The following is a 144,179-nucleotide window of genomic DNA, read 5'->3' on the forward strand; positions in this document are numbered from 1 at the left end:
TGATTCGTCTGACGCCTGGCTCATCCTTGCCAGCTCGGCGACCGTTATTTCTCGGTTAGTCTGATAGAAATGCTCGTGGAATATCCTTTCCATATCAGACCAATCCCTTACCGAATTCGACGGAAGGTTTATGAACCATGAGAACGCCGCGCCGGTCAGAGAGTGAACAAATAAAGGGAGCTTCTGGGCGTCCGAATCGACCTCTCCACACTGGGCCATGAAGCGGCCTATGTGTTCAATGGAGGAGGTCTGCCCATCCCCGGAGAACAGCATGAATTCTGGCAATCGATAGTTCCAGGGAAGAGGGGTTCGGTCAATTTCTGGCGGGTAAGGCCTCGTATATCTTGGCGCCTCCGGTCGCCTCTGAGCTAGGCCGTCCTCGATCATTCTCCGGATGTCTTCGAATCGGACCTGCTGCACATCGTTATGTGGCCTTAAATGCTGGGCCAGTTGAACAGGGGGCTCAGCTGGTACGGCCGAGCTGGTTGGCGCTAGATGAGCGCCATGGGTTTGGCCAAGGTGTGTGTACGTTGCCATCGGAATGGCCGAACCGTAACGAAGGTGGGAGCCCACCGGGAATAACGACGCCTGCAACGGTGGTGAAACGGTTGGATTGCTCTGACCGTATTGCTGTGATGGTGCAGCGGTCGCGTAGCTTGGGCCAGGATGGGTCTGGATGGCCGCAGTGTGAACTGGGCCGAGTTGCTGAACCGCGGAATGCGTGGGATTGGTTTGTCCCAAGGATACGGCCAAAGCGTGGAGTGGTCCGTACACCATCTCTGCCAGGTAATTTGGTCTGGGATGCGCCCATGTGGGATGGGACTGCCCCCAGCTATTCGTCGGCGGCAACGAATGCTGACCGTAACCTGACGCTTGGGTTCGGCCAAAGATGCCGAGGCTGCTGCTTTCGCCGTAAGGCTCGATCCTTTCGCGCTCTTGGCTTCTCTGTCCGGCTCTAGGAGGTGTTGCGGGCAAGGTCGCCGGTATCCTCTCCTGGAAAAGTGTCCGCAGTTCCGAGGAAAATCTGTCCATTGCGGCCATAAAGGATGTCTCTATCCTGTAGGCCTGCTTAGACATCAGATCTTCTACCACGGCTTGTTCTTGTATGGACTCGGCTGTGCGATCCGTCGTTACTGGGACGATGGCCGAGATTCTGACCGCGTGTTCGGTCTCGGTGATAGTGATTGGTGAGGTGGACTCAGGAGTCTCAGAAGTCATTTCGACTGCTTTGTTTTTTAACTTTGCCTGTGCCCTAGTTTCCACCATGAGTTTTTGACAAGAGTCCCACCGGGCGTGCCAAAAGTGTTGGCGGCGCAAATCTCACGGCCTGGAGCTCCGGGCCGAGGGGATATGCGTTAACACGTGGCTTCCTTTTTTTGGATGCGGTGCGGTTGTGCGCGGGCGTGCCAGAACGGTCTACCGTGCGTCGAGATGGTAATGTAGATGAAATGGTTAAGTGGTGCGCTTGTTTGGGTTCGACTCCTAATCAAACGATTGTGGCCGAGAGAGGAACTGATCTCGGCCGTCAGGTTCACGGCCTGAGCTACAAGGCCGTTTAATGGTGGTGTTGATGGTGGATTTTGGGCGTTGCTCCGGCGCGTTGCTCAGGGAGCGACGGTCGTATGATATATGGGATGAATGAAAGAGTAACAGAGATGGTGCTCTGGCGCCTTGAAAATCAAGGGTCGTATGATATATTGATGAACGGATTTTCCTTACAATTGTTGGTAATTTTTAACAACAATATTAAAACTTTGCAAGTGCACAAATCAAATGATAGTATAGTGTTCAGTTCATTTTTACACATGATTTTTCATGTTATTCACCCACTATTTTGAGTTAGTTCTTGACATTTTATAGCTTTTTACTTCCTTTTTGTGTTTTCTTAGATTTTACCTTGGTTGGAATGAAAATGAGCTAAAAGTGCATTATTGGTTATAAATTCTGTTTTTGTTCATTTTCGTAGGTCAACTTCTTGGCCTGGGATCAACATGCTCTGGTGCTCGGATGAGGTCATGATCTTCATGAGACTTGTTCCAATGGATGTTAATTACAACATATCCAAATTTGAGCTCCATTGGACAAGTATTGCCTATCCATCCAATCCAACATGTTACCACAGCTCTGGAAATCCGGAATTGTCCAGCTTTTACCTCCTTTGTGTTATCTTGATTTTCTTGTTACCATAACTCTTGGTAACAAGAAGTTACCTTAGCTTTGAGATATTTTCTGAAGCAATTGGCATCTTATTGAGGACAAAACTTCATCATGGCAAGGGGACAATGGGCTAAGGCTTTATCAAAGGTGGTAGTTTAATATTAAAAGGTAAAAGCTGGAAAGGAGGAGAGAGGGAAGAGAAGTCAAAGGTGCAATCTGATTTGGGGGAAGCTTGAAACGAGAGAGAAGAGGATTCTATCATTCCAGACAACTAGAGAGCAGATTTTGGAGATTTGGAGCTAGGAGAAAGCCAAGGTGCAGCCAAGAAAAGTGGAGAAGAAGACTTCCACCATTGATGATCTTGAAGCTTTCATCATTTTCTGAAAATCTGTAAACTCTTTCTAATTTCATTTTGAGTTTGTATTTGAAATAAGTATGAGCAACTAAACTCCATAGCTAGGGCTTAGGTTGAAGCCCTAAACATGATTACCTTAATGTTTTGATACTTGAGTGTATGAATTTCTAGATATTGTTGATGAATTCCAATTCACCAAATTAATCTATCCTTGATGTGTGTTTTTCCTTGGTTGGCCATCTTTGAAAGCATGCTTCTTGAGATTGTTGGGATTATGTGTATCTTCATGTTATCCTAAGCAATAAATGGATGAAGTAAGAATCATCCATGTGAATTGGTTTCTTGAATACCTAATGTAAACACCATGCTATTAGGATTCTTGTGATGTTCATATTCTCTTTGAACTTAATGGGTTCTCCTTGTAATTGAATCGAAGTACGAACCATACCTAGGTTCGGTTATGGGGAGGGCACAAGTATTGTAGCACGAACCATGCACTTTACATACATTAGAGAGAATCAATGCGTCTTGAGCCACGAACCATGGTCTTGATTGCGAACATCTTCATCAACACGTTTAGAGTTCATCACTTGAGTATTTATGAACATAGGTAGAATTGTTTAGGGTGGATTCCGAAACCCTAGTGTTTGTTACATTTTAATTTCACAATTCGATAATTCATCTCTGCCTTTCTCATTTAAATTCAAAGTCCATTTACTTTCATGCAATAGAAATAGATCACTTGAAACAAATCAAAACCCCCCCCCCCAATGTGTGTGTGAGTTGTGAGTTCGACACGTGGTGTGTCTTTGATACTGAATTTTATTTGTTTCCGTAATTGTTTTGGACTTTTGGTCCGCGTTGTGTTCTTGCATTTTCTGTGCTGAATCCAACCGTATAAAGAACGTGAATTTTGGACATACGATTGGAACGTTATAGGCAAAACACTGGACAGAGGTCGAAACTGAAAAACAGAGAAAACGAATCTGCCCAAAAACGACCGGTCGCTTTTACCTGACGACCGGTCGCTTTTCAAGACAAATTTTGAGTTTCGAATCTGCCCAAAAACTACCGGTCGCTTTTACCTGACGACCGGTCGCTTTAGCACTGTTCATAGGTGATAAATGGGTGATAAAAGGGTGATAGAAAATGCTGTTTGTGTTTTTGTTTAGTTTTCTTGTGTTGTTTCATTTCTTTTACACTTCTTTACTCATTTTTAGTTTCCATTTTGTATTTGTGCATTTGTGGTGTGTCAATTAAGTGTTCTTTACGTACTCAAATTAGAACTTATAGGAAGCCGACAAGTTCTTCGTGGGATCGACCCCGTACTTGTATAATCTATACTTCAATAGACTCGTGCACTTGCGGGTATTTTTAATTGGTTGTTTGCACATTAATTTGTGTCCTCTTAGGAATGCAACAATTTTTGGCGCCGTTGCCGGGGAACTGGCACGGTTGCTTATATGTTTTGTTTGAGTATGTTTAGGGCACTTAGTTTTATTTTTGTTTATTTATTGTTGTTTCATTTTATCTTGATTTGTTTTTGTTTCTTTTTCTTATAGGAACATCCGACGAGTCACCTCCACCATCACCAATGGCAGCCGCAACTGAAATTGTGGAACTTACTATGCAAGATTACTCCAATAAATTTGTGATGGAGGAAGCAAATGCTTTTGGCTCATTTCAGAATGAGTTGACTATGAATGAATATTTCCAACAAACATACAATCTGGAGTGGAGAAATCATTCAAACTCCTGGTGGACCGACAATCCAAATTTTCAACAAGGGTCATATCAACCATATCAAGGCCAACATAATACTTTTCCACCTTATGGTCAACCCCAATATTATAATCCACCACCACTTAGTCAATCTCACCAACCACCTCAAGGACCAACTTTGGAAGAAATTGTTGCTTCAATGGTTAGAAACACAGATAATTTCATCATGCAGAGGAATGACACCCACATGCAGAGGAATGATACCCACATGCAGAGGAATGATACCCACATGAAAGCAGCAAAGAGAAAGATAAACAAGCAGCTTCTTCATCCGAATGGATCCCAAAGCATGAACTTGCAAGAAGGGCAAGAAAGGAGAAGGTAAGTCGTGAACCTACTGATGAAGAAATCTTACGTGCTCCTTTTCCTCACAGGCTTATGAGTTCCAAAAAAATTCAACATGCCAAGGACATATTGGAAACTTGTAGGAAGGTGCAAGTCAACATTCCTCTCTTGGAGGATCTTTGTACCAACAAGAGGAACTTCAAAGATGACGAAACTGTTGCATTAACGGAAGAGGTTTCTGCTGTTTTGCAAAGGAAGCTTCCTCCCAATTTACAAGATCCAGGAAGTTTCACAATTCCTTGTATAATTGATGATAAATTGTTTGAGAAACCTTTAATTGATTTAGGTGCTTCAATTAATCTAATGTCTTATTCTATTTTTGAAGTACTAGAGGAAGACAAGCTGAGCATCCATGTTCCAAGTACCAATCATATGTTCAATGTCATTCCTTCTACTCAAATGAGAAGGCCACCCGATCCTAAATATGTGCCTCCTCCATCTAATCCACGTATTGAAAAGCGCTTAAAATTGCTTTTGAAATCTACTCATGCGCATAAAAAGAAAAGAATACGAAATGGGTTGATTAGATGGCAAAGAGATTTGAAGAAACTTCATGTTCGGCACAAGGAGGCGATTGAGCCAAAACCCCCTAAGTGACCATGGTATGTTGGAAGTCCGGCAAAAGACTTTAAACTTAGCGCTTCTTGGGAGGCAACCCAAGGTGAATAGAAGAAGTTTGTTGTCGTCCTAATCGCTTCAAAGTGGAGTTTCTCTAGACTCAAACTTTCTTTTATTTAATTTTATTTATTTTATTTTTGTGTTAGGGTTACAATTTTCCAACCAAGGTAATTTCGAATTTCTTGTTTTTTCTCTTTGTTTTTCTTACTCTTTCTTTCTTTTATTTGTTTGTGTTTCTATTTTGTTAGTAAGTTTGGGAAGTAGATTGCTTCATGATTGCACACTCTGAACTTTGGCTCAAATGCTTATTCCATTTCATAACATGTGATTACATTTATAAACTTGAAAATGCATACATAAAATTCCTAATCACACGTTCATTGTTGCATTCTGCGCCACCTGAGGCTTCTGCTAATTGCCTCTGTCTGTTCTTGCTTGTAGAATCTGCAGCAGCTCTACATGATCTTCGTTCCTTTTCTGCAGCATCTCTACATGCTGGTTGGCGCTGTAGAGCCGCTTCTGCAGGTCCGCCACCAGAGCTTTCAGGGCTGCCACCTCCTCAGCCAGTGCTCTGCACTCTTGTGTTCTCGCCGTTAGGCGCATACCCAAATTAGTGGCCGAGACCGCGTTGAGCACGGTCAAGTTGTGGGACTTGTCCACTGCCATCCTGTCTGACCGCTGTGCCACATGCAGATGATCTGCAGCTGTAAGTCTGCTGACAGACATGCCTTCCGGCAATACTGCCCTGCATGGCACCACCTCAGAGAAATTTGAGGCCGAACCATGATGGTATGAGGAGTTTGGGAAGATAGGGGTTGGAGGAGCCCTTATCTGGGAATTTGGTGGTGCTAGTGACAGCTCAAGGTTGAGATCATCAAGGTGAGTGCATGAGAATGCCATTGTTTTGTTTTTGGATGTTTTTGATGGTTTTCCTTGAGTTTGCAGAAAGAAATGCAGGGTACTCTTCCGCTTGCAGAGGCATGGTTTAAATAGACGTCTGCTGATGAGAGATTTGTGGTCCAGCTGTTTGCCATTTTCTCTCGATACCTACGCTTCACGAGGATTTTGCGGTCGCATGCATTTAGAAGGGAGCATTTCTACTTTCACTTTAATTTTCTTTTACCTCCGTGTTTTCTGGTGTTTTATGTTTTTTTTGGTGCTTTGTGTTTTGTTTTGTTTTATTTTAATTTTGGGAAGTGTGTTTTCCCTTTCGGCTGTCGTCTTTGTTTTGTTTGGGAAGTGTGCTTCTTTTTCTTTTGCAACTTCATTTCTTTTATTTCTGAAAAAAAAAAAAAAAAAACATTTACACGGAAAGGGCAACACAAACAGGCACACCAATAATACATTAGAAATTATTCTTTCACAGTGCTCGGTGTCTCGGCCATTGGACCTTTGAGCTTAGCCCTATGGCTATCCTCTTCCGGGGCTTCACGCACAGCCTCTTGGGGCTCATCACTCGAGCTCCCAAAGATCGCACTCTTAGCTTGAGCGTACTTACTCTCGCGATCTGTTTTCTTGCGTTTTCCCGGTCGGTCTATGTCCTCCAGCTGCTTTCTCATGTCATGGGCGTAAACACTTACCATCTTTGAGAGATTTTTGTTCTCTTCCCGCAACGCCTCCAGCTGGTGTCGATTCACCTCTAGTATCCTTGCCCTTTCTGTTTTTAAACTTTTAATAATACTCTGGCACTCTTCCACCATACTTCGCTCCGCCGCCAACTGACCTCTTAGCACCTCCACCTCATGGGACTTCGCAAGTAGGCGATGACCCACACTTGCGACTGTTGCGGTGCTTTGCACGCTTAGTGCCAGAGCATCGCTCACGACCCTGTTGTCATCCCTTGCTCCCAGCACCCGTATATCCTTGGGAGTCACTAGATTTCTAGCAACTCCAAGGGCAACATCGTTGTCCAACAGTATCGAGTCGTTCACTGTCACGTGCCCCCGTGCGGAGGCAAAGTAGGGCATCCACACTGGTGCCACTGCTTGGCCCCGAGTCTGAGTCGGTGGAGCTAGGTTGAGATCCAACGAGAATGGGTAGGAAGACGCCATTTCAACTCTTACTTTCTTTTGTCTTTCTTTTCTCTTTTGTGTGTTTATGAGTTTGTGTGTTCTTCCCCAACTCTTTCTCTTCTTCTTTTATAGAGTTAGTTTTTACGTAACCCTAGCCACTGCGCTTCTGCGTTTTGCGCGGCCCTTACGGCCTATCCCCTTAGGTCACCTCACCTGGTCCCCAACCCCTTTAATTACAGTTCCGCCTTTCAGCGCTTTTGAGAAACGAAAGTCGTCACACCTTCCTATGAAGCCAATAATTCTGGCTTGGGACCGTGAGAGAGACCTCTGCTTGTCGACACGTCTCTCACTTTGTATCCCGTGACTCACAGGTGCCGAGACTTTAGGGCCCACTTTTTCTATTTTACTGAGTCCTCGCTCTTTGTGCTTCTGACTTGGTTTCTTTGTTTTATTTACTTTCTTCGCTTTTGGGCTTTCGTTTGGGTTGGGCTTTCATTTGGTTTGTGCGTTTCTTTGGGTTGGATTTCTGCATGTGTAAGACTGTTGTTAGGGCTTACTGTTTTATTTGTTTCTGTTTGGATTCGTTTTTGTTTTTGTTTTTGCGACCGTGTTGTAGTTGTTTTTCGTGTTTGTTCTTGTATTTACTTGCTTTATTCCCTTTAATTCTCGTTATAACGTTGTTGATGCCTGAATTCTTTAACATTGAGGACAATGTTTGTTTCTAAGTTTGGGAAGGGATAGCAAGTCTTTTTCGTTTCACTTAAATTCTTACTTTCTTTTATTTTGTTTTCTTTTCTGTTTTGAGTTTTTTTTTGTTTTTGTTCTTAAGTCACTTTCCGGACATATATGATGAGATTGTGATGAATGTTTAAATGACTTGATTGAAAATGCTTTAAAAATAAAATAAAAAATTGTTATTCACTAAATGGCATCGCTCTAGCATGATATGTTTGAAACCCTCCACGCACTTGCCATTTGTTTCATAATTCTCTAGTTGAGGGACTTGCATGATCCAAAGAATTGTATCAAGCATGAATTAGACTTGTATAACCATATAATGTGAGCTTTGAGCCTTGTGCTTCAATTCATGAGTGTTGTACACATATTCTTATTTTCTTGTCATCCGAGTTGTTGTTTGATCTCATTATTCATTGACTTGGTTGAACACTTAAAAGACATCCATTCTTGTGAAATTTGATTACATGACATTTGAGAAATGATATTAAGGCCCTCTTTGGACCGTTTGTGCCTTTCAAGCTAACCCTATGCATGCTTAAGCATGATTTTCCATTGTTAACCACCTTGAGCCTATATGTATGCCTTTTCTTTCAAGTAACCAGTTATTACTTCTAGCCTTAGCCTGAAAAACAAGAATTTACCTTTCTAAGGAACTCGTGAGCTTTAATTTAGATGTGTTTTTCATGCTAAGTTTGGGAAGGGTTATTACTTTCAAATTAATCTTAAAAAAAAAATATATATATATATATATATAAAAAAAAAGAGTACTTCACTAAAAGGGTGAAAGAAAAGAGAAAAGTCGTGGTTAAGTGGCAATAGTTTCAAATTCAATTCCATGTTTCTTGGTTGTTCAAATGGAAGGAAGGAGTGTGAATCGTAATTAGTGGAGGTATAAGGCTTTGTGGTCTATTTGATCACCAAAAAAAAAATGAGTGAAAATCTCAAGCGTGATGTTTCAAAGTCTTTTAGTCAACGATTATATGCTCTTACATTGTGAGTTCCTTGGACTTTGTTGTATCCATTCCCTTCATTTCTCACTTACCTTACACCCTTAGCCCCATTACAACCTATAATAAAGACCTAAATTGATCCTAAATGTCATGTGGTTGATTTGCACACATTTTTCGGCTTTTAAGTGTTTGGCATCCTTCTTGAGATCATAGTTATGCATGTTCTTCATCCTTCTATTTTGAGTTAAGTCCCGTGTGGTTTAACTCTATTCTCATACTTACTATTGAGTGTTGCATTGTACCCCTCTTCCGAGTGATTCATTTGTGAGAGGACAACTTTGGTGAGATTTGAAGTTACATTTGTGCTTGGAATGATTTTTGAAGTTGTGTAAAAACTGAAATTGGAGAATGAGTTTCATTTGGCCATCACACTACTACACTTGAGCATGTTGTGTTATGAATTTTGCCGCCTTGTGAATAATGTGTAAACTGAGTTTTTCTTGTGAAAACTTTTGAGTCGTTTGCATGAGTCGCTCTCTCTTTGGAAAGTGTTCGGAAAGTTTGTTTCGAGTCTTGTTTTAGTTTCTGTTTTGCTCGAGGACTAGCAAAAGATAAGTTTGGGAAGTTTGTTCAGTTCATTTTTACACATGATTTTTCATGTTATTCACCCACTATTTTGAGTTAGTTCTTGACATTTTATAGCTTTTTACTTCCTTTTTGTGTTTTCTTAGATTTTACCTTGGTTGGAATGAAAATGAGCTAAAAGTGCATTATTGGTTATAAATTCTGTTTTTGTTCATTTTCGTAGGTCAACTTCTTGGCCTGGGATCAACATGCTCTGGTGCTCGGATGAGGTCATGATCTTCATGAGACTTGTTCCAATGGATGTTAATTACAACATATCCAAATTTGAGCTCCATTGGACAAGTATTGCCTATCCATCCAATCCAACATGTTACCACAGCTCTGGAAATCCGGAATTGTCCAGCTTTTACCTCCTTTGTGTTATCTTGATTTTCTTGTTACCATAACTCTTGGTAACAAGAAGTTACCTTAGCTTTGAGATATTTTCTGAAGCAATTGGCATCTTATTGAGGACAAAACTTCATCATGGCAAGGGGACAATGGGCTAAGGCTTTATCAAAGGTGGTAGTTTAATATTAAAAGGTAAAAGCTGGAAAGGAGGAGAGAGGGAAGAGAAGTCAAAGGTGCAATCTGATTTGGGGGAAGCTTGAAACGAGAGAGAAGAGGATTCTATCATTCCAGACAACTAGAGAGCAGATTTTGGAGATTTGGAGCTAGGAGAAAGCCAAGGTGCAGCCAAGAAAAGTGGAGAAGAAGACTTCCACCATTGATGATCTTGAAGCTTTCATCATTTTCTGAAAATCTGTAAACTCTTTCTAATTTCATTTTGAGTTTGTATTTGAAATAAGTATGAGCAACTAAACTCCATAGCTAGGGCTTAGGTTGAAGCCCTAAACATGATTACCTTAATGTTTTGATACTTGAGTGTATGAATTTCTAGATATTGTTGATGAATTCCAATTCACCAAATTAATCTATCCTTGATGTGTGTTTTTCCTTGGTTGGCCATCTTTGAAAGCATGCTTCTTGAGATTGTTGGGATTATGTGTATCTTCATGTTATCCTAAGCAATAAATGGATGAAGTAAGAATCATCCATGTGAATTGGTTTCTTGAATACCTAATGTAAACACCATGCTATTAGGATTCTTGTGATGTTCATATTCTCTTTGAACTTAATGGGTTCTCCTTGTAATTGAATCGAAGTACGAACCATACCTAGGTTCGGTTATGGGGAGGGCACAAGTATTGTAGCACGAACCATGCACTTTACATACATTAGAGAGAATCAATGCGTCTTGAGCCACGAACCATGGTCTTGATTGCGAACATCTTCATCAACACGTTTAGAGTTCATCACTTGAGTATTTATGAACATAGGTAGAATTGTTTAGGGTGGATTCCGAAACCCTAGTGTTTGTTACATTTTAATTTCACAATTCGATAATTCATCTCTGCCTTTCTCATTTAAATTCAAAGTCCATTTACTTTCATGCAATAGAAATAGATCACTTGAAACAAATCAAAACCCCCCCCCCCAATGTGTGTGTGAGTTGTGAGTTCGACACGTGGTGTGTCTTTGATACTGAATTTTATTTGTTTCCGTAATTGTTTTGGACTTTTGGTCCGCGTTGTGTTCTTGCATTTTCTGTGCTGAATCCAACCGTATAAAGAACGTGAATTTTGGACATACGATTGGAACGTTATAGGCAAAACACTGGACAGAGGTCGAAACTGAAAAACAGAGAAAACGAATCTGCCCAAAAACGACCGGTCGCTTTTACCTGACGACCGGTCGCTTTTCAAGACAAATTTTGAGTTTCGAATCTGCCCAAAAACTACCGGTCGCTTTTACCTGACGACCGGTCGCTTTAGCACTGTTCATAGGTGATAAATGGGTGATAAAAGGGTGATAGAAAATGCTGTTTGTGTTTTTGTTTAGTTTTCTTGTGTTGTTTCATTTCTTTTACACTTCTTTACTCATTTTTAGTTTCCATTTTGTATTTGTGCATTTGTGGTGTGTCAATTAAGTGTTCTTTACGTACACAAATTAGAACTTATAGGAAGCCGACAAGTTCTTCGTGGGATCGACCCCGTACTTGTATAATCTATACTTCAATAGACTCGTGCACTTGCGGGTATTTTTAATTGGTTGTTTGCACATTAATTTGTGTCCTCTTAGGAATGCAACATATAGTAAGCAAGCAAGGGTCATTCCCACAGAGATTGTAATCTAAAGAGATGTTTATCAATGTCACACAAAGAAAACTAGAACACAATTAAACACGAAAACAAAATAAAGATTGAAATCACAAGGACTTCCACACACACGCCAACACCAAGGGGGTTTTGATTTGATTTTGTAAATAAAAGAAAACAAAACAGAATTTAAATTAGAGTTTAAGAGAAATTAGTTTAAAATCAATCAAGAACAATAGCTAGGACTCACTATCCACCTCCAAACAATCAATCAATCCATAAACAACAATAGATAATCAATTTCTAGCAAGCATATGATGACGACACTCACAACAAGATCATGGCATTTGACTCGAGTTGTATGATTCTCTCTTAAGTGTATGTAAAGTGTATGGCATTTACATCAATACGTGTATTCTTAATTGAAATCCAGTATGGCATTTACTCAATTTAACAATCAAGAATCCATTAAGATCAAAGAGAATATGAGTGTCACAAAAACCCTAAAACATGGCATTTGTTATTAGGAATTCAAGAGTCGATTTCTCATAACTAGTTCTTAACCCAATTATTCGTTGCAGACAAGAACACATTCAATATGGCAATTGACCTATGTTCTACAACAATTTAATTCCGATACATGCTTCAAAGTTAGCTACTCAAAGAAACAAAATATCAGAATTCACATATTATAGAGAAACCGAAATCATCACGCTTGTAGAAACTGAAAATTCCATTCAAACTTGTTTATAGAATTGAAATCATGTTTAGGGCTTCAAGATTAAGCCCTAACTAACAAGAAATTAGTTACTCATGTTCTGGGATGAACTCAAAAATAAATACATAAGAACTGAAAATTAAAAGAAGAAAGGAAAAGAAAGAACTCGCTGGCAGCTTTTTCCTCTTGCGCGATTGATCTCCTTTGGACGTGAATCCTCTGTATGGGGCCTTGGCTGGCCTTTTATATGACTTAAATCAAAGTCCTAAACCCTAAAATTTACTGAAAAGTCGTCCAAGAAGTCTTGGTAAACAAGGAATCCAAATAGGAAAGTAAAGATCACAATTCCTAACTCCACAGGGAAATACAGCTCAGCCCAATTGTCACACGATATGGGGATCTTCGGCCTTCTAGAAAACTCAGGAAAAATATATTTTAGAAATATAAATGTCTTATCTTTCCAACCATATATAGCACGTAACTTGGAAAATTCGGGAAGGCTTCCGTTTCTTCATATTCACGTAACATGTACGAAACTGTCCTGTCTGCACGTGGGCTAACTTTACTTGTAATACTGTACCAATTGGCTCGGTAGAAAATTCTGGAAAAATCACAGATTGAACTTCAAGGTATTAGCTTTCATCTCCAATTGACCTTGCACTAAAATTCCTCCGAAAAGTTGATTTTCCCTTAAAAACCTTCTAAGAGCGCAGAAAAGCTGAAAATCAGAAAAGTGAAGTAATAAGCCCTTTTTAAATCTAATTCTTCTACAAAGCCTAAGTAAAGAGAGTACATAAATGAGTATATTTATGGACTTATCAACAATCTAACACTACTCCTAGGAAAGCAAGTAAAGATATTGAAAGTGCATTACAGGAAAATATAATTTGCTCCGTGGGAGGCTTTGGTTTGGTGTTTGAACCCTTTGAATGTAGCTTGAACTTGGTATTTATAGGAAGAGCTCTTGGAGGAGTAATCGAGGCTGAAAATCTGCATGGTGGAGCCTGATCAGAGCAAGTGGGTAGTCCAATCGACATTTGGGATCGTGAAGCATGGTGGTGTGACCCCATGAATCCTGGTAAAACTCGGCCGCCGCCCTGATCGTAGGTTCTGCGCTTCTGGCCGTGGGGACGCATTTAATGCCCTTGTTTGGTGGTTGGTGATCTGACCTCAATTTGTAAGAATATTTGTAAGTATGTTGGCGCCTAACCACTCTTATTTCTATCACCAAATCCTGACTTTAGTCACTTCCCTTCTTCCCTCGTGCATTAAATTCCCTTTTGCGGCTAGTGGGTTTGCTAGTCAGAGGCGTTACTTCATTAAATGAAGCGTGGGACCCTGCTGCCATGTGATGATTTGACTCTTAATATCTTCGGCCGTGTCCCCTTCGCCCTTCGGCCTCGGCCTGACAATACCGTGGTTGTAAGGTCGAGATGACTATGCCTTCGCAACTTTCCCTTTGTTTTGAGGAAGGCAAAAGCGCCGCGTTTTGGATCGTGAATAGGTGCTGAGGCCGAGGGGGGAAAACCCCTTCGGTTATTGTACGACCGTGATTTATCAGGCACAAACAATAAGCTAAACACCCGATCCTGACCAGCCAGACAGAAAAGCGCAGATCTGCTCGCCATCTGACATGCCTGTCATCGACCCAAACATCATCGGCCACCGACTCCTTGTCAACCCCGCAAACAAGCTAGTGGGGCAGAAGACACGCAACTTTGCTCCCAAGCGAGTCACAATCATTAAAGCCTAGATCGACAAGCTCCTAGCTGTCGACTTCATCAAAGAGGTCTCCTACTCAGAGTGGCTAGCCAATGTTGTTCTGGTGGCGAAACAAGGAAAGGGCATATGGAGAGTTTGCATCGATTACACCGACCTCAACAAAGCATGCCCTAAAGACAACTTCCCATTGCCGAGAATCGTGGATTCAACTTCCGGCAATCAACTGCTCAGCTTCAGGGACGCCTACTCCGGCTATAATCAAATCCTAATGCACGAGGATGACAAGGCGAAGACTTCTTTCATTATCGAGAGAGGGACCTACTGCTTCAAGGTCATGCCCTTTGGGCTGAAGAATGTCGGAGCAACCTACCAAAGGCTCGTGAATAAAATTTTCAAGGAGCAGATTGGCAAAACTATGGAAGTCTAAGTGGACGACATGCTGGTGAAAGCCCCTGAGCGCGCAGACCACCTCAAAAATCTCACTGAGGCATTCAGCCTGCTCCGCCAGTATCGCATGAAGCTGAATCCAAGTAAATGCACGTTCGATGTATCGTCCGGTCGATTCCTGGGATACCTATGGCAGATCAAAGGGGTACAACTTACCATCACAGTAGGTGAGAGGAACGAGCGGACCGTTGCCGACCTCCTCTTCCTATCTGGCGATGACTTCTAGCACGTTCGTGTGCCACACATGATGGCCTTCACTCATACTGTCAAAAGATTAGCAAGTCAAAGACCTCCTCCACTCAGGAGCCCAAGTCACAAAAGGAAGCCCAATTACAGCTGGACAACCCAATAGTTAATTCAAACATCCTCCATGCCACCACGCACCATGCCGAAGTTGGGGGGCATTTGTGGAAGCAAAATATCTCAGATCCTTAGTCAAATAATTAAGCCAATCAATTTGGGAATTATTTGACCTAATTGGGAGTTACTCGATTTAATTGGGAGTTACCTGATTTAATTGGGATTGATTTGATTCTTGCCTTAATTAGGGATTTGATTAATCAAATAATTAATTACACCAATCTCGCCAAATCAGGGAAGAATAATTCCTTTTCATCTGTGGAATTATTCTTATGAAAGCCTAGCCTCTGAGGCTCCTATAAATAGATGGCTACGCACAAGGGTTGAGGTACGTCTAAAATCCTATATGAAACTTTGCAAAAATTCCCTCTCACAAACCCTAGCCTCCAAAACTCTTTCTCTCTCACACAAGGCTCCAGCCACCGCACATGGCCCCGGCCACCCAGTTCTCCCCACGAGAGCTCCGTACCCTTTTTAGCTATTGTTTCTCTACGAATCAATCAAACTAACTTAAGCATCGGAGGGCCTTTGGACACCCCCCCCCCCCCCCCCCCCCGGGGTGTGGTCCTATTATTCCAATCTATTTTGCAAGGAGAAAGAGACAACGAAGAAGAAAGGGGAATAATTGATCGAATATTCTTGTGGGACGAAAATCGCTCCCACAGTATTGGTGAAATTAAACCCACTACTGTTTCTTTGCAGATGGTGGAGAGGTCAATCACATATCCATATGAAATTATTGAAGATGCTCTAGTAAAGGTTGATACACTCATATTTCCAGCGGATTTTTTGGTTTTGGATATGGATGAAGATTCTAACACAGCTAATTTTGGGCCACCCATTCCTGATTACTTCATGCACTCAGATTGACGTAGAAGAAGGGTTGCTAACTTTGATAGTTGGGAATGAAAAAGCGACATTCAAAGTTTTTGAAGCAATGAAACTTCCAAGAGAAGCGGAGGATTGTTTTCGCATGGAATTAGTTGATGAAATTGGTTCAGACACATTTGAAAAGGAGAATCCGAGCCATCCATTGGAATCTACATTGGTCCACGCCGCTACCTCCCAAGATGACAACCCAATGGTTGTTGAATATGCCTTGTATTTGGATGCATCACAACCGTACAACCCGAGGGCAAAGGAATCAGTTTGAACCACTAGGAGTGGCACCTCCTAAGGCTGCACCTTCTGTGATTTCTGCACCTACATTCACTTTGAAACCATTGCCAATGCATTTGAGGTATGCTTATTTGGGAACTTCTTAAACTTTACCAGTTATTATTGATGCAAATTTGAGTGAAACTGAAGAAGAAAAAGTGTTGCTGGTTTTGCAAAAACATAAAACTGCAAAATTGAGGGATGATTGTTGTAAAAAATGAAAATAATGAGTTAGTCCTGACAAGAACTGTTACAGGATGGAGAGTCTGCATAGATTACAGGAAATTGAATTCTACAACTAGAAAAGATCACTTCTCACTGTCTTTTATTGATGAGATGCTGGAAAGACTTGTTGGGCACGCTTATTACTATTTTCTAGATGGATACTTAGGGTATAATCAAATCCCTATCGCGCTTGAAGACTAAGAAAACATGGCATTCACATGTCCATTTGGCACTTTTGCCTATCGTCGTATGCCTTTTGGGTTATGTAATGCTCCCGCCACTTTTTAGCGTTGCATGATGAGCATTTTTTCTGACATGGTGGAGAGATTTATTGATGACAAAATCCGCCCTGAATTCCCCCTTGGAACTCGTGACGAACCCTGCACCTATCTGACACCTGGTAGATGTCGGGCCCAAATTGCCAACTTACCCTTCTTAAAACGAAACTAAAGGAAATTAAAACCGCCTTAGGATTAGACTCCTACCAGAAAATTGGCAGAGTCTCCCCTGAAAAAGGCTCAGTCCAACAACAACACCTATAAAAGCGTAGTTTAAAACCCAAATGTTCAGCAAGCACAAGACAAGTCCACAAACTAAACCAAGTAATTCGAATGCCCACAGGCCTCACAACAATTCAGGGCTATATAAGAGCATATCTAGTCAAGTTAAGTTTACAACAAGAGAAACTACAACAACATGAGGAAATCCTACATGAGGAAAATTGGAAGAGTAGTAGAAGAAGAAATGCCCTCAAGTGGTGGTATGGTACTCGTCAACTGCCTGTGGGGCGCAAAATAGTAAAGATGTGAGTGGACAAAAATAAATGTTATTAAACATAATACAAACATACTAACCCCACCGTTTAAAAACTGTTTTGAAAACCATTCAAACTTCCAATGTATATATATATTCGTACAAGAAGACGAGATTCCATATATACATAACTAATGTGAAGAGATAAATCAACTATGAACATTAAAACTAAAATTTAATAAACCGGAGATAAAATCATCAAATTCAATATAGAACATCTCAAAACTGAAAATACTTTCCACCTAGGTGTACCCCATATAATCCGTCAATTCCAAGTACTACACTTGTGGAACTATCCACTCCACATGTGTGGCACATCCTAGTAGAATCGGGGACATGAGGTCAGCCCGAGACACAAATCCTAGCAGAATTGGAGGACACGAGGTCTATCCTAGACGTAAATCCTAGCAAAATCGGGAGACACGAGGTCAGCCCAAGACGCAAATCCTAGCATAATCGGGGGACAAGAGGTTAGCCCGAGATGAAAATCCTAGCACCACACGGTTCGGCCATCCTTGAGACTCGTCAGGCAATGTCATACGCGCGTAGACTTATCCGAAGAGAACCAAGTTGTTCGAAGACATTTTAATTTCCGAAGGCAACTGGGATGTCCCAGAACATCATAATATCTAAAGGCAACCAATATTCAGAAAGGCAACAATATTTCTGAAGGCAACAACTAGGGTACCTATGGTGGGTTTGAAAACATTTCCTGAATATGTTATAAAACCCTTTTTATATAAAACTACTACCCAAAACCATTTTCCAAATCCATTTAAACATGACAAGCCTCAAATAGCCTCGCTTGCTTTGAATATGGCAAAGCATGCCATGCCATGGCACGCCACGCCTCACATAGCCTCACTCGACAAGCCTCAAATAACCAAGCTTGCCGTGAATATGGCTAGTCATGCCTCACATAGCCACTCTCGACAAGCCTCAAATAGCCTCACTTGCTAATAATATAGCAAAGCATGCCATGCCATGACACGACACGCCAAGCCTCACATAGGCTCATTCGACAATCCTTAAATAGCCTCGCTTGCCTTGAATATGACAAAGCATGTCTTGCCCTGTCACCCCCAGCACACATAGCCTCGATCGATACGCCTCAAATAGCCTATCTGGCCTTGAATATGGCAAAGATGGCCATGCCATGGCACGCCAAGCCTCACATAGCCTCCCTCGACAAGGTTTAAATAGCCAAGCATGCCATACCATGGCATGCCAAGCCTTAGATAGCCCTACTCGACAAACCTAAAAGATCCTCGTTTACTAAGAATATGGCAAAGCATGACATGTCATGACATGCCAAGCCTCAAACAGTCTTGCTCGAAAAGCCTCAAATAGGCTTGCTTGCCTTGAATATGGCGAAGCATGTCATGCCATGGCACGACAAGCCTCACATAGCCTCGCTTGACAAACCTGAAAAAGCCAAGCTAGCCTTTAATATGGCAAAGAAGGCCATGCCATGGTACGCCAAACCTCACATAGTCTCGCTCGACAAGCCACAAATAGCCAAGCTTGCGTTGAATATGGCAAAGCATGCCAAGACTCACATAGCCTCACTTGACAAGCCTCAAATAGCTAAGTTTGCCTTGAATATGGCAAGCATGTCATGCCATTCCACCCCAAGCTTCACATAGCCTTGCTCGACAAGCCTCAAATAGCCTCGGTTGCCTTGAATATAGCAAAGCATGCCACCCATGACACACCAAGCCTCACATAGCCTCCCTCGACAAGCCCCAAATAGCCTCTCTTGACAAACCCCAAATAGCCTCGCTTGCCTTGAATATGGCAAAGCATGCCACTCGTGGCACGCCTTCCATAGCCTCACTCGAAAAGCCTCAAATAGCCTCACTTGCTTTGAATATGGAAAAGCATGCCATGCCATACAATGCCAAGCCTTGTATAGCCTCGCTCGACAACCCTCAAATACCCTCGCTTGCATCAAATATTGCAAGTCATGCCTCACATTGCCACTCTCGACAAGCCTCAAATAGCACCACGTGCCTTGACTATGGTAAAGCATCCCATGCCATGTAACGCCAAGCCTCACATAGCCTCGCTCGACAACACTAAAATATCCTCACTTACCAATAATATGGCAAAGCATGAGCATGCCATGACAAGCCAAGCCTCACGTAGCCTCACTCGACAAGCCTCAAATAGCCTCACTTGCCTTGAATATGGCAAAGAAGGCCACGCCATGGCACGCCAAGTCTTACATAGCCTCACTCGACAAGCCTCAAAACGCCTCACATAGCCTCGTTCTACAAGCCTCAAATAGCCAACCTTGCGTTGAATATGACAAACCATGCCATGACATGGCATGCCAAGCCTCACATAGCCTAAGCCTCAAATACCCTCGCTTGCTTTGAATATGGCAAAGCATGTCACCCATGGCACGCCTTGCATAGCCTCACTCGACAAGCCTCAAATATCTTCGCTTGATTTGAATATGGCAAAGCATGCCATGTCATGGCACGCCAATCCTCACATAGCCTCCCTCGACAAGCCTTAAATAGTCAAGCTTGCGTTGAATATGGCAAAGCATGCCATACCATGGCAAGCCAAGCCTCACATACCCTCGCTCGTCATGCCTTAAATAACCTGGCTTGCCTTGAATATGGCAAAGCATGCCATGTCATGGCACACCAATTCCTAGTCTCCACTTCTTCATGGTTGGATTTGCAATACCGAGCTCTAACAGCCCCATAATTGACCCAACAGATGTGGGATTCCAAGAACATGATGCGCGCTGCAGATCCCAGGCATGGTTGGTGCCTCACTGCCTCAGCCATGTTCAGGGGAAAGATGAGCACTAAAGAGGTGGACGAACAAATTATCAATGTTTAGTACAAGAACTCTTCTTACTTTGTGGAGTGGATACCAAACAATGTGAAATCAAGCGTTACTTTGTTGAGTGGATACCAAACAATGTGAAATTAAGCGTTTGTGACAGTCTGCCAGAGGGCTATCCATGGCATCCACATTCATCGTTAATTTGACCTCCATCCAAGAAATGTTTAGACGTGTGAGCGAACAATTTACTGCCATGTTCAGGAGGAAGGCCATCTTGCACTAATATACTGGCGAAGGAATGGATGAAATGGAATTCACTGAAGCAGAGAGCAACATGAATGATCTCTTCTCTAAGTATCAGCAATACCATAATGCGACCGTCAAAGAGGAAAGTAAATACGAGGACGAGGAGGAAGTGATGGAGGATATGTGAATGTAGAGGTAAAACCTAAAGTAGAGTGTGGATATGCGGATGAGAGATCTTTGTGTATTGAGGGAAGATAATGAGTCTTAAAACCTCACTCGTTTTTGTCTAAGTTCAAGTTTGGATATTATTGGAGGGGGGAAAGTTTATGCTGCCACGTAGATATTATTTAAAGGTTGAGTGATTGTTTGCAAGTAGTCATGTGACATTTCCATGCCTGTTTGTTCTGTTGTGGGTCGGTCGATTGATTTGTGTTCAATTTTTTGTTCTATCTATCTAGTAAATCAATCTTCTTTGCTATTAATTATCTCAGTTGATCTTGCATGCGTACATTATTAATTCGTTCTTGGGCCCAACTATATTATTACGCATACGTTATTAATTTGTTTTTGGGCTAAAATTGGTCATGCTTGGTTAATTGTATATGTTAACAGCTTGTTTAATTAATAATTTAGCTACGTCGAAAGATATTTCAAATTTGAACCCCGGCTTCCAAAAATATATAATAAAATTGATGCTATGGATATTAAAATGAAATGTGAAATTTTGGATCTCATTTATTTATATTAAGTAAGTTATATACCATGTTGATAACGTAAATTGAAGAGTTTTGTTTAGTTTTTTTTTTTAATGAACTAAGGTTTATCTCCAGTCATAGGGCTAAACGTAGTCTAGGGCTATAAATTTAGGCTTTCAAAATATTAATTTTTCAAAGATAGTGTAGGGCTAAATTTTTCCATCTCCAGCCATGCAGGGCTATATTTTAGGATTCTTTATATTTTATTATTTTAAGAAAAACTGTGGTACAGCACTTACACATTCCACAACTATGTATTGTTTAATTTAATTAAACTACTATTTAGAGACAATATTGCATATATGACGCGTATATGTTGATAACTTTTAAAAAGGCTATTTTAAAATAAAATAAAATATTATCCTAACGGCTAGCTAATGTCATCGATGATGTCAGCACACCTTTCATATTGGCTGTACGATATGCATTTGCACAAAATGTTTCGTGCTTTTGCTCACACTAGATAATTTCTATTCTTGAAAAGCACATGCATGGGGCCTACAAAAAAATTTGGTCTAGGCCAAAGCTGGGTTACAATTAGCCTGGTTGGAGGGCTAAAGGGCCAAATGTGGCCCTCCAAATTTGGCCAAATTTTTTTTGAGCCCATGGCTGGAGATGGGTTTTGCATTATTTTAGGGCTATATTTAGCTTATGACCTATGGTTGGAGATGGCCTAAATATCTCTTCTACTGACCCCTAACATATCATCAATCAATCAATGAGCTAATCCAGATAGCCACAGAGGCGAAATAGCACACTCCCAAATCCACATTATAGCTCCAATTCGCAATGCAATCGGCTACACAGTTTTTCTCCCGATAAATATGATGCAGCTTACAAGTAGGAACTTGACTCATTAGCTGCTTACAGCTAGAGATCAAACTAGCAACGGGTGGAAAAGGATTATCTCATGCATATTGAACAATTGCACAGCCACAATCGAATCCATGTCAATAGTAAGATGAGAGAGACTTTTGTCCACAGCAAGTTTCAGACCAAAGAACAAGCCCCAAATCTCCGCTTCCAATATTTGGCATATCCCCAAATTAACAGTAAAACCTCTAACCCAGTCCCCATTAGAATTACAAATTATACTCCCACCACCAATATTCCCAGAAACCGACTTTCGAGATGCATCCACATTCAGTTTAAAGGAACCCATTCCATACTCATTTTACCATATCCTTGTCACTAAACTTTTTTTTTTATCACTATATACTAATTTTTCTAAAATATCAGCACATTAGTCAAACCGAACCATAGACATCCTAGTAGAAGGGGACTAGTAGTCAATAGAACAGTGGTTGTGGAGGATGGCTTAGTAGTCGATACTTTGATGTGGTTGATGAGCATTGTCACTGAAGCTTGTAACTTGGCCACGTCGGTGGACATAGATGACCACGATGTCTGGAATTCAGCCTTCCGATCAGCCATCAACTTTGTGAACTGGTCTTCCAATTTGGTGACATCTGCAGAAATTTTCACCTCGAACTCCTAATGTTGTCCAGCCAAATTGGCAACGTTTATATTGGGAGCCATGACAACAAGCACAGTCAAGTAAGCAGAGGAACCGTGGCGAAGCAAGAGGCTCTGAATACCAATTGATTTGGCACAACCCCTAGGGGTATGATTAAACACTCGAAAAAATAGAAACAAGAAGAATATAGGGGATCGAGGAGAAGAAAATTTAGATCGAATGGATGAAAGAAAGGAGAGAAATTAGAGAACCGAGAAGGAATGACAGAAATCAGAGAGTTTTAAGAGAGGGTTTATTCAATATCCAAATCTGAAGTTTAAAGAACTACATGGGGTATTTATAGCAAACTAAGACACGGAGACAACAGGATAAAAATCCCTAGCTAAAACAGAAATCCTAACCCAAATAAATAGGAAACTTAGATATCTTACTAGAATTTGAAAAACTAGAATGAATTGGACAAGTGAGTTTCACTTACCTCCAACGTCAGCAATTTAAAATTTCTAACGATAGGGACAATTTGGATGTGTAGAGGGTAACCTTAAGGACTATTAATGTCACAGAAAAAAAATACTTAAAAGGACCATTCGTGACAATTTCATAAACCTGTAAAAAGCCTTTTTCCTAAAGTAAAAGCCAAAAACAATTCTCACATTTTCATAACAATTAACAGTTGCTCATAAGTACTGACTACTTCAGGGAGACAAATTATGTGCCAAGTAAACAACAATATCCTTAAAATTAACAACTGAGTAACGGAACGAGCAGGTAGCAGAGGTTAATTACATGGTAGAAGAGGTTCTTGAGTAATGCAGAAGTTTACATATACAAGAACAATAACATTTTGTACACCAAGCGGAGAATGGCCACTACTTGAAGATTTTGTGTTGCGTAGCACCTTAACATTTGAAACCTCCGCAGGCAATTAGCCATAGTATGATGATCAGGATAAGGATTCCTCCTCCAATCATTAGTTTCATTTGGAGACTTTGCAGCCACATCTTACGTCGCAGTTGCCTTCCTTGCCTCTGGAAGCTGTCAGCCTGTATACAATACAAATACCCCCAGAAGCACATCAACTACAAACTCCTTATAAGTTCAAAATCAGTTTCAAATTATACAACCAGGTAAGTGATGGCATGTACCTGGAACTGCAGGTTTTCTGTTTTGTCCACCAGAAGTTCAATTTTCTCCCCACGATCCAAAACCTGCCACCAAAAAAGAGACGGGGTTTACTGAATCCATTCCCAATGAACCTTCTCATGCCTTGGATGCTTTACAATATGGAAACACAAATGGTAAAAACAAAGCAACTTATTTTCTTTCAATGAAAGCACTAGTGGGCCAGAGAACAAATATTTTCTTGTATCAAAGTGAAATAATGCTTACATCCAACCACCAGGGAACAAATATTTTCAGTCGTTTTTAGCATCCCCTCCCACTCTGTTTTCAGCATTTGAGCACTTATAATATTCAGGCCGTAGAGTACATCCCAAACTAGTCTGATTACTATACTCACTTTTCTTACCACCCCTTAATGCCCTTAATTCAAATTGAAGGGCAATAATTATCATATAAGACATCTTTCAACTTTTCAGGAATAACATGGATGCAGGCTGAGAATCAATACAGGCCAGCATCTCATGATAATAAGTTTGCTCATCATCTTGTTTTTGGGATAACTAATTCCCCAACACCATCCAGACTCCCATGAGCCACATCGCTCCATCTGGCCATAAAAATCTTTAGTCGCATATAGATGAATCCTAGCATATTAGACCATACAGTGATGTAGAACAGCCCGTAGGTATTAGATTAAGCACTCAAACAATAGAACATAGAAGAATATAAGAGATCGAGGAGACGAAAATATAGATCGAAAAGACGAAAGAAAGGGCAGAACAGTAGAACAAGAAGAATATCAGAGGTTGAGGAGACGAAAATATAGATCGAAGGGACGAAAGAAAGGACCGAAATCAGAGAACCGAGAAGGAAGAACAGAAATCACATAGTTTTAAGAGAAGGTTTACTCAATATCCAAATCTGAATTTTAAAGAACTACATGGGGGTATTTATAGCAAACTAAAACCTAGACATAATAGGATAAAAATCCCTTGCTTAAACAGAAATCATAACCCAAATAAAATAGGAAACTTAAAACTAGAAATCTGGAAAAGTAGAAATCCTAATAGAATTTGGAAAACTAGAGAATCTAGGAAACTAACAAATACATTAGGAAACTAATAAATTTAGGTCCTACGCGTCCTGCATCATACAGTCCAGATGAATAAGATTTGCTATACACACATTTTTCTCTATATTACCAAAGATTGTAAGTCTACAATGCTTATGGAACAACCAACCCAGTTGATTGTTTTTCTTCACTCCCTAATGATGAAAAATAACTTCGTAATCATGATACTTTCCAAATTGTTCCAAAGCTAATAAATGTCTAGAGTTTAGGGCTTAGGGTTTCAGGTTTAAGTTCAGGGTTTAAGCTAATAAAGGTCGAACTCAATTCATTAGGGTTTAGGGTCGAACTTAAATATTTGATGCATACACAAACTTAATCAAAAGAAATGGAAGAAGATGAGCAGTAAAAAAGAAAGCTGCAAAAAGGTTAATAAACAAAAATCAATATCTAATCTCAATAAAGTGGAAGTTTAATATATTCTAAGGCACTTATTAAATTAGTCCACTTGCACCACATAAAGCATATAGAAACTTCTGTCCAAGCACATAACTATATTTCCCCTACTCATCTCCAGCTCCACACAAAAATTCAATCACAGACGTTGAAGAGGACATCTTTGTCAAACCCATTAGGGTTTACAAACGAAAGAGATGGAAGAGGGAATTATTAATTAGTTTCCTAATCTATTTGTTAGTTCCTAGGTTCTCTAAGTTTTCCAGATTTTATTAGGATTTTTAGTGTTTCCAGATTTCAGTAGGATTTCTAAGTTTCCTATTTTATTTGAATTAGGATTTCCTTCCTAGAATAAGTTTAATTTTCCTTTTCACTCTAGGGTTAAATTATTATAAATACCCCGTCTATGTAATTCATTAGGGAGTTGAGTTGTTGAGATATAAAGAAAAGCTTATTTTCCAGAGATTGGAGACTACTTGGTGTGAAGCCAAACCCCTGGAGTGATTCCAGACCTATCCCTTTTGTTCTATTTTCTGTTTTCCATTGTTTTTGCTTCCGCTAAACTACCTAAATACTCAATTCACCCATATCCTACATCAAATTTGGTATCAGAGCCTGGTTTTCGTTTTCCTTGGGTTCAAAATTTTCAAATCTCTTTTTCTGCGCGTTGTATGTCGACTGTATGGCTCCAACTACGGTTGGTAAGACAATCATGCCAGCAAAGGCCTACGAACGGATTGTTCATATGCTGGAAACTCTAACAAAGCAAGTGGCAGATTCCGAAGAACGATTCAGACTCATGGAGCATCGTCTTGCAAAACTAGAAGCATCCAAGCACCGTTATGTGGATAAGTTTGACGTGATCAATATTTGTTCAAAGGAGTCTCAAGAACGTCAATCCATTGATGATTGGAAACAAGGAGAAAATTTTCAAGACAATACCATGTAGATTCAAGTAGAAGCTGCTGGTCTAGGTGATTTTAAGGAAGAAGTGTGTAAGCCTGAACTTCTTGCTAGTGTTGTCGACATTAAGGTTGAATCTGGTAAGATTTTTCATCCTATGATGACACTAGTAAGTTGCCCATTGATCGAATCACCGTTCAGCAAAGGAGGGAAAAGTGTAACTGATCAGTCGGCATTCCTACAACTCACTGATTTTATCAAATTCAGGAGGGAGGCAGAGGATGAGTCTATATGTTTGCACGCTGATTCCGACTTCCAGGAATGTTACTACAATTCTAACTCGCCGGAGTCAAGTTCTTCTCAGCCAGGGAGAATTGATGAGGACATCTTTGTCAAACCCATTAGGGTTTACAAACGAAAGAGATGGAAGAGGGAATTATTAATTAGTTTCCTAATCTATTTGTTAGTTCCTAGGTTCTCTAAGTTTTCCAGATTTTTGATGAGGACATCTTTGTCAAACCCATTAGGGTTTACAAACGAAAGAGATGGAAGAGGGAATTATTAATTAGTTTCCTAATTTATTTGTTAGTTCCTAGGTTCTCTAAGTTTTCCAGATTTTATTAGGATTTTTAGTGTTTCCAGATTTCAGTAGGATTTCTAAGTTTCCTATTTTATTTGGATTAGGATTTCCTTCCTAGAATAAGTTTAATTTTCCTTTTCACTCTAGGGTTAAATTATTATAAATACCCCGTCTATGTAATTCATTAGGGAGTTGTTGAGATATAAAGAAAAGCTTATTTTCCAGAGATTGGAGACTACTTGGTGTGAAGCCAAACCCCTGGAGTGATTCCAGACCTATCCCTTTTGTTCTATTTTCTGTTTTCCATTGTTTTCGCTTCCGCTAAACTACCTAAATACTCAATTCACTCATATCCTACATCAGACGTGAGCATAAATAAGATGATATCGAGAGATAGCAAACGTACAAGAAAACAACAGGTCACAAGGAGCTGCACATGAAAGAAGCAAGTTATCCACTAACTACCCATCCCTTTATACGCACATAATACATCTCCCCTTTATACACACATAATACATCTCCAGAAATAATACCCAATTTACCTCAACGTTCCAACACTGACAAGCAATAATTTATTCATACTCTATTTCAAAAGAGCCAAACCTTCAATGGGAAAGTATTGTCACCACTTTAAATTCAGAACAATGATCAATTAGGGCGTTTTTTATCAGGTCTAATTTTATGACAAAAGGCACCTGTAACATATGCTAAGCACACACCATCCCTTTTGGACAACATGAGGTTGTCTTAATGATCACATGAGGACGACAGCACTTGTGACTGGTGAAAAAGAACGGAAGAGATCTGCTAAGAGTGAATGGGTTGGATACTCATGTTTTCTTTTAATTTCTTTCCAGGTTGAGTTTTCTGAGGATGTGCATTGAGACTGCTCTGCAATTTTATCATCTTCTAATAATTTTATGACAATACAGTAAAGAGGTATGGATAATACCATCTTCTAACAATTTTATGACAATACAGTAAAGAGGGGATCATATTAATTAACTATGACACCAAAAAGTGACCATGGTATCGGCTACAGTCATGCATTGGTTTATCTTTTCATTTAAAACAAAAAACACAACACTCACATACATTTAAATTGTGGTTAAAACTCTTTATGGATAATATAAACATAGAAAAATGTCATTCAATGTAAAAAAGAATATGTAACCTAGGTTTGGACACACTTTTAACCCCTTCTAGGACATTCAACCTATAGCTTAATTTAATAAAAAATCTGCCAAAATTGTAAAACTAGAAACAGAATATGCTAGGACCTACAAAACATTATTAATCATAACCATTAAACCAAAAGAGGGCCAGATGGAAATATTAGATAAGTCAGTATAAATAACAAACCAAATACGCAGACCTATTGAGGATGTAGAAAACGTTAAGAGCTACTGACTAGCATTCAAGATACAAAGGCAGATACAATAAATAAAATAAATAGGATGGTCTAACAAGAAAAGAATAAATTTCTGTTTCACCACCTGAACTATCACAACATTGAAAATTTCCCAGGATTTCTTCAGTAAATTAATGGAATGAACTATACCAAAATAGCCAATATGGGGCTGGCTGTCAATTGTTTTTGAATTCCATCTAATTGCTGCCAGTAGTAAGGGAAACTTTTTTGAAATTTTGAGCGGAAAAAAATTATCTATTAAAATACCAAAAATATTTTGATTTTGAAGTTTTAAAAATACTGCACATATATCCCTTCCCTCTCCCCTGCAGCCCTCTCTCTCTCTCTCTCTCTCTCTCTCTCTCTCTCTCTCTCTCTCTCTCTCTCTCTCTCTCTCTATATATATATATATATATATATATGAATGCCTCTCCCAAGCTTCTAGGATGATGGCCCCTAGGGGTCCATTTGGGTGGCAATGGTGATGGGTTTGGGCGAGGATAGTGGCTGGGGGATGGGGGCGGTCCCCTTCAGGAAAGGACACAGAGAGAGAGAGAGAGAGAGAGAGAGGACAGGTAGGTGATGGAGGGAGATCTGGACTGGGGGGTAATTGGGGTTGTTGAATGTTGTGGCCTCAGGTGACATCGGGGCTGTGGTTGGGTGGGTGGGGTGATCGGCGAGGAGGCAGGGCCCGTGAGGCGATGGGCAAGGTATGGGGTGGGGCAGAACCAGTGGGGGCAGTTAGGAAGATGGAGAGTTCGTGGTTACTAGGAACCTTTCCTGTTTTTCTTTATTTAAATTTTCTGTTAGACATATAAGGGAAATATATGGGAGAAAGTAGGGACGAAAGAATAATGGAGGGAAGGATGTCTACATGGAATGGTACTACAAACAAATTCAACCACAGTATCGTTCTTATGAAGACCCAAGATTTCTGTAAGAAACCCATAGTCTCAAGTGAAGAAGCAAGGAACAATGAATAAATGCATAAATTAACCATATCTTCAGAAAGTTCCATAGCCAAGATTATATTATCTTTTACCTTCTCAATATTGTCCATCATCACACCTTTGACCTCCGTGATTTGGGCCTTCAATTTGGAAAGCTTACTTATTTCTTCTGGATGCTCCATGCAATATTGCATGTGCTCCTTAAGCCTTGGCCTGTCAAAAAAAAAACACAAAATTTAGTGGTAATGCTACATGAAATAGAAGACATTTGGATTCAAACAACAAAAGGCAGAAACAAACCCAAATTCTCTGTCAAGATTGTATGCAATGCTAAATCGATCTTCAAATAGGTCATCGTCTTCATTATCATCAGCAAGAGGATGTGGGCCTTCAATCTTATTATTTGAACCATAACACTGCTTAAAATCTTCTTTCACCCGTTCAAGGAACACAAAAGGCATACTCCTTCCAACCAATTCATCCGCAACAACAAGAAACACTGCGAACCAAATAAGAAGTTTAAACCACAGATTCAGTAATTAGAATCTAAAAAGCAATCTAACTGCAAATCTTAAAAGAATCCCCACCAAATCCATTGTCAAGCAGGAAGTTAAAGGTGTGGCTATCACACGCATATGTGTACTTGCTGCTACTAGATGGTAACTTCTGTAAGCATTGAACAGCAATGGTACTGAAGTTTCCGGAGAACGACGTGTGTTCAGCTAAAACAACAGTTCCTTTTGCAACAAAGCTATATATCAATCCTTTGTGACTCATCTCTGAATTATCACTTCAAACACGTGAAGACGCACAAGAGAAATATCACCAGAACCTAAATGCAGTGGTAACCTACAGAAATTATATAAGTAAGAAAAATTCATCAAATACAATAAACCAAAACACAGGATTAGCTTATACGCGATAAAGCATAGTTTACTTAAATCTGAACATAGTAATTGTCAACTACACCGAACGAACCCAAAGTAAAATTCAAGTCCTGAAATATCTACAAGTTCCAGTCAGTAACTAACTCCAAATCCTAGATGAGTTTTTGACATGCTTAACCTACCAAAACAAAAGAACATTAAAGAAAATGTTCACTGTTTTAAAAAATTTCATTCCTACCACATCTTTCCATCGTTTCCTTTTAATTTTCTCGGCAACCAGACAAAGGAATACGAAAAGGGTCAAAGATTTAAATAACAAAACCAAGAACCCACAATTCCTCTTAAAAACAGAAACGGGTCACGGTAAAATCTTGATCTACAACTAACACACAGAAATATGGAAGAAGGAACTTACTTGTCAGATCAAAACCTGATTTACGGAATTCAAGTCTTAGCGAATAAGTGCCCCAGAAGAGAGAGAGAGAGAGAGAGATAGTGGAGTCTGTAAGATGGGATGGTATTGAGTAAAGACGTTCTGTTCTGAAGGCGACGTGGTCCAGGTCTTTTTTGCTTGCGACCCGTACTTTTATTTTTTTGGTCAAAGTTCACACCACTTTGTTTTTTTATTTTTTATTTTTTTATCACAAATATCCCTCATATTTGTGAAATTGTGCTTTTTATCGTGTTGAGCCCCAAAAAAGTCACGGTTCGACCCAAATAAATTCTCAGCCCAATGCAATACCTTACCGAGAAAAAACCCGATTTGGGCATGCGAAAATTCGTAACATGCGCTTGCACACACGCCACGCCAAGCAAATAAACAACACGCCATGCTACAAGCTTAACTGGGCCCAAGCCACGCAAGATGCCTGGGGCTTGCTTGAGTGGGTTGTGGTATGGATGGTAATAAGTTGACATGAGGTCCATTGATGGGCTAAGAAATGGAAGTCCCGGGGTTGCTTGGGAGCCTCGGAACTCATGCCCATTTCTTAGGGCCAAACATGTGGGTGAGCACAAAGAGAAAATATCCCAACCAAAAAGCCCAACTGAAATAGCCCATTACTCCAACCAAAATAGCTCAACCAGAAAATAGCCCATTACTCCAACCAAGAATGGCCCATTGCCTCAATCAAGATGGCCCAACACTTAAGGGTAGCCCATTTATTTAATTATTGTCATGAAAGGCCCATACAATTAGGATAAGAAATATCAAAAGCTCCAGCACTTGGCTGGAGGACAAAGCTGCGCAAGGAGCTTGGAGGACCACGTGCACAGTGCAGCTGTAGAGCTTCAGCGCAGGAAGGAACAAGTTCCAAGCTACAACATCCAAAGGACCAAGGGATATTGGTGCGGAGGGAAGGATGCCACTTTTCGAACTAGCATACATAGCCATTTCTTTTCTTTATCAAATCTGGCCATGGAAAGAGGAGAAAAGAAGAAAAAGGAGAGGGATGAAAATAGGAATTCTTCATAGAGGCAGCCGCGGGAAAATGGTGCCTTGAGCTCCCAAAATCCCTGATTTTATGCAGAGGAGCAGAGTAAATTTCACAACAAGAAAATGATTGAAAGGATGAGGAGAGAAAGGAAGGGAAAAGCTTGGAAAAACAGGAAGGAAGTCATTAGGGTTTCTTGGAAACAGATGGCTTCCAGCGCCTATAAATAGGGCCTCTTCTACCCAACAAAGAACGACACACATCCAGAGAGCAAGCTTCCTCTCTTGCATGCAAAACCCAGCAATTTTCGTGCTTAGTTCATCTCCTCCCTCAGCTTTCCCCTGTGTCATGCTATTCTGACATTTGACAGAGTCACTGTCGAGCTGCCGGAAATAGCGCCCAAGCCATCTTTTCCTTTCCTTCCCTCATTTCCCAACCAAACCTCTCTTCAAAATCCCTTTTCTTGATACCCATATTTCTCCAGGAACACTTAATTTTCTCTTCAGTGCTAAACTCATGTCGATTTTGCTCCCATGCTACAAGTTCCTCATGCCAAGCCAAGAATTTACCTGTAAGCTGTTGTTATTTTTGTTGGTGAAGGTAACCAAGGTGTTTCCTAAGGCCTTACTGTCCTTTCGAAGCATTCTTGGGGCTTGATCTCTGAACTCAGACACTGGGGGTAATTTCACCCATTTTCGCTCCTTACAGCAGCCCAGCCCATTCGTCAGGCTGCTGGAACAAAAAGACCCCCACATAAATTGGCGATTCTGCTGGGGATCAGGCCGTTATGTTCACCAACGCCTCCGAAGAAGAAGGCTAGAAGCAAAAAAAATCAAAGAGAATAAAGAGATAAGAACATTCCCTCTTTCTTTTTCTTTTTTTTCCTTTTGTTGGCAATCTACTTTGCAGAACAAGCATAACATGGATGACTGACAGGTGCTTTTTTTTCTTGTGTCTTAGATCTCCATTCTCAAGCAAAACAGCTCTTGTACAAGGGCTGGGGGCTTAGGCAAATCCATCTTTCATGCTATTGAAGCAAACTACACATGCAAACTCCAAAATACTTGGGGGCTTCTTGCCAAGCGAATCTGCAAAAAAAAAAAAAGAGGAGTCAAAATTCAGTTCCAAATGACTTGAAAAAAAAAAGAGTCAAGCATAAGCACTTTAAAGTTTCTCATACTAAACCAAGCTATGCCTCGGTTCCGAGAGCTGTAATTCAACATTATTCACATCTTCAACCAAGTCCAAGCTATATACATTCATTCATCACTGTTTCCACCACTTGCCTTATTTTCAAACCTTCTTAGCCTCTACCCGATTTCAATCCATCCTTACAACAATTAAACAACCTCATTGCACCTCTAAAAGAACACTTGAGGTGACCTCAACGACTAGCTTGTTCTTCTCATGCTTTGGAACCTCTAAATCAAGTCTTAAAAAAAGATACAGATGCTGGAGAGGTATTCGTGAAAAAAAAAAAAAAAAAAAAAAACAGAGGTGCCAGAAGCATATTTTCTTACATTCTTCCAGCTCCTACTCTACAAGCAAAGAATTTCTGGCACTTGCTTTATTTCAAATCTTCTTAGCCCTTGCCCTATTTCAAACATCATGCTAGTGTATATGCTCCTTAACCCCCAAAGCTCAATTTATCCTTGCAACAATTCAACAAACTCATTACATCTGTGAAAGTAACCAAAAACTCACCGTTATTCTATCAAGTTCCCAGCAAATCAGTAAGAAGATGGCATTCCTCATGCTTTGGAACCTCTCAATCAAGCCTGAAAAAGAAACAAGAGAGTACATTCGCCAGATCAGGTGCCGGAAGGGAACTCATACACAGAAATGGGGTGCCGGAAGCATAATCACTACTGAAGCATAATTTTTTTTCCAAAGACAAGTTGCAAGCAACCAAAGCTCACTTTCATGCTATCAAAATCCTAGAAAATTAGACTTCTCATGTTTTCTCATGCTCTGGAGCTTCTAAACAAGAGAATATGTTAGCCAAAATCAGACGCTGGAAAGGTACTCATACACAAAGGGAGGCACTGGAAGCATAATTTTCTCAAAGTGCAAGCAAACTCATCTATCAAGCATTTGACAAAATTCACAGGGCATGATACCAATCCACATGCCAAGAAATTTCATTTCATTCAAGCATTCCAAGAAATTCGGGCATTTCAAGAAAATTGAAGAACTCATGCTCTTACGACAATACCTTTCAACATCTTGCTCTCACGACGATATTGCTCAAGAACATGCTCTAGCAATACTCAGATCAGCACTCAATGCCAACAGAAAGGACATGCCAAATTCTCAACAAAAAGCAGCATGCCAAGCAAAACTTACACAAAAGCTTTCCAACCATTCTAGCTAGAACATCCCATTTTTAGAAAATCACTATAAATCAAGCTTGCAACCAACAAATCCCAAACTTTCCAGATTAGAACTAGACATATCAAGCTTCATTTTTCCAAAATTTCGTTGCATTTCGAGCTAGGGAAGCATGTCAAACAGACTCCTAAAACAGCCCATGCAACAAGAACTGCACAGCTCCAGCAGCTTAACCCTTACTTTGAAATTCCACCAAAAAATTCATTTTTTTTTCAAGTGACGTAATACCAATTCCAACATAACCATTGAGAAGTCCATTTTTATGTCTCAAAAGCTCCAACTCAGATTTGAAAAGAAATATTTCAAAAGTTCCAAAAACAGCCAGCAAGCTACTTTGAGATATTTCGACAAACACTTGGCATGCATACCCAAGTGAGCTTGTATGACTCTTGTTTATCACTAAACTAGAATCCTAAATCAAAAGCTCAACCTCAAAATTCAATTTATAGTTCACAAATGCTGGGAAATACAGAGGAACTCAAGCATTCAAGCATAGAAAACAAGCATGCACCAAAGGCATCAACATCAACTCATGAACATGCTTCAGAAAAATGAAGGCAGAGATCATTAGAATGGGTGGATGATCCGCAACTTTGGATATGTTATAAAACAACATAACTTCGAGCAAATTTTGTGAAGGAAGCGCAATCATCCGAGCATCATAAGTTAAAGACACATGCAGAAGCAGAATCTGCAGAAACTCACCAGCCATGGATGAATGCAGAAGTTGCAGACCAACTTTGAGGCATCAGAAAAATTCAAAAAATTCTACAAATTTTACAAGCTATAGTACTCGAGCAGATGAACAACTTTCATCAAGGAAGTTTTCTGATCCGAGCTTCCGAAATATGACTTATGTACTGGTGCACAATACCCACGGGTTTGGGTCTTGAAGAAGAAGGAGAAAGAAGAGAATGAGAAAATAAAGCATGCCATGCCAAATGAAAGGAAAAGAGAGTAGCCGCTTGCAAATAATAAAAAATTCAAAAGGAAGGGGCAACAAAATTTTGCCCATGTGAATGCCAAGCCAGTCAAGGAAACAACAGGCCAGCTCTCTTATGCTTTCTCAAACCCGTATCTCTTCTTCAACCCACCATGCATCAATACAAGCATTTGTGAATCAATCCACACAAACCATGCAACTCAAGCACTTCACTTGATGCAATCATTTCAAGCAAACCAAACCAGATATCACAAGATCAAGCTTTTCAAGCAACACAGTCATCATAAAAATGAGAACTTGGCATTTCTGGCTGCTGGGAGCACAGAGGAGAAGTCATGCTATCATGCCAAATTGTCACCATTGCAACAAAGGGATATCCAAAGTTCATCACGCCATGCAATGACCCAAACAAATGCTCCGAAGCCCACATTGCAAGAATTTTTGCAGCTCATGCCAATCAAATCTTTTTCTGATGATTATGGTGCACTTGGGGGCTAAGGAAGGAATTCATTGCAATATCTCCTTGAAATCCCAATTATGCCACTATGACCTCCAAGTTTGCCATAACTTGCAAAGAATTCAAGCTGTTGTAAACCAAAATATGCTTGCAGTAACGAAGATTCAAACCAAGCAAAACATGGAAGATAATGATGCGTTGTACGAGGTGCTTCTGGAAAATAGCTCAAGCTCTATATTCATGTTGCCAGAAGAGTGAACCCTCATGCCAGACCAAGCTATATCTTGATTCAACTCAACCATTAGATTATCCACGTCCTCATTGCAAATCCAAGCTAATCATGCCAAGCCAAGTCACGTTCTTCCAGCACCTACTCCATAAGCAGAGAATTTCCAGCACCTATTCCATGCCAAACAAAACATTTTCCAGCACCTGCCCTATTTCAAACATCCTTCCAGCACATGCCAATGCCAAGCATCCAAGCACACAAGCCCAAGCCAAGCGTACATGCCAACGCCAAGCATCCAAGCAAACAAGCCCGAGCCAAGCATACATGCCAATGCCAAAAATCCAAGCATACAAGCCCAAGCCAAGCGTACATGCCAATGCCAAGCATCCAAGCATCCAAGCATACAAGCCCAAGCCAAGCGTACATGCCAATACTAAGCATCCAAGCATACAAGCCCGAGCCAAGCGTACATGCCAATGCCAAGTATCCAAGCATACAAGCCCAAGCCAAGCGTACATGCCAATGCCAAGCATCCAAGCATACAATCCAAAATCAAGCCCCTCTAGTCACTCAAGCAAATAAATCATGCAAGCTATGTTATTTTGAGCTAATCCACCAAGCATTTTCTTCTCTGTCATGCCACAAAATGGGCAAACTCTTGGTAACTCTAGTAAGTGACCTCCAAAATTACAGTGTCCAGGAAATTTCTTTAAGGCAACACCCTCGGTGTTTAAGAAGGATTGGGTTTTAAGCGGGACCATTGCGACCCCTCCAACCTTCCCAGAAAAGACCTGGCTGTAATTTCAGAGACCCTTAACTGGTCATCCTTGAGTTGCTCCTACATCCATGCCATGCCATGCCATGCCACTGCCAATTATTTTGGGCTAAAATTGATTATTTGGCCCATCTCGTGGCCACTTCATGGCCCCAATAATCAAGGGGACTAATGTTGAGGCCCAAAAAAGTCACGGTTCGGCCCAAATAAATTCTCAGCCCAATGCCATACCTTACCGAGAAGAAACCCGATTTGGGCATGCGAAAGTTCGTAATATGCGCTTGCACACACGCCACACCAAGCAAATAAACAACACGCCATGCTACAAGCTTAAGTGGGCCCAAGCCACGCAAGATGCCTAAGGCTTGCTTGAGTGGGTTGTGGTATGGATGGTAATAAGTTGACATGAGGCCCATTGATGGGCCAAGAAATGGAAGTCCGGGGTTGCTTGGGAGCCTCGGAACTCAGGCCCATTTCTTAGGCCCAAACATGTGGGTGAGCACAAAGAGAAAATATCCCAACCAAAAAGCCCAACTGAAATAGCCCATTACCCCAACCAAAATAGCCCAACCAGAAAATAGCCCATTACTCCAACCAAGAATGGCCCATTGCCTCAATCAAGATGGCCCAACACTTAAGGGTAGCCCATTTATTTAATTATTGTCATGAAAGGCCCATACAATTAGGATAAGAAATATCAAAAGCTCCAGCACTTGTCTGGAGGACAAAGCTGAGCAAGGAGCTTGGAGGACCACGTGCACAGAGCAGCTGTAGAGCTTCAGCGCAGGAAGGAACAAGTTCCAAGCTACAACATCCAAAGGATCAAGGGATATTGGTGCGGAGGGAAGGATGCCACTTTTCGAACTAGCATACATAGCCATTTCTTTTCTTCATCAGATCTGGCCATGGAAAGAGGAGAAAAGAAGAAAAAGGAGAGGATGAAAATAGGAATTCTTCACAGAGGTAGCCACGGGAAAAGGGTGCCTTGAGCTCCCAAAATCCCTGATTTTATGCAGAGGAGAAGAGTAGATTTCACCACAAGAAGATGATTGAAAGGATGAGGAGAGAAAGGAAGGGAAAAGCTTGGAAAAACAGGAAGGAAGTCATTAGGGTTTCTTGGAAACAGATGGCTTCCAGCGCCTATAAATAGGGCCTCTTCTACCCAACAAAGAACGACACACATCCAGAGAGCAAGCTTCCTCTCTTGCATGCAAAACCCAGCAATTTTCGTGCTTAGTTCATCTCCTCCCTTAGCTTTCCTCTTTGTCATGCTATTCTGACATTTGACAGAGTCACTGTCGAGCTGCCGGAAATAGCGCCCAAGCCATCTTTTCCTTTCCTTCCCTCATTTCCCAACCAAACCTCTCTTCAAAATCCCTTTTCTTGATATCCATATTTCCCCAGGAACACTTAATTTTCTCTTCAGTGCTAAACTTATGTCGATTTTGCTCCCATGCCACAAGCTTCTCATGCCAAGCCAAGAATTTACCTGTAAGCAGCCATTATTTTCGTTGGTGAAGGTAACCAAGGTGTTTCCTAAGGCTTTACAACCCTTTCGAAGCATTCTTGGGGCTTGATTTCTGAACTCAGACTCAAGGGGCAATTTCATCCATTTTGCTATTTACGGCAGCCCAGGCCCATGGTAGCTGCTGGAAGAAAAAAGCCCCTACATATTACAAATGGTCCCTGAGGTTGGCGAAATTATCGCCTTTCGTCCTTAATTTTTTTTGTGACACTAATGGTTCCTAAGGTTACCCTCTGCAAATCAAAATGGAACCTGCCGTCAATTTTCATCAAATTTTCTGTTAAAATGCTGATGTGGCACATACATGGCCACACATCCAATAATATAGAGCCACATGGTATTAAATAATATATTTAAAATAAAATTACATTTAAAAAAAAGATTAAAACTTAAATTTTAATAAAAAAACCTTTAGCCATACCCTTTTGGTCCTCCGCCCTCCCCTGCGTCTACCCCTCAACCATTTCTCCCTCTCCTCTCTCTCTCTCTCTCCCCCTCTCCCACTCCCTCTGTTTTTCCATGCCCACTAAGAAATCCCTCCCTCTTTCCACTCAATTTATAAATAAAAAAACAACAACAAGAAACCAACACAATTTCAAATTTTAAAGCATGTACACTGTAATCACAAAAGTTTCATCTCTCTCAGCAGCTTTGACAAAAAAGGAAAAAAAAAATCCAACCATCATAGATTCACAGCCACTTCCTCCACCCCTCCAGACCACCTAAACCCTTTGCCCATCATACCCATTCCAGATGTGGACCCCATGCCTTCCCCAACTATCGAAACCAATTATGCCCTTGCATCAGATCCATTTACCCAGCCAGATTCCGACCCAGTTCTTTGCTTGCCTGACCATCACCAACGAATCTGAGGAGAGAGAGAGAGAGAGAGAGAGAGAGAGAGAGAGAGAGGGGTGAGGGAGGTGGGTTGGCAGGTTGGAAGGAGAAGAGAGGTAGGAGGCGAGAAACAACTTCATTTTTAAAATAAAAATAAAAAAATTAAGTTTTAATCTTCTTATTTTTTCTAAAAACATTTAATTTTTTTAAAATATATTATTTAATGCCACATGGCTCTATATTATTGGATGTGTGGCCCATGTATGTACCAAGTCAGCATTTTAACAGAAAATTTGACAGAAGTTAACGGCAGGGACCATTTTGATGTGCGGAGGGTAACCTTAAGGACCATTAGTGTCACAAAAAAAATTAAGGAAGAAAGGCGATAATTTCACCAACTTCAGGGACCATTTGTGATAAAAAGCCGTGAAATTATTATTATTTTCTTTTTTTTGACATGATTGGTCTTTAAAGCTGAATTTAGATGGGAGTAATAACCTCAAAATTTTACAATCCCTTAAAAATATAATATAATATTTACAATCATGTAGTGAAAAAACCTTAAAATTACAAAATATGTCATTATTAAATTCACTTAATTTCACCTAATTTACATAAAATCAAGGGAAATTGGTGGCTTTGGCACCAACTTAAGTAAACATTGGTAAAATGGCACTTTTTTTTAATAATTTTTAAACCTTATAAATCTGGTGCCTATAAATATAACCTTCTTATAATACGCACTTTTGCCCAACTCTCTCGAAATCGACTTAGCGCTCTGTGTCGCGACTTTTGCCTAACTCCCAACGCTCTCTCTCGCTCTCTGGCATTCGCGCGATCTCTCTCTCATTCATAGTGTCACTCTTTGTCTTTTTCATTCGCTCTCTCTCTGTCAATCTTGGGCCTCTCTCTCTCTATCTATAATAACCCGATCCTAAATTAATATTTAATTAATAAAATAACCACTTAAAAGACAATTATACCCTTGGAATCTTTTATTAAGTTTAAAGTTGACTTTTTTACCGGGAAGGAATTTAGAAATTTTATTCATAACATGGTGTAGAGCACGTCGAAACAAGTCCGTAGACATGTAGTGGGCTCGAATTAGAATTATAACGAGGAAAATACGATCAAAAATTCAAATAGGGGCAAAACGGTAATTTTTGAAATCTGGATTTTAAAAATCAGATTTTTCTTTTGCTTTTTTTTGGCCAAAAGTCTGCTTTGCTTTAAAGTTAAGCAGTTTAAGGTGTTTGGTAAAAATAAAATATCCCGATTATTTTAAAAGCAATAGCCTTTTGACAGCAACTTTTAAAAGTAGGCTCTGTGTTACTTTTCAAAGCTGCTTTCAAAAAAGCAGAGATGAACTTTTAATGAATTTTTTTAATTCCCAAAATACCATCATTCATTTTAAAAAATGGCACCACCTCCACTTCCACATCCAACTCCACCACTTGCACCACCACATTCACTTCCTCCACCACCACCTCCTCCACCTCCACCTCCACCCACCTCCACCCCCACCTCCACCACCACAACCACCTCCTCCACCTCCTCCGCCACCTCCTCCACCTCCACCTCCACCTTCACCTCCACCACCACAACCACTACCTCCTCCAAAACCTCCACCTCCACAACCGTCATCCTCATCTTCCGCCACCACCACCACAACCACCACCACCACCTCCTCCGCCACCGCATCCACCTCCACCTCCACCTCCACCTTCACCACCACCACCTCCTCCAAAACCTCCACATCCACCACCACCTCCACAACTGTCATCCTCATCTTCTGCCACCACCACCACCACCACCTCCTCCAAAACCTACACAACCAAAACCACCACCACCACTACGCTGCAACTACCACCCCCACTACCACCTCCACAACCGCTATCCCCACCACCACCACTACCACAACCACCAACTTCACCTTCATCACCACCACCACCTCCTTTCCATCACCACCACTACCACCACATGATTAGTACATAACACTTTCAACATCATGTCTATTTTAGTCATTATTCATAGTTACAACAATTTTATATTAAAATTTACCAAACGGTTTTGACACTACTTTTTGTACTAACAGCACTTTTAAAATATTGTTTACCAAACATGGAGCTGCTTTACTTTACAACTAATTATTTTCAAAGCACAGCAGAAGCAACTTTTTTTTTTAAAAGTGACAGCAATCCCAAACTGAGCTTCTCTCTCCTCTCCCTCGCGAGCCAGCCCTTCCCCTCCCGTTTTTCTACATAGCCGGTGGCCCCAATGAGCCACCACCGTCGCTACAGGCCACGTCTGGCCTCGAGATCAGACCCAAATGGACCGGCTCAACCCTACCGTCACATCCTTGTCCTTCCCCGTCGACAACCACTGCTCCAACCGCCGAAAAATTGAAGAAGGTATGGATTTCCTCCGGTAGCCATCTTCGACGATTAAGGTATGGATTTCCACCTATTTTTCATGCTCTAGCTAATGGTTGGCTAGGAATTGAGCAATTTCTAGCGTAGGTAATCCGATTTTCGAATTGGATTTTGGTCGATTTTGGGATCGCGATTCTGGTCACTTCCGGCCACTTTTTGGGGTAGGTCCAAGAACAAAAGTGGCTCCAATCGATGTCCTAAACCTAGGGTAGGAATCTTGGCCCTTGATTTTGAGATTTTTCGGCTAGTGGTATCGCTTTGGGCATCCACGTGTTGCCCGCGCGTGGGCCAGGTTTTATACCGGCTTAGGGTTCCATAATGATCCCCTGGTCCTCACAAATGCGTAGGTACTTTCGGATTTCGATTCGGACAATGTTAGAACCCCGAACGGATCTCGCATATTACATGATTCCCGGGTTCGATAGGTTTGAACTTTTGGATCGTAGTCAATTTCTTATATGTTGATCTAGGTAATTCCAGGATCGTGTTGGATTCGACGGATTGTGAATCGGAGTCCCAAATACCCCGAAATGCCAACCCTAGGGCTAGGGTTACGGGAACTGTTTGACCGTCCGATCGTGCGATCGTGAGCAAGCTGACCGTCCGATCGAGGCCAAACTCTCAGGACATATGTCCTAAGTATATTGGAATCTCTAGGAACTTTCGGATTGGAATTTTGAGGTCATGGACCCCACGGGGTCCCGAGTTGATTTTTTGGGACTTCATCACCTTTTTTAGTCCCGAGACACTTTTAGATCGTTCTAAACCTTGGGAAAGCTTTTGTGCACGTACTTCTAGGAACCCAGGGCCAAGGTTTCCAATAAAATAATGATGATGAGCTCTACTGTTTGTGTATGAGCTTTTAAGAAGCTCGTGTACGTGCGAGTGTTCATTGGTTTAATTATGGCATTAATTTCATGAATATATATGATCTGGGGATGAGCATGCATAATTGGAAGCATATTATACTATGCGAGGGTATATCTAAAGAGTTATTTCAGTGTTTGGGAATTATGCATAATTGGAGCTGAGGAAATTTCTAAAAGTATGAGTATTTATTTATCTGTTCATTTATCACCTATTTACTTATTCATATGGTTAATTGTGTTGTTAATATTATAAATATAATATTGGAAAGGGTTGTTAATCAGAGTCCTAAGGGACTAATAGACTAGTTAAATATTTAAATGTATATCTATATTGTGTCCATGCACTCAGTAGTAGAAAATAGATTTGTGGAATAGAATTTGTGATAAATTTCTGAATATGACTTTCAAACCTACCAGAGGAGTACCCCCCCCCCCCAGTGTCTTGAAACCATTTGTCATTTATGACATGCCCCACAAGTTTCGGGGACACCCGAAACGTGCGGTGCGAGGATTGACTTGGTATCTCCGAGGCCTGCGAGGATTGCTGCTCGAGTGGACTTGGTGTCTTCGAGGCCTACGAGGATGGAATTGACGGATCAGGAATGGGGGTATGGGGGTATGCCTAAGTGGAGAGAATTTAAGTTTTGAGATGCTTTTAAACTAAAATGGAGGAGTTTATACAGTACCATTATTTTCGTAAGTGATAAATTGTTTTACAATTGAAGATAGAGATATATATATATGGGCCTTTCTCCATTGCGAATTACATTGATGCAGATTCAATACGGATTTCTATTTTGATCTGTTAGATGGCTTGGGCAGTGGAGATTTAACACAACAAACAAGACATTAAAAAAAAAACCATATCTGACTTTGCACCGCCATTTGAGAACAGAGAAACAAGATACCACTCATCCCATGCTTTCTCTTTCTCATTTCATCTCCTCAATGTTCGATTTTTTTCATCTCTCTTTTTTAGTCAAAATATATCAATGGAGGAGGTAAATGGGGCATGGACTATCTTACCCATTGTGATTGCAATTAGAAGGGTTGGCTTCCTTGTTTGATTCACTAGAGTGGAGATGGATCCCTTGTGAACAAAATCATGCAACTCAAATTGGTCTCGGAGTAGTGGTTGTGCAAACTGATCAGCAAAAGACCACTATTCTTTCCCGTGCTTTTCTGAGTTCTCTTCCCACCTGAAGAGTTTTCCCAAGCTTTACTCCGTACCAATAGCTCAAAGAATATAAATTTAGAACCAAAATATATCACACCAGACTAAATTGAAGTGCAATCGCTGACAGCAAACAAAAGCGTCTCCACAAACAAAGAGTTAATTTTTCTCTGGTTTATTTTTTTTTTTTTCTAACACAATTGGGTTTGGTTTTTTTTTTTTTTTGGTCTGAAACAGGGGTTTTCTTCTTCGACAATGATTTCTAAGATGAGTTTTTAGAGCTGATTTTTTCAATAATTTATGGGTTTTTTTCTTTCTTTTATGTCATTGTTTATTAAATCCCTGATATATATTGACTCAAAAAGAGAGCTGAAAAAATCAAACATGGAGGAGATGAAATGGGAAAGAGAAAGCATGGGCTGAGTGGTATGTTGTTTCTCTAGTTCTCAAATGGCAATGTAAAGTCAGATATTGGTTTTTTTTTATGTCTTGTTTGTTGTGTTAAATCTCCACCGCCCAAGTCATCTAATGGATCAAAATAGAAATCCGTATTGAATTCGCAATGGAGAAAGGCCCATATATATATAGTTTCTAATTAAGTTGTTGATATATGTTGGTAATTTTTAACAACAATATTAAAACCTTGCAAGTGCACAAATCAAATGATAGTATAGTAGGCAAGCAAGGGTCATTCCCACAGAGATTGTAATCTAAAGAGATGTTTATCAATGTCACACAAAGAAAACTAGAACACAATTAAACACGAAAACAAAATAAAGATTGAAATCACAAGGACTTCCACACACACGCCAACACCAAGGGGGTTTTGATTTGATTTTGTAAATAAAAGAAAACAAAACAGAATTTAAATTAGAGTTTAAGAGAAATTAGTTTAAAATCAATCAAGAACAATAGCTAGGACTCACTATCCACCTCCAAACAATCAATCAATCCATAAACAACAATAGATAATCAATTTCTAGCAAGCATATGATGACGACACTCACAACAAGATCATGGCATTTGACTCGAGTTGTATGATTCTCTCTTAAGTGTATGTAAAGTGTATGGCATTTACATCAATACGTGTATTCTTAATTGAAATCCAGTATGGCATTTACTCAATTTAACAATCAAGAATCCATTACGATCAAAGAGAATATGAGTGTCACAAAAACCCTAAAACATGGCATTTGTTATTAGGAATTCAAGAATCGATTTCTCATAACTAGTTCTTAACCCAATTATTCGTTGCAAACAAGAACACATTCAATATGGCAATTGACATATGTTCTACAACAATTTAATTCCGATACATGCTTCAAAGATAGCTACTCAAAGAAACAAAATATCAGAATTCACATAACATCGAGAAATCAAAATCATCCTGCTTGTAGAAACTGAAAAATCCATTCAAACTTGTTTATAGAATTGAAATCATGTTTAGGGCTTCAAGATTAAGCCCTAACTAACAAGAAATTAGTTACTCATGTTCTGGGATGAACTCAAAAATAAATACATAAGAACTGAAAATTAAAAGAAGAAAGGAAAAGAAAGAACTCGCTGGCAGCTTTTTCCTCTTGCGCGGTTGATCTCCTTCGGACGTGAATCCTCTGTATGGGGCCTTGGCTGGCCTTTTATATGACTTAAATCAAAGTCCTAAACCCTAAAATTTACTGAAAAGTCGTCCAAGAAGTCTTGGTAAACAAGGAATCCAAATAGGAAAGTAAAGATCACAATTCCTAACTCCACAGGGAAATACAGCTCAGCCCAATTGTCACACGATTTGGGGATCTTCGGCCTTCTAGAAAAATCAGGAAAAATATATTTTAGAAAGATAAATGTCTTATATTTCCAACCATATATAGCACGTAACTTGGAAAATTCGGGAAGGCTTCCGTTTCTTCATATTCACGTAACATGTACGAAACTGTCCTGTCTGCACGTGGGCTAACTTTACTTGTAATACTGTACCAATTGGCTCGGTAGAAAATTCTGGAAAAATCACAGATTCAACTTCAAGGTGTTAGCTTTCATCTCCAATTGACCTTGCACTAAAATTCCTCCGAAAAGTTGATTTTCCCTTAAAAACCTTCTAAGAGCGCAGAAAAGCTGAAAATCAGAAAAGTGAAGTAATAAGCCCTTTTTAAGTCGAATTCTTCTACAAAGCCTAAGTAAAGAGAGTACATAAATGAGTATATTTATGGACTTATCAATATATATGTAAGTTTCGAAGCAAGGTTAAACAGGGTCTTCGAAGCTTGTTGATTTTATTATTTTTATTTTTTATCTTTATGTTTACCTTAATCTATCTTTGTCTTCATCTTTATTTATTATGTGTATATATATATATATATATATATATATATATATATATATATATATATATATAATTTAAGCCGATAACATATAAATTATATATATTGGTGTATGAACTAGAGGAAATTCAGTAAGTGACTTACATATGTTTGAATATGAACTATTTCGAGGAATGCGGATCAGGTCGACTAAACGTCCCTTGAATCTTGCGAGGATTGCGGCTTGGGCGACCATGCGTTACCGAGACCTGCGAGGACGTGTCACGAACTGAGACACGAGGAAATGACAAATAATGATAGACACATCCAGGTGGAAGAGGAATGTTTGTTTTATAATGTTTTAAACTGGTGTGAAGACTTATGCAAACGTATGAATGAATATATAAATATAAATGAACATATTCGGTTTCTGTACAAGTATAACAAGAACAGTATAAAAAGTGAAAGAACTACGTGTGGCTTGATCCCTAGTCAAGGGTACGTAGGCAACCTAGAATTCTAGGTGCAGCCGTGAGGTAAAGTGATTGAAAGGTAGTCCAGCTAAGTTATTCTAAAATCTCATATAGTTCTAAGCATGTTCTAAGAATTTGAATTGAATTTGGTTGGCAGAATATTTGATTTGAATTGTTAAGGCCTGAGGCCAGAGTGATATGATGCTTGATTTTCTTGGATATAATTTATTACATGCTGGCAGTTGTGATATACATTTATATGTTTATTTGACAGGTAAATTTTTTAGGAAATGTTCAAATTACAGGGGAGACTCTGCCGAATTTTCGGCAGAAGTCAAACTTGAGATAAGTTTGGAGTTTAGTTGAAGGGTAATTTAGTCCTTTGTGCCTGGCACCCGCCAGGTGTCGGATACGCACAAGGTTCGACTCGGATTCTAAAGTGGAATTTGGGTCCGATCCTGTCACTATCTCTCTCAGTTGATCAGTTTTTTTCTTTCCAAATCTCGTTCATTTTCTCCATAGAAATCAAATTGAGCTCTCTCTCTCTCTTGTTGGTTGTTGGTGTCTCTCCGAGGCTCTGTTCCTGTTGCATTTAAAAGTACAAAATCTCCTAGGGTAGCATATTATTCATTTGAGTTAAGGTACGAAATCTCCTTCTTCAAACTCTAAGTTCATGTCTTTTTTTTTTTATTTTTTTATTTTATAATGTTGACTCGCAATGGCTGCCCTTTCCTCCCACTTTGAATTCTTCATTCTTACTTAACAGGTTCGTATGTTGTTTCTTTTAATTATTATCATTGTCGTTTTCTTCTTCTTCACGTATTTGGGTTTTATTTATTTAGTTTAATTTTTTACTTTATGCAAACGAAAAGGAACAGAATTGGAGCCTCCATTAAAATCATGGGGTAGTGATGAGGACATCTTTGTCAAACTCATTAGGCCCTATTTGGTGGGCTGGATAGGATGGATATTTTCAATTAAAATGGACATGGATCCTAATCATTGTTTGGTGGGGCAAGGTTCTAGTGAGAATGTTGTTTGTGCAAATATTCTCACGAGAGAATATCCGCTTGAAGATCCTTCGTCTCTAGAATTTCATTCTCTCTCTTGCTCGATTCCTGTGAAAAAGACCGGAGTAAATAGACCACACCTAGGGGGTGTTGGCCAAAGACCCTTCAATGCCTAAGTTAGTTCGATTGAATTTAGGTGAAACAATAGCTAAAAAAGGGTACGTAGTTTTCTTTATGGTGAGAACCGGGTGGTCCTAGCCGTGTGGAGAGACAAAATGGAGAGGACCGGTGGCTGTTGAGCCTTTTCTTAACAACTAAAATGAGTTATTAAAAGTAGCAACTTTAATTCTCACAAGTGCACGAACCGTTTATAGTATAGCTTATGTAAATACGAGTTAAATTACTTAAAATGCAGCAAAATAGAAAAACAAGTAAACAAACAACTAACAAATGGCAAGGTCTAGGACAAAATCCTAGCACCACACATGCACTCGAAATAGGGGGTTTTGTTGTTGAAATGAAAACAAGAAAGTGAAATGAAAGTGCTGGAAAGTAAACACTGGTAGCAATGAACAAGTTGTGAAACAATGATTAAGAGGTGTTAGAGCCTTGGAATCCACCACTAATCTTCCTATCCAAGTTATGAATGCATACAAATTGACTCAAACTCATCAACAATAGATTATCGCATACATGCCTATGGTATCTAGGTCAGGATGCATGATTCTCCTAAGGTATGTGATTGTGCATGGTATCTACACAACACGTGATCATATGCAACCTAAGCATGGTATCTACTTAGAATAAAGCATACAAGAGTCATTAAGGTCCTTCAGAATATGATAATCACACAAGTCCTAGAACATGGTATCTGTCCTAGTCAACCTATGGTTATTAACCCCTTGAATGACTCTCAGGCCATTCATGTGTTGCTTGTGAAAGGAGAGTAGAATTGGTGAATCTAAACCCCTTCCCAACCTGTGCTAGATGCATAAAATCCTAGTTAGCTACTCCAAGAAAATATACATCAAGCACATAATAAACTGGAGATTAACAACTTGATAATGAAAGCAAGGAAATCAATTAACTATGAAATCATCCATAACATTGAATATTCATGACTAGGGCTTCATCCTAAGCCCTAACTAAATGGATTAGTTAGACATAACTATGAATACAGAAAATAAGAAATACATAGATAGAATAAAGAGAAGAGAAGAACTAGTTGGTGGTAGCAAGATAGTTCTCAGGACAGCTCCAAGCTCTCCCTCCTTTGCAACTAGCTCTCTTCTCTCTTTATGGTGAATGATGGAATCTGAATGTTTGTATGAGTAATGGATGAAATGAATGTATATCCTTGAATGAGTGTGCAGCCCTCTATTTATAGAGTGCCAAATTCGTTCCCCCCTTTTGGCTGGTGAAGCACACCTCTCTTATCTGCTGCCCAATAAATCTCTATGCCAAATCTCTTTACAAGATTCGGGCAGAATAAAAACAAAGGAAAAGGACTATCACGTGTTTCTCCCTCTAAATTTGGGAACCAGCGTGAGAAGGATAAGGTAGTGGGGGCAAGAAAACAAAAAAAAGGAAAGTTGACAACAGTGATAAATCATTATGATAAGGAATCTGCAGATGAGTACTTGCAAGAGGGGGGGTCCGATGAAGAGGGAATTGGCTTATCTGATGGAACACAGGCACGAATATGTGATATTCATGACGCAGAGACACAGATGTTTTTGGAGAATATGGAAGTTCACTCAAACATCAAGGATCTGGAGGTCGATTTGGGTATTGATTCTGATCTAGAAATGGGGAACTACACCGGAACGGATAATTGGGAAGAACTATCAAGCTCTTATGTGGAGTCTGAGGATGTAGACACAGTGGCTGCGGAGGAACCGGGAGGAGATTCAGCAACGGAACAATATCTGCAAGAGATGTTTTCTGAGAAGGATAACCAGGCTGGCGAGTCAAATCAGGTTAGTTCCCCCCACGGATTGGATCAATCTATTGATCCAATTCCTGAAAACTCAGGGGAAGGTAAAGAAGAAGAGTTTGGACTGGGGAATAACAGTAAGACTTTTGAAAACGAAAGGGTCTCACCACTTGCTGAGAGCTCAAAGAAACATGCCCCCAAAGGGAGCTTAGAAACCATGGAAACAATGCTGGATAGTATGGGCCTGCGATTGGTGGAAGAGGACATTAGTACACAGGTTATTCAAGCAGGAAAAAGGGATACCAAGAGAAAAGGGAAACGAGAACTGGAAAATCTGAAATTCGGGGTGAGCTACGAAAGAGGATGGGGGAAAGAAAAAGACCAATGAAGATAGTTAGCTGGAATGTAAGGGGACTGGGGGGGAGGAAAAAAAGAGTGGTAATAAAGAAGATGTTAAAGACGTATGATGCAGATGTTGTGCTGATCCAGGAAACAAAGAAGGAGAAGGTCGACCAAAGACTAATAGGAAATATTTGGGGAGCGAGATTTAGGGAGTGGGTTTGTATTCCTTCATGTGGAGCGTCAGGAGGGATATTAATCATGTGGAATACAAAAGCTATCAAGGTGAAAGAGTCTCTCTTGGGAAATTATACGGCTTCCATCAATTGTGTGGATACGGAAGGAAAAGAGTGGTGGCTGACAGGGGTGTATGGACCAAATGGCTCAAGAGACAGGGTGCTGTTTTGGGAAGAATTAGCTGCTGTTTATGGCATCTGTGGTTCTAATTGGTGTATCGGGGGAGATTTTAATATCACCAGATTTCCATCAGAAAAATCCAATGGGGGAAGAATCACAAGAAGCATGAGGGTGTTTAACGACTTCATCAGGGAGACAAATTTATGTGACCCGGATCTTCACAACGCCGCTTTCACCTGGTCCAATATGAGGGAGAATGCGATCCTAAGAAGGTTAGACAGATTCATGTTCACCCCTGCCTGGGAGGAATTATTTCCTCACACTAGGCAAGCGGCTCTACCTAGGGTAACCTCTGACCATTGCCCCATACTATTGGACTCGATTGCAAAGAAATGGGGACCGGTGCCCTTTAAATTTGAGAATACATGGTTGAAGCAGCAAGACTTCAGGGGAAAATTTAAAGAATGGTGGGAGGGAGATCTACAACATCGGTGGGAAGGTTTCAAGTTTATGAAGAAACTAAAGGCTGTGAAAGACAAAGTGAAGATATGGAGTAAAGAAATCAGTAGAGACACTAGCTCCGAATCAAAAGAAGCAAAGGAACGATGATCGGTTCATAATTGTATATCATTTTGTACCCTTCTAGCTTATGATTTGGTTATGTGTTTGAGTTAAACTTGTGCTTTTAATCCTTTTTGTGTTTATCTTTCAGTTAATTGACATTTAGGTAACAATGATGACTTTGGGTAGGAAATGATGCAATCCATGCATGTTAAGGCTTGATTTGGGTGAATGGAAGAAGGGCTTAAAGACAAACACATTTTGGCTACATCTCCTTTCCAGCCCAATTTCGTAGGTCAGCTTCTTGGCCTTGGATCAGCATGCTATGGGGCTTGGATGAAGTGAAGATCTTCATGAAACTTGTTCCAATGGGTGTCTAGTACAACATATCCAAATTGCAGCCCAATTGGACATTTGTGGAGTGCTCAGCCCGCCCAACACTCAACCCTGCTCAGGAGGATTTGCAGCTGCCAGCTTTGTCATGTGCCTCCATGTGCCTCACCCATGCTGCAACTGACTTTGGATCCAACATAATGAGTGAAGTGGGGAGGCATTCCAGCTATGAAAGTCTAAAGGATCAAGTTGGTACATGCTGGAGTTATTATTGAGAAAGCATGTGCATGCATGTAAAGCATAAATGAAATGAAGTCAATTCCAGTCTCTGTTCGGCAGCCAAATTGCAAGGCCCAAAACGAATACTTCTACTGCTCCGATGGGAATACTTTCTTCATAGAAGTTGTTCCAATGGGTGTCTACTATAACATATCCAAATTTGAGCCCCATTGGATAAGTTTTGAAACCTCTGGCCTTCCTACACCAAGTCTGGTTCAGAAGACTCGTTTTTGTTCAACAACCAAAAGAAGACCACATGGGTTGGCAGCAAAAGGCAGCCACAATTGATCACCTTTGATCCCATGTGAAGAAAGCTTGAGGTGCAGCAAAAGAAGTATGGGATGGGATTGATTCCAACCACACTACATAGACAAGATGAAGTGGGAGTTATGGGTTGTATTAAATGAGGAATGGTGGTGTTGGATTTCATCATGATGTTCCTCCCTCTTAGCCCTATAAATAGAGGAGTCTTCAAGCTACAAAATTCACTTCAGCCATCCTCCACACTTCCATCATCCAGAAATCATCCTCATACATTCCCACAACCCCAAACACTCAAGCAATCAACCCAATACTCTAAACTGCCCCAAAATCACCAAAACAGCTCCAGAAAACCTCCCTTCCATTTCCCTACGAATTTCCTCTTTCTCAGCCATCACCACTCACTCAAGCTCATCTCAAATCACCTCCACATCCTTCTAGACGTGGAGAAGCTCTTGGAGAAGCATTGGACACTACAAGAACTTCAGAAAAGGGTTTTTCTACTCTTATGGCATTCATTATGTTTTCCCATTTCTATTTTAGTTTCTTTTCCATTATGAGTAGCTAAATCCATAACTAGGGCTTCGATGTAACCTAACATGAATATTCTGGGTTTATAAGTTTGGAGTTTCAAGTTTGATTCATGATTCATGTTCTTATTCATTATGCTTATAAGTTAACATGCTTGTTTGAATGATTGATCACCATTAGAACTTGTTTGTTAACTATATTGGTTTGAATTAAGAGTAGACACCATGCTTTAATTCGAATTGAACTATGAATAAGAAGAGTATGTATGGACATTCGACAACAGGGATTAGATACATGCTTGGTTGTTTAAATTGTTCTTCTATGCTTAATGGGTTCCTAATGCTTAATTTTAGGTTAGACAACAAATGATCAAATTAGGGAATTAGGAACACAAGGTTAGGACCAAACACCATGGCCTAATCATACTTTAGCTAGAATCAATCTTTGAATTTGAATTAGACTTGTTACTTGACTCCATATAACCCAGAATTGAATTGTTATGGTGATTCGAATGCCCTAGTCTCCAAATCTGTTTTCCAACTCTTAAAACCACTCTTTGTTACACTTGTTTATTTGCTTTCATTTGCAATTTCAGTTTGCTCACTTCCTTTCACAATCACAATCACTCTCACTTTAATTTCTGTTTTAGACTTAACTTCCTAACTTCTTGAATTCGGTAATCTACGTACATAACTAATTTGAACTTCTCAGTCTTCGTGGGTACGACCTCGTACTTGTCTTGCTATACTACTAATTGCCCCGTACAATTGCGAGTTAACATAATAATTAACAACAAACGAATCAAGGACTTAGATTTATTGGAGGAAAGGGATGGCCTATCCCAAGACAGAAGACAGGAGAGAGCGCAGCTGAGACTAAGAATCGAAGAGATAGCTTTCAAAGAAGAGATCATTTGGAGACAGAGAGCAAAGGTGGCATGGGCAAAAGAAGGGGACTCAAACACAAAGTTCTTCCACAGAATTGTTAATTGCAGAAAGAAACGGAATTCAATTGAAAAACTAGAATTAGCAGATGGGTCCACTACGGGAGATGATGGAAGAATTGAACAAGAAATAATCTCATACTTCAAAAACTTATACTCAAGTGAGGGTCGGGAGAGGCCTAGACTAGAAGGTTTGGACTGGTGTGCTTTGGAGGAATTAAGGGCTTCATGGTTGGAAAGACCTTTCGAAGAGGAGGAAATCAGAAAAGCTGTTTTTGAGTGCGGAAAGGAAAAGTCCCCAGGCCCAGATGGATTCTCATTGGCATGCTTTCAACACTGTTGGTCGATCCTGAAAGGTGATTTAATGAGGGTGTTTGAAGAGTTCTATGAGTCAGGCATTGTGAACTTGGTAACCAATGAAACCTACATCTGTCTAATTCCTAAGAAAGCTGAAGCAGTCAAGGTGGGAGACTTTAGACCTATAAGTCTGATCACAAGTGTGTACAAAATTATTGCAAAGGTTTTGGCAGCTCGATTGAGAGAGGTGCTGAGCGATACCATATCTCAAACGCAAGGGGCGTTCATAAAAAAGAGGCAAATCTTGGATGCGGTGCTGATAGCAAACGAGGTGGTGGAAGAAACAAGGATGAAAAACCAAAAAGGATTCATATTCAAGATTGATTTCGAGAAAGCCTACGACCATGTGGATTGGGGTTTTCTAGATTTTGTGCTGGAAAAAAAAGGCTTTGGTTTGACATGGAGGAAATGGATAAAAGGGTGTCTTCGTTCAGCAAACTACTCAGTTCTAATAAATGGTAGGCCCAGGGGAAAGTTTGGAGCTTCAAGGGGAATAAGACAAGGAGATCCACTGTCTCCTTTTCTTTTTACATTGGTTGCAGACACACTGAGCAGATTGTGTTCAAAGGCCAGAGAAAGAGGTTTGTTTGAGGGGCTGGTCGTGGGAAGAGATAGGGTGATGGTATCACATCTACAGTTTGCAGACGATACTATTTTTCTCCTATCTGACAAGGAAGGAAATTTTAGGAATTTACTAAACATTCTGGAGGTGTTCAACCTGTGCTCTGGATTGAAAATAAACAGAGGTAAATGCTCAATTGTTGGAATTAACGCAGAAGACAACGAAGTCAAGTCACTGTCTGAGGAGATAGGCTGCGGCATGGGAAGTTGGCCGCTGCTTTATCTTGGTCTGCCGCTCGGTGGTAAACCTAAGACCTTACCATTTTGGGTTCCAGTAATCGAGAAAGTGGAGCGAAGAGTAGAAGGATGGTGCAAGGCCTTGCTATCTCGAGGGGGAAGATTGACCTTAATCCAAGCAGTGTTGAGTAATCTGCCATCTTACTTCTTATCATTATTCCGAATGCCTGCTAGTGTGGCAAAGCGCTTGGAGAAGATATTGAGGAACTTTCTGTGGGAGGGTATGGAGGAAGGCAAGAAGGATCATTTGGTGAAATGGGAGGTTGTGTCTTTACCAAAGGAAAATGGGGGACTTGGGATAGGAAACCTAAGAAAACGTAATGAGGCCCTACTGGGGAAGTGGCTATGGAGATTCCAAACTGAAACTAACACCCTTTGGTATGATGTAATAAAGAGTAAATATGGGCTGCAGATGAATGGCTGGGATTCTAAAAGGAAGTCAAATGGTTCTAGCCGTTGCCCTTGGACAGAAATAATTAAAGGTTTGGCCTCGTTTGTGGCTTGCTGTCGTCTCAAGGTGGGCAACGGTGGGAGAATAAGATTCTGGGAAGACGTGTGGCTGGGAGTTAGAGCTTTGGGCGAGAGTTTTCCACGGCTTCTTCGAACTTCTTGTAAAAGGAATGCCAAGATCGCAGATATGTGCATAGACATGAATTCCCTTCCGCTGAGTTGGGATTTTGGCTTTCGCAGGAATCTTAGGGAGGAGGAAAATGAAGAATTGTCTGAGTTACTCTCAAGATTGGAACACGTGGTGTTGATCCAAAGCAGAAGTGACACCAGAGTATGGAATCTGGAGACCTCGGGAGCTTTCTCCTGTAAATCATTCTCTAGACACCTAATGGTAAATCACCAATCATCTCTCTTCTCTCCATCCACTGTAATTTGGGAAGCTAAAGCCCCTCCTAAGGTAAGAATATTAGTTTGGCTAATTGCTCATGGCAAAACTAATACTTGCGACTTGATCCAAAGGAAAAGACCCGGCTGGTACTTCTCTCCTAACTGGTGTGTTATGTGCAAAAAAGATAACGAATCTGTGGATCATCTATTCTTACTTTGCCCGATTGCCTCATCCCCGTGGGCTAAGTTATTTAAGGTGGCAGGCCTAACGTGGGGAAACTTCGCAACTTGCAAAGCGTTGCTTGTAACTAGGCTGAAATTCTTTGATGGCAGGAGGAAGGGCTCAGTGCTGGGAAATTGCGCTTTGATGGCCATTTTCTGGGTAATATGGGGGGAAAGGAACAGGAGAATTTTCGAGAATGTGGTCGGGGAGGACATTGAGCAGTTATGGGACCGTATCCGTGTCTGGGCATCACTTTGGGCTTCTGTTACAGCAGAGTTTAGGGAGATTAGCTATCAGCTTATCCATCTAGACTGGAAAGCGGTAGCCATGTAGTGTAGGTCTTTCTTTTCTTTGTATCGGTTTGGTGGCCTTCTTGGCCATCTCCTGTATCGTTCTTTTACGTTCTAATGAACACTATTGTCTCTTTTCAAAAAAAATAAATGCCAACTGCTCCAGCTACCCAATAAATGCTTTTGGTGGAATATTCTTGGTCTCCCATGTGTGGCTGCCATGGACTGAAAAATTGATATTATCGCCGAAATATCGGCGATAATATCGGATTTTTTGAACAACGATATTTTCTGCACAAACCAATGAGATGTCGTCATAATGTCGAAAATATCGCTGAAATTTCGGCGATAATATCGAAAGCGATATTATCGTGAAATTTCCAAGCTGAAATGGTGATAAACTTGATCATTGTGCTCTCCGATGCGTCTTTATTGGCTATTCTACTACTCAAAAGGGTTATAAGTGCTATCACCCGCCTACTCAGAAGGTACATGTTACTTTGGATGTCACATTTCATGAAGAAGTACCCTATTATGTTTCCCCCTCCTCTTCAATTCAAGGGGAGAGGGGGAGTGAATTGCAGAGTTTCGGAGTGAACAATGTGGAAAATCTTGAAAGGGAAGAAGGAATTTCGGAGGAACAGGAAGCGACCGGTCGCATGGAAGACGCGACCGGTCGTGATACAATCTGCCTGGAAACGACCGGTCGCATAGAGGAAGTGACCGGTCGCGATGCAATCTGCCCGGAAACGACCGATCGCATAGAGGAAGCGACCGGTCGCAATGCAACGATACGCGATGACGACGATGATGCGAGTCCAGCGACCGGTCGCTTGGAATGTCACGACCGGTCGCCAGACCATATTTTGGAATTTTCCGGCTCTTCCTCAGAAGGAAATGACAGTGATATTAGCGACTCTCGTACAGATGAAATTGATACAAGACCCCCCTCTGCCCTGCCATTGCCCCAATCAACTCGTAATACTGAGGTATGTTCTAGTGATGTGTCTACTTATTCTTTGCCTCCACGCACTACCCGTGGAAAACCTAAAGTACAATATTCTCCTGATATACATGCCAAGTCCAAATATCCCATTAACCATTATATGTCAACTCATCGTTTATCTAAGTCATATGCATCATATTTGTGTCAATTATCTAGTGTATGTGTGCCAACTAAGTTGCAGGATGCTCTATCTGATCAAAATTGGGTAGATGCAATGCATATTGAAATGGAAGCCTTGAACAAGAATGCCACTTGGGAGTTAGTTCCTTTACCAAAAGGGAAGAAGGCAGTTGGATGCAGATGGGTGTTTACTTTGAAGCACAAGGCTGATGGTTCTATTGACCGTTACAAGGCAAGATTGGTAGCAAAAGGGTATACTCAGACCTATGGAGTGGATTACACAGAGACTTTTGCTCCAGTAGCAAAGCTCAATACGGTGCGCGTACTTTTGTCCTTAGCCGCTAACCATGATTGGCCGCTGTTACAATTTGATGTCAAAAATGCATTCCTCCATGGTGACCTCAAGGAAGAAATATACATGGATCCTCCGCCGGGTATCCTTGTGACCTCTAAGGAGGGTATGGTGTGCAAGCTACGGAAATCCTTGTATGGATTAAAACAGTCTCCAAGAGCTTGGTTCGGGAGGTTTGCTGCATCTATGATGAAGTCTGGGTATGTACAAAGTAACTCGGATCATATTTTGTTTCTGAAACGTCGCAGAGGTAAATTGACAGCTTTAATAATTTATGTTGATGATATGATTGTAACTGGAGATGATCAGGTAGAAATACAGAGTCTTCAGAAATATCTTGCGTCTGAGTTTGAGATGAAATCATTAGGTGACTTGAAATACTTTCTTGGAATTGAAGTTGCTAGATCTAAGCATGATATTTTTTTATCCCAAAGGAAATATGTTTTGGACTTACTTGCAGAAACTGGAATGTTGGATTGTAAACCGATTGATACCCCTAGTGAGCAGAATCATAAGTTGGGGTTATATCCCGATCAAGTTCCGACTGATAAGGAACGTTATCAACGACTTGTGGGGAAATTGATTTATTTAGCCCATACCCGTCCGGACATTGCATATGCTGTAAGTATGGTGAGTCAGTTTATGCACTCTCCTAGTGTAGATCATATGGGGGCTGTGACTCGTATTTTAAGGTATCTGAAAGTAACTCCTGGCAAGGGGTTAATTTTTTCCAAGTATGGTCATACAGATGTGGAAGGGTACACAGATGCTGATTGGGCAGGTTCAGCTACAGATAGGCGTTCGACATCTGGGTATTTTATGTTTGTTGGTGGCAATCTTGTTACGTGGAGGAGCAAGAAACAAAAAGTGGTGTCTCGATCTAGTGCCGAGGCCGAGTATCGGGGAATGGCCCATGGTGTATCTGAGTTACTATGGTTGAGGAGATTGTTGAGAGACCTTGGTTTTGGGCCTAAGAAACCCATGGATTTATATTGTGACAATACGGCTGCGATTGCAATTGCTCATAACCCTGTACAACATGACCGTACAAAGCATGTGGAAGTTGATCGAAATTTCATTAAAGAAAAGTTGGATGCGGAGATTGTGTCCTTCCCCTTCATCCGTTCTGAGTATCAGTTAGCTGATGTTCTTACGAAAGCTGTTTTTACAAGTATCTTTCTCAACTCGCTTGACAAGTTGGGCATGCGTGACGTCTTTGCTCCAACTTGAGGGGGAGTGTTAGCGAGATATCCCTATTCTATTAGGATATTATTTTATTTATTTCCTTTTGTATAGATATTATGTAATTAGGATACCACTTATTTTCCTAGTCTAACCCTACTAGGGTTTGTAACCTTATTATAAATACCTCCTCAACCATAGTAACTCAGATACACCATGGGCCATTCCCCGATACTCGGCCTCAGCACTAGATCTAGACACCACCTTTTGTTTCTTGCTCCTCCACGTAACAAGATTGCCACCCACAAACATAAAATACCCAGATGTCGAACGCCTATCTGTGGCTGAACCTGCCCAATCAGCATCTGTATACCCTTCTACATTCGTATGGCCATACTTGGAGAAAATTAACCCCTTGCCAGGAGTTACTTTCAGATACCTTAAAATACGAGTCACAGCCCCCATATGATCCACACTAGGAGAGTGCATAAACTGACTCACTATATTTACAGCATACGCAATGTCCGGACGGGTATGAGCTAAATAAATCAATTTCCCCACAAGTCGTTGATAACGTTCTTTATCAGTCGGAACTTGATCGGGATATATCCCCAACTTATGATTCTGCTTACTAGGGGTATCAATCGGTTTACAATCCAACATTCCAGTTTCTGCAAGTAAATACAAAACATACTTTCTTTGGGATAGAAAAATACCATGTTTAGATCTGGCAACTTCAATCCCAAGAAAATACTTTAAACCACCCAATGATTTCATCTCGAACTCAGAAGCCAGATACTTCTGAAGACTTTGTATCTCTACATGATCATCTCCAGTCACAATCATATCATCAACATAAATAATTAAAGCCGTCAATTTACCTTTATGACGCTTCAGAAACAAAGTATGATCAGAGTTACTTTGCACATACCCAAACTTCTTCATGGATGCAGCAAATCTTCCAAACCACGCTCTTGGAGACTGCTTTAATCCATACAAGGATTTCCGTAGCTTGCACACCACACCCTCCTTAGAAGTCACAGGGATACCCGGCGGAGGATCCATATATATTTCTTCCTTGAGGTCACCATGGAGGAATGCATTTTTGACATCAAATTGTAGCAGCGGCCAGTCACGGTTAGCAGCTAAGGATAAGAGTACGCGTACAGTGTTGAGCTTAGCTACTGGAGCAAAAGTCTCTGTGTAATCCACTCCATATGTCTGAGTATACCCTTTTGCTACCAATCTTGCCTTGTAACGGTCAATGGAACCATCAGCCTTGTGCTTCAAAGTAAACACCCATCTGCACCCAACTGCCTTTTTTCCTTTTGGTAAAGGAACTAACTCCCAAGTAGCATTCTTGTTCAAGGCTTCCATTTCAACATGCATTGCATCTACCCAGTTTTGATCAGATAGAGCATCCTGCAACTTAGTTGGCACACATACACTAGATAATTGACACAAATATGATGCATATGACTTAGGTAAACGATGAGTTGACATATAATGGTTAATGGGATATTTAGACTTGGCATGTATATCAGGAGAATATTGCACTTTAGGTTTCCCACAGGTAGTACGTGGGGGCAAAGAATAGGTAGGCACATCACTAGAAAGTACCTCATTATCACAACTTGATTGAGGCAATGGCAAGGAAGAGGGGGGTCTATTATCAATTTCATCTGTACGAGAGTCGCCAATATCACTGTTATGTCCTTCTGAGAGAGGCTCTTCATATGTACAAGAGTCGCCAATATCACTGTTATGTCCTTCTGAGAGAGGCTCAAAAACACCAACAATTTCGTCTGGCGACCGGTCGTGGCTTTCCTCGCGACCGGTCGCGTCACTCGTATCGGTACTGTTGTCGCTCGTCGACGCGAGCGACCGGTCGCTTCCTATGTGCGACCGGTTGTTTTCATCACAGAGTCGTTGGCGACCGGTCGCGTCTTCCCTGCGACCGGTCGCTTCCTGTTCGCTAGAAATTCCTTCTTCAGGTCCAAAAACTTCCATATTTTCCACTCCTAAACTCTTCAATTCACTCCCCTCTCCCCCTGAATTGAAGAGGAGAAAGAGACATAGTAGGGTACTTCTTCATGAAAAGTAACATCCAAAGTGACATGTACCTTCTGAGTAGGCGGGTGATAACACTTATAACCCTTCTGAGTAGTAGAATAACCAATGAAGACACAGCGGAGAGCACAAGGATCAAGTTTACTCCGTTGATGGGAGTAGACATGAACATACGCAACACACCCAAACACCTTCGGAGGTAACTTAGAGACCGAAACCGGAGGAGTAAGAGCACACAACACATCAAGTGGAGTCTTGAAATCAAGAACCCGACTAGGAGTACGGTTAATCAAGTAGGCCGCGGCCAAGACACCATGTCCCCAAAGATGATGGGGAACAGACATATCCAACATAAGAGAGCGGGCAACTTCAAGTAACTGACAATTCTTCCTTTCAGACACGCCATTCTGTTGAGGAGTGAATGGAGTGGTAGTTTGGTGAATGATACCGTGATCACGAAAGAACTGATTCAATGTATGATTCACATATTCACCGCCATTATCGGTCCGAAAAACTTTAACATGAGCATGAAACTGAGTAGACACCATGGCACAAAAATCAGGGAGAATAGAGGCAACATCATGTTTATTCTTCATCAAATACACCCATGTTAAGCGAGTGCAGTCATCAATAAACGTAACAAACCAACGGAAACCATTTGAAGTCACACGAGCAGGACCCCATACATCAGAATGGACTAACTCAAAAGGCAAGGCAACTTTATTATTACTTAAGGGAAAAACAGTACGGTGACTCTTGGCCATTACACAAGTCTCACATTTGAAGCTAGACTCATCACAGGAGCGGAATAAAGATGGAAACAGACGCTTAAGGTAGCCAAATGACGGGTGTCCCAAGCGACGATGCCATAACCAAATTTGCTGTTTGTCTTTGACACTGCAACGTTGAACAGTATTAACGACACGATCACGAACTGGTGCAGAAGGTAATGTCAAATAATACAACCCCCCTATCCGTTTACCATGCCCAATCACCTCGTGAGTCTTGAGATCCTGAAAAGAGCAATGGGTAGGATAGAAAGTAGCAGAAGCATTAAGTGTATCAAGTAAGCGACCAACAGATAACAAGTTACAATGGATATTGGGAACTAATAACGCACGAGACAAGAAAATTATCCTTGTTGCGCATGGAGGGATTCGAACCCTTGCCTCTGTAAGAGGCAGCCCAGCGCCTTATCCAACTCAGCTGCGTACGTGTTTGTGATTATATTTTTGGCGTGTAATATTTATAACGTCTTTAAAATGTCTGTAAGCTAATATTTATTATATATGATAAATTTCTATATTAAAAAAGACACCAAGGGGATTCAAACCCCTCCCATTTTACTCCTTCAACACCTTAACCACTATATCACTTATGTTTTTGTGAAAATATGCTAAAATATTTATATATATACATGGTTTTGTTTTGAATTTTTTTTGCAAGAAACAAATTGTTTTGAATTCTTTTGACCATGTATCTTACCATGCATTGTATAAAGTGTAAAATATTGTACTAATTCATTATATATAAATGATTATGGTGTGTTTAATCTTTTTTCATTAATTACTACATATTTTCTACACTCACAGTGTTTGCCAGCTCGCTATATAATCAACTTAAATAAGTTAAATCCATCATGCAATGCATTTCCTTCCAATTTTTTTATGATAAACTAATTGATAATTGACTAAATAAACATCCTGCAAAGTTTCAATAAAAATTTCCAAGTTTTTCTTACAATTTCCGTGGTTTTTATTCAATTTTTATCGATATCGATAATATCCCGATATTTCCATTGAAATTTCCGTGTTTTTGGCCTACCGATATTTCCGATATTACCGATATTTTAGACCTTGGTGGGTGCTCTTAAGTGTAGCACATGGCTCCAAGGATGTAGCCACATTAAATGTGATGGCAACCAACTATGACTTTTCTGTGAACTTGGTTGGGTCTTTGACATGCTGAGGGCTCCAAATTTATCTAATGGGGCTGAAATTTGGATATGTTATAATAAACACCCATCGGAACAACCTCTATCAAGGATGTCTCCTCATTTGAGCTATGTAAGGTACTAAAATGAGGCCTGCAAGATGACCTACGAAATTGGATTGACAAGGAGTGTGGCCCAAATTGGGTCTGTCTTTAAGCTCATATTCCTCTCATCCCAATCAGCCCAAAACATGCATGGATTGCATCAAATGTAATCTCTTGCTGTCTTAACCTACAAAACACACAAATAGAGGCGAGTGGCTCAAAATAAAGAGAAACTAAGCAAAATCACTAAGTAAAGGAAGCATGCAAATGTATGCAATTATGAACTTATCAATGGCTAGGGATGCCATCGGCTAGGAGAGAGAGAGTGGAGAATTTTGAGTGTTTTAGAGCTAGGTTTCAGATTATCTTGTGTGTTGAATGAAGCCATGTCTTTATAGGGCTCTAGGCATCTAGGGTTTTTCAAAGAATAATTCCTATTTGAAAGGAATTTATTCTTTCCCCAAATTATAGAGATTATGTCCATTAGGGATTTGATCGGGATCAAATCTCCTAATTTGGTGATGATATCTTAAAATTAGGATAATATCTTAATTGGTGATATTATCTTTTTAAAATAAAGATAATATCTCATATTTAAGATAATATCCCTATTTTTAGTATCAAATAATTTGCCAAATAAATGGGCTCAATTAATTGACCTAGGAGATGTTCTTGTTGTCCACGTGGCATCTTATGACTGGAAGCCAAATTATTTGCTCTCACAAATGTCTCCCCAGTTTCTGCATGGCACTTGTGAGGCATGTAAGAGAAGAAAAATATTCTCTCGGCTTTCTCATGTGAGTTGGACTCCTTTTGCAAATTGGGCTCCCAATCGGAGTAGGTTTATGTCCCCCAGTTTCTGCATGAAGCTTGTGGGGCATGTAGGAGATGAAAAATATTCTCTCAGCTTTCTCGTGTGAGTTAGACTCCTTTTGTAAATTAGGCTCCCAATCGGAGTAGGCTTTTGACTTTTCTTGGAGTTTGGCTCCTAATGGGAATAGACTTGCAATTCCTCCTTGACCTAGGATGCCCAACCTTTATAAATACAAGGCTCCTCTTCACTGTTCTTCAAATTGCAAACTTGTCTTCTCTACTTTCTAGCTTGAGAGAGATCTTGGAGATTTTGTACTGCTTGTCGAAGAGAGGAGTTGTTGTGCATCCCAAGGTAAGTCAAGCATGTGTTTTTTTCCTTCGTCTTTTCTTCTTGGTGGCGTCGGCGACGATAGTGGTGTCGCGGTGGCGGCAACTGCAATGTCTTTTTTTCTTTTTCTTTTTCTTCTGGCTGGCAAGTTGTTGTCGTGGGGCATCAGTGGAGAACCAAGAATGATCACCTTGTTGGAAAGGCCTTCAATCTCTTCTTTGAATGTAGATTCCTCATCACACCAAATGGACTAGAGAAGAAGAGAAGAAAACCTAGAAGATTTAGATGCTAGACTTCCTCTAGGTTGATCCGAATTTTTGGCTAAGGAAGATGAGAGGGAGAGAGTCTCACCTACACATCACACCATCGTGGAACACCAAAAAACCCCTAACTAGGTTTTGAGTCATCATTTCCATTTATAGGCAAAAGCACATATGGAGAGAGAGAGAGAGAGAGAGAGAGAGAGAGAGAGAGAGAGAGAGAGAGAGAGAGAGAGAGAGAGAGAGAGAGAGAGAGGGAGCTCTCATGGCTGGCCATGGGTAAATGGGTGGGCATACTTGGGTCTTGTGGATTTTGTGTTGTCATACAACACTTGTCCATGGGCCTAATAAGCTTTTGGATATTTTGCCTTTTCCATTAAATCACATTTAAAACCCAATCCATTTACTTTATGCCAAAGTTAATTCCATAATTAATTCATAATTAAGAAATATGATTTAACTCTTAAATCACTATTATAGTCTTACTAATTTGACTTAGTCAAACTATTTGAGTTGGTCAATTGCTTTGGTCAAACATGTTTTCTTTTGACTTTTGACTCTTCGAGTCGGCCTTTGACTTTTGACTCTTAGTTTTCTTTTCTCTTCATTTGTTTCTCTAATCTGATTTCTCGGTGTGCGATCCGTAGGTTCCTTTTAGCAAGGTAGTGGGTAAGCTCAACGTCTCTGAGTTGACTTGTGAATTAAATGTAATTCTTCCTTTCAAAACTTCCACAAACCATGGTTGACACCTTACAACATGTCATGGTTGTCCGAACCAAATAGGGTGTAGGAAAGAACCAATTCAAATTGAATGTGTGTGCAATTGAATCATTCTCTTGTACAATACTCCTTATTCACATTATTAGATAAAGGAATCAAATGTTAAATACCCTAATGTGAATTATTCCTTTATATGATTATCCTGATAAGAATTGAAGACTTCTTCTTACAAATCTTATCTTTCAATTTGAGCAAAGATTTGATCAATCATATCTTCGGAGTATTCACTCTCTTTACTGAGAGTAGAGATCTCTTATCGTACCTTAATTTGCCTCCATGACTTCATTGAGAGTCCTAATGAACACATTTAAGTCATGTCTTCATAAACACAACGGTATAGTGATCTCAAAGACAAACAACATAGCCATAAGACATCTATGATGTCTCACGTCTAAGGATTAGTTTGCACCATTGCAAGCTATGCGTTCTAGCTTGACATGTGAGTAAAACTTCCATTCTAGAACTCATGTATATTTGATTGCGTTCAGTGTACTTGTTCTCCTGCAAGCACCCACACTCAATGACTTGAGACCTTGTCATTATCCAAATATAGAGAAGATATCCCGTGTATTGGTCTTAGAGAAATATTAATGCCCAATTGATACTACAATGACCAGGAAAATATTTAGGATTAGGGACCATATTGGTCTGTCCTTGCAAGTGCACAAGATTGATGTAGTATAGCGTTTGACAAGTCCAAGTATCGTTCCCACGAGGATTTCAAATTAATCTAATATTCGAATACCTAAATTAAATCTAACTGATACGCAAGTGAATTTGTAGAGATTGTTGTTGTGAAAGTTTATGAAACAAAGAAATTAATAAAAACAATTGAGAATAAAAAGGTTGAATTTTAAGGTTGAAAAACAATGATGAAGGTCTAGGGTTTCGGAATCAACCACAAGCAATCCAAGTTAGATTTCAATGCATTCAACAGATTCTTTCGATTCTTTAGATGATAATTCCCGTATCTAAGTCTGTTTGTGCCTAATAAATCTCGGCCGAGAAAGTTGACCGAAGGGGTTTGGCCGAAGGACCAACAACTCGGCCCTAGCATCTATCCACGGTCAAGGCATCATTCGCTTCCTTTATTTAAAGACAAATGAGCTTATAAATCAATGCCACCTCGGTAAAATTGGCTGAGGACACCTCAGATACACGGCCAAAGTGGGAAAAACAAGTGGCATCAGAGTCCCACGCCCCATTTAATGAAGCAATGCCTCTGACCAATGCAGCAAAACCCACTAGCCGCAAAAAGGTATTTAATGCACGAGGGAATGAAGGAAGTAATGCTCGAACTACATTCAAAGGGTTCAACACCAAACACAAGCCTCCCACGGAGCAGATTACATTTTTCTGTCATTTACTTCGTGTCATTTACATTCCTGTAATGCCATTTCAATACATTTACTTGTTTTCTTAGGAGTAGTGGTAGTTTGTAAAAAAATCCATTTATCAATATATCACACGACCCTTGATTTTTAAGGCGCCGGAGCACCATCCTTTTTCCTCTTTCGTTCATCCCATATATTATACGACCGTCGCCACCCAGCGACGCGCCGGAGCACCACCTAAAACCACTATTAGCACCACCATCAACGGCCTTGTAGCTCAGGCCGTGAACCTAACGGCCGAGATCAGTTCCTCTCTCGGCCACAATCGTTTGATTAAAAGTTAGACTCAAACAGACGCATCACTCATATATCCAACCAATCATATCCCCCTCAAATGCACGGCGAACCGTGCTGGCACGCTCGCGCATCCAATTGCACAAAACCCAAGAAGGATGACCTGTGTTGACCCAGACCCACTCAGCCCGGAGCACCATGCCGTGAGATTCGCGAACGCCAACACTTTTTGGCACGCCCAGTGGGACTACTATATCATTGTCGGAACCTTATGGTGGAAACTAGGTCGCAGGCAAAGCTCAAAAACAAGACAGTCGAAATGACTTTTGAGTCTCCTGAGTCAACCTCACCGATAAATATTCCTGAGATCGAGCAAGCAGTCAGCACCTCGGCCAGCGTTCCAACAACGGCCACTCGCACGGCTGAGTCCATGCAAGAACAAGCTCTGGTAGAGGATCTGATGGCTAAGCAGGCCCACAGGATAGAGACATCCTTTATGGCCATAATGGACAGGTTTTCCTCAGAACTACGGACGCTTTTTCAGGAGAGGATGCCAATAACTTCACCCGCTACCACCCCAGAGCCGGGCAGAGAAGCCAAGAGCGCGAAAGAATTGAGCCATAAGGGGAAAGCAGTAGCCTCGGCGCCACTGGCCGCACACCAGCGTCAGGCTACGGTCAGCATTCTCTGCCGCCGACGAATAGCTGGGGGTAGTCCCAGCAGACATGGGCAAATCCCGGCCCAACTTACCCAGCAGAAACGCCGTACGGCCCGATCCATGCTTTGGCCGTATCATTAGGGCAGAATAGCCCCACGCATTCCGCGGTCCAGCAACTTGGCTCAATCCATACTTTGGCCGTCCAAACGTAGCCCGGCCCAAGCAACGCGTCCACGACATCATTACAGCAGTCGGCCACAATACTATGGCCGTAGTGCAGCCATTGCAGACACCGATATTCCCGTCGGGTTCCCAGCTTCAGTACGGTTCGGCCGTCCCGACGACAACACAGACGTACTCAGGCTCCCACTACCAGAGTGGTCCAAACTGGCAACAGGTGGCCACGCCTTTGCTACAAGTAGACCACATGCACTCTGGCCAAGCCCATACGCTTACCATGTGCAGTTCGGTTCGGTCACCTCGGCTGAGCCCGTTGTTCAAATGGCCTAGCAGATAAGGCCACAGAACGATGCACAACCGGTCCTGCGATCGTTTGCAGCCCAGCTGGAGCCGCCCCCTCAGGGTCTTCAAGCCGAAGAGGTTCGGCGTATGATCAAGGACAGCCTGGCTCAAAGACGGCCGGAGGCACCGAGGTATACTAAGCCGTACCCACCAGAGATCGACTGAACTCTCCTTCCCCGGAACTATCGACTGCCGGAATTCATGTTGTTCTCCGGGGATGGACATACCTTCTCTATCGAGCACATAGGCCGTTTCACGGCCCAATGTGGCGAGGCGGACTCAGACGCCCAAAAACTCCGACTGTTCGTTCATTCCCTGACCGGCGCGGCGTTTTCCTGGTTTATAAACCTTTTACCGAATTCGGTAAGGGACTGGGCCGACATGGAAAGGATCTTTCATGAACACTTTTACCAGACTAATCGGGAGATAACCGTAGCCGAGCTGGCAAGGATGAGTCAGGCCGTAGACGAGACACGCTGCGATTATTTGCAGCGGTTTAAGACGTGCAGGAACTGGTGCCGAACGAACCTGCCACAAAGGGAGTTTGTCAAAATGGCCGAGGAAGGGCTGGAATTCGAGTACCGGAAAAAGTTCCAAGGGATTGAATTCTGGGATATGCATGATTTGATCAGCAAGGTGGACAGATACGGGTCCTTATTGAAAGAAGAAATGCAGAAGAAAACGGCCTCAAAAGGGACGTATTACAAGAACCCCATTGTCGGCTACGCCGAGGCTGACGGCCCAGTCGAGACCGAGGACGGCAAGATTTTAATAAGCTCGGCTGAAGTCAGCCTAGACAAGCCGTTCATTTGTAAAGAACTTGTCAAGGTCGACAACAGCCGAACCAAAATCCCCGACGCCAAGTTTGCGGCCCGAGAAACGAAGGCCTACACCTTCGACCTGATAAGGGCCGAGGCTATCTTCGATCTACTACTGGCCGAAAAGAAGGTTAAATTATCTTTTGGTCATAAGATCCCAAAGGCCGAGGAGCTCAAAGGGAAGACATTCTGCAAATACCACAGCTCTTGGTCCCACAGCATGAACAACTGTATCGTCCTACAGGACGTTATTCAGAAACTGATAGACGAGAAGAAGCTCCAGTTCTCAGAGAAGGCCGCCATGAAGGTTGATACCGAGCCGTTCCCTCCACTTGTCATCAACATGGTCGACGCTCAGTTTCGGGCGAAGTATAGGAAGCTCGGCGTCAATACGGAAGCCGACAAGAGGAAAGGAGCCGCTGGCCGGACCAGAGCTGGTGTTTTGCAATCGATGCAAGTATGAGATCGATCAGCCCAGACCGCAGGAGAACAAAGAAAGGCTACTGAACCTTCTCAATCGACTGCGAAGAAATTCGCCGAACAGCCCGACCACCGGCTAGCTAGCAGGGCCGTTTTTGATCACTTGGGGGCGCGAACCCCCAGTGTCTCGGATGGCCGAAAAGACGAGGCCGTCCCTAGGCAAATCAAGACTTTCAAACCACCAGTCATGCGGGAGGACCGTTGGTACCATGCACGATCTGGGGGCAGAGCTGAACCACTAACAAAGACCTAGCTGAGAAGAATGTAGAGACAGGCTCGGCATGCTAGAACGCAGTCGACCCAGGTCGAGCGCTCCAAACGCCAAAAGGAAATGGTGACTGCTGATGAGCGGCCGTCGGTACCAGTTAGCCCCTCTACGACGAAAACAGCCGGCATCAAGCCTCCAAAGATGTGGCGCCCTCGGCAGGTTGAAGACCCTCATAAAACAGCGGCCGTTTCCACCGGTCCAAAGGTCGCGGCCCCAGAGGAATCAGATGAGGGTATCGTCGATGTCTATCTGTTTGTGCCTAATAAATCACGGTCATAAACTGGCCGAAGGGACTTCCTCTCGGCCCTAGCACTTACTCATGAACTGAAACGTGGTGGTTCGTTAGGCATTTTGCCTTCCTAAAAGACAAAAGAAAAGCTGCGAAGGCGGAATCCTCTTGACCTCGCAACGGCCGAGGCCGAAGGGCGTAACAGACAAGGCCGAAGATATCAAGGTTAAATTGCCACGTGGCAACAAGGTCCCACACTTCATTTAATGAAGTAACGCCTCTGATTGTTGCAGCAAACCCACTAGCCACGAAAAGGCATTTAATGCACGAGGGAAGAAGGGAAGTGACTGAAGTCAGGGTTTGGTGAAGGAAATCAGGGTGGTTAGGCGCAAACATTCTTACGAAAATTCTTACAGCTTGAGAGATTAGGTCACCAGCTATCAGAGCGTTAAATGCGTCTCCATGGCCAGGGGTGCAGAACCCACGATCAGGGCGGCGGCCGAGATTTACAGGGATTTATGGGGTCACACCACCATGCTTCACGATCCCAAATGTCGATTGGACTACCCACTTGCTCTAATCAGGCTCCACCATGCGGATTTTCAGCCTCGATTACTCCTCCAGAGCTCTTCCTATAAATACCAAGCTCGAGCTACATTCAAATGGTTCAAACACCAAACCAAAAGCCTCTCACGGAGCAAATTATATTTTCCTGTAATGCACTTTCAATACCTTTACTTGCTTTCCTAGGAGTAGTGATAGATTGTAAGGAAAATCCATTCATGAATATATTATACGACCCTCGATTTTTCGAGGCGCTGGAGCACCATCTCTATTACTCTCCCATCCACCCCATATATCATACGACCATCGCTCTCTGAGCAACGCGCCGGAGCACCGCCCAAAACCCACCACCAACGCCACCGCCAAACGACCTTGTAGCTCAGGCCGTGAACTTGACGGCCGAGATCAGTTCCTCTCTCGGCCACAATCGTTTGATTAGAAGTCGAACTCAAACAGGCGCACCACTTAACCATTTTATCCAAACACATCACCCCCTCGATGCAGGGTAGACCGTGCTGGCACGCCCGCGCACAACCTCACCACATCCAAAAGAAGGACGTCACGTGTTGACGCATATCCCCTCGACCCAGAGCACCAGGCCGTGAGATTTCCGTAGCCAACACTATCGCGGAAGGGACCCTCCATTTTCAGCCAACGGTTTATCCTTCCTCGTAGAATTCCACAAAGACCACTCGGCCACCGACCTAGACGACATGGTCCTTGAAAACCGTGAGATCGTGGAACTGGCCCTTAAGAACACTAGAGCTGAGAGGCTCCTTATCACCAAGGGATTTGACTCAGCCATTAAGGCCGTATACCAAGCGAACAGAGAGTAGTGTTAGACTGTAAGGAAAATTCAAAGCCTCCTCCTACATTCAAAGGGTTCAAACACCAAACCAAAGCCTCCCACGGAGCAACTTATTTTTTCCTGTAATGCACTTTCAATATCTTTACTTGCTTTCCTAGGAGTAGTGTTAGACTGTAAGGAAAATTCATTCATTAATATATCATACGACCCTTGATTTTCAAGGCGCCGGAGCACCATCCCTGTTGTTCGTTCACTCACCCCATATATCATACGACCGTCGCTCCCTGAGCAACGCGCCGGAGCACCGCCCAAAACCCACCACCAACACCATCACTCAACGGCCTTGTAGTTCAGGCCGTGAACCTAACAGCCGAGACTAGTTCCTCTCTCGGCTACAATCATTTGATTAAAAGACGAGTTCAAACAGGTGCACCACTTATCCATCCTACACTCATCAACATCTCAACGCATGGTAGACCGTGCTGGCACGACCGCGCACAACCGCACCGCACCCAAAAGCAGGAAGCCGCGTGTCAACGAATATCCCCTCGGCTTGGAACTCTAGGCCGTGAGATTTGCGCGGCAGACACTTTTGGAACGCCCGGTGGGATACTTGTCAAAAACTTATGGTGGAAACTAGGGCACAGGCAAAGCTAAAAAACAAAGCAGTCGAAATGACTTCTGAGACTCCTGAGTCCACCTCACCAATCACAATTACCGAGACCGAACATACGGTCGGGATCTCGGCTAGCGTTCCAGTAACGACGAATTGTACGGCCGAGTCCATGCAGGAACAGGCAGTAGTGGAGGAGCTAATGTCCAAGCAGGCCTACAGGATAGAAACATCCTTCATGGCCGCAATGGACAGATTCTCTTCAGAACTGCGAACGCTTTTTCAGGAGAGGATGCCGGTAGCCTCGCCCGAGACACCTCCCAGAGCCGGACCGAGGAGCCAAGAGCGCGAGAGAATCGAGCCTTACGGCGAAAGCAGCAGCCTCGGTGCCTTGGCCCACACCCAAGCATCAGGCTACGGCCAACATTCTTTGCCACCGACAAACAGCTGGGGGCAGTCCCAGCCCACATGGGCGAATTCTGGGCCAACCTACTCGGCAGAGACAGCGCACGGACCGCTCCATGCTTTGGCCGTATCACTAGGGCACGGCAGCCTCGCGCATCCTGCGATCCACCCGCTCGGCCCAGTTCATACTGCGGCCGTCCACACCCATCCTGGCCCAAGCAACGCGACCGCTGTATCCTCACAACAGTACAGTCACGGCAATCCGACCGTCTCACCACTATTGCAGGCGTCGTCGTGTCCGTTGGGCTCTCACCTTCACTACGGGTCGGCCATTCCAACGGCAGCGCATACGCACCTTGGCCAAACCCACGGTGCTCATCTGGCGTCAACCAGCTCGGTCGTCCCGGCCGAGCCCCTTGTTCAAGTGGCCCAGCAGATAAGGCCATAGAACGAGGTGCTACAGGTCACGTGGCCGTATGCAGCCCAGCAGGAGGCACCACCTCAAGGGATCCGGTTCGAAGATGTCCGGCGGATGATCGAAGACGGCCTAGCTCAGAGGCGGCCGGACGCGCCAAGATATACGAGGTCGTACCCGCCAGAAATTGACCGGACCCCTCTCCCCCGGAACTATCGATTGCCAGAATTCATGCTTTTTTCTGGGGATGGGCAGACCTCCTCCATTGAACACATAGGCCGTTTCACGGCCCAGTGTGGAGAGGCCGATTCGGACGCCCAGAAGCTCCGTCTATTTGTTCATTCTTTGACCGGCGCGGCGTTCTCATGGTTCATAAACCTTCCGCCGAACTCAATAAGGGATTGGTCTGATATGGAAAGGGTATTCCATGAACATTTCTATCAGACCAACCGAGAAATAACGGTCGCCGAGTTGGCAAGGATGAGCCAGGCGTCGGACGAATCACCTCGCGATTACCTACAACGATTCAAAATATGTAGGAATTGGTGCCGCACGAACCTGCCAGAGAGGGAGTTCGTCAAGATGGCCGAAGAAGGATTGGAATTCGAGTACCGGAAGAAATTCCAGGGAATCGAATTCCGGGATATGCATGACTTGACCAACAAGGTGGACAGGTACGCGTCCTTGTTGAAAGAAGAGATGCAGAAGAAGACGGCCTCAAAAGGGACCTACTACAGGAATCCCATCGTCAGCTATGCCGAAGCAGACGGCTCCACGGAGGCCGAGGGCGAGGAGGTAGAGATGATTTCGGCCGAAGTCAGCATAGACAAACCCTTCGTTTGCAAAGGGCTTGTTAAAACTGACAATAGCCGCCCAAAAATCCCCGACGCCAAGTTCGCGACGCGGGAAACGAAGGCCTACACTTTTGACTTAATAAGGGCCGAGGCTATCTTCGACCTGCTATTGGCCGAGAAAAAGGTCAAATTGTCCTTCGGCCATAAAATTCCGAAACCCGAAGAGCTCAAAGGGAAAACGTTTTGCAAATACCACAGTTCTTGGTCTCACAACAACAACAACTGCGTTGTCTTGCGAGACGTTATCCAGAAATTAATAGACGAGAAGAAGCTCCAGTTTCCGGAGAAGGCGGCCATGCAGGTCGACTCCAAGCCGTTCCCTCCACCTGTCGTCAACATGGTCGACGCCCAACTCCCAGCCGGGTATAGGGAAGTTCGTCGGTCGGCGAAAGGGAAGGAGCCATTGGTCGAACTAGAGCCGACCCTTTGCGAACGATGCAAGTATGAGATCGGTCAGCCCAGGCCGCAGGAAAACAAGAGGAAGGCCGCCGAGCCATCTCAAACGACCATAAAGAGATTCGGTGGTCAGTACGACCGACGGCCGACCAGCAGAGCTGTTTTCAGCCGACTGGGGCAACAAACCCCCAGCTGTCTGCCGCGCAAATCTCACGGCCTGGAGTTCCGGGCCAAGGGGATATGCGTTAACACGCGGTTTCCTGCTTTTGGGTGCGGTGTGGCTTGTGCGCGGGCGTGCCAGCACGGTCTACCGTGCGTCGATGAATTGATGAGTGTTGGATGGTTGAGTGGTGCGCCTGTTTGAACTCGTCTTCCTAATCAAACGATTGTAGCCGAGAGAGGAACTGGTCTTGGCTGTCAGGTTCACGGCCTGAACTACAAGGCCGTTGAGTGATGGTGTAGGTGGTGGGTTTTGGGCGGTGCTCCGACGCGCTGCTCAGGGAGCGACGGTCGTATGATATATGGGGTGAATGAACAGACAACAAGGATGGTGCTTCGGCGCCTTGAAAATCAAGGGTCGTATGATATATTGATGAATGGGTTTTCCTTACAATCTACTACTACTCCTAGGAAAGCAAGTAAAGATATTGAAAGTGCATTACAGGAAAAAATAAGTTGCTCCGTGGGAGGCTTTGTTTTGGTGTTGAACCCTTTGAATGTAGCTCGAGTCTTGTATTTATAGGAAGAGTCCCTGGAGCAAGTGGTGGAGCTGGTTTGGAGCAAGTGGGCAGTCCAATCGACATTTGGGATCGTGAAGTATGGTGGTGTGACCCCAGAAATCCCGGTGAATCTCGGCCGCCGCTCTTGATCGGGTTCTGAGCTTCTGGCCGTGGAGACGCATTTATGGCCTGGATAGCTGGTGAACCAATATCTCAGGCTGTCAGAATTCTTGTGAGAATGTCCACGTCTAATCGCTCTGATCCCCATCACCAAATTCTGACTTCAGTCACTTCCCACCTTCCCTCATGCATTAAATGCTTCCTTGTAGCCAGTGGGTTTGCTGCATTAAACAGGCACTACTTCATTAAATGAAGCCTGGGTCCCTGCTATCACGTGATGATCTGATTTTAATATTTCTGGCCTCGATTTTGTTTGGCCTCGGCCTCGGCCTGCGCTTGAGGCCGCGACCTCTCGGCTCCTTTTGCAGCTCGGAGCTATAAAAAAATGAACGAATAGGTGAAGCATGAGTTAGAAGGATAAGTGCTTACCAACGGCGGTGCTTGGACTAGCTGGCAACGGCTCAGTCGATGGCACGGTCCTAAGTGCCAAAGTCCTTGGGGTCCCCACCACAGCCGTTGTCCTGGAGGATGGGGCCGTGGTTGAAGCCGCGGACGTCACTCTGGACATGGGTACGGCGGACGACTTCTTTCCCCTGCTGGACTTAGGGGCGAGGGAATCCCCATCTACGTCTTTCAGAGAGCCCCTCACGGCCTCCCTTGTCGGCCGAATAAATCTGGCCGAGATAAAGTCCTCGTACCAAACCCTCCCTTCTTCATCGACCGCATTACGACGCATCCACGGCCTCAGAGTGAGGAAGGTCATCCCCTTTTGAAGCTGTAAGGAGATCCCAGCCACGCCGTGGTTCTGAGGGACATCGGCCCTCCAGGACGAGAGCCGGTTGATTGATAGAGGGAAGAGGGGGACCGTCTGAATTAGGCCGAATTGCCTCGCCACGCAATGCGGAAAATAAACCTTGGCCTCGGCCTTGGAAAGGCCGTAATGAAGGTCACGTGCGACCAGAAAGGAGCCCCAGATCTCCTTTAGATCATTCTATGTTTCACCATCAGGGATCACAGAGAGGTCGTGCGCCAGGAACAAGGGGAACGGCCGAGTAAGGCACACACGGAACTGCGACCCAGTCCTCTCGGCCAGCTCATAGAGAATTTTGAAGCAGAAGGCCGTCGTGTTGTGATTCTTGGGGGCTCTGGCAAAGGCATTGGCTAGCGGCTCGGTGTCAGCAATTGTAGCCGCCCCCCTCAGCTCTGGGAAGTATGCTTGGAGCCAGAACTAGAAGGCCCAGAGTGGGCCGCAGTGCTTCGACTTCATCCCATCAGTGACGATGTCATGAAGCATACGGTAGATGTGGCCGAGGAGGAATGGGCCGAGTGCCAGCCTCCCGCCCTGCGCCAGATAATCGGCCAAATGGGCGAACTCCAGGGTGACTTTGTTCGCCTGGGTACAGAACACGAACTTGCATAGCCAGTATAGCAAGAATGCTGAATGCTCGACCTGGCCCAGGGGGCGATGGAGTCATCTTCGGCGCTGTCCTCCATGCTGAAGTTGCTGTAGAAGCTGGAGTAGTTGAGCATATTCTTCGCCTTACTCCCAGCAAGCTTGGCGACCGTGGGCCACTCGGCCTTAAAGCTCCCTTCAGCCTCAGGGGCGACCAGAGTGGCGTTCACTTCCACGCCAAGGGGGGAGAGGCTGAATAGGGTGGCCATATCCAGAACGGTCGGCGTCATCATACCGAACCGTAGGTTCATGGTGTTCGTGGTCGAAGACCAGAAATACAGAGCGGCGGCCAAAAGCAATCAGTCCATGATGAGTGGCCGATCGAACAATTTGATCAAGTGGTAGATGCCTTGATCTCTCTACTGTTGGCCGAAGAAGTGCTCCACCCTCGGCAGCCATTTTTCCCAGTCTGGGGTCGAGGTCGGCCATTGTTGTTGCGGTCGAATGAAATTCTAGACTTGGTAATCCCCCTAGTCAAAGGCCGAGAGATCCACCATGTGGTCTTTTAGATGAGAGGCCAGTCTCACTGGCATGCCATCATCCAGAGAAGGGCCGAGGACGCATGAGTCAGTGGGTGCGCCATCATCATCAATCCATGGTGCAACGATATTGGATAGAACCGAGCCTTGGATTTCTCGGCAGAGGTCTTCAAAGCCGGTTTGAAAGACTTGGGACCGAACCTCAACAGATGCAGAGTTGCTGGAGGCCATTGAAACAGATTGAAGTGGAGTGGAGTGTTTTGAAAAAAAAAAAAAGTCGAAAAGAAGAAGGATGAACATGAAGAACACCAAAAGAGCTGGAGACCCAGAAAGAGGTTTAAGGGGTTTGTGAACTCTATGAGGAAACAGAAGAAACGACGAGGTTGCTTGCAAACAAAGAGAGGAGTTCTGAAAACTGGAGTTTGAAGAAGGATGAGGAAGAATGAAGAATGAAGAAGGCTGGGTTTTTATACTAACACCGCGAAATCGAAACGAATGGGCGTGGCTCCCTCGAACAACGTAATGTTCTCTCGAACGATGTAACGGCCTGGCAGTACACTTGAGCATGCGATGACGTGTCGAAAACCTGGAGTCCGTCGCTTCAAATTGACGAGACGAAGCGACGGCTCGCGCGAATCAAGGCAATGATAGCCTAAGAGATGTGCTTGCGTATTAAAGGCGCTGACTGTCTGACTCGCGCATTTAAGGCACCAACTGTCAATCACTTCATAAGAATGCAAAGGGTCCATCCCCTAGAATTCATTCGGCCTACCTCCTAGCCGCGACCGAAGAATCCAGGAATGTGGGGGCAATGTTTGTGCCTAATAAATCTCGGCCGAGAAAGTTGACCGAAGGGGTCTAGCCGAAGGACCAACAACTCGGCCCTAGCTGTCTGCCGCGCAAATCTCACGGCCTGGAGTTCCGGGCCGAGGGGATATGCGTTAACACGCGGTTTCCTGCTTTTGGGTGCGGTGCGGTTTGTGCGCCGGCGTGCCAGCACGGTCTACCGTGCGTCGATGAATTGATGAGTGTTGGATGGTTGAGTGGTGCGCCTGTTTGAACTCGTCTTCTTAATCAAACGATTGTAGCCGAGAGAGGAAATGGTCTCGGCTGTTAGGTTCACGGCCTGAACTACAAGGCCGTTGAGTGATGGTGTAGTTGGTGGGTTTTGGGCGGTGCTCCGGTGCGCTGCTCAGGGAGCGACGGTCGTATGATATATGAGGTGAGTGAGTGAACAACAAAGATGGTGCTCCGGCGCCTTGAAAATCAAGGGTCGTATGATATATTGATGAATGGGTTTTCCTTACAATCTATCACTACTCCTAGGAAAGCAAGTAAAGATATTGAAAGTGCATTACAGGAAAAAATAAGTTGCTCTGTGGGAGGCTTTGTTTTGGTGTTGAACCCTTTGAATGTAGCTCGAGTCTTGTATTTATAGGAAGAGTCCCTGGAGGAGTAATCGAGGCCAAAAATCTGTATGGTGGAGCTGGATTGGAGCAAGTGGGCAGTCCAATCGACATTTGGGATCGTGAAGTATGGTGGTGTGACCCCAGAAATCCCGGTGAATCTCGGCCGCCGCTCTTGATCGGGTTCTGATCTTCTGGTCGTGGAGACGCATTTATGGCCTAGATAGCTGGTGAACCAATATCTCAGGCTGTCAGAATTCTTGTGAGAATGACCACGTCTAATCGCTCTGATCCCTATCACCAAATTCTGACTTCAGTCACTTCCCACCTTCCCTCATGCATTAAATGCTTCCTTGTAGCCAGTGGGTTTGCTGCATTAAACAGGCACTGCTTCATTAAATGAAGCCTGGGTCCCTGGTATCACGTGATGATCAGACTTTAATGTTTCTGGCCGCGATTTTGTTTGGCCTCGGCCTCAGCCTGCGCTTGAGGCCGAGATGATCATGCCTTGGCATTTCTTCTTTTGTCGTTTAGGAAGGCGAAGTACCCTGGGGAAACGCTGCGTTTCAGCCTTTACGAACAAGCGCCAGGGCCGAGAGAAAGGGCTCCTTCGGCCAACTTATGGCCGTGATTTATTAGGCACAAACACTAGCATCTATCCGCGGTCAAGGCATCATTTGCTTCCTTTATTTAAAGACAAATGAGCTTATAAATCAATGCCATCTCGGTAAAATTGGCCGAGGACACCTCAGATACAATACCAAAGTGGGAAAACCAAGTGGCATCACCACGTGGCATCAGAGTCCCACTCCCCATTTAATGAAGCAACGCCTCTGACCACTGCAGCAAAACCCACTAGCCGCAAAAAAATATTTAATGCACGAGGGAATGAGGGAAGTGATTGGAGTCAGGATATGGTAAGGAAAATCAGAGTGGTCAGGCACAAACATTCTTACAGATTGAGAGGTCAGGTTACCAACCATCAGACCAGAGCATTAAATGCGTCCCCACGGCCAAAGTAGAACCCACGATCAGGGCGGCAGTCGGGATTTATGGGGTTACACCACCATGCTTCACGATCCCAAATGCCAATTTGACTACCCACTTGCTCTGATCAGACCCATCATGCGGAGTTTCAGCCTCGATTGTCTCTCCAGAGCTCCTCCTATAAATACCAAGCTCGAACTACATTCAAAGGGTTCAACACCAAACACAAGCCTCCCACGGAGCAGATTACATTTTTCTGTCATTTACTTCTTGTCATTTACATTCCTGTAATGCCATTTCAATACATTTACTTGTTTTCTTAGGAGTAGTGGCAGTTTGTTAAAAAATCCATTCATCAATATATCACACGACCCTTGATTTTCAAGGCGCCGGAGCACCATCCTTGTTACTCTTTCATTCATCCCATATATCATACGACCGTCGCCACCCAGCGACGCGCCGGAGCACCACCTAAAACCACCATCAGCACAACCATTAATGGCCTTGTAGCTTAGGCCGTGAACCTAACGGCCGAGATCAGTTCCTCTCTCGGCCACAATCGTTTGATTAAAAGTTAGACTCAAACAGGCGCATCACTCATATATCCAACCAATCATATCACCCTCAAACGCACGGCGAACCGTGCTGGCATGCCCGCGCATCCAATCGCACAAAACCCAAGAAGGACGACCTGTGTTGACGTAGACCCACTCAGCCCGGAGCACCAGGCCGTGAGATTCGCGAACGCCAACAAAGTCCTTTTCAGGCACTCAGACCATAGTTTTCCTTAAGTGTAAGATTCTTTTCTAGTTCAGACAAAGATCATATACCCAATCCTACAATCTATCCTGGTTAAGGCATAAATTTAACAAGTTGAATTCATTACGTTCTAGAAAACCAGAGAACCAAGCAAACCATTATTCTTCATCAAGCAATAATGTAATTCACCACACTTAATCACAAGAAGCTAATTGAATTATATTGCGAGTTTTGCCTCAAATTCATCTTCCAATTTACTAGATGCAAAGCCCTAGGGTGATCAGTCAAAGAACTTAAACAAATAGCAACAATTAAAATAGTGATTAAACATTCATCTAAAAGAAACTTAGAATCCATTAAATAACATTAGAAATCATAACTATCCATGCTCGGGCGTCATCCTCGCCCTAGAGAATAATTTAGTTACTCATGTTCAAAGAAAACATAATTGAAAAACTTGAAAACATAAAATAAAACTTAAGGATTGTGATGATGCTCGGGAACTTGACAATGGCAGCGACTCTTTGACTCTCCTTCAACCCCAGCATAAGAGAACCTTAATTTCTGGTCTTCTTTAAATAAGGAACAAATCCTTTTTTCACTTGGTAACTATGCTTTCCTAGTTGGCTTCAATTGTCTTTGATGAGTTGGCATCCCAAATCCTACTAGATATATGATCAGACCTTAGAAAATAACTCCACATCCTTGTAGACACTTCCCAAATGTGATTGACACAAATTAAACTCCAAGAATTGAACTTCAAAAGGATTATTTTGCAAAACCCGCAGAACACATTCTGCCCGAACTGTCTGTACTAAAACGGCCACAACTCTCTCCACACACGTCCGAATCACAAACCGTAAAATTCTACAGAAAGCTAACATCTGTATCTTTCCAAAGATATAAGGCTCAACATCTGGTTCGCTCTGAGGAAGTACAGTATATTCTGTTAAGTTGACTGTTCTGCACAGCACATTCTGCTCCCAGGATTGCACATTATATTTCAATCCCAAAATTGCTCCTTTTGCTTGTTTTTCCATCTTTACTCTTTAAACCTAGTAAAACACAAAACTAAGTAAAAATGGACTAAACTCACTCAAGAACATAGCAAGAATCTAAGAGAAAGATAATAAAAATGTATGAAATAATGGTTATATCACATATAAGTCTTGATGTATGCAATCTCATTACATAGTTCTCATGTCCACATATGTATTCCTAGAACTATAGTTGTTTGTCACATAACTCTAACAGCTATGTGAGGCTTGGGGTGCCTGACATGGCATACTTTGACATATTCAAGGCAAGCGAGGCTATTTGACATGGCATGGCATGCCTTGCCATATTCAAGGCAAGCGAGGCTATGTGAGGCATGCCCTGCCATATTCAAGGCAATCGAGGCTATTTGTGCATTATCCTCCCAGGGAATGTCACCCCTTGGCCTATACAAGGCAAGCGAGGCTTTTTTAGGCTTCTCAAGCGAGGCTACGTGAGGCATGCCTTGCCATATTCAAGGCAACCGAGGTTATTTGAGCCTTGTCCTACCATGGCATGCCATGCCTTGCCTTATTCAAGGCAAGCGAGGTTATTTGAGGCTTGTTTTAAATGAAAAAAGTTTACCTCAACTAGAATAAGCAAGATTAATCTGCCATTATGAATGAATTTTGTGTTATATGTTGTGGCTAAATTCATTTCCAACCAAAAACATAACTTTGCTTCAATGCTTTACCATATTCAAGGAAAGCGAGGCTATATGACGCTTGTCAAGCAAGGCTATGTGAGGTTTGGCATGCCATGGCATGACATGCTTTGCTATATTCAAGGCAAGCGAGGCTATTTGAGGCTTGGCGAGTGAGGCTACGTGATGTTTGGCGTGCCATGTCATGGCGTACTTTGCCATATTCAAGGCAAACAAGGGGTTTTGAGGCCTCTCAAGTGAGGCTATGGGAGCCATACCATGCCATATTCAAGGCAGCCGAGGCTATTTGAGCGTTATCCTGCCATGGCATTCCATGCCTTGCCATATTCAAGTCAAGTGAGGCTATTTGAGGCTTGTGGAGTGAGGCTACGTGAGGCTTGGCGTGCTTTGCCATATTCAAGGCAAGTGAGGCTTTTTGAGGCATCTCAAGCGAGGCTATGTCAGGCATGCCTTGCCATATTCAAGAAAACCGAGGCTATTTGAGCCTTGTCCTGCCATGGCATTCCATGCCTTGCCATATGATCTATACTTTTACTACCTAAAAATTAGATAGTTAAATTCAAGAAATAAACTTGCAAGTGCACAAGGTTAATGCAATATAGCCAAGGCAAGTACAAGGTGTCGTTCCCATAGAGATTGAATAAATTCTCAAGTTGTTGTGAATTATAAACTAATTTAAATCCTAAATTACTCTGGACACCCTAACTAATAAACTTAAAACTAATGACTCAACTAAAACTTAATAAAGGAGTTTTGAAAGTTGGTTTTGAAAGATTTTCTTTAAAAGAACGTTGAAAACAAGAAAATTAAAAGACAAGATAATAAAGAAAAATGTGAAGTAAATAAGTTTGTGTAAGATTTTAAAGAAGCTTACCAAGACAACAATTTCACCACAATTCCTCTTATCCAAACCTTAGCATGCATACTATCAAAATTCCAAAGTTATGTTGATGATTATTTCTCCAAAGTTATGATTAACTCTTTTCATAGCAATTAACCACTTCTTCTTACACGCAATTTATCCTTGGCGTGAAGCATAAATATAAACATATAAAAAGACCTTAGGTTCGATGAGAACTTCACACAATCACCCAAACCCTTAAGAGTGTGCTGTTTACCTTAGGAACATTCATGAATTTAATCACAAGAAGCAAAACTCATATTAGGCATGGCGTATACCCTAACATGCATCAAATTACTTAACCAAAAACATATATGGTAGCTAAGCATCAAGATCATTAGTTAAGAAAATACGCACAATGATTAAATTTCAACAACATGGAAATTCTAATAGCATGACATAACTTAAGCTTTGAATAATTAGAAAAGGGTTACATTGTGTCTTAGTAAAAGAAAATTAGTTACTCATAGTCATGGTAGCAAAGCAAAAATAAAACATGGATTAAGTGATAAGAAAAACCCTTAGAGGCACAGTCTCTCTTCCTTACTCCACGGTTGAATTCAGAAATTTCTGGTCTCTCCTTTGAGCCCCCTGATATGTTCATAATTTCACATGATTTTATATCCCTTTTACTTAGTTTTGTGAATTAATTTGGACTAAAGATGCTAAGTTTAGTTATTTTCTGGTTTTTCAGCCTATGAGCCACGAAATGTATAAATTCGCCAAATATTCCTCGTAATAGAGTTTGACATGATTCCAATTGGAGATGAAATACAGTATCTTGACGTTTTTCCATGAATATTTTCATAATTTTTGAAGACTGTTAAGGTTCCCATTTTTAATTAGACAACTCAGCCTAAACCAATTCCCGGAGAGCTCTGAGTCAGCAGGGGTATTTTGGGAATAACTCACTCATACGACATTGGATTGAGGAATACGACATATGGATGAAAAGAAGACATGCAGAGCTTTCCAAAGAGTGGTCGCACGTAATTTTTGGAGGTCAGGAAGGTGTTCAAATCGTATTTGCAATGAGGATCACGTGCAGTTTCCTGGAGGTTTTAGGAAACTTAGTTGTAATTACCCTTTCTAGTTAGGAACTGACTTGGAAATCAATTCTTCGGGTAAGGCCACTTGTGTAGGCCCATTCTAACTAGGTTTTAGGTTCTTTTAAGAGGGGAGGTCGTGGGGACTCAAAGGATACACCAGAAATTTCAGACTTCAACCGTGGAGCAAGGAAGAGCGACCGTGCCTCTAAACTCTAAGGGTTTTTCTTATCTCTTTCTCCATGTTTTATTTTTGCGTTGTTACCATGATTATGGGTAACTAATTTTCTTTTACTAAGAAACAATGTAACCCTTTTCTAATTATTCAAAGCTTAGTTATGTCATGCTATTAGAATTTCCATGTTGTTGAAATTTAATCACTGTGCTTATTTTCTTAACTAATGATCTTGACGCTTAGCTACCATCTAGGTTTTTGGTTAAGTAATTTGATGAATGTTAGGGTATACGCCATGCCTAATATGAGTTTTGCTTCTTGTGATTAAATTCATAAATGCGCCTAAGGTAAACACCATACTCTTAGGGGTTTGTGTGATTGCGTGAAGTTCTCATTGAACCTAAGGTCTTTTTGTATGTTTATATTTATGCCTCACGCCAAGGATAAATTGCGTGTAAGAAGAAGTGGTTAATTGCTGTGAAAAGAGTTAATCATAATTTTGGAGAACTAATCACCAACATAACTTGGGAATTTTGATAGCATGCATGCTAAGGTTTGGATAAGAGGAATTGTGGTGAAATTGTTGTCTTGGTAAGCTTATTTAAAATCTTTCACAAACTTATTTAGTTCACGTTTTTCTTTATTATCTTGTCTTTTAATTATCTTGTTTTCAACGTTCTTTTAAAGAAAATCTTTCAAAACAAACTTTCAAAACTCCTTGATTAAGTTTTAGTTGAGTCATTAGTTTTAAGTTTATTAGTTAGGGTGTCTAGAGTAATTTAGGATTTAAATTAGTTTAGAATTCACAACAACTTGAGAATTTATTCAGTCTCTGTGGGAACGACCTTGTACTTGCCTTGGCTATATTGCATTAACCTTGTGCGCTTGCAAGTTTATTTCTTGAATTTAACTATCTAATTTTCAGGTAGTAAAATTATACATCAAGTTTTTGGCGCCGTTGCCGAGGACTGAGTTTAATTCTTTGTGTTGTGTGATTTTAGCTTTACTTTGATCTTTATTTCAGTTGCTTGTCGTCCCTTTAATTTTTGTGTTATTGTTTTACTTTATTTTATTTCTTTAATTTATTCGCTTTTATTATTTGTTTCTTTGTTTTCCAGCACCACATATTATTAACTATTCTCTTTTGGTTTGTTGTTTGTAGGTTGCTCTCAAATATTTGCGTACTGTGTGTGTTTGTTGATGGTCAGCACAAGATCCCAAGGTCAAGAATTAGTACCCTTTGATCCTGAGATAGAAAAAACGTTCCGAGAGCTCCTTTGATCCTGAAATCAATGATGTTTCGTTTGAGCTGAAATCTGGCACCATTGGTCTTCTTCCTTCATTCTATGGTAGATCAAATGAGGATCCCAACATTCATATTAAGGATTTTTACATAGCTTGTGGTACGGTTCAGATCAAGGGAGTTTCACAAGAAATAGTGCGCCTGAAATTGTTCCCCTTCACTCTCAAAGAAAAGGCCAAGTCATGGTTCACCTCTCTTCCTGCTGGATCCATCACATCATGGGAAGAACTTGCTCAAAAATTCATGTTGAAATTTTTCCTTGCCTAAAAAACGTTGCTACTTAGGAAGGAAATCATGAACTTCGAACAAAAGCCTCAAGAATCTTTTCATGAGTGCTGGGAGCGATTTTGTGATCTACTACAACAATGTCCTCATCATGGAGTGGAAAGTTGGATGCAAATGCAGATCTTTTACCAAGGCCTAACCTCAGCTAGTAGAAACAATGTCGATGCTGCGTGTGGAGGAGCTCTGAGTGAGAAAGATCCTGAGGAGTGTTTCAAAACTTTTGAAAGAGTTGCTGCCAACTCTATGCAATGGGGAGATGACAGATTCACAAGGAAGATTAGTGTGCATAGTGTCGATACAAATCCTGGAGTTACTTCAGCATCTCAAGTATCCAACTTGGAAAAGAAGCTTGAAAATTTCATGCAGTCAATGACTAGATTTGTTTCTCCTTCCTCTGTTTGTGCTATTTGCTTTGACAATTTTCATCCCACTAATAGTTGCCCTTTGAGTGATCTTATGCAGGAGCAGGCTAATCAAATAAATTCATTTCAAAAGCCACGACATGATCCCTACTCCAACGCGTATAACTCGGGATGGAAGAACCACCCCAATTTCTCAAGGAGCAACAACAATCAGTCTGAGCAGCGCATTGATCCTCAGCAGAAACCTGCCAATCCAAATGAACCAAGAGAACCAACTTTGAAGGAGATTATAACTCAGTTTATTCAAACCCAACAACAAACAAACAATAACCTTCAAGCTGGTTATCAAAATTGTCATGCTGCAATTCAGAAATTGAGAGGGAGAAAGTGTTAGCTTCGCAAATCTCACGTCCTGGGGTTCCGGGCAAAGGGGATCCGCATCGACACGTGGCGTCCTTCTTTTGGTGCGGTGCGGTTGTGCGCGGGCGTGCCAGCACGGTCTGCCGTGCGTTTGAGGGTGATGTGATTGGATGAATAGTGGGGTTGCGCCCCTGTTTGAGTTTGACTTCTAATCAAACGATTGTGGCCGAGAGAGGAACTGATCTCGGCCTTCAGGTTCACGGCCTGAGCTACAAGGCCGTTACTGGTGGTGTTACTGGTGGATTTTTAGGTGGTGCTCCGGCGCGTTGCTAGATAGCAATGGTCGTATGATATATGGGATGAATGGAAGAGTAACAAGGATGGTGCTCCGGCGCCTTGAAAATCAAGGGTCGTATGATATATTGATGAATGAATTTTCCTACAAGCTGCCACTACTCCTAAGAAAGCAAGTAAAGGTATTGAAAGTGCATTACAAGAAGATAAATGACAGGAAAATATAATTTGCTCCGTGGGAGGCTTGTGTTTGGTGTTTGAACCCTTTCAAATGTAGTTGGAGCCTGGTATTTATAGGGAAGACAATGAGGCTGAAAATCTGCATGGTGAGGTTGATTAGAGCTAGTGGGTAGTCAAATTGACATTTGGGAATGTGAAGCATGGTGGTGTGATGATGAGTACAAAATTAATACAAGTTTTATCCTTAAATTTATAGTTGTTAGTATTTTCTTTTGTTTTATGTAAATCTATTAGAGTATTTTTATTGTTTCATTCCAAATCTTGGTTTTATATTTAATGAGTGGTTATTTGTAGATATTAAGTGTCTTCCACCAATGGCATGAGAAGGAGGAGGAATAAGTAATGTGTTGCAAAAAGAAGATAGAAGAAAGATGAAAATGTGTGCAGCCATGGTCAAGGAAATATGCTCAAGACAACGTGTGCTTCAATGCCAAAACTAAAGAAGAAGAAATCAATTGCATCTATGCTCTAGGACATGCATGCAAGCTTCCATCATTGAAGAAATAAAGAAAGAATGAATAAACAATGAAGGAGAAGTTCAAATTGACTACTTGCAACCAATGAATGCAAAGAAGAATGATGATGCTTGAGTTGTTATCTAGCTACAATTTGAGGAAAGTTGCTGCAGGTTTTATGAGAAGACACGAAGGAAAGTATGGAAATGCATGATAAAGTGTTCAAGTGGAAGAAAGTTTTGAAGAATTTAGATAAGGAGTCATCATCACAATGAATTAATTAAGGGAAGCAACTTGGCAATTGGTTTGATGGCAAGTGGAAGACATATTAAATTCATGAATATTGCTCCCATCCTCCTATAAATAGGAGGAGCTACGGCATTGTAAAAAACACACCAAGCTCCACAATTCTTGAGCTTTTTCTCTCTTCCCTCCAACTTCCTAAGTTTTAAATTCTGTTTTTAGTTTTATTTTATTATGGGGAACTAACTCCCTAAGCTAAGGCTAGGGAGAAAGCTTTTAATATAAGTGTGTAATTTTTATTAGTTTGATCCAAACTTAAGTTTTAATGTGAATTTGTAGTATTTGTTCAAATGGAATTTGTAGTTTTCCTTTTAATTAATTGATGAAAGTTTGATAATCTATTTCATGGGTTCAATCATGTTTTTCCCATTGTGTAGTAAAAACTTTCATGCTTTTAAAAGAGAAGAGAATTACTAAAGATTAATAGAATTTTGATAAAGATTAATAGAATTTTTATGAAGATTATTTTTTGATAGTTTGTTGCCAATGGTACAAGTTATGCTTAGAATACTTCTAAAGGAAATTAAAAAGAGCTTTAATTATTTTGAACAACTACATTGGAAAATATTTTGTGGATCAAATTATTAAGAGTTGCATGCTTATGTTAAAAGTGGAAACCTAATGCTTTAGTGTTTTAATCAATTAAATTTTCTCTAAATCAAATCTTGCATAAATCTACCTCTCAATCACACTTGTTCTTTTTCATCTCTGTTATTTTCTTTACACTGCTCTCTGTGGATACGATACTCGGACTTCCGAGCTACACTACTATACGATACCTTCCCTTGGGTTTTGCAAAAGTGGTCTGAACAAATTGGCGCCGTTGCCGGGGAGCGGCTTGTCAAAGAGTGCAGAGATCCCCTTGGTCAAAGGTTTGCTTGTTATGTGAAATTCTTCACATCTGGTACACTCTTTCCAAACTTATCTCATTATTAATATATATTTGTATTTGTATTTTTTATTTTTTGTTTTTGTTTATTTATTTTCTTTATGCGACCTAGAGATCATCTAGGAAGGTTTGTCAAAAAGTCTGAAACTGTTAATTTAGAACATTCTGCTTCAACTTCTTCAACTGAAATATCCAACAAATCTGAAAGCATGGCAGCAATTGTGAATGATGAACAAGAAATTGCGAATAATGAACAAGAAATTAATGCTCAGATTGAGAATAATGAAATAAGAGAAGAAGTAGCTGCACCTAGAACTTTAGAGACATTTTTGCATCCTATTCGTGCACCAAATCCTTCATGCATCATGTTTCCACCTAACATGCCAAATTATGATTTCAAACCTGGAATGATTCAACTGCTTCCCATTTTTCATGGCATGGAAAGTGAAAATCCTTATGTGCATGTTAGGGAATTTGAAGAGGCTATTGGCACTTTTTACAATGTTCAACTTGATAGGCTTAATTTCATAAGGTTGAAATTTTTTCCTTTTTCCTTAAAAGAAAAGGCTAAAAGTTGGTTGTATTCATTAAGGGCTAGATCCATAGGTTCTTGGGGGGAAATGACTCAAGCATTTTTTAACAAATATTTTCCTAATCACAAGACGATTGCTCTTAAGAAAAGAATCTCAAATTTCTCTCAAAAGGAAAATGAAACTTTGTATCAAACTTGGGAAAAATTTAAAGAGCTTTTGAATTTGTGCCCACACCATGGATTTGAAAACTGGCGTCTTGCTAGTTATATCTATGATGGGCTTCTCCCTCGTGATCGCCAATTTGTTGAGTCTATGTGTAATGGAAATTTTATGCAAAAAGACCCTGATGATGCCCTAGAATTTTTGGATGAAATTGCTGAAAAAGCTTATCAATGGACTGTCCCCAGTCCAGTTGAGACCATTGATCGGTCAAGAATTGCCACATCTTCTACTAATAAAGGAATTTATCAATTAAAAGAAGAAGATGATTGGAAATTAAAATTTGAGGTTTTAACTAAAGAAATAGCTGCTTTGAAAACGGAAAAATCAAATTTGCCTCAACCTGTTTTTCAAGCTGATGTTAATCAAGTATGTGATTCTTGTTATGAGATTGGTCATACTGTTAAAAATTGCCCAATTTTTCAGGAAATGAAAGGAGCTTATGTTAGAAATGTGCCCTAAGAGCCAATACATTTGATGTAATCTCCTTAGAATACATTTCGTATATGATATATAAAAGGGCAAACTAATTTGTTATCTTTTACATCGTGTAAAGAAACAAATGTCCAGGGTATGCTAAATAAGAGATAAAGTAATCTAAAGAGGATTAGATTCAGGAGACCTTTAATATCTAATTATAGCATCCCAAAGTGTTCCTAATCATAGGTTATCAAATGGGCATTGATAAACCGTCAAGATTAGCACATATTATGTATGCTCAATTGGGAGGATGGTTAGTCTCAAACCATTTGTGTAGTTGACACTAATACAAGTATGTGGGTGCTCATTAGTGAATGTGTACACTGAACGCGATCAACCGTAGTTCTCATATGGAGTATTTATCTACATGTCAAATGAGAACTCATAGTTGCAATAATGCAAATTAGTCCTTAGACCTGAGGCATCATGGTTGTCCTGTGATGCGTTATTGATCTTTGATAGCTCTTAAAGGCAAGCCGTAAAAGATTTGTCTTAAGTGTTGTTGGGATCTCTTAATTCATCATAGGGGCATGTGAATGTACAATAAGGAATCTCTACTTTCGATAAAGAAGGAGAATGTTTCAAGATGTGATTCAGTAAATCTTTGGCCAAAGTATTTTGAGCTTGATTTAGAAAGTTGTTCTTAATCATGTTCTTTTGAATCACCTGAGGTTATAAATCATATTAGGGGTTTGACATAAACAATCCGTACCCTAATAATATGATTTGAAACATTGTATAAGAGAAGGACCGTATTGCATTGCAATTCCAACTGAATAGGTTCTTCATCTATTCTGGTTAGCTTGGGTAGCCTTGATATATTGCTAGATGTCACTCTTGGCTTGTGGAAGTCCTAGGATTGATTGTGATCGATCCAAATAAAGGAAGAATTAAAAAGGGGTTTTAATTCCAGTTGGTTAGAAAGAGTTCTAATATTTTCCCACTGCCTTGCTAATTAGAACCTAATGGATCGCACACCTTAAATGGTTAACTTTGAGTAATACAAATGAGAATGAGGAAATCAATGTGATTGATTTGATGTGGATGATTTACTACGTGTAAAAACGTATTTGGGCCTCGGTAATAGTTAACGGGAAGCCCAAATGGTTGGGTATCAAGCCCAAGGGCTTAAGACACCTAAATATTATGGTTTAAGTGTCATAAGGCCCAAGTTTGGAAGCCCAATGGGGTTTGGCCGAAAATGCTTAAGTGAATGTGTATGGGAATTGTTTCCATAAGCTCATTAACACAAAAACACAATCCAACATCAACCAAATGGGTTTGGAAGATCAAAGAGAGAAAAATGAGAGTTTTCAAGAGTGAAACACTTTCATCTTTCAAAGTGGTTTAGATTGAAACCAATCTTGAGAATCTTGCACTAGCATTCAAGTATTCTCAAGATATTTCTTCTCATCTCAAGGTTCCATTGGTGTGGAGACTTAGAGGCCATATACTTTTGTGGCTCACATGGAGGAGAAAGATCATGGAGCAAAGATCAAAGATCAAAGAGGAGATCAACAAGGAGGAAATCATCAAGAGAAGACCAAACACAAATTGGTTCATATAATTGCTTCAAGGGTAATTAGATCTTATCCTTTCTCTTGAATTTTCATTTATGAAAAACATATCAATGTTCATGGCTTAAGATACTTGGAAGAAGTTTTGTTTTTGGATTTAAACAACCACCTTAGACTTCCGCTGCGATTAATTTGATTAAATGCATGTTCAATATTCAAATGAACTTTGGAAAAATGTTTTGAAATTCCTACAGCTTATGAGGAGCGTTGTGCTGCTGTTGGAAACTTCAAACAACAATATTCTTCTTTTTCCAACACTTACAATCCAGCGACAAGGAATCATCCAAATTTTCGTTGGAGCAATGATTCACAACCTCAGGTAAGTGAGAGAAATTCTTTCAATCATCAATTTCCTGCAACTAATACATTTAATGCTAGACCATCTTTGAGCGATACTCTTCAAGCATTTATGCAGGAACAACAGAAGCAAAATCAAAGGTATGTTACCTTGTTTGGTCAAATGGTTGAAGAAAATAAAGAAATTAAAAGCCAAATTTCTAAATTGACAAATTCTTTTGCAATAAATGAAAAAGGGAAATTTCCTTCTCAAACTCAACCAAATCCAAAGAATGTTAATTTGTGCGAAACCTCAATTGAACATGCTAAGTCTGTCATTGCTCTTAGAAGTGGTAAAATAATTGATAACACACCTTCACCAAAAGAAGTTGAAAAATCTAAGAATAATGATGAACTAAACAAGTCCAAATTGAGTGAATTAAATGAAAATCATTTTCCTGCTCCTTTTCCCCAAGCTTTAAATCCTCCAAAGAAATTGAATCAAAATCCTGAAATTTTGGATGTTTTTAAAGAAGTCAAAATTAATATTCCTCTGTTAGATGCTATTAAACAGATTCCTTCTTATGCTAAATTTTTAAAAGATCTGTGCACATTTAAAAGAAAGCATCAGGTGAAGAAAACTGCATTTTTGACTGAACATGTGAGTGCATTGTTGCAACATAAGGTCCCTCCTAAATACAAAGATCCAGGAAGTCCCACTCTTTCATGTGTAATTGGAAAAAATTACATCAATTGTGCTTTGCTTGATTTGGGGGCTAGTGTAAATTTGTTGCCATATTCAGTGTATTTGCAGTTAGGTCTTGGTGAATTGAAGCCCACAACAATGAAGTTGCAACTTGCTGATCGTTCTGTATGAGTGCCGAGAGGGGTAATTGAGGATGTATTGGTCCAAGTGGACAAATTTTACTACCCTGTTGACTTTGTTGTTTTGGATACACAACCTGTTTTACATTCTGAAAATGAAATTCCTGTCATTTTAGGACGTCCCTTCCTTGCTACATGTGATGCACACATCAGTTGTAGGAGTGGGATAATGAAACTCAGTTTTGGTAACATGACATTGGAAATTAACATTTTTAATGTTTTTAGGAAACCTTATGAAGATGATGAATGTGGAGTGGTGAACTTGATTGAAGTTCTTGTACAGGATCAATTTGAGAAGACTAGTATTTCTGAACCTTTTGAGACTCTTTTATTGAATTTTAAAGAATCCGAATTACTTGAGGAGCCAGAAATTGCTTATCTTAATTCGTTGTTTAATTCCTTACAGGTTGATAAATGGACTCCAAGGTTTGAGAAGCTTCCACCTCGAAAGGAAAAGACATTGCCATCAAATGTGGAAGTTCCTAATCTAGAGTTGAAGCCTTTACCCATGGGACTTAAACATGCCTTCTTGGGGTCCAACAACACTTTTCCAGTGGTAATATCTTCTGAACTTGACTCTTTGCAAGAAGGTAAGTTACTTAATGTGTTGAATTCTCACAGATCTGCCATTGGTTGGACTCTTGCTGACATTAAGGGAATTAGTCCTCTTGTTTGTACTCATAAAATATTTTTAGAGGATGGAGCCAAGTCTTCTAGGGAGGCACAACGTAGGTTAAACCCAATCATGAAAGATGTTGTTAAAACTGAGGTGTTGAAATTAATAGATGCAAGTATTATTTATTCCATCTCTGATAGTAAATGGGTAAGTCCTACTCAAGTTGTACCTAAGAAATCTGGCATAACTGTGGTTGAAAATGATAAAAATGAATTGATACCTACTAGAGTGTTTTCAAGTTGGCGTATGTGCATTGATTATAGAAAGCTGAATTCTGCAACTAGAAAAGACCATTTCCCTTTACCTTTTATTGATCAAATCTTAGAAAAGGTAGCCGGTCATGAATTTTATTGCTTCTTAGATGGATACTCAGGTTATTATCAAATTGAAATTGCCATTGAAGATCAAGAAAAAACTACTTTTACATGTCCTTTTGGTACTTTTGCTTTTCGTAGAATGCCTTTCGGATTATGTAATGCTCCTGCTACTTTTCAAAGATGCATGATCAGTATTTTCAGTGATATGGTTGAGCAATTTCTTGAAGTTTTCATGGATGATATATCTGTTTTTGGTGATTCTTTTGATAATTGCTTGAGTAATTTGGAAAAAGTATTGGTTCGATGCCAAGAGAAAAACTTTGTTTTAAATTGGGAGAAGTGTCATTTTATGGTTTCTTCTGGAATTGTTCTTGGTCATATTGTTTCATCTAAAGGAATTGCAGTGGATAAAGCTAAAATTGAATTGATTTCAAAATTGCCAGTTCCAAAAACTGTTAAAGATGTCAGATTATTTTTAGGTCATGCTGGTTTTTATAGGAGATTTATTCATAATTTTAGTGCAATATCTAGACCCTTGTGTAATCTCCTATTAAAAGATTGTAAATTTGAGTGGTCTGATTCATGTCAAAAGGCTTTTGAGAAATTAATTAAAATGCTCACATCTGCTCCAATTATGCAACCACCTGACTGGACTTTACCTTTTGAAATTATGTGTGATGCTAGTGATTACGCGGTTGGAGCTGTTTTGGGGCAAAGAAAAGATAAGAAGCCACATGTCATCCATTATGCAAGCAGAACCTTGAACAGTGCTCAGATGAATTATTCTACAACTGAAAAAGAACTCCTTGCTGTGGTATTTGCTTTGGATAAGTTTCGTTCTTATATAGTTGGATCACCTATTGTTATTTTCACTGACCATGCAGCTTTAAAATACCTTTTTGAAAAAAAAGATGCTAAAGCTCGACTGATTAGGTGGACCCTACTACTTCAAGAATTTGACATCACAATCAAAGATAAAAAGGGAGTAGAAAATGTAGTGGCTGATCATTTGTCTAGATTGAGTTTTGAGGATACCATTGAAACATTGCCAATTAATGATTCTTTTCCAGATGAGCAATTATTTGCTATTTCAGAATTACCTTGGTTTGCTAACATTGTTAATTTTCTTGCTACAGGTAAAATTCCATCTGATTGGACTGCTCAAGACAAGAGGAAATTTCTTACAGAGGTTCGAAATTTCTTTTGGGATGACCCTTATCTGTTTAAATATTGCCCTGATCAGATCATTAGAAGGTGTGTACCTGATAATGAAATCCATGCAGTAATTTCTTTTTGTCATAATGAAGCATGTGGCGGTCATTTTTCTGTATAGAAAACCGCTGCAAAAACTTTGCAGTGTGGATTTTATTGGCCTACGCTTTTTAAAGACACTAATTCTTTTTGTCGAACTTGTGACCGTTGTCAAAAGTTGAGGGCAATTACCTGTAGAAACATGATGCCTTTGAACCCAATTTTGGTAATTGAAATATTTGATTGTTGGGGCATTGATTTTATGGGTCCTTTCCCTATTTCTTTTGGATATCTTTATATCTTGGTCGGTATTGATTATGTTTCTAAATGGGTAGAGGCTGTTCCTTGTCGACATAATGATCATAAAACTGTTTTGCGGTTTTTAAAAGAAAACATTTTCGCAAGATTTGGAACACCTCGAGCTATTATAAGTGATGGGGGAAAACACTTTTGTAATAAACCTTTTGAGGCTTTAATGAAAAAATATGGTGTCACTCATAAAGTCGCTACCCCATATCACCCACAAACAAGCGGTCAAGTTGAACTTGCTAATCGGGAGATAAAACAAATTTTGGAAAAAACTGTGAGTCCTAACCATAAAGATTGGTCTTTGAGATTAACTGATGCTTTATGGGCATACCGTACAGCATACAAATCCCCCTTAGGGATGTCACCTTACAGACTTGTCTACGGTAAGGCTTGTCATTTACCAGTTGAACTTGAACATAAGGCATATTGGGCAATTCAAATGTTTAATTTTGGTTTAAATGATGCAAGTTCAAATAGGAAGCTTCAGTTGAATGAGTTGGCAGAATTAAGGAATGATGCTTACGAAAACTCTCGAATTTACAAAGAGAAAATAAAGGTTTTTCATGATAGAAATATTTTGAGGAAAAACTTTGAACCATCACAGAAAGTTCTCTTATATAATTCGAGATTGCATATTTTTCCTGGTAAACTTCGTTCCAGATGGACAGGTCCATTTGTGGTCACAAGAGTTTTTCCTTTTGGAGCAATGGAGATTGAGGATCCAAAAAATGGTAATGTTTTTAAAGTTAATGGTCAACGTCTTAAACCATTTTTGGATAATTTTGTTATGCAGGATGACACAATTCACTTGGAGAATCCTGTTTATCAGGATTGAATTCTCAGACTATCTTTAGTTTCGTATTCATTATTTATTTGTGCTATTTATGTTTTTTTGGATACTCATAAGCTGTAGAAATTACCTATTAAAAAAATAAAATAAAAAAAAGATTTTTCATATGAGCTGACTTTTGGTAACTCCAGTGAGCATCTTCGTCAATACAGTGTCTAGGAGTTCTATAGGCGACACCTTTGGTGTTTAAGAAGTTTGGGTTTTAAGCGGGACCATTGTGACCCCTCCAACCTTCCCGGATCCCCTGGCTGTGTTTTCTGAGGCCCTTAACTGGTCATCCATGAGTTGCTTGTATATTTGTGTATATTTGTATAGATTTTGGTTTTCTTTTTTTTGTGTGTTTTATTTCATTTTAGTCTTTATTTTTTTTTTGGATTTTTTATTTTTGTCTTTTATTCTGTAATGGATAAATACCAAGGGATTGGCACGCATATTTTCCAGGTATTATCTTTCTATATCATTTACCCTCTTATTTCATACATTTGCTATGCTTTTATTTTGAAACATTGAGGACAATGTTTGATTTAGGTTTGGGGGTAAGGTTTAGAAGTTTTGTTTTTAATAGTTTTGTTTTGTTTTTATTATTTTATTTCACCCAAAAAATTAAAAATTAAAAAAAAAAATGGTGTTATCTCTAGATTTTTATGCTTACTATCATCAAATCAGATTCAACACTCATGAATGATTTTTACGATTGGAAACATATTATTAAATTTTAAACCCATAATTTTAGTTTTTTTTCACTTATTTCTATTTAGTGGATAATTCATGAGTTATACTTTGAACTCTCACATGCACATCAACACTTTAGTGAGAATGAAAGAAAAGATCAATTATAGTTAACTTTGTTGTTTCAAGTAGAGTTAGATGACATTGCTCTTGATTGACCTTGGCGTAAAAAAAAAAAATAAAGTAAAAAAAATAAAAAATAATAATGATGTTAATTTATCCAGAGTTTTACTTAGTAACCGGGCCTCTTGCCTAAACAGCAGCGAATGTTCGCGTCAAACGGTAAAGTTTTGAGGTAAATACATTTTGTGACTAGTTTAGTTCTGTAGCCTTTTTAACTCGAGTTAATAAGCCCTTAGGGGTGTTTCTACATCTAATGCCTTAAAACCTTTGGTTTAAGAGTCGTTGGCCTAAATCTCGCTACATGGGTTAATTAGAAAGCTTAATAGAACTAAACATTGCACAGTCACAATTTTAAAAAAAAAAAAAAAAAAAAAAAAAATAATAATAATAATAAAAATTTGTATATATGCCTTGGATAGTTATTTGCACTGAATTTTGATAATGATTGAAATAATGAGGTTACTGTGATTGAAATTGACTTTTGTCTCTAAAATGTGTTGGTTCACTTAAACACCAAAGGAAACAAATGAAAAATTTACTAAATAATTATAAGTGATCGAGACTTTATGTGGGGATTAATTTGAAGCATGTTTGCTCTTTTAAAAATTGTTCATGAATTTTCAATCCAGATAGCTTTTGATGATGGTTAAGCATTTGTTTAAAATTTTCAAATTTTGTTGTAGCATAAATTTTTAAAAATCTCTCATTTCGATGTTTGTGGGTATCATCACTGAAAGCCCTCACGAGACTATACTCGTCCACTAGGGTAACCTAGGGGTTTAAAGGCTTGTTGCATATGCTAAATGCAATCGAGATCCCTACGAAAGTTGCTTAGTTTTCTTTTCTACTTAGTTTTTTTTATTTTCTTTTGCTCGAGGACTAGCAAAATATAGGTTTGGGGGTATTTGATGAGTACAAAATTAATACAAGTTTTATCCTTAAATTTATAGTTGTTAGTATTTTCTTTTGTTTTATGTAAATCTATTAGAGTATTTTTATTGTTTCATTCCAAATCTTGTTTTTATATTTAATGAGTGGTTATTTGTAGATATTAAGTGTCTTCCACCAATGGCATGAGGAGGAGGAGGAATAAGTAATGTGTTGCAAAAAGAAGATAGAAGAAAGATGAAAATGTGTGCAGCCATGGTCAAGGAAATATGCTCAAGACAACGTGTGCTTCAATGCCAAAACTAAAGAAGAAGAAATCAATTGCATCTATGCTCTAGGACATGCATGCAAGCTTCCATCATTGAAGAAATAAAGAAAGAATGAATAAACAATGAAGGAGAAGTTCAAATTGACTACTTGCAACCAATGAATGCAAAGAAGAATGATGATGCTTGAGTTGTTATCTAGCTACAATTTGAGGAAAGTTGCTGCAGGTTTTATGAGAAGACACGAAGGAAAGTATGGAAATGCATGATAAAGTGTTCAAGTGGAAGAAAGTTTTGAAGAATTTAGATAAGGAGTCATCATCACAATGAATTAATTAAAGGAAGCAACTTGACAATTGGTTTGATGGCAAGTGGAAGACATATTAAATTCATGAATATTGCTCCCATCCTCCTATAAATAGGAGGAGCTACGGCATTGTAAAAAACACACCAAGCTCCACAATTCTTGAGCTTTTTCTCTCTTCCCTCCAACTTCCTAAGTTTTAAATTCTGTTTTTAGTTTTATTTTATTATGGGGAACTAACTCCCTAAGCTAAGGCTAGGGAGAAAGCTTTTAATATAAGTGTGTAATTTTTATTAGTTTGATCCAAACTTAAGTTTTAATGTGAATTTGTAGTATTTGTTCAAATGGAATTTGTAGTTTTCTTTTTAATTAATTGATGAAGTTTGATAATCTATTTCATGGGTTCAATCATGTTTTTCCCATTGTGTAGTAAAAACTTTCATGCTTTTAAAAGAGAAGAGAATTACTAAAGATTAATAGAATTTTGATGAAGATTCTTTTTTGATAGTTTGTTGCCAATGGTACAAATTATGCTTAGAATACTTCTAAAGGAAATTAAAAAGAGCTTTAATTATTTTGAACAACTACATTGGAAAATATTTTGTGGATCAAATTATTAAGAGTTGCATGCTTATGTTAAAAGTGGAAACCCAATGCTTTAGTGTTTTAATCAATTAAATTTTCTCTAAATCAAATCTTGCATAAATCTACCTCTCAATCACAGTTGTTCTTTTTCATCTCTGTTATTTTCTTTACACTGCTCTCTGTGGATACGACACTCGGACTTCCGAGCTACACTACTATACGATACCTTCCCTTGGGTTTTGCAAAAGTGGTCTGAACATGTGACCCCCATAAACCCCAGCCGCCGCCCTGATGGTGGGCTCTGCGTCTCGGGCCTTGGAGGAGCATTTAATGCCCTGGTCTGAGGGTTGGTGACTTAATCTTACAAGTCGTGAGATTTTCGCACCTAATCCCTGATTTTACTTGCCATACCCTGACTTCAATCACGTCCCTTCTTTCTTGGCTCTTTAAATGCTCCTACGTGGATCATGGGCTTTCTGCTGTGGTCAGAGGCGTTACTTCATTAAATGAAGCGTGGGACCTTGACGCCACGTGGCGACGCCGCTTAAGTTTTTCTATCTTGGCCGTGTATCTGAGGAGTTTGTCCTCGGCTAGTATTACCGAGGCAGTGATGACTTTGCCTTATAAGCTCACCTTTTGTTGTTAACAAAAGGAAGCGAACAATGACTTGTAACGTTGTTTGTGCCTAATAAATCACGATCATAGACTAACCAAAGGGGCTTCCTCTCAGCCCTAGCACCTATTCATGAACTGGAACGTGGCGTTTCGTCAGGTGTTTTGCCTTCCTAAAGACGAAGGAAAAGCTGCGAAGAGGGAACCCTCTCGGTCTCGCGACCGCAGCATTATTGGCCGAGGCCGAGGGGCGTAAGAAACGTGGCCGAAGATATCAAGGATAAATCACCATGTGGCAACAAGGTCCCACACTTCATTTAATGAAGTAATGCCTCTGACTATTGCAGCAAACCCACTAGACACAAAAATGCATTTAATGCACGAGGGAAGAAGGGAAGTGACTGAAGTCAGGGTTTGGTAAAGGAAATCAGGTTAGGCGCAAACATTCTTACAAAAATTTTTACAGCTTGAAAGATTAGGTCACCAGCTATCAGAGCATTAAATGCGTCTCCACAGCCAGGGGTGCAGATCCCACGATCAGGGCGACGGCCGAGATTTACCGGGATTTATGGGGTCACACCACCATGCTTCACAATCCCAAATGTCGATTGGACTACCCACTTGCTCTAATCAGGCTCCACCATGTAGATTTTCAGCCTCGATTACTCCTCCAGAGCCCTTCCTATAAATACCAAGCTCGAGCTACATTCAAAGGGTTCAAACACCAAACCAAAAGCCTCCCACGGAGCAAATTATATTTTCCTGTAATGCACTTTCAATACCTTTACTTGCTTTCCTAGGAGTAGTGATAGATTGTAAGGAAAATCCATTCATCAATATATCATACGACCCTTGATTTTCAAGGCACCGGAGCACCATCTTTGCTACTCTCTCATCCACCCCATATATCATACGACCGTTGCTCTCTGAGCAACGCGCTGGAGCACAGCCCAAAACCCACCATCAACACCACAACTAAACGGCCTTGTAGCTCAGGCCGTGAACCTAACGGCCGAGATCAGTTCCTCTCTCAGCCACAATCGTTTGATTAGGAGTCGAACTCAAACAGGCGCACCACTTAACCATTTTATCCAAACTGCATCACCATCTCGACGCACGGTTGACCGTGCTGGCACCCCCGCGCACAATCACACCGCATCCAAAAGAAGGACATCACGTGTTGACGCATATCCCCTTGGTCCGGAGCACCAGGCCGTGAGATTTGCGCAGCCAACACTTTTTGGCACGCCCGGTGGGACTCTTGTCAAAAACTCATGGTGGAAACTAGGGCACAGGCAAAGCTCAAGAATAAAACAGTCGAAATGACTTCCGAGACCCCCGAGTCCACCTCACCGATAAATATTACCGAGACCGAACAAGCGGTCAGAATCTCGGCCAGCGTTCCAATGACGACGGATCGCACGGCCGAGTCCATGCAAGAGCAAGCAGTGGTGGAGGATCTGATGTCTAAGCAAGCCTACAGGATAGAGACATCTTTTATGGCCGCAATGGACAGATTTTCCTTAGAGTTACGGACGCTCTTTCAGGAGAGGATGCCGGTAGCCTCGTCCGCAACACCTCCCAGAACCGGACAGAGAAGCCAAGAGCGCGAGAGGATTGAGCCTTACGGCAAAAGCAGCTGCCTCGACGCCTCTGGCCGCACCCAAGCGTCAGGCTACGGCCAGCATTCTCAGCCGCCGACGATTAGCTGGGGGCATTCCCAGCCCACATGGGCGAATCCCGGACCAACCTGCCTAGCAGAAACAGCGAACGGCCCACTCCATGCTTTGGTCGTATCATTAGGGCAAAGTAGCCCCACGCATTCTGGGATCCAGCAACGCGGCCCAATTCATACTTTGGCCGTCCAGAAGCAGCCCGGCCCAGGTAACCAGACCACGACGCCATCACAACAGTGCGGTCAGAACAATTCGACCGTTACACCACCATTGCAGGCGTCGTTATTTCCGTTAGACTCCTACCTTTAGTACGGTTCGGCCATTCCGACGGCAACACACACGCACCCTGGTCAAACCCATGTCGCTTATCTAGTGCTGCCCCTTATTCAAGTGGCCCGGCAGATAAGGCCACTAAACGATGCGCAACAGATCCCGCGGCCATTTGCGGCCCAACAAGAAGCGCCCCCCCAAGGGCTTCGGTTCGAAGACATCCGGCGAATGATCAAGGACATCCTGGCTCAGAGGCGGCCGAAAGCGCCGAGGTATACAAAGCTGTACTCGCCAGAAATTGATCGAACCCCTCTTCCCCGGAACTATCGGTTGCTAGAATTCATGCTATTCTCCAGGGATGGGCAGACCTCCTCCATTGAACACATAGGTCGTTTCCCGGCCTAGTGTGGAGAGGCCGATTTGGATGCCCAAAAGCTCCGTTTATTTGTTCACTCTCTGACCGGCGCGACGTTCTCATGGTTCATAAACCTTCCACCGAATTCGGCGAGGGATTGGCCTGACATGGAAAGAATATTCCACGAACATTTCTATCAAACCAACCTGCAGCGGTTCAAAACATGCAGGAACTGGTGCCGAACAAACCTACTAGAGAGGGAATTTGTCAAAATGGCCTAAGAGGGTTTGGAATTCGAATACCGGAAAAAATTCCAGGGAATCGAATTCCGGGACATGCATCACTTGATCAACAAGGTGGACAGATACGCATCCTTGTTGAAGGAAGAAATGCAGAAGAAGACGGCTTCGAAAGGGACTTACTACAGGAATCCCATTGTCAGCTACACCGAAGCAGACGACTCCGCGGAGGCCGAGAGCGACGAAGTCGAGATGAGCTCAGCTGAAGTCAGCATAGACAAACTATTCGTCTGCAAAGGACTTGTCAAGGCCGACAATAGCCGCACAAAAATTCCCGACGCCAAGTTTGCGGCTCGAGAAACGAAGGCCTACACTTTTGATTTGACAAGGGCCGAGGCTATCTTTGACCTGCTATTGTCCGAGAAAATGGTCAAATTGTCTTTTGGCCATAAAATTCCGAAACTCGACGAGCTCAAAGGAAAGACGTTCTGCAAATACTACAGTTCTTGGTCTCACAACACCAACAACTGTGTTGTCTTGCGAGACGTCATCCAGAAGTTGATAGACGAAAGAAGCTACCGTTCCCGGAGAGGGCGGCCATGCAGGTTGGCTCCAAGCCGTTCCCTCCACCTGTCGTCAACATGGTCAACGCCCAACTCCGGGCCGAATATAGGGAAATTCGTCGGTGCAAGTGTGAGATCGGTCAGCCCAGACTACAGGAGAACAAAAGGAAGGCCGCTGAGCCCTCTCAACCGACTGTGAAGAAATTCGGTGGCCAGCATGACCGTCGGCCAGCCAACAGAGCTGTTTTCGATCGATTGGGGGCACGAACCCCCAGTACCTCGGTTGGCCACAAAGACGAGGCCGCCCCTAGGCCAGTAAAGACTTTCAAACCGTCGGTCATATGGGATGACCGTTCGTACCAGGCACGACCTAGGGGCAGGGCCGAACCACTGACAAAAACCCAGCTGAGGAGAATGCAGAGACAGGTTCAGCAGGCCAGGATACAGATGACCCAGGCCGAGGTTTCCAAACGCCAAAAGAAAATGGCGACCGTGGACGAGCCACCATCTCGACGCACGGTAGACCGTGCTGGCACGCCCGCGCACAACCGCACCGCATCCAAAAGCAGGAAGCCACGTGTTAACGCACATCCCCTCGGCCCGGAACCCCAGGCCGTGAGATTTGCGCAGCCAACACTTTTGGCATGCCCGGTGGGACTTTGTCAAAACTCATGGTGGAAACGAGGGCACAAGCAAAGCTAAAAAACAAAGCAGTCGAAATGACTTCTGAGACTCCTGAGTCCACCTCACCAATCACTGTCACCGAGACCGAACACGCGGTCAGAATCTCGGCCAGCGTCCCAGTAACGACGGATCGCACGGCTGTGTCCATACAAGCGCAAGCCGTGGTGGAAGATCTCATGTCTAAGCAGGCCCATAGGATAGAGACATCCTTTATGGCCGTAATGGACAGATTTTCTTCGGAACTACAGACGCTTTTCCAAGAGAGGATGCCGGTGACCTCTCCCGCAACACCCCCTAGAGCTGGACAGAGAGGCCAAGAGCGCGAAAGGATCGAGCCTTACAGCGAAAGCAGCAGCCTCGGCATCTCTGGCCGAACCCAAGCGTCAGGTTACGGTCAGCATTCGATGCCACCGGCGAATAGCTGGGGGCAGTCCCGGCCCACATGGGCCCATCCCGGACCAAATTATCCGGCAGAGACGGCGTATGGACCACTCCACGCTTTGGCCGTATCCTTGGGGCAAGCCAGTCCCACGCATTCCGCGGTTCAGCAACTCGGCCCAATTCACACTGCTGCCGTCCAGACCCATCCTGGCCCAAGCGGCGCGACCGCTGCTCCATCACAACAGTACGGTCAGAGCAATCCGACTGTTTCACCACCATTACAGGCGTCGTTATTCCCGTTGGGCTCCCACCTTCATTACAGTTCGGCCATTCCAACGGCAACATACACGCACCCTGGCCAAACCCGTGGCGCTACCTAATGCCAACCAGCTCGGCTGTACCAGCCGAGCCCCCTGTTCAAGTGGCCCAGCAAGAAGCACCCCCTCAAGGGCTCCGATTCGAAGATATCCGACGAATGATCGAGGATGGCCTCGCTCAGAGGCGACCGGAGGCGCTAAGATATACAAAGCCATACCTGCCGAAAATCGATCGAACCCCTCTTCCCCAGAACTATAGATTGCCAGAATTCATGCTGTTCTCCGGGGATGGGCAGACCTCCTGCATTGAACACATAGAACGCATAGAAGCTCCGTTTATTTGTTCACTCTCTGACCGGAGTGGCGTTCTCATGGTTCATAAACCTTCCGCCGAATTCGGTAAGGGATTGGTCTGATATGGAAAGGATATTCCACGAGCATTTCTATCAGACCAACTGAGAAATAACGATCGCCGAGCTAGCACGGATGAGCCAGGCATCAGGCGAATCACCTCGCGACTACTTGCAGCGGTTCAAAACATGCAGGAACTGGTGCCCCACGAACCTACCGGAGAGGGAATTTGTTAAGATGGCCGAAGAGGGGTTGGAGTTTGAGTACTGGAAGAAATTCCAGGGGATTGAATTCCGAGATATACCTTGTTGAAGGAAGAGATACAGAAGAAGACGGCTTCAAAAGGGACTTATACAGGAATCCCATTGTCAGCTATGCCGAAGCAGACGGCTCCGCGGAGGCCGAGAGCGACGAAGTAGAGATGAGTTCAGCCGAAGTCAGCATAGACAAACCGTTCGTCTGCAAAGGACTTATTAAGGCCGACAATAGCCGTACAAAAATTCCCGACGCCAAGTTTGCAACTCGGGAAACGAAGGCCTACACTTTTGACTTGACGAGGGCCGAAGCTATCTTTGACCTACTATTGGCCGAAAAAAAGGTTGAGTTGTCATTCGGCCATAAAATTCCGAAGCCCGAGGAGCTCAAAGGGAAGACGTTTTGCAAATACTACAGTTCTTGGTCTCACAACACCAACAACTGCGTTGTACTACGAGACGTCATCCAGAAGTTGATAGACGAAAAGAAGCTCCAGTTCCTAGAGAAGGCGGCCATGCAGGTCGACTCCAAGCCTTTCCCTCCGCCGATCGACTCAAAGCCTTTCCCTCCGAGCTGAATATAGGGAAATTCGTCGGCCGGCGAAGGAAAAAGAACCGTTGGCCGAATCTGAGTCAGTGCTTTGCGAACGATGCAAGTGTGAGGTCGGCCAGCCCAGGCTACAGGAGAACAAGAAGAAGGCCTCCGAGCCATCTCAACCAATCGCGAAGAAATTCGGCGGCCAAAACGATTGTCGGCATGCCAGCAGAGCTGTTTTCGACGATTGGGGGCACAAACCCCCAGTACCTCGGTAGGTTACGAAGACGAGGCCGCCCCTAGGCCAGTAAAAACTTTCAAACCGCCGGTCGTGCGAGACGACCGTTGGTATCATGCACGACCTGGGGGCAGGGCCGAACCACTGACAAAAACCCAGCTGAGGAGGATGCAGAGGCAAGTCCAGCAGGCCAGGTACAGACAACCCAGGGCGAGGGTTCCAAGCGCCAAAAGAAAATGGCAATTGTGGACGGGCCATCTTCTGTACCAATTGTCCCCTCTACAGCAAAGATGACCAGCATCAAGCCTCTAAGGACGTGGTGCCCTAGGCAGGACGAGAATCCCCGTAGAGCGGCGGCCGTTTCGATCCAGCCAAAGGGCGCGGCCCTGGAGAAAACAGACGAGGGCATCATCGACGTCAACCGCGGAAGGGATCCCCCTTTCTCGGCCAACGGTTTGTCCTTTCTCATGGAATTCCATAAAGACTATTCGGCCACCGACCTATAAGGCATGCCCCCTTGTTTGTGCCTGATAAATCACGGCCATAAGCTGGCCGAAGGAGCCCCTTCTCTCGGCCCTGGCACTTGTTCGTAAAAACTGAAACGCAGCGTTTCGCCAGGGTACTTCGCCTTCCTAAAGACAAAAGAAGAAATGCTAAGGCATGATCATCTCGGCCTCAAGCGCAGGCCGAGGCCGAGGCCGAACAAAATCACGGCCAAGGCATTAAAGGCAAATCATCACGTGACAGCAGGGTCCCAGGCTTCATTTAATGAAGTAGTGCCTGTTTAATGCAGCAAACCCACTGGCCACAAAGAAGCATTTAATGCATGAGGGAAGGTGGGAAGTGACTAAAGTCAGGATTTGGTGATGAGGATCAGAGTGATTAGACGTGGACATTCTCACAAGAATTACGACAGCCTGAGATATTGGTTCACCAGCTATCCAGGCCATAAATGCGTCTCCACGGCCAGAAGCTCAGAACCCACGATCAAGAGCGGCGGCCGAGATTCACCGGGATTTCTGGGGTCACACCACCATACTTCACGATCCCAAATGTCGATTGGACTGCCCACTTGCTCCAATCAAGCTCCACCATGCAGGTTTTTAGCCTCGATTACTCCTCCAGAGACTCTTCCTATAAATACAAGACTCGAGCTACATTCAAATGGTTCAACACCAAAACAAAGCCTCCCACGGAGCAACTTATTTTTTCCTGTAATGCAATTTCAATATCTTTACTTGCTTTCCTAGGAGTAGTGTTAGATTGTAAGGAAAATCCATTCATCAATATATCATACGACCCTTGATTTTCAAGGCGCCGGAGCACCATCCTTGTTGTTCGTTCACTCACCCCATATATCACACGACCGTCACTCCCTGAGCAGCGCGCCGGAGCACCGCCCAAAACCCACCACCAACACCATAACTCAACGGCCTTGTAGTTCAGGCCGTGAACCTAACAGCCGAGACCAGTTCCTCTCTCGGCTACAATCGTTTGATTAGGAAGACGAGTTCAAACAGGCGCACCACTTATCCATCCAACACTCATCAACACGTCGACGCATGGTAGACCATGCTGGCACGCCCGCGCACAACCGCACTGCACCCAAAAGCAGGAAACCGCGTGTTAATGCATATCCCCTCGGTGCGGAACTCCAGGCCGTGAGATTTGCGCGGCAGACACCCCTGAGAACCATGAAATCGTCGAGTTGGCCCTCAAAAATGCGAAGGCAGAGGGGCTCCTCATTACCAACAGATCCGACTCCGCCATCAAGGCCGTATACCAGGCGAACAGGGAAGCCAGAGCGAGAGGGGTGCCAGGATACCAGCCCGACCTAGCAGGATTGGAGGCTAAGGTCCCCTTCAGCAAGGGCGACTTGGAGTATCTCCGCCAGTATTTCACCGTGACTCCGGCTGACACTATCTTTGGTCTGACGACCAAGGAAAGGGCTCGGGTAGGCCGTCTGAACGACTACTTAATAGCTAGGGATACGTTGGCCAACGCTAGACCAGCCCTCAAGGAGAAGGCCGAGGTCTCGGACCCACCCAAGATCAAAGTGTCCACGGACGATATCTCCGGAACTGTGAGGCCTGTGATCGAGGGCCCCAACGACCCTTTCTTTGGGCATGAGGCCGAAGACGACCCCACCTTGGGAATATCCGATGAAGAATACGACGGGATCCTCGGAATGGTTGAGGAGAGAACCCTCGCCGGGAACGGCTATGAGGCCGAAGAGGAAGCTGGTAAGGGAGACCAGCAGGAGCCGAGGGAGGCCAGCGTGAACATGGTCCTAGTACTACCGTATGAGTTCTCAGCCCCAAGAGGGCAGACTAACGGTTGGATAATGACATGGCCGAGGAGCAGCTAGATCAGAGGCCAAAGACAAAGGAAGAATTATTGGCCGTGGCTTTTAACGAGGTAATACCCAGAGACGAGCCGAACAAATACCGACATCTCAAGCCGTTGTACATCTCGGCTCATGTGGAGGGTGTGCCCGTGTCCAAGGTCTTCGTTGACTGCGGGGCCACGGTCAACATCCTTCCCTACTCCCTGATGAGGAAACTGGATAAATCAAAAGAGGACCTCATCCCCAGCGACGTGGTCATGAGCAGTTTTGTCGGCGATAAATCTAAAACCATAGGGGTATTGCCGTTAAAAATCACCGTGGCCGACCAAACAAGGGTCGCGGCCTTCTACGTAGTCGAATCCAGTGTGGACTACAATATATTGCTCGGTCGTGACTGGATCTACCAATCTGGGTGCATACCGTCCTCCCTCTTCCAACTGCTTTTCTTTTGGGACGGCCAGAGGGTGTCCATACACCCGGCCGACGAAAAACCCTTCGAAACCAACGCCGTACAAGCACGGATTTACGACGACGACGTTGGATGGGTTGTCCTCACCGGCCACGATGCAAGCGGCTGACCAACCAGGACAACGGCCCAGAAAGTACTGGAGTTAGGTGCCTAGAATGTCCGACAAGATTCGGCGCGCGAAGTATTGATCGACCTCACCAGCCTTTAGATGATAGACAAAACCACTAAAGAAGAAGGAGCAGCGGCCGTGACTGACCTGCTGGAAAGACTGCTGGAACATTGGGCGGAGCAATCCTTGAGGCCAAACTCACCGATCAACCTGATCGAATTCCTCCACGAATCAGATGAGACGGACGCTTTGACTTTTGACGACCTAGAAACGGCGCCCGCCGAGATGGAGGATGACTACCCCGAGGTCCAGGACCCTTTATTAGGAATAAATGTAGGGTCGGAGGCCGAGCCACGGCCTCTTTTTGTAAGCCAGCTTTTGGACCCTGAGTTAGTGGCCGGGATTATCGGCCTGCTCCATGAATATAAAGATTGTTTTGCTTGGGATTACCATGAGATGCCTAGGTTGCCGAGAAGTTTGGTTGAGCACGAATTAAAAATCAAGGAGGGGTTTAGGCCTTTCCAACAGTCGCCGAGGCGGTTCTCGACCGAAGTGCAACTCAAGGTCAAGGAGGAGATCGAACAGCTCCTTAAAGCCGGTTTCATCCGAACGGCCCGGTACGTAGAGTGGTTAGCAAACATCGTGCCAGTTCTGAAGAGGATCAGAGCTTCGAGGGTTTGCACCGACTACAGAAACTTGAATCTCGCGACCCCCAAGGACGAATACCCCATGCCTATGTCAGATCTCTTGGTAGACGGGGCTGCGAAGCATGAGCTCCTATCTTTCATGGACGGCCATGCTAGTTACAACCAAATTTTCATAGCCGAAGAAGATGTCCACAAGACGGCGTTCAGATGTCCAGGCGCGATCGGAACCTACGAATGCGTGGTCATGCCGTTTGGCCTGAAGAATGCTGGTGCGACATACCAGCGAGCTATGAATCTGATTTTTCATGACCTTATTGGCCGAACTGTTAAAGTTTACATCGACGATGTGGTTGTAAAATCCCCATCCAGAACTGACCACGTGGGCCACCTCCGGCAGGCTTTCGATCGAATACGGGCGTACGGCCTAAAGATGAACCCAAAGAAATGCGCTTTCGGCGTCACCGCCGAGAATTTTCTCGGTTTCTTGGTTCACCAGCGGGGAATCGAGGTGGATAAAAATAAAGCCACGGCCATCATGGTGGCGCCTCCACCAAGGACCAAGAAGGAGCTCCAGTCCTTCCTCGGAAAGGTCAACTTTTTGAGGCGATTCATATCCAATTTGGCAGGGAAAATTCGGCCGTTGACTCCTCTGCTCAAACTAAAGGACACGGACCGGTTCGTGTGGGGAGCAGAACATCAAGCGGCCCTCAACAATATCAAGAAATATTTGTCTCAACCACCGGTCCTTATGTCGCCGAAAAGAGGGAAACCCTTGAGACTTTACATTTCGGCTTCGGAGAGCTCTATCGGCTGTCTGCTGGCTCAAAACAATGAGTCAGAACGAGAGCAAGCAGTGCACTACCTGAGCCGTACCCTTAATATGGCCGAACTAAACTATTCGCCGATCGAGAAACTATGCTTAGCGCTTTATTTTGCGGCTACCAAGTTGCGCCATTATATGCTCCCCTCGGTCGTTCAGATCATCTCCAAGACCGATATCATCAAATATATGCTCACTCGGCCGATCATACGCGGCCGAATCGGGAAGTGGATGATGGCGCTGTCCGAATTCACCTTCCAATATGCGGCTCAAAAATCGGTCAAAGGTCAGGCATTGGCCGATTTCTTAGCTCACCACCCGGCTTAGGGGCAGGAAGAGGAGTTGGAGGTCGAGATCGGCATGGCCCGCATGGAAAAGAACTACTGGACCATGTACTTCAACGGCTCCAGTACTGAGGCCAGGTCCGGAGCCAGAGTCGTGATCGAATCCCCTCAAGGACAAAGATGGCAATTTGCGTTCTAGCTCGATTTCAAATGCACCAACAATTAGGCCGAATAGGAGGCACTCATCATCGGTCTCGAAATTCTGAGAGAAATGAAGGCAACCCATGTCTTGGTCTACGGTAATTCTCAGCTGTTGATTAACCAATTGACCGGGGAATACCAGTGCACGAGCGAGAATTTAACTATGTATTTTGTAACGGCCCTCAATTCGGTCGACAAATTTTCTAGGATTTCCATTTTCTACGTACCGCGCGCCGAAAACCATGAGGCCAATGAGATGGCCCAGGTGGCGTCAGGCGTAAATATTTCGGACGATGACCACGATCGTGTGATAAGGTTCGAGAGGCGTACCTTGCCAGCTTTGGCTGAACGGGGAATGACAACGCAAGTATCATCGGCCGAGGTCATCGACGAAGTCAACACGGCCGAGGCCGATTGGCACTACCCCATAGTAAAGTATCTGCGCGACCCCTCCGGCAGCCATGAGAGGACCACGCATTTCCAGGCTCGGTGTTATTTGATTTATCAAAATGAGCTGTATCGAAAGGGATCGGACGGCTTACTGCTCCTATGTCCCAGCGCCGAAGACATCAAGGTTATCATGACCGAATCCCACGAGGGGATTTGCGGCGCTCACAAGTCTGGCGTCAAGATGAGGTGGTTGGTTCGAAGGCACGGCTATTACTGGCCGACCATTTTAAAAGATTGCATAGAGTATGCGAAGGGGTGTATCAAATGCCAAATCTACGGCCCCATACAAAGGGTACCGGCCGAAGCCCTCCACCCGATTACCAAGCCATGGCCGTTCAGGGGTTGGGCCGTGGATATCATCAGCAAAATCTATCCGGCCGCATCCAACCAACACGCATGGATTTTGGTGGCAACCGACTATTTTACTAAATGGGTCGAGGCGGAGTCCTATCGGTCAATTTCTAGTGCACAGGTGGTCAAATTCTTCGAGAAACACATCGTCCACAAGTTCGGTATACTCGAAACTATCACGGCCGACAACGGCCCAGTTTTCGCTTCGGCCGAAACCCGGGAATACACCGAAAAAATGGGAATTAAATTGGTTCACTCAACACCTAACTACCCCCAGTCTAACGGACAGGCCGAGGCGAGCAACAAGGTAATCAAGGGCATCCTTGAGCAAATGATTGAAGAAAAACAAAGGGCATGGCACGACTTACTCCCTGAAGACCTTTGGGCTTACCAAGTCACAAAACGATCGGCCACGGGCACATCTCCTTATGCCTTAACCTACGGTCATGACGGCATCGTTCCGATGGAGTTAAAGGTTCGGTCTCTCCGTGTGACCGAGCAGCCTGGCGAAGGAAGGAAGGACTATGCGCAAGCTATGGCTCAGGAGTCGGAGGACTTGGAGCAGTCCAGACTCGATGCTTATAACCTAATGCAGGTACAAAAGCAAATCGCGGCAAGGGTCTATAACAGAAAGGTCAAACAAAAGACTTTCGCCGAAGGTGACTTGGTGTGGCGAGCCGTGCTTCCTATCGGGACTAAGGACCCTCGGTTCGGCAAATTCTCACCTAACTGGGAGGGGCCGTTTGTTATCGAACGAATCTTGGGCCGAGGCGCATTCCAATTAAGAGATAGGGCCTACCAATAAACGGCTAGTATTTAAAGAAGTATACCTCGTCATTATGGGAGACGGCCGAGAATGGATTATGAGGTTCTTACAACTGGAAGTAAACAACACGACGAAGAAAAAAAGACAAGGCATGCTTTCAGACAGAAGGAAAAAGGAATCATACTTCATTTATTTAAAAAGGGGTCACGTTTACAAAGGAGCGGCTAGGTCATGGCCGATTACAACATATAGATATGCATAAAAAAAAGGATTGTATCCTAAATCTATGAGCACCAGCTTCGTGGTCCCCTCGCTGGACAGGCAGAGGTTTCTTCCTGAGACTAGGGGCGGCACTCAGGACATGGGTATGACCAGGTGAACCCAGGGCCGTCATTCCGGCCAAGGGAAGGGGCGGAACTCCGGACACGAGTACGACCAGGTGAACCCGAGGCCGTCATTCCGGCCAAGGGAAGGGGAGTCACTATGGACATGGGTGCAACCCGGGTGCCCAGCCGAATGAACACGGCCACGGCCACGTTGGAATCATCTTACCAGACCCCCCCCCCATCTTCATCAATCGCATTGCAATTTCTCCTCGGCCCTCACCGGGAGGAAGGTCATCTTCCTCCAGGGCTGGGAAGGAATCTCGTCCTGTTTGTGCCTAATAAATCACGGCCATGAGCTGGCCGAAGGAGCCCCTTTTCTCGGCCTTGGTACTTGCTCGTAAAACTGAAACGCAGCGTTTCAACAGGGTGCTTTGGCAAAAGAAAAATGCTAAGGCATGATCATCTCGGCCTCGAGTGCAGGCCAAGGCCGAGGCCGAGCAAAATCATGGCAAAAGGCATTAAAGGCGAATCATCACGTGACAACAGGGTCCCAGGCTTCATTTAATGAAGTAGTGCCTCTGTTTATTGCAGCAAACCCACTGACCACGAATAAGCATTTAATGCATGAGGGAAGGTGGGAAGTGATTGAAGTTAGGATTTGGTGATGAGGATCAGAGTGATTAGACGTAGACATTCTCACAAGAATTCTGGCAGCTTGAGATATTAGGTCACCATCACTCAACGGCCTTGTAGTTCAGGCCGTGAACCTAACAGCCGAGACTAGTTCCTCTCTCGGCTACAATCGTTTGATTAGAAGACGAGTTCAAACAGGCGCACCACTTATCCATCCTACACTCATCAACATCTCGACGCACGGTAGACCGTGCTGGCACGCCCGCGCACAACCGCACCGCACCCAAAAGCAGGAAGCCGCGTGTCAACGCATATCCCCTCGGCCCGGAACTCCAGGCCGTGAGATTTACGCGGCAGACATGGCCACATTTTGGTTCTGGCTCACGTCGACTTTCCAAGATGAAAGACAGTCAGTGGACAGCAGGGGAGGAAGGGCCATCTGATTATGGCCAAACGACCAAGTCGCGAGGTTCAGCAGATATGGCTCCCCGATTTTTGGAAGGGCTACAATGGGGGCCACTTGAGCAGGTTAAAATGAAGGGGAGAAGGAGTAAAGGAGGATCGGGGCCCAGGAATCACTAAGCAAGAGGAGAGCTTCAGAACAAGAGGCGTGAAAGAAAAATGAAGGAAAGCAGGGTTTTTATATTGGCGCTAGAATTCAAAACGAAAGGGCGTGTCTCTCTCGAGAGACGTAACGCTCTGACAACGTGCTCAAAAAGCACGATGACGTGTCAAAAGCCCAGAGACCGTCGTTTCATTTGAAGAGGCGAAGCGACGCCTCGCGTAGGTCTGGGTAATGATGGCCTGCACGACGTGCTTGGGCATTAAATGTGCTTGGGCATTAAATGCGCCAACTGACCTGCGCATTTAATGCCCCAGTTGTCAATCACTTCAGAAGGAATGCAAAGGGTCCATCCCCTGGAATCCATTCGGCCCCTACACGTGCCGAGACTGAACAATCCGGGGATGTGGGGGCAATGTTTGTGCCTAATAAATCACGGCCAGAAGGAGCCCCTTTTTCTCGGCCCTAGCACTTGCTCGTAAGGCTAAAACGCGGCGTTCTGCCAAGATGTTTGGCCTTCCTGAAAACAAAAGAAAAATTACTAAGGCATGATCATTTTGGCCTCGATTATAGGCCGAGGCCGAGGCCGAACAAAATCACGGCCAAAGGTATTAAAGTCAAATCATCACGTGGCAGCAGGGTCCCATGCTTCATTTAATGAAGTAATGCCTCTGTTTATTGCAGCAAACCCACTGGCCACGAATAAGCATTTAATGCATGAGGGAAGGTGGGAAGTGACTGAAGTCAGGATTTGGTGATAGGAATCAGAATGATTAGACGCAAACATTCTCACAAGGATTCTTACAGCTTGAGAGATTAGGCCACCAGCTATCAGAGCAATAAATGCGTCCCCACGGCCAGAAGCGCAGAACCCACGATCAGGGCAGCGGCCGAGATTTGCCAGGATTTATGGGGTCACACCACCATGCTTCACGATCCCAAATGTCGATTGGACTATCCACTTGCTCTGATCAGGCCCCATCATGCAGATTTTCAGCCTCGATTACTCCTGCAGAGCTCTTCCTATAAATACCAAGCTCAAGCTACATTCAAAGGGTTCAAACACCAAACCAAAAAGCCTCCCACGGAGCAACTTATATTTTCCTGTAATGCACTTTCAATATCTTTACTTGCTTTTCTAGGAGTAGTGTTAAATTGTAAGGAAAATCCGTTCATCAATATATCATACGACCCTTGATTTTCAAGGCGCGAAGTATTGATCGACCTCACTAGCCTCTAAATGACAGACAAAGCCACTAAAGAAGAGGGAGCAGCGGCTGTGACCAACTTGCTGGAAAGACTGCTGGAAATTGGGCGGAGGAATCCTTACGGCCAATCTCATTGATCAACCTGATTGAGTTCCTTCACGAATCAGATGAGGTGGACGCTTTGACCTTTGATGACTTGGAAACGGCGCCTGCCGAGATGGAGGATGACTACCCTGAGGTCCAGAACCCTTTATTAGAAATAAATGTAGGGACGGAGGCCGAACCACGGCCTCTTTTTGTAAGTCAACTTCCTGAGTTAGCGGCCGAGATTATCGGCCTGCTCCATGAATATAAGGATTGTTTTGCCTGGGATTACCATGACATGCCTGGATTGCCAAGAAGTTTGGTCGAGCACGAATTAAAGATCAAGGAGGGGTTTAGGCCTTTGCAACAGCCACCAAGGCGGTTCTCGACCGAAGTACAACTGAAAGTTAAGGAGGAAATTGAATGGCTCCTTAAAGCCGGCTTCATCCGTACGGCCCGGTACGTTGAGTGGTTGGCTAACATCGTACTAATTTTGAAAAAGACTGGGGCTTTGAGGGTTTGCACCGATTACAGAAATCTGAATCTCGCAACCCCCAAGGACGAGTACCCCATGCCTATGTCGGACCTCCTGGTGGACGGAGCCGTGAAGCACGAGCTCCTGTATTTCATGGACGGCCATGCTGGTTACAACCAAATCTTCATAGCCGAGGAAGATGTCCACAAGACGGCGTTCAGATGTCCAGGCGCAATCGGAACCTATGAGTGGGTGGTCATGCCGTTCGGCCTAAAGAATGCCAGCACAACATACCAACGAGCCATGAACCTTATCTTCCACAACCTTATTGGCCGAACCGTTGAAGTCTACATCGACGACGTGGTTGTAAAATCCCCGTCCAAAGCTGACCACGTAGGGCATCTCCGACAGGCTTTCGACCGAATGCGGGCGCACGGCCTAAAGATGAACCCTAAGAAATGTGCTTTCGGCGTCACTGTCGGGAACTTTCTCGGTTTTTTGGTTCACCAACGAGGGATCGAGGTGGATAAAAATAAAGCTACGGCCATTATGGTGGCACCTCCGCCAAGGACCAAGAAGGAGCTCCAGTCCTTCCTCGGTAAGGTTAATTTTTTGAGGCGATTCATATCCAATTTGGCTGGGAAAATCCGGCTGTTGACTCCTCTGCTGAAACTGAAAGACACGGAACGGTTCGTATGGGGGGCAGAACATCAAGCGGCCCTCGACGGCATCAAGAGATATTTATCTCAACCACCGGTCCTTATGCCGCCGAAAAGAGGGAAACCCTTGAGGCTTTACATTTCGGCTTCAGAGGGCTCTGTCGGCTGTCTATTGGCTCAGAACAACGAGTCTGAACGAGAACAATCAGTGCACTATCTGAGCCGCACCCCTAACGTGGCCGAGCTAAACTATTCACCGATCGAGAAATTGTGCTTGGCACTTTATTTCACGGCTACCAAGTTACGCCATTATATGCTTTCTTCGGTCGTTCAGATCTAAACCAAGACCGACCTCATCAAATGTATGCTCACTCGGCCGATCATACGCGGCCTAATCGGGAAGTGGATGATGGCATTATCCAAATTCACCTTCCAATATGTGGCTCAGAAGTCGGTCAAGGGTCAAGCATTGGCCGATTTCCTGGCTCACCACCCGGCTCAGGGGCAGGAAGAAGAGTTAGAGGTCGAGATCGGCATGGCCCGCATGGAGAAGAACTACTGGACCATGTACTTCGATGGCTCCAGTACTGAGGCCAGAGGCCAGGTCTGGGGTCGGAGTCGTGATCGAGTCCCCTCAAGGACAAAGGTGGCAATTTACGTTCCAGCTTGATTTCAAATGCACCAATAATCAGGCCGAATACGAAGCACTCATCATCGGTCTCGAAATTCTGAAAGAAATGAAGGCAACCCGGGTCTTGGTCTACGGTGATTCTCAGCTGGTAATTAACCAACTGACCGGGGAATACCAATGCACGAGCGAGAATTTAACTATGTATTATGTAACGGCCCTCAATACGGCCGACGAGTTTTCTGGGATCTACTTTGTTCACGTACCGCGCGCCGAAAACCATAGCATTAGGCGTGAATATTCCGGACAGCAACCACGATCGCGTGATAAGAATCGAGAGGCGTACCCTGCCGGCTTTGGCCGAACGAGGAGTGGCAACGAAAGTATCATCGGCCGAAATTACCGACGGAGTCAACACGGCCGAAGCCGACTGGCGCTACCCCTTAGTGAAGTATCTGCACGACCCCTCCGGCAACCATGAAAGGACTATGCGTTTCCGGGCTCGGTGTTATTTGATTTATCAGAACGATCTGTATCGAAAGGGATCGGACGGCTTATTGCTCCTATGTCTCAGCGCTGAAGACATTAAGGTTATCATGACCAAATCTCACGAGGGGATTTGCGGCGCTCACCAGTCTGGCGTCAAGATGAGATGGTTGGTTTGGAGGCACGGCTATTATTGGCCAACTATTTTAAAGGACTGCATAGAATATGCGAAAGGGTGTATCAAGTGTCAAATCTACGGCCCCATACAAAGGGTATTGGCCGAAGCCCTCCACCTGGTTACTACACCATGGTCGTTCAGAGGATGGGCTGTGGATATCATCGGCAAAATCTATCCGGCCGCGTCCAACCAACACGCATGGATTTTGGTGGCAACCGACTATTTTACTAAATGGGTCGAGGCGGAGTCCTATCGGTTAATTTCTAGCGCACAGGTGGTCAAATTCTTTGAAAATCACATCGTCCACAGATTCGGTATACCTGAAACTATCACGGCCGATAATGGCCCACTTTTCGCATCGGCCGAGACTCGGGAGTACGCCGAAAGGATGGGGATCAAATTGGTTCACTCAACACCTTACTACCCCCAGTCTAACGGACAGGCCGAGGCGAGCAACAAGGTAATCAAGGGCATCCTTGAGAAAATGATTGAGGAAAAACCTAGGGCATGGCTCGACTTACTCCCTGAAGCCCTTTGGGCTTACCGAGTCTCAAAACGATCGGCTACTGGCACATCCCCTTATGCCTTCACCTACGGTCATGATGCCATCGTTCCAATGGAGTTAAAGGTTCGGTCTCTCCGTGTGACCGAACGGCCTGGGCAAGAAAGGAAGGACTATGCGCAAGCCAAGGCTCAGGAGTTAGAAGATTTGGAGCAGTCTAGACTCGATGCTTATAACCTAATGCAGGCACGAAAGCAGATTGCGGCAAGGGCCTACAACAGAAAGGTCAAGCAAAAGACTTTCGCCGAAGGCGACTTGGTATGGCGAGCCGTGCTTCCTATCGGGACTAAGGACCCTTGGTTTGGCAAATTCTCACCCCTCGGTTTGGCAAATTCTCACCCAACTGGGAGGGGCTGTTTATTATCGAATGAATTCTCGGCTGAGGCGCATTTCAGTTGAGAGATAGGGATGGAGAATGGCACAACTTGCCGATAAACGGCCAGTACTTAAAGAAATATACTTCGTCATTATGGGAGACGGCCGAGAATGAGTTGTGAGGTTTACAATTAACAAATAAATGAAGTAAACAACACGACGAAGATGAAAGGAAAAGCATGCATTCAGTCAGTAGGAAAAGGAAGTTATACTTCATTTAGATTAAAAGAAAAGGGGTCGCATTTACAAAGGAACGGCTAGTTATGGCCGATTAAAAAATATAAACGTACATATATGAAAAACAGATTACATCCTAAGTCTATGAACAACGGCTTCTTGATCCCCTCGCTGAACTGGCAGATGATTCTGTTTGTGCCTAATAAATCACGGCCATGAACTGGCCGAAGGAGCCCCTTTTCTCGGCCCAAGCACTTCCTTGAGAAGCTAAAGCGCAACGTTTCGCCAAGGTGTTTTGCCTTCCTGAAAACAAAAGAAAAATTGCCAAGGCATGATCATCTCGGCCTCGATTGTAAGCCGAGGCCGAGCAAAATCACGGCCAGAGATATCAGAATCAAATCATCACGTGATATCAGGGTCCCATGCTTCATTTAATGAAGTAATGCCTCTGTTTATTACAGCAAACCCACTGGCCACGAATAAGCATTTAATGCATGAGGGAAGGTGGGAAGTGACTGAAGTCAGGGTTTGGCGACAGGAAACAGAGTGATTAGACGTGGACATTCTCACAAGAATTCTTGCAGCTTAAGAGATTAGGTCACCAGCTATCAGAACAATAAATGCGTCTCCACAGCCAGAAGCGCAGAGCCCACGATCAAGGCGGCGGCCGAGATTCACCAGGATTTATGGGGTCACACCACCATACTTCACGATCCCAAATGTCGATTAGACTGCCCACTTGCTCTAATCAGGCTCCACCATGCGGATTTTCAGCCTCGAGTACTCCTCCAAGAACCCTTCCTATAAATACGAGGCTCAAGCTACATTCAAAGGGTTCAAACACCAAACCAAAGCCTCCCACGGAGCAACTTATATTTTCCTATAATGCACTTTCAATATCTTTACTTGTTTTCCTAGGAGTAGTGTTAGACTGTAAGGAAAATTCATTCATCAATATATCATACGACCCTTGATTTTCAAGGCACCGGAGCATCATCCTTGTTATTCGCTCATTCACCCCATATATCATACGACCGTCGCTCCCTGAGCAGCGCGCCGGAGCACCGCCCAAAACCCACCAACACCATCACTAAACGAACTTGTAGCTCAGGCCGTGAATCTAACAGCCGAGATTAGTTCCTCTCTCGGCTACAATCGTTTGATTAGAAGACGAGTCCAAACAGGCGCACCACTTAACCATTTTATCCACATCAACCATCTCGACGCACAGTAGACCGTGTTGGCACGCCTGCGCACAAACGTACCGCACCCAAAAGCAGGAAGCCACGTGTCAACGCATATCCCCTCGGCCCGGAAACCCAGGCCGTGAGATCTGCGCTGTAGACACTTTTGGCACGCCCAGTGGGACTCTTGTCAAAACTTATGGTGGAAACTGGGGCATAGGCAAAGCTCAAAAACAAAGCAGTCGAAATGACTTCTGAGACTCCTGAGTCCACCTCGCCAATCACTATCACCAAGACCGAGGATACGGTCGGGATCTCAGCTAGCGTTCCAGTAACGACGGATCGTACGGCCGAGTCCATGCAAGAACAGGCAGTGGTGGAGGATCTGATGTCCAAGTAGGCCCACAGGATAGAAACATCCTTTATGGCCGCGATGGACAGATTCTCCTCAGAGCTGCGAACGCTTTTTCAGGAGAGGATGCCGGTATCCTCGCCCGCGACACCTCCCAGAGCCGGACCGAGGAGCCATGAGCGCGAGAGAATCGAGCCTTACGGCGAAAGCAGCAGCCTCGGTGTCTCGGCCCACACCCAAGCATCAGGCTACGGCCAACATTCTTTGCCGCCGACAAACAGCTGGGGGCTGTCCCAGCCCACATGGGCGAATTCTGGGCCAACCTACTCGGCAGAGACAGCGCGCAGCCCACTCCACGTTTTGGTCAAAGCATTAGGGCGGGGTAGCCCTGCATCGTCCACGGTCCAACGTCTCGGCCCGGCCCAGACTTTGGCCAACCGGGCACAGTCCTGCCAGAGCAACATAACCGAAGCGTCACCACAACAATGCGATTAGAAAGGCTTGACTGCTGCACTGCCATTACGAATACACGATCCCGCCATTCCGACGACAACACAGACACACCTAGGTTCCCATGAGGATGCAATCCAACGGAACCAGGTGGCCATACCTCGATGGCCAGCGGGCCAAACGAACCTCGGTCAAATCCGTGGCTTTCCTCTAATACCACCCGGCTCGGTCGCAGCGGCCGAGCCCAAACAGGCGCACCACTTAACCATTCTATCCACATCAACCATCTCGACGCACGGTAGACCGTGCTGGCACGCCCGAGCACAAACGCACCGCACCCGAAAGCAGGAAGCCGTGTGTCAATGCATATCCCCTCGGCCCGGAAACCCAGGCCGTGAGATCTGCGCGGTAGACAGATTCTTCCCTAGGCGATGTCTCCGCCGTCCATATCTTCACTGACCGTGGCCCCACCAAGGCCTTTACTCTGGGAATTGGGGTCATAGCATGGCCAAGGCCGTCACTCAGGACATGGCCAAGGCCGTCACTCTGGACACGGGTGCAGCCGGGTGAAACCAAGGCCGTCACTCAGGACATGGCCAAGGCCGTCACTCCAGACACGGGTGCAGTCGGGTGAAACCAAGGCCGTCACTCAGGACATGGCCAAGACCGTCACTTCGGACATGGGTGCAGCCGGGTGAAACCAAGGCCGTCATTCCGGCCATGGGTACGGCCGGGGTGCTCAGCCGAATGGATATGGCCAAGATGAAATCATTATACTAGACCCTCCCATCTTCATCAATCACATTATAGTTTCTCCACGGCCTCAAGGGGAGGTCATCCACCTCCAAGCCCGGAAAGAAATTTCGGCCACATCATGGCCTTGGCTCACATCGGCTTTCCAAGATGAGAGACAGTTGGTGGACAGCGGGGGAAGAAAGGCCATCTAGATCAAGCCAAACTGCCAGGCCGCGAGGTTCAGCAGGTAGGCCTCGACCCCGGTTTTTGGAGAGGCCACGATGGGGGCCATTACAGCAGATTAAAAGACTCTGAAAGCGTGAAGAAAAATGAAGAAGGCAGGGCTTTTATATTGGCGCTAGAATTCAAAACGAGGCATGGCTCTCGAAAGACGTAATGGCCTGACAACATACTCGGAGCACGCGAAGACATGTCAGAAACCTGGGGGCCGACGTTTCGATTGACGAGGCAAAACGATGGCCTGCACCTTAAATGCGCCGACTGACCTGCGCATTTAAGGCACCAACTGTCAATCACTTCAGAAGGAATGCGAAGGGTCCATCTCCTGAAATCCATTCGGCCTCTACCCATGCCGCGACCGAAGAATCCGGGGATGGGGGGCAATGTTTGTGCCTAATAAATCACGATCATAGACTGACCGAAGGGGTTTCCTCTCGGCCCTAGCCCCTATTCATGAACTGGAACGTGGCGTTTCGTCAGGCATTTTGCCTTCCTAAAGACAAAGGAAAAGCTGCGAAGGGGGAACCCTCTCGGTCTCGCGACCGCGGCATTATTGGCCGAGGCCGAGGGGCGTAAGAAACGTGGCCGAAGATATCAAAGATAAATCACCACGTGGCAACAAGGTCCCACACTTCATTTAATGAAGTAATGCCTCTGACTGTTGCAGCAAACCCACTAGCCACAAAAAGGCATTTAATGCACGAGAGAAGAAGGGAAGTGACTGAAGTCAGGGTTTGGTAAAGGAAATTAGGGTGGTTAGGCGCAAACATTCTTACAAAAATTCTTACAGCTTCAGAGATTAGGTCACCAGCTATCAGAGCATTAAATGCGTCTCCACGGCCAGGGGTGCAGAACCCACGATCAGGGCGGCGACCGAGATTTACCGGGATTTATGGGGTCACACCACCATGCTTCACAATCCCAAATGTCGATTGGACTACCCACTTGCTCTGATCAGGCTCCACCATGCAGATTTTCAGCCTTGATTACTCCTCCAGAGCTCTTCCTATAAATACCAAGCTCGAGCTACATTCAAAGGGTTCAAACACCAAACCAAAATCCTCCCACGGAGCAAATTATATTTTCCTGTAATGCACTTTCAATACCTTTACTTGCTTTCCTAGGAGTAGTGATAGATTGTAAGGAAAATCCATTCATCAATATATCACACGACCCTTGATTTTCAAGGCGCCGGAGCACCATCTTTGTTACTCTCTCATCCACCCCATATATCATACGATCGTCGCTCTCCGAGCAACGCACCGGAGCACCGCCCAAAACCCATCATCAACACCACCACTAAACGGCCTTGTAGCTCAGACCGTGAACCTAACGGCCGAGATCAGTTCCTCTCTCAGCCACAATCGTTTGATTAGGAGTCGAACTCAAACAGGCGCACCACTTAACCATTTTATCCAAACCGCATCACCGTTCATACAAAGGAGAACGCTTCAGATTGTCTAACAAAGCCAGTCACAACAGCAAAGTTCAAGCATTGTTTGAGCTTGCTCAATCTTGTTACATGCTAAAGATTGAGGTGGAGTTCTTGAGAGTTATCAGGACGATTCTCAAGACATTACAGATGTCCTGGAAGGCAATAATGTCCACAAGGAGTATTAGGCTCGCCATGGTGGAGATTGTTGGAAAAATGGCTCACCTAAAGATACAAGTGTGTTTTGGCGCTGAAAGGATGGTTTTGAATCTGTCTAAAAGCGACCGGTCGTTTTGAAGCAGATTCGAAGTCTGGAGCAAAGTCATAGAGCGACCGGTCGCTAGTTCTTTGCGACCGGTCGCAGGAAGCACAAGAGACCGGTCGCGTAGCATTTGCGACCGGTCGTTTAGAAGCAGATTCAAAGTCTGGAGGGAAAACCTCTGGCGACCGGTCGCCAGATGCTGGAGACCGGTCGTCCCAGTCGTGCTGTGACGTTTCCTTACGTGTTTTCAACTGTGTTTTCGATGGCTATCGCTTTCCACAAGATTTCAGAGGCTTAGTGGGTCACTTCTGAGTTAGGGAGAAGGTTGACTACCTGCTGGATAGTTGGGAGAGCACTCATGGCTAATTGGTTATCTTATTTTGAATAATCTTCTCTCCATTTTCTAGTTTAATGGAGGTGGCTGAGTGGGATTCTATTTACCTACTTGATCTGACTTTTAGTCTAAGTGGTGACTAAAGGAAGGAACGTGGAGGACAAGCTGATATCTTATCTCTTGTCCATTGGCTTGTGTAGGTAATGGGGTGAAGTAAGATAACACAAGAGGAGAAAACAAGTTGTGTAATTGTAAGTGGTAGAAGCTGGAATTCTATGTTTAGAGAGTTAGAGTTTTCAGTTTTGTCAAGATAGCCAAAGGGGAGAGCAAGAGAGTTCTCTAAGTGTATCAAGGTGTTGAGCAAGGGTGCGAGAGAAACAGATTGTGAGGGTAGTGTTCTAAGGGGGTTTCCTTTGTAAACCAAAGTTGTAACATATCTTCATTAGTGAAATTTCTCAAGGTGATCACCAAAGAGGATGTAGGCAATTTGCTGAACCTCTATAAACACTTGTGTCATTTGTGCTTGGTTAATTTCTGTGTATGTGTGTGTGTAAGACTCATCCATCATTGAGTTCTTTGTCCAAAGTCCATCAACAACAAGATCTTAAAAGGGCAGTGAGTTAGTCATTAATTCACAACACCTCGGTCACCCCACATCGCCCTAGTGGCATTGTGATCCGCTCGATAAGTGTTTTGTCTTTGTCACAGGTTGGTTCCTTTTTAGATTTCGCTGTGCGTCTCTAACTAACGAACTCTTGCCCTTAGCCCCCCAGATCATCTCTGCCTCTGTCCACGGCCATCATTACGCCGAGCTCGCCTGTTGCTCCGGTTGTCGTGTCCTTGACCCAAGAGCCGTCGGTCGGGGGTGATCCCGTCGCCATTTCATCAAGCCCACTGCCAATTGCCTCGGTCAGCGCACTCATGCCACAGATGCCCCTGGCCCAAGAGTCGACAGTTCTGACCAAACTCGTCGTGGTCGAGGCCTCCGTTGTACAGCCAGCTGCTGAGGTGAGTACTCCTTTAGCGCCCCTGGCCTCTCTCTCATCTTATTGTTTCCTATTTAACCTTCTTTCACCCTTTTTCAGGAGCCTGCTTCCTCGGACGATCTCGCCGAGCTGTTCGCCAACCTCCATGAGGAAGGAGGTAGCTCGACCTCGGCCACCCCCTTGGACAAGGATTCCAAGGTCGCCGTTGAACGGCTTCGGGAGTTTCTACATATGGGGGTGTACGATATGACCAACGCTGAAACCTTCAAGGAGTTCAGGTCCTGCCTGTACGCCGAAGCTGGTACGAGGATGACCGAAAGGTGCTCGCTTGAGCAGGAAGCTATGGGCTCGCGCAGGTTGAGGTCCAAATTGCCGAGCTTTAGGCTCGCCGGGAACTCATCCTCGAGCGCCGGGACCGTTCGGCTGCGGCTGGCACCGAGCTGAACTCTTCAGCCAAGCAGCTCCTTAAGACGGCGGCTGAGAAGAAGAAGGCGCTGGCCTGCTAAACCTGTCTCTGCATCCTTCTTAGCTGGGTCTTTGTCAGCGGCTCGGTCCTGCCCCCAGGTGGTGTATGGTACCAGCGGTCATCCTGCACGGCCGGTGGTCTGCAAGTCTTGATCTGCCTTGAGGCGACCTCATCTTTTTGGCCACGCGAGACACTGGGAATCCGTGCCCCCAGGCGATCGAAATGGCCCTACCGACTGGTTGGCGGTCGTACTGTTCGGCGAATTCCTTCGCGGTCGTTTGAGAGGGTGCGACGGCCTTCCTTTTGTTCTCCCGTGGCCTAGGTTGAGTGATCTCACACTTGCATCGGTCGCAAAATGTCGGTTCTGGTTCAGGCAACAGTTCTTTTCCTCTCGTCGGCTTTTGTATTAACGACGAGCTCCCCGCCGCGGCTTTACTAGGCCGATGACTTTCCTTATATTCGGCCTGGAACTGGGCGTTGACCATGTTTATGACGGGTGGAGGGAACGGGTCGGTGTCGACCTTCAGGGCAGCCTTCTCTGAGAACTGTAGTTTGTTCTCGTCTATTAGCTTCTGGATAACGTCTCGCAGGACGATACAGTTATTGGTACTGTGGGACCAAGAGCTGTGGTATTTGCAAAACGTCTTCCCTTTGAGCTCCTCGGCCTTTGGAATTTTATGACCGAAGATAGCCTAGGCTTCTGTTAAATCGAAGGTGTAGGCCTTCGTTTCTCGGGCCGCAAACTTGGCGTCGGGAATCTTTGTTCGGCTGTTGTCGGTCTTGACAAGCTCCTTGCAGACGAATGGTTTGTCTATGCTAACTTCGGCCGAGCTCACCTCGATCTCGCCGTTGTCGGCCTCGACGGAGCCGTTTTCCTTGGCAAAGTCGACGATGGGATTCTTGTAATAAGTCCCCTTCGAAGCTGTTTTCTTCTGCATTTCTTCCTTCAACGAGGATGCGTATCTGTCTACCTTGCTGATCAGGTCATGCATGTCCCGGAATTCGATCCCCTGGAACTTCTTTTGGTACTCAAACTCCAGCCCTTCTTTGGCCATTTTGACGAACTCCCTCTCTGGTAAGTTAGTCCGGCACCAATTCCTACACGTCTTAAACCGTTGCAGGTAATCACGAGGTGTCTCATCGGATGTCTGACTCATCCTTGCCAGCTCGGCGACGGTTATCTCTCGATTGGTCTAGTAGAAGTGTTCATGGAACACCCTTTCCATGTCAGGCCAGTCCCTTACAGAATTTGGTAAGAGGTTTTTGAACCAAGAGAACGCTGCCCCGGTCAGGGAGTGGACAAACAACCGGAGTTTCTGAGCGTCCAAGTTGGCCTCCCCACATTGGGCCGTGAAACGGGCTATGTGCTTGATAGAGGAGGGGTTCCCGTCTCCGGAGAACAGCGTGAATTCTGGCAGTCGATAATTCTGAGGCAGGGGCATACGGTCAATCTCCGGTGGGTACAGCTTGGTATACCTTGGTGCCTCCGGTCGTCTTTGCGCCAGGCCATCCTCGATCATTCGCCGAACGTCCTCGACCCGGAGCCCTTGAAGAGGCGGCTCGAGTGAAGCTGCGAACTAGTGTGGGGCCTGCTATGTATCGTTAGGTGGCCTTGTCTGCTGGGCTATTTGAGCGAAGGGTTCGGCGGTGTTGATTGAGCTGAATTGCACTTGGTACGCATTATTGGCTCAACCGAAGTGAGTTCGGTCTTTCTGCTGTATAGGCATAGCCATCTGACCTTGATGGACCAGGCCGCTCTGAAGTTGAGAGATAGTATGCGCTTGGGTTGCCGCTGGGACGACCAAACCGCTCTGAAATTGGGAGCCCCTTGGGAAAACCGGGGCCTGTAGAGATTGCGTGGCGGCCAGGCCACTCTGGCCGTGCTGCTGGGATGATACTCCTGTCGTGTTGCTCGGGCCGGGCTGCGTTTGGACGACCAGAGTATGGATAGGGCCGAGTTGCTGGACAATAGAATGCGTGGGGCTGTTCTGCCCCAATAGTACAGCTGTTTGGAATTGGCCGTGCGGCGTTGCCACCGGGTAGGTCGGGCCGAGACTTGCCCATGTCTACTGGGCTGCCCCCAGCTATTTGTTGGCAGCTGGGAAAGCTAACCATAGCCTGACGCCAGCACGCGGCCAGCGGCGTCGAGGCTGCTGCCTTCGCCATAGGGCTCAAACCTGTCACGATCTTGGCTTCTCTGTCCGGCTCCGGGGGGCGTTGTGGGTAAAGTAATCGGCATCCTATCTTGGAAGAATGTTCGCAGATCTGTTGAAATTTTATCCATTGCGGCCATAAAGGATGAGTCTATCCTGTAGGCCTGCCTCGCCATCAGCTCTTCCATCTGAGACAGATTTTGTATAGATTCGGCCGCACGGGCCGTAGTTATTGGAATGCTTTCCAAGATGCTGACCGTTTGTTCGGTCTCGACTGTCATTATTGGGAGGGTTGACTCTAGAGTCTCAGAAGTCATTTCGATTCTTTTGTTCTTTAGCTTCGCTTGTGACCTAGTTTCCACCATAAGGTTTCTGGCAAATAGGGTCCCACCGGGTGTGCCAAAAGTGTTGCCTTCACAAATCTCACGGCCTAGGGTTCTAGGCCGAGGGGATCTGCGTCGACATGTGGCGTCCTTCTTTTGGTGCGGTGCGGTTGTGCGCGGGCGTGCAAGCACGGTCTGCTGTGCGTCTGAGGGTGATGTGATTGGATGAATAGTGGGCTGTTTGAGTTTGACTTCTAATCAAACGATTGTGGCCGAGAGAGGAACTAATCTCGGCCTTCAAGTTCACGGCCTGAGCTACAAGGCCATTAATGGTGGTGTTACTGGTGGATTTTTAGGTGGTGCTCTGGCGCGTTGCTTGATAGCAACGGTCGTATGATATATGGGATGAATGGAAGAGTAACAAGGATGGTGCTCCGGCGCCTTGAAAATCAAGGGTCGTATGATATATTGATGAATGAATTTTCCTACAAGCTGCCACTACTCCGAAGAAAGCAAGTAAAGGTATTGAAAGTGCATTACAAGAAGATAAATGACACGAAAATATAATTTTCTCCGTGGGAGGCTTGTGTTTGGTGTTTGAACCCTTTCAAATGTAGTTGGAGCCTAGTATTTGTAGGGAAGGTCCTGAGAAGACAATGAGGCTGAAAATCTGCTTGGTGAGGTTGATCAGAGCTAGTGGGTAGTCGAATCGACATTTGGGAATGTGAAGCATGGTGGTGCGACCCCCATAAACCCCGGCCACCGCCCTGATGGTGGGCTCTGCATCTCAGGCCTTGGAGGAGCATTTAATGCCTTGGTCTGAGGGTTGGTTACTTAATCTTACAAGTCGTGAGATTTTCGCACCTAATTCCTGATTTTACTCGCCATACCCTTACTTCAATCACGTCCCTTCTTTCTTGGCTCTTTAAATGCTCCTATGTGGATCATGGGCTTTCTGCTGTGGTCAGAGGCGCTACTTCATTAAATGAAGCGTGGGACCTTGACGCCACGTGGTGACGCCGCTTAACTTTTCCTATCTTGGCCGTGTATCTGAGGAGTTTGTCCTCGGCTAGTATTACCGAGACCGTGATGACTTTGCCTTATAAGCTCACCTTTGTTGTTAACAAAAGGAAGCGAACAATGACTTGTAACATTCGGCCGTGGGTAGGTGCTAGGGCCGAGAAGAAGTTCCTTCGATCAGCTTCCTCGGCCGAGATTTATTAGGCTCAAACAGAAAGGTAAGTAACCTAGCCAACCTGAAGTCAATCCAAGAGGCTATGAGCACATTAAGGCTATAAAAACATTGAGGAGTGGCCGAACTTATGAGGCTAGACCTGAAGAAGTTTCTAAGGCTGAAACAGAGGGAAAACAAGCTGCTGAAATTCAGTTAGACATGGAAGACACCAACACACTTCAGCCACACCCTATCCCTACCACAACGAATGTTAGAGAGGTCCCTACATCAGCTATTGAGCTTACCAATGAACCTACAGCAATTGCCCCTATCAAGGAGTGAATATATGTGCCTCAGGTTCCTTTTCCGCAAAGACTATAGAAGCACAAGAGAGATCAACAAACAATGGATATTCTGGAATTATTTAGAAAGGTTGAAATAAATATTCCATTGTTGGATGCTGTGAAGCAAATCCCAGCTTATGCTAAGTTCCTCAAGGATGTTTGCACAAACAAGCGAAAGTTTGCTACACATGAGAAAGTGATGTTGTCTGAGGAATGCAGTGCAGTTCTCCTTAAGAAATTGCCACCAAAACTTAAAGATCCAGGGAGTTTTGCAATTTCTTGCATTATTGGAAATTTACATATTGAAAAGGCTTTAATTGATTTGGGTACAAGTATTAACTTAATGCCTTACTCTGTATTTCAGCAACTAAGCATTGGACAGATCAAACCAACTTCTGTGACCTTGCAACTGGCTAATAGGTTTATCAAATATCCACTTGGAATCGTTGAAGATATACTAATCAAAGTGGATCAATTTGTGCTTCCAGCAGATTTTATCATCCTTGACATGGAGGAAGATAGAGAAGTTCCCATCATTATGGGACGTCCTTTTATGGCTACTGCTGGCACCGTCATTGATGTGAAGAAAGGTTTATTGTCCATGACTGTACAAGGACAAACTGTTGAGTTCAAGGTGTTTGAAGCCATTAAGAAGCCTGTGGAGATGGACGAGTGTTTCTGTGTAGATCCCATTGATACTATTACCCACACCACTTTCCTAGCTAATGTAAACAAGGACAAACTTGTCACATGCCTAGCCAACCCGTAGCTAATATCATATTCCAATGAGGCCCAACACCTTGTAGTAGCTTTGGATTTAGCACCTATTCAGTTCCCAAGGTGGCATCACACAAATGAGCCACTAGGGACACCTAGCGCCCCTATTTTGCCTTCTGTTGAGAAACCTCCAAAGCTGGAGCTCAAGCCATTACCTGAACACTTGAAATATGCCTTTCTGGGAGAATCAGATACACTTCCTGTGATCATTGCTTCTTATTTGACTGTCACTGAGGAAGAAAAGCTTTTGCGTGTTTTGAGAGAGTACAAAACAGCTTTAGGATGGACCATACCTGACATTAAAGGCATTAGTCCATCCATGTGCATGCATCGAATTTTACTGGAGGATGGTTCTAAGCCTACCATTGACGCGCAAAGAAGATTGAATCCTAACATGAAGGAGGTAGTCCGAGGTGAAGTTTTAAAACTTCTTAATGTAGGTGTGATCTATCCCATCTCTGACAGCAAGTGGGTTAGCCCAGTCCAAGTCGTCCCCAAGAAATCTGGAATCACAGTGGTTCAGAATGAGAACAATGAACTCGAGGAGCTCAGACATGAGGCGTATGAGAATGCAAGGATATATAAAGAAAAGACCAAAAAGTTGCATGATCAAGCTATTTCCAGGAAGACATTCGTGACAGGAGAGAAAGTATTGCTTTATAATTCCAAACTTCGACTCTTTCCGGGCAAATTGCGTTCAAAATGGACAGGCCCCTTCCTTGGCACTCAAGTTTCTCCTCATGGTGCTGTAGAGATTCAGAACATGTCAACTGGGACCCAATTCAAAGTGAATGATCATCGCCTCAAGCATTATCTAAAATCTCACTTTGATCCTCAAGAGGTGGTGTCATTCTTTGACACCATTCCATCACCATGTCCATAAGTACCATTTTTAAGTCCAGTTAATGACTTAAAACAAGCGCTTCTTGGGAGGCAACCCAAGTTTTCTTACTTTTCCTAGTTAATTTCCAGTTTTTGTTTCTTTTGCTGTCTTTTAGGTTTCATTTGATTTGATTATTTTGTGTGTGTAGGAACAAGTCAAAGACTTCCAAGCATGTTTTCGGAGTCTTTTTGAATGTGTTGGCATGGCTCATTTGGACCACAAAGCAAGGGAAGGCAGCAACTTACAGTTCCAGAATAAACAACCTGCATTTATAGGTATTTTCAAGGTTTCAATGCCCAAATTTTGATCCAATGCTCCTAAGGCTACAAACTAGTTTTTGTGGGTGTCCATACACCTAGGCTAACTTCAGGGAGTAGATTTTATGGCTTGAGAGCCAAGCCATAAGGCTTTTGTGCACAAGGATACCAAACAACTCACATATGCCTTTTTGTTGGGTTTGCAATGGCCAAGAGTTGAAATAATGCAAGAGGAAAGGTTATTTTGGTTGCTGTTTTTGTTGGAGAAGTTGTGAAGTTTTCCTATGCAGAACATCATTTTCTTAATTCTTTCGCGCCAAGGAGTGGCCCCTGCACGTGACATATGGTCTCAAGAAGTTGTTCTGGGTGCTGGTTTAGTTTGGAGAACTTTATTGTGAAAATTTTCCTTTTGGCACGATTATGGTCATTTTTGGATTCTCCTCATAATTTTCACTATGAAGTGTTTCACGTGAATTCAAGGTTTCAGACATGTTGCAAATGGTTATGGTAATGATTTGGACTAAGTTTGGGGGTCCCATATGGCCTACATTGTGTTTTAGGTGGATTGGAAGTTCAAATTGTCTGCCGCGCAAATCTCACGGCCTGGAGTTCCGGGCCGAGGGGATATGCGTTAACACGCGGTTTCCTGCTTTTAGGTGCGGTGCGGTTTGTGCGCGGGCGTGCCAGCACGGTCTACCGTGCGTCAATGAATTGATGTGTGTTGGATGGTTGAGTGGTGCGCCTGTTTGAACTCGTCTTCCTAATCAAACGATTGTAGCCGAGAGAGGAAATGGTCTCGGCTGTTAGGTTCACGGCCTGAACTACAAGGCCGTTGAGTGATGGTGTAGGTGGTGGGTTTTGGGCGGTGCTCCGGCGCGCTGCTCAGGGAGCGACGGTCGTATGATATATGGGGTGAGTGAGCGAACAACAAGGATGGTGCTCCGGCGCCTTGAAAATCACGGGTCGTATGATATATTGATGAATGGGTTTTCCTTACAATCTACCACTACTCCTAGGAAAGCAAGTAAAGATATTGAAAGTGCATTACAGGAAAAAATAAGTTGCTCCGTGGGAGGATTTGTTTTGGTGTTGAACCCTTTGAATGTAGCTCGAGTCTTGTATTTATAGGAAGAGTCCCTGGAGGAGTAATCGAGGCTAAAAATCTGCATGGTGGAGCTGGATTGGAGCAAGTGGCCAGTCCAATTGACATTTGGGATCGTGAAGTATGGTGGTGTGACCCCAGAAAACCTGGTGAATCTCGGCCGCCGCTTTTGATCGGGTTCTGAGCTTCTGGCCGTGGAGACGCATTTATGGCCTGGATAGCTGGTGAACCAATATCTCAGGCTGTCAGAATTCTTGTGAGAATGTCCACGTCTAATCGCTCTGATCTCCATCACCAAATTCTGACTTCAGTCACTTCCCACCTTCCCTCATGCATTAAATACTTTCTTGTAGCCAGTGGGTTTGCTGCATTAAACAGGCACTACTTCATTAAATGAAGCCTGGGTCCCTGCTATCACGTGATGATCAGACTTTAATGTTTCTGGCCGCGATTTTGTTTGGCCTCGGCCTCGGCCTGCGCTGGAGGCCGAGATGATCATGCCTTAGCATTTCTTCTTTTGTCTTTAGGAGGGCGAAGTACCCTGGCGAAACGCTGCGTTTCAGCCTTTACGAACAAGTGCCGGGGCCGAAAGAAAGGGCTCCTTCGGCCAACTTATGGCCGTGATTTATCAGGCACAAACATTGCCCCCACATCCCTGGATTCTTCGGCCTCGGCATGGGTAGGGGCCGAATGGATTCCAAGGGATGGACCCTTTGCATTCCTTTATGAAGTGATTGACAACTGGGGCATTAAATGCGCAGGCCAGTCGGCGCATTTAATGCCTCAAGCACGTCGTGTAGGTCATCATTGCCCAGGGCGTCGCTTCGCCTCGTCAAATGAAACGACGATCTCTAGATTCTCGACGTGTCATCGCGCTCTTAATTCGCACGAGTTATCACTTTGCCTTGCCAATCGAAACGTCGGCCACCATGTCTTTGTCATAATTTCGCGTGCTCTGAGTGCGCTGTCAGGCCGTTTCATCTTTCGAGATCGTACCTCCGTTTTGAATTCTAGCGCCAGTATAAAAAACCCAAAACATCCTTCATGTTTTCCTTCACACTCCCAAAATTCCCTGAGTTCAAAATTTTCAAAGGTTCATACTGTCGTCCTTCCCCAGTTTTCTTAACCCTCGTTCTTCAAACTTAAAATTATTATTATCCAGTGAACCTTCTTGCCTCAATTGCTCTGGAACCCTTCTTTGATTCCTGGGCTTCGCCCTCCCTTATATCCAACTGCCCTAATGATCCTTATTGCAGCATCCTCAAAACCAGGGAGCCAAACCTGCTGAGTCGCATGACTTGGCAGTTTGGCCTGGTCCAGATGACTTGGCAGTTTGATGAGGGCGAGAAGATCTGGGATGATGACCTCGACGTGGCCGAATTTATGCGGTTGAATACTCGGGTCACATCCATGGCCGGAGTGGCGGCCTTCACCAAGGCTGGAGTGATGGCTCCCATCATAACCGGAATGACGACCGCTTACCACGTCCAGAGTGATGGTCGCTACCGCGCCCTGAACGACAACCGCTGTCACTGCCGGAATGGCGACTGCTTGCCACGACCGGAGTGGCAGTGGCATTCCACGGCCTGGAGTGACGGTCTTGGCTTTAGGCTGGCCGTGGCTGATGGCGATATAGGTGGCAAAGGTCCTGCCTCGGGGGAAGGCGTCGGATTGTCTAGTAAGAAGACCAAGGAACCGAAGCGCGAGAATTTAGGATGCGATTTTTCTTATGTGTGTTTGTACTCGGCCAAGACCTGGCCGTCCCCTTGTAAACGCACCCCCCTTTTCAACCTAAATGAATAAAATGAAGTATGATTTCCTTTAGTTTGCCTTCATTATGTTGCATACTCCACTTCGATATTTGCAAATTTCACAACCTTTCCGCGGCCGTCTCCCATAATGATGGGATATATCTCTTCAAATATTGGCCGTTGATCGGCAAGTTATGCCATTCCCCATCTCTATCTTTTAACTGAAATGCACCTCGGCCAAGAATTCGTTCGATAATGAACGGTCCTTCCCAGTTGGGCGAAAATTTGCCGAACCGAGGATCCTTTGTCCCAATAGGAAGCACGGCTCGCCACACTAGGTCGCCCTCGGCGAAAGCTTTTTGCTTAACCCTTTTGTTGTAAGCCCTCGCCGCGATTTGCTTTTGTGCCTGCATCAGGTTATGGGTGTCGAGTCTAGATTGCTCCAAATCTTCCGACTCCTGAGGCATGGCTTGGGCATAACCCCCCCCTTCACGCTCAGGCTGCTCGGCCACACGAAGAGACCGAACTTTTAACTCCATCGGGACGATGGCGTCGTGACCGTAGGTTAAGGCGTAAGGAGATGTGCCTATGGCCGACCGTTTTGAGGTTCGATAAGCCCAAAGAGCTTCGGGGAGCAAGTCATGCCACGCCCTAGGTTTTTCCGCGATCATCTTCTCAAGGATGCCCTTGATTACTTTGTTACTTGCCTCGGCCTGCCCGTTAGATTGAGGGTAGTAAGGCGTTGAGTGGATCAATTTGATTCCCATTTTCTCGGTGTACTCCCGTGTCTCGGCTGATGCAAATACCGGCCCGTTGTCGGCCGTGATAGTTTCTGGAATACCGAACCGATGAATGATATGATTGTCAAAGAATTTGACCACCTGTGTACTGGATATTGACCGATAGGACTCGGCCTCGACCCATTTGGTGAAATAGTCGGTCGCCACCAAAATCCAAGCATGTTGGTTGGATGCGGCCGGATGGATTTTGCCGATGATATCCACGGCCCACCCTCTGAATGGCCATGGCTTGGTGACCGGATGGAAGGCTTCGGCCGGTACCCTTTGTATGGGGCCGTAGATTTGACACTTGATACATCCCTTTGCATATTCTATGCAATCTTTCAAAATGGTCGGCCAGTAATAGCCGTGCCTCCGAACCAACCACCTCATTTTGACCCCAGACTGGTGAGCACCACAAATGCCCTCGTGAGATTCACTCATGATAACCTTGATGTCCTCGGTGCTGGGACATAGGAGCAATAAACCGTCTGATCCTTTTCGGTACAGCTCATTCTGATAAATTAAATAACACCGAGCTTGGAAACGTGTAGTCCTTTCATGGCTGCCAGAAGGGTTATGCAGATACCTCACTATGGGGTAGCGCCAGTCGGCTTCGGCCGTGTTGATCTCGTCGGTGATGTCGGCCGAAAACACTTGCGCTGTCATTCCTCGTTCGGCCAAGGCTGGCAAGGTACGCCTCTCGATTCTTATCACGCGATCACGGTCGGTGCTTGGGATGTTTACGCCAGACGCTACCTGGGCCATCTCATTGGCCTCGCCGTTTTTGGTGCGCGGTATATGAACAAAGGAAATTCTAGAAAAACCATCGGCCGTGTTGAGGGCCGTCACATAATACACGGCCAGATTCTCGCTCGTGCATTGGTATTCCCCAGTTAACTGGTTAATCAACAACTGAGAGTCGCCGTAGACCAAAACACGGGTTGCCTTCATTTCTTTCAAAATCTCGAGACCAATGATGAGCGCTTCGTACTCAGCCTGATTATTAGTGCATTTGAAATCGAGTTGGAAAGCGAACTGCCAGTTCTGCCCTTGGGGAGATTCAATCACAACTCCGACTCCTGACCTGGCCTCGGTGCTGGAGCCGTCAAAGTACATGGTCCAAAAATTCTTTTCCACGCGGGCCATACCGATCTCGACCTCCAATTCCTCCTCTTGTCCCTGGGCCGGGTGATGAGCCAGAAAATCGGCCAAAGCCTGACCCTTGACCGATTTCTGAGCCACATATTGAAAGGTAAATTCGGACAATGCCATCATCCACTTCCCAATGATCGGCCGGGTAAGCATATATTTGATGAGATCGGTCTTGGAGATGATTTGAACAACCGAAGGAAGCATATAATGCCGCAACTTGGGGGCCGCGAAATAAAGTGCTAGGCATAATTTTTCGATCGGCGAATAATTCAATTCGGCCGTGTTGAGGGTGCGGCTTAGATAGTGTACTGCTTGTTCGCGCCTAGACTCGTTGTTCTGAGCCAGCAGACAGCCGATAGAGCCCTCTGAAGCCGAAATGTAAAGCCACAAAGGTTTTCCCCTTTTCGGCGGCATAAGGACCGGTGGCTGGGACAAGTATTTCTTGATGTCATCGAGGGCCGCCTGATGTTCGGCCCCCCATACGAACCGCTCCGTGTCTTTGAGTTTGAGCAAGGGAGACAACGGCCGAATTTTTCCGGCCAGATTGGATATGAAACGCCATAAAAAGTTCACCTTACCGAGGAAGGACTGGAGCTCCTTCTTAGTCCTCGGCGGAGGGGCCGCCATAACGGCCGTAGCCTTATTTTTATCCACCTCGATTCCTCGTTGGTGAACCAAGAAACCGAGGAAATTCCCGGCGGTGACGCCAAAAGCACATTTCTTCGGGTTCATTTTTAGGCCGTGCGCTCGCATCCGGTCAAAAGCATGTCGAAGATGTCCTACGTGGTCGGCTCTGGACGGGGACTTTACAACCACATCGTCGATGTAGACTTCAACGGTTCGGCCTATAAGGTCGTGAAAAATAAGGTTCATGGCTCTTTGGTATGTCGCGCCGGCATTTTTTAGGCCGAACGGCATGACCACCCACTCATAGGTTCCGATTGCCCCTGGACATCTGAAAGCCGTTTTGTGAACATCTTCCTCAGCCACAAAAATCTGGTTGTAACCCGCATGGCCGTCCATGAAAGACAGGAGTTCGTGCTTTGCGGCTCCGTCCACCAGGAGATCTGACATAGGCATGGGATATTCGTCTTTGGGGGTCGCGAGGTTCAGATTTCGGTAATCGGTGCAAACCCTCAAAGCCCCAGACCTCTTCAAAATCGGTACAATGTTGGCCAGCCATTCAACGTACCGGGCCGTTCGTATGAAGCCGGCTTTAAGGAGCCGTTCAATTTCCTCCTTGACCCTAAGCTGTACCTCGGTCGAGAAACGCCTTGGCGGCTGTTGGAAAGGCTTAAACCCCTCCTTGATTCTTAATTCGTGCTCGACCAAACTTCTTGGCAACCCAGGCATCTCATGATAATCCCAAGCAAAACAATCTTTATATTCATGGAGCAAGCCGATAACCTCGGCTGCTAACTTAGGATCCAATAGGTGGCTTACAAAAAGAGGCCGTGGCTCGACCTCGGACCCTACATTAATCTCTAACAAAGGGTCCTGGACTTCAGGGTAGTCATCCTCCATTTCGGCGGGCGCCGTTTCTAGATCGTCCAAAGTTAATGCGTCCGTCTCGTCCGCTTCGTGGAGGAATTCGATCAGGTTGATTGGTGAATTTGGCCGTAAGGATTCCGCCGCCCAGTGTTCCAGCAATCGCTCGACCAAATCCCTCACGGCCGCTGCCCCCTCCTCTTTAGTGGCCTTATCTGTCATTTAAAGACTGGTGAGGTCGATCAACACTTCGCGCGCTGAATCCTGTCGGATATTCTCGGCGCCTAACTCCAGCACTTTCTGGGCCGTCGTCCTGGTTGGTCGGCCGTTTGCATCGTGGCCGGTAAGGACAACCCATCCAACATCGTCGTCGTAAATTCGAGCTTGCACGGCATTGGCCTCGAAAGGTTTTTCGTCAGCCGGGTGTATAGACACCTTTTGGCCGTCCCAGAAAAATAATAATTGGAAAAGGGAAGACGGTATACACCCAGATTGATGGATCCAATCACGGCCGAGTAATACGTTGTAGTCGACGCTTGATTCGACCACGTAGAAGGCCACGACCCTTGTTTGATCGGGCACTGTAATCTTTAAGGGCAATACGCCAATGGTTTTTGACTTATCGCCGACAAAACTACTCATGACCACGTCGCTGGGGATGAGGTCTTCCTTCGACTTGTCCAGCTTTCTCATCAAGGAGTAGGGAAGGATGTTGACTGTCGCCCCACAGTCAACGAAAACCTTGGATATGGGCACACCCTCTATATGAGCCGAGATATACAACGGCTTTAAGTGCCGGTATTTGTTCGGCTCGTCTCTTAGTATCACCTCGTTAAATGCTACGGCCAGCAATTCTTCCTTCGTCTTTGGTCTCTGATCAAATTGCTCCTCGGGCACGTCATCTTCTAAGCCGCTGGTCTGTCCTCCTGGGGTTGAAAACTCGAATGGCAGTACCAAGACCATGTTGATGCCGAGTTCCTCCGGCTCCTGCGGGTTTCCCCTACCGGCCTCTTCTTTGGTCTCAGAGCCGTCTTTGGCGAGAGCCGTTTCCTCGGCCATCCCGAGGATTCCCTCATATTCTTCATCGGAGATTCCTATTGTGGGGTCGTCCTCGGCCTCATGGCCGAAGAGAGGATCTCCAAAACCTTCGTCCATAAGCCTTACGGCCCTTGGACTGTCGGTTGTGGACGCTTTGACCTCAGGGAGTTCTGAGGTTCCGACCTCTTCTTTGAGGGCCCGTCTAGCCCTTGCCAATGCGTCTCTGGCTGCTAGGTAATTGTCCAGGCGGCGTACTCAGCCCTCTTCCTCGGTCGTCAACCCAAAGAAAGTGTCTGCCGGCGTCACAGCAAAATACCGGCGGAGATATTCCAAATCGCCCCTGCTGAAGGGGGTTTTAGCCTCTAATCCGCCGAGGTTGGGCTGATAACTTGGCAGGCCTCTTGCTCTGGACTCCCTGTTCGCCTGGTATACGGCCTTAATGGCCGAGTCAGACCCGCTGGTGATGAGGAGCGCTTCTGCCTTTGTGTTCTTGAGGGCCAATTCTATGATTTCTCAGCTCTCAGAGGTCATGCCGTATAGATCAGTGGCCGAATCGTCCTTATGGAATTCTTTGAGGAAGGACAGATCGCTGGCCGAAAAAGGGGGATCCCTCCCGTGGTAGATGTCGATGACGCCTTCGTCTGTTCCTTCCATGACCGCGGCCTTTGGTTGAGCTGATTTGGCCGACGAATCACGGGGGCTCTCGTCTTGCTTGGGGCGCCATGCCCTTAGAGGCTTGGTGCTGGCTGCCCTCACGACCGGGGAGACAACTGGTTTGGAGGACGGCCCGATCAGCAGTCGCCACTTTCTTTTGGCGTTTGAAGCCTTCGACCTCGGTTGTCTGCATCTTGGCCTGCTGAACCTGCCTCTGCATTCTTCTCAACTAGGTCTTCGTCAGTGGTTCGGCCCTGCCCCCAGGCCGTGCATGGTACCAACAGTCATCCTTTATGACTGGTGGTTTGAAAGTTTTTATCGACCTTGGGGCGGCCTCTTTCTCATGGCTGGCCGAGGCGCTGGGGTTTTGTGGCCCTAGTCGGCTGAAAACAGCTCTGCTGGTCGACCATCGACCGTACTGACCACCGAATCTTCTCTCGGTCGTTTGAGATGGCTCGGCGGCCTTCCTCTTGTTCTCCTGTGGCCTGGGCTGACCGATTTCACACTTGCATCGCTCGCAAAGGGCCGGATCGAGTTCGGCCAAAGGCTCCTTTCCTTTCGCCGAACCGCGGACTCCTCTATCCCCGGCCGGGAGTTGGGCGTCAACCATGTTAATGACAGGTGGAGGGAATGGCTTGGAGTCGACCTGCATGGCCGCCTTCTCCGGAAACTGGAGCTTCTTCTCGTCTATCAATTTCTGGATAACGTCCCGCAAGACAACACAGTTGTTGGTGTTATGAGACCAGGAACTGTGGTACTTGCAAAACGTTATCCCTTTCAGTTCTTCGGGCTTCGGAGTCTTATGGCCGAAGGATAATTTTACCTTCTTCTCGGCCACCAGCAGGTCGAAGATAGCCTCGGCCCTTGTTAAATCGAAAGTGTAGGCCTTCATTTCCCGCGTTGCGAACTTGGCGTCAGGGACTTTTGTGCGGCTGTTGTCAGTCTTAACAAGCCCTCTGCAAACGAAGGGCTTGTCTATGCTGACTTCGGCCGAACTCATCTCGACCTCATCGCTCTCGGCCTCTGCGGAATCGTCTGCTTCGGCGTAGCTGACGATGGGATTCCTGTAGTAGGTCCCCTTTGAGGCTGTTTTCTTCTGCATCTCCTCTTTCAACAAGGACGCATATCTGTCCACCTTGTTGGTCAAATCATGCATGTCCCGAAATTCGATTCCCTGGAATTTCTTCCGGTATTCGAATTCCAAACCTTCCTCGGCCATTTTGACGAACTCCCTCTCTGGTAGGTTCGTGCGGCACCAATTCCTACATGTTTTGAACCGTTGTAGATAATCGCGAGGTGATTCGTCCGATGCTTGGCTCATTCTTGCCAACTCGGCGACCGTTATTTCCCGGTTGGTCTGATAGAAATGTTCGTGGAACACCCTTTCCATATCAGACCAATCCCTTATTGAGTTCGGCGGAAGGTTTATGAACCATGAGAACGCCGCGCCGGTCAAAGAATGAACAAATAGTCGGAGTCTCTGAGCGTCCGAATCGGCCTCTCCACACTGGGCCGTGAAACGGCCGATGTGTTCAATGGAGGAAGTTTGCCCATCCCCAGAAAAAAGCATGAACTCTGGCAATCGATAGTTCCGGGGAAGGGGGATCCGGTCAATTTCTGGCGGGTACGGCCTCGTATATCTTGGCATGTCCGGCCGCCTCTGAGCTAGGCCGTCCTCGATCATTCGCCGCACGTCTTCGAGTCGGATCCCTTGAGGTGGTGCCTCCTGTTGGGCTGCATACGGCCGCGTGGCCTGTAGCACCTCGTTCTGAGGCCTTGCCTGCTGGGCCATTTGAACCAAGGGCTCGGCCGGGATAACCGAGCTGGTTGACGCCAGATGAGCACCGTGGTTTTGGCCAAGGTGCATATGCGTTGTTGCTGGAACGGCCGACCCATAGTGAAGGTGAGAACCCAGCGGACATGACAACGCCTGCAAAGGTGGTGAGGCGGTCAGATTGCCCTGACCGTACTGTTGTGATGGTACAGCGAACGCGTTGCTTGGGCCAGGATGGGTGTGGACGGCGGCAGAATGAACTGAGCCGAGTGGGTGGACCGCAGGATGCGTGAAGCTGCCGTGCCCTAGTGATACAGCCAAAGTATGGAGCGGTCCGCGCGTTGTCTCCGCCGAATAGGTTGGTCCAGAATTCGTCCACGTGGGCTGGGATTGCCCCCAGCTGTTTGTTGGTGGCAAAGAATGTTGGCCGTAGCCTGATGCTTGGGTGTGGGCCGAGACGCCGAGGCTACTGCTTTCGCCGTAGGGCTCGATTCTGTCGCGCTCTTGGCCCCTCGATCCGGATCTGGGAGGTGTCACCGGCGAGGCCACCGGCATCCTCTCTTGAAAAAGCGTTCGCAGTTCTGAGGAGAACCTGTCCATCGCGGCCATGAAGGATGTTTCTATCATGTTGGCTTGCTTAGACATCAGTTCCTCCACTACTGCCTGTTCCTGCATGGATTCGGCCGTGCGAACCGCCGTTATTGGAACGCTGGCCGAAATCCCGACCGAACGTTCGATCTCGGTAGTTGTGATTGGTGAAGCTGACTCAGGAGTCTCGGAAGTCATTTCGACGGCTTTGTTTTTGAGCTTTGCCTGTGCCCTAGTTTCCACCATAAATTTTTGACAAGAGTCCCACCGGGCGTGCCAAAAGTGTCTGCCGCGCAAATCTCACGGCCTGGAGTTCCGGGCCGAGGGGATATGCGTTAACACGCGGTTTCCTGCTTTTGGGTGCGGTGCGGTTTGTGCGCGGGCGTGCCAGCACGGTCTACCGTGCGTCAATGAATTGATGTGTGTTGGATGGTTGAGTGGTGCGCCTGTTTGAACTCGTCTTCCTAATCAAACGATTGTAGCCGAGAGAGGAAATGGTCTCGGCTGTTAGGTTCACGGCCTGAACTACAAGGCCGTTGAGTGATGGTGTAGGTGGTGGGTTTTGGGCGGTGCTCCGGCGCGATGCTCAGGGAGCGACGGTCGTATGATATCTGGGGTGAGTGAGCGAACAACAAGGATGGTGCTCCGGCGCCTTGAAAATCACGGGTCGTATGATATATTGATGAATGGGTTTTCCTTACAATCTACCACTACTCCTAGGAAAGCAAGTAAAGATATTGAAAGTGCATTACAGGAAAAAATAAGTTGCTCCGTGGGAGGCTTTGTTTTGGTGTTGAACCCTTTGAATGTAGCTCGAGTCTTGTATTTATAGGAAGAGTCCCTGGAGGAGTAATCGAGGCTAAAAATCTGCATGGTGGAGCTGGATTGGAGCAAGTGGGCAGTCTAATCGCTATGATCTCCATCACCAAATTCTGACTTCAGTCACTTCCCACCTTCCCTCATGCATTAAATGCTTTCTTGTAGCCAGTGGGTTTGCTGCATTAAACAGGCACTACTTCATTAAATGAAGCCTGGGTCCCTGCTATCACGTGATAATCAGACTTTAATGTTTCTAGCCGCGATTTTGTTTGGCCTCGGCCTCGGCCTGCGCTGGAGGCCGAGATGATCATGCCTTAGCATTTCTTCTTTTGTCTTTAGGAGGGCGAAGTACCCTGGCGAAACGCTGCGTTTCAGCCTTTACGAACAAGTGCCGGGGCCGAAAGAAAGGGCTCCTTCGGCCAACTTATGGCCGTGATTTATCAGGCACAAACACAAATATGAGCCAAAATACCAAAATTGATACTGCAACATATTCTGGCTGTTCATCGGATTTTTCGTCGCTAAAACCCTTTTGCGAGGGTTGTTCATCGGATTTTTCGTCGAGAAAAGGTTCCTGACACTCTTTAGCGACGGTTTTCTGCAGAAAAACCGTCACTGGAGGTCATTTTTCCGGATTTGACTGCCACTCACCTGTTGATTTTCACACCCCATCTGGGGGTGGTTTGCCTCCCACACTAGAGCCTTATGCCTCACCAATTCTCTCTTCATGAAGCTAGTGCTAATAAACCGGGGAAGTCCTCTTCCTTTCCTTGTTTCTCTTATTTATTTATTTCTTTTCTTTTCTTTTCTATATGCTTCCTTACTTAATTGTGCATTGCATGTTTTATTTTCTTAACATTGAGGACAATGAGTTCTAGTTTGGGGGTGGGAAACTTTGTTTAGGTTGTTTTCTTTTAGTAAATTTTTTATAAAAAAAAATCCAAAAATATTTTTGTTAATCTTAGTCGTTCGTTCTTCTTGTTAATTATGAGCAATTCAAAGTATAGTGAAATTTAAATTTTGAATTTGATATTCATAGGTGAGTTTAAAGGTTTGAACATGCTTCCATTATGAAATCTATGGTGAAATTTGCAACCACAGTTATTTACTTTGGATTAGTGGATTAGTCATATGCTTCACCTTGAGACTTTCGCATGCACACCAACATTCTTGCAGGGAGTTAAACAAGTTTTGAGTATGCTCATCCTTTTGTTTTATAAAATATAGGATTAGTTAGCATTTAACTAAAAGGTTACAAAAAAAAAAAAGTATATCATATTGAAAGTGACCAAAGAAGTCACAGCCCTATGCAAATTCAAAGTACAATTCAATGAAGCTAGGGTGAAAATTGAAGTGAGCTAAAAGCTAAAAGTCAGAAATTACATACAAGCCTTTTCAACTCGAGTGAGTTAGTGCTTCAGGATGTCTTCACATTTAGTGCCCTAAAGTCATTTGATTTGGGAGTCATTGACCTAAAGCTCGTTACATGGGTTGATTAGAAAGTTTGTTTCGAAAAAAAAAAAAAATTCTGTTAGTTGTTTGCTAGGTAGTCCCTTATTTTATAGCATAAGAGGTGCGGCATACTCGAGATTGGTTTAATTTTCTGCATTTGTGTTGGCCTCACACTACACCAAGAAAAGCATGTGAGTTCTTTACTAATCTTTTGTAAATCTCTTTGATTGTATTGAGTTAATTGTTTAACATGTTGGCCGTGGCTTTTAACGAGGTAATACCTAGAGACGAACCGAACAAATACCGACATCTCAAGCCGTTGTACATCTCAGCTCATGTAGAGGGTGTGCCCGTGTCCAAGGTCTTCATTGACTGTGGGGCCACGGTTAACATCCTTCCCTATTCCCTGATGAGGAAACTGGATAAATCAAAGGAGGACCTCATCCCCAGCGACGTGGTCATGAGCAGTTTTGTCAGCGATAAATCTAAAACCATCGGGGTATTGCCGTTAAAAATCAGCGCGGCCGACCAGACAAGGGTCGCGGCCTTCTACGTAGTCGAATCCAGTGTGGACTACAATATATTGCTCGGTCGTGACTGGATCCACCAATCCGGATGCATACCGTCCTCCCTCTTCCAACTGCTTTTCATTTGGGATGGCCAGAGGGTGTCCACACACCCGGCCGATGAAAAACCCTTTGAAACCAACGCTGTGCAAGCACGGATTTACGACGACGACGTTGGATGGGTTGTCCTCACCGGCCACGATGCAAGCGGCCGACCAACCAGGACAATGGCCCAGAAAGTACTGGAGTTAGGCGCCGAGAATGTCCGACAGGATTCGGCGCGTGAAGTATTGATCGACCTCACTAGCCTTAAGATGACAGACAAAGCCACTAAAGAAGAAGGAGCGGCGGCCGTGACCGACCTGTTGGAAAGACTACTGGAACATTGGGCGGGGGAATCCCTACGGCCAAACTCACCGATCAATCTAATCGAGTTCCTCCACGAATCAGATGAGGCAGACGCTTTGACCCTTGACGACTTGGAAATAGTGCCCATCGAGATAGAGGATGACTACCCTAAGGTCCAGGACCCTCTAATAGAAATAAATGTAGGGACCGAGGCCGATTTACGGCCTCTTTTTGTAAGCCAGCTTTTGAACCCTGAGTTGGCGGCCGAGATTATCGGTCTGCTCAATGAATATAAGGATTGTTTTGCTTGGGATTACCATGAGATGCCTGGATTGCCAAGAAGTTTGGTTGAGCATGAATTAAAAATCAAGGAGGGATTTAGGCCTTTCCAACAGTCGCCAAGGCGGTTCTCGACCGAAGTACAACTCAAGGTCAAGGAGGAGATTGAACGGCTCCTTAAATCCGGCTTCATCCGAATGGCCCGGTACGTAGAGTGGTTGGCAAACATCGTGCCAGTTCTGAAGAGGACCAGAGCTTTGAGGGTTTGCACCGACCCCCAAGGACGAGTACCCCATGCCTATGTCAGATCTCTTGGTAGATGGAGTCGCGAAGCATGAGCTCCTGTCTTTCATGGACGGCCATGCTGGTTACAACCAAATTTTCATAGCCGAGGAAGATGTCCACAAGACGGCGTTCAGATGTCCGGGCGCGATCATAACCTACGAATGGGTGGTCATGCCGTTCGGCCTAAATCATGCCGGCGCGACATACCAACGAGCTATGAACCTTATTTTTCATGACCTTATTGGGCGGACTGTTGAAGTTTACATCGACGACGTAGTTGTAAAATCCCCATCTAGAGCTGACCACGTAGGCCATCTCCGGCAGGCTTTCGACCGAATGCGGGCGTACGGCCTAAAGATGAACCCAACGAAATGTGCTTTCGGCGTCACCGCCGGGAATTTTCTCGGTTTCTTGGTTCACCAACGGGGAATCGAGGTGGATAAAAATAAAGCCACGGCCATCATGGCGGCACCTCCACCAAAGACCAAGAAGGAGCTCCAGTCCTTCCTCGGAAAGGTCAACTTTTTAAGGCGATTCATATCCAATTTGGCAGGGAAAATTCGGCCGTTGACTCCTCTGCTCAAACTAAAGGACAAGGAACGGTTTGTATGGGGAGCAGAACATCAAGCGGCCCTCGACAATATCAAGAAATATTTATCTCAACCACCGGTCCTTATGCCGCCGAAAAGAGGGAAACCCTTGTGGCTTTACATTTCGGCTTCAGAGGGCTCTATCGGCTGTCTGCTGGCTCAAAACAGCGAGTCGGAACGAGAGCAAGCAGTGCACTACCTGAGCCGTACCCTTAACATGGCCGAGCTAAACTATTCGCCGATCGAGAAACTTTGCTTAGTGCTTTATTTCGCGGCTACCAAGTTGCGCCATTATATGCTTCCCTCGGTCGTTCAGATCATCTCCAAGACCGATCTCATCAAATATATGCTCACTCGGCCGATCATACGCGGCCGAATTGGGAAGTGGACGATGGCATTGTCCGAATTCACCTTCCAATATGTGGCTCAAAAGTCGGTCAAGGGTCAGGCATTGGCCGATTTCTTGGCTCTCCACCCGGCTCAAGGGCAGGAAGAGGAGTTGGAGGTCGAGATCGGCATGGCCCGCTTGGAAAAGAACTACTGGACCATGTACTTCGACAGCTCCAGTACCGAGGCCAGGTCCGGAGCCGGAGTCGTGATCGAATCCCCTCAAGGACAAAGATGGCAATTTGCATTCCAACTCGATTTCAAATGCACCAACAATCAGGCCGAATACGAGGCACTCATCATCGGTCTCGAAATTCTGAAAGAAATGAAGGCGACCCGTGTCTTGGTCTATGGTGATTCTCAGCTGGTAATCAACCAATTGACCGGGGAATACCAGTGCACGAGCGAGAATTTAACTATGTATTATGTAACGGCCCTCAATGCGGCCGACGAATTTTCTAGGATTTCCTTTGTCTACGTACCGCGCACCGAAAACCATGAGGCCAATGAGATGGCCCAGGTGGCATCAGGCGTGAATATTCCGGACAATGACCACGATCGTGTGATAAGAGTCGAGAGGCGTACCTTGCCAGCTTT

General features: G+C 44.0%; 2 protein-coding genes, 2 non-coding genes and 3 pseudogenes across 5 annotated transcripts; 4 read left to right on the plus strand and 3 right to left on the minus strand.

Annotated features, from left to right (window-relative positions):
• The first annotated feature begins 19,748 nt into the window (after positions 1-19,748).
• On the plus strand, positions 19,749-20,431 carry LOC110749026 (tubulin beta-1 chain-like; annotated as a pseudogene).
• Positions 20,432-23,096: 2,665 nt separating this feature from the next.
• Positions 23,097-30,416, minus strand: VAMP727 (vesicle-associated membrane protein 727). 2 transcript variants are annotated; one of them, XM_021949033.2, is made up of 6 exons: positions 30,260-30,416; positions 29,545-29,806; positions 29,258-29,456; positions 29,050-29,170; positions 23,612-23,674; positions 23,097-23,509 (listed from the first exon to the last, which is right to left on the minus strand). In XM_021949033.2, the coding sequence occupies exons 2-6, from the start codon at positions 29,732-29,734 to the stop codon at positions 23,366-23,368; spliced, it is 717 nt and encodes a 238-aa protein (XP_021804725.1). In that variant the 5' UTR covers positions 29,735-29,806; positions 30,260-30,416; the 3' UTR covers positions 23,097-23,365. The 2 variants fall into 2 exon arrangements, with proteins under 2 accessions (XP_021804725.1, XP_021804726.1); XM_021949034.2 differs by lacking the exon at positions 30,260-30,416 and adding an exon at positions 30,083-30,211.
• Positions 30,417-48,146: 17,730 nt separating this feature from the next.
• LOC148296540 (uncharacterized) lies at positions 48,147-54,837 on the plus strand. Its single transcript, XM_088248559.1, has 3 exons — positions 48,147-48,971; positions 49,115-49,593; positions 52,281-54,837. The coding sequence occupies exons 1-3, from the start codon at positions 48,147-48,149 to the stop codon at positions 54,835-54,837; spliced, it is 3,861 nt and encodes a 1,286-aa protein (XP_088104685.1).
• Positions 54,838-83,723: 28,886 nt separating this feature from the next.
• Positions 83,724-83,830, minus strand: LOC148296541 (small nucleolar RNA R71). The gene has a single exon (XR_015834217.1). It is a non-coding gene; the product is annotated as a small nucleolar RNA R71 (small nucleolar RNA).
• A 16-nt stretch (positions 83,831-83,846) lies between these two features.
• LOC148296542 (uncharacterized) lies at positions 83,847-95,635 on the plus strand (annotated as a pseudogene).
• On the minus strand, positions 87,304-87,410 carry LOC148296543 (small nucleolar RNA R71). The gene has a single exon (XR_015834191.1). It is a non-coding gene; the product is annotated as a small nucleolar RNA R71 (small nucleolar RNA).
• Positions 95,636-126,485: 30,850 nt separating the features above from the next.
• Positions 126,486-128,270, plus strand: LOC148296544 (uncharacterized; annotated as a pseudogene).
• Positions 128,271-144,179: the final 15,909 nt, after the last annotated feature.

This window comes from Prunus avium, chromosome 2 (assembly GCF_965620075.1).
Source record: "Prunus avium chromosome 2, drPruAviu1.hap1.1, whole genome shotgun sequence".
Lineage (NCBI taxonomy): Eukaryota > Viridiplantae > Streptophyta > Magnoliopsida > Rosales > Rosaceae > Prunus > Prunus avium.

Bases quoted from the DNA above. Each gene is read 5' to 3' on its own strand.
- VAMP727 (XM_021949033.2), bottom strand. From the start codon at position 29,734: ATGAGTCACAAAGGATTGATATATAGCTTTGTTGCAAAAGGAACTGTT. The intron at 29,457-29,544 runs GTGGGGATTCTT...TTTGGTTCGCAG, and splicing joins CCTGCTTGACAATGGATTTG to TGTTTCTTGTTGTTGCGGAT. The intron at 29,171-29,257 runs GTTTGTTTCTGC...TTTTTTTGACAG, and splicing joins AATCTTGACAGAGAATTTGG to GCCAAGGCTTAAGGAGCACA.
- LOC148296540 (XM_088248559.1), top strand. From the start codon at position 48,147: ATGCCAAATCTCTTTACAAGATTCGGGCAGAATAAAAACAAAGGAAAA. The intron at 48,972-49,114 runs GTGAGCTACGAA...GTGCTGATCCAG, and splicing joins TGGAAAATCTGAAATTCGGG to GAAACAAAGAAGGAGAAGGT. The intron at 49,594-52,280 runs GTTAGACAGATT...TGTTAATTGCAG, and splicing joins GAGAATGCGATCCTAAGAAG to AAAGAAACGGAATTCAATTG.